We start from the raw sequence: 141,349 nt of genomic DNA on the forward strand, positions 1-141,349 counted from the left end.
CCCATCTGATTTTCGACACCTTGGCAAATGAGACAGCGTCCCTGATTCTTGATCGTCGACGGATGTCAGAACTCCGGATTCTTTCTCTCATTTGAGTGAAACGTGATATTCCAAGCATAGCTCTTTCAATTCCTCTTTGGGAGACCTGAATAGCGTTCTCATCTTGTTTGTGTAGGGCCCAGGTCTCTGAGGCATATGTTAATGCAGGAGGAACAGTGGAATCAAAGAGATGTGCCCGGAGCCGGAGGTTCTTCGTCCTCTTAGCTATTTCTTCAATGTTCTTGAAGGTGTTCCAAGCCACTCTCTTCCTCCTGCGCAGCTCGGGTGCCAGGTCATTTGTCATGTTGACCTCTCGACCTAGGTACACATAGCTGTTGCATTCGGAGATGGTTGTTCCGTTGAGAGAGAATGGGGCATCAGGAACGAGGCTGTTTCTCATGAACATTGTCTTCGTAAGATTCAGCTGTAGTCCTACCTTTCCACACTCACGGTCAAAGTCGGCCAGCATTTGTGCCACTTGGCTGATGTTTGGTGTTATTAAAACAATGTCATCAGCAAAGCGGAGGTGGTGTAGTTGCCGACCATCTATCTTCACTCCCATTCCTTCCCATTCCAGTCGTCGCATGATGTTCTCGAGGGTGGCACTGAAGAGTTTCGGTGAAATGGTATCATTAACGAATAACGTTATGCAGGGCAAATAAAAGACATCTGTATGTGGACCAAACTCAGACCCCCAGGATTATCATTTGGTATCCATCAAAAGGAAATTGAAGTTTCATGGGGATAAATAACCAGTGGAGCACCATTGTTATAGGTACAGAGGCTGGAATTTAAATCTCAGGCTGTTGAACCCAAAAGTTGTGCTTGTAGAAAGGTTGGGTGGAGAAAAGGAAGGAAGCTGGAAAGACACAAAAAGGAAACAAGCTGTTGATCCAGAGGTAAACATTCTGGCAAAATAGGTCTTAGATGATGTGAACGTTCGTAAAGTTCATAAAGTTTCTACCCTTCCTAAATTAAGAAGGGAACCCGAAAGATATTTCCAAGTTGTGCATTAGCCAGCAATCTGCAGGACCCAGCATGCCTAGTTCTTGGAGAGGGTGAGCTGGTGAAAGGGTCCTTCAGGAGTCAGGGAGATGCTTATTAATCTTGCATTCAGGGATGTGCTAGGGACAAGCATTTTCCCAAAATCTGTCCTCTTTTCTGTTATTTGCTTCTGAATGAACCCATTTTGAGATTGCTAAGATGAATCCTTTTTGTTTGAAGTCCACAAGGATTGGCAATGTCAAAATACGTACCCACACTTCTATGTGAAGGGAGGGAGGAGGAAGCCGCAAGAATGAAACACGAAAGCCTGGGGCTGGAACAATGGAACAGCAGGTAGGGTGTTTTTTCTAGTAAGCAGCCAACCTGGGTTTGATCCCCAATACTGCATATGGTCCCTCGAGCCTGCCAGGAGTGATCCTTAAGCACATTCTGGCCCAAAAATCAGAAAGAAAAGAAAGGAAAATGCTGAAGTTTTGATACTGAAAGAGATCAGGACCAGGAAATAGAGAAGATACTTGGGAGTTCACACAATTGTTGGTGTTAAATTCCGAGAGTTATCACGCAATAGTGACTTAAATACTAAAATCAACATTTATTGCCAAAGAAAAACATTAACCCACCTCCCTCCCCCAAAAGAGAAACCCAATCCTGAATACTCCATCCTGTCCTTCTTTGCAGCCACAATTTCCCCCGATAATCACTGAAATGACATCCTCCAGGGGGTTTAAAGAAGCTAGAGGGGAGCCCTCCCTGCAGGGGAGGCCCAGGTGAACACTGCAAATGTCAAAGTGAAGAGCATTTCCACTGTTCCGGCTCTTTTCTCCAGGAGAACCCCTGGGGCCTCCTGAGGCTCTGCAGAACTACAACCGAACAAACACTTGCACACTTGCATGTGTGTGTGTACCAATACACAGGCATGAAGATGTCTGTGACCCACTGGGTTTATGTTAGTGGAAACATTGAAGTGTTAATAAGGTAAAGGTGGGGAGGAACAAAAAACAAAATGATGTTGAAAGGAAAACACAGAAAAGTGTCTATTTAAATGGAATCTTACAATTACTTTTCTTTTTGCTAAAACCATTCCCAGCAAGCTACTGAATGGAGTTGTCATTTTATGAGGTTACACCTAAGAGAATTTTTTTTTAATTGAAAGCATCTTCTTTTCAAGAATAAGGTAAAGTCACCCGTTTAGATGCGTAGTATAAAGCCATGACGGCTGAAGGCACAGCAGGCTGTGCCTTACTGGGTCTAAATATGCCAATGGAAGCTTTGTCCTTGTCGTGGCCATAATTATACATGTGTTTATTGATTGCCATGGAAATGAAGCTCCGAGGGGTTCTCAGGGAAGAGACACAAAAGCCACAAAGCAAATCTCTTTGACTCAGATTGGTAAACATCAGGTAGCAAAGGGTTCCCTTGGTTTGACTCATTAGAAATGAAAGGGAAAATAAATTTATTTGTGTTATTTGTGAAAGGGACTCTCTGAAATTCTACAAAAGCTCCACGGACACCTTCCCTTCCCTCTCCAGGTCCCCATCTCTTCCACAGTGATCAGCTTCAAAGGCTGAGCTGGAGAGGAAAAGAAAGCAACAAACCTTCACTCAAAGCTGTTTTCCAGAGGGGACAGGTTGGAGAGGTGAGAAATGAAGGAGCATTTGACCCAAATGGCAAATGGGCGGGGGAGGGGGGGAGCACCCCTCAGTCCCCAGCTTTTCCCTCGGAGGCCCAGTGCAGAGTCAGTTTCTCCAGAAAGCTTTCAAAGGGATATTTCTTCTGTCTGCTTTTGTGAAGATTTTTTTTTCCATTTGACACCTGCTTTTAAAGTTAAAGCTTTTCCCAGCCCACACTTTGAGGGTCAAAAAGATCATCCACTTTTTTTTTCAAGAGAGCTTCCTGGGATACCTGACCTGAGGCTCGGTGCCCCAAATCTGCCCACACTTGCAATAATCAGGTAAGAAAGTGCAGGGATGAGAGAACAGGAGGGAAAAAAAAGAAAAAAGAAAAAAGAAAATGCCGGGATGGGGCCTGGAGGCGCAGTGGCTTAGAGCAACTTATCTAGCAAGCACATGCTCATGAGTTCAAATCCAGAGTTCCCCCATGCACCGAGCACAGTCCTAGCAGCTCGGCAGAGTAAGCCTGGCACCGTCCCTGGTGCCACTGAGAGGTGTGTGTGAGCACTGTGAAAAGGGGAGTGACTCTGGCAAGCACCACAGACACAGCTTGCATGCCCCACCCCAGAGTGGGAGCCCAGAGAGATGTGGGCAAGAACCATTAGCAAAGGCACCCAACCTCAGGGAGCCCTGCTGAAGGGGATGCTTCCGCCACAATCTCACAGCCGACCCCTCACCCCACCCATGCACCGCCACTAAACATGCTCTGTGGGTGCCACCCTTCAGGACCACAACAACAAACAAGAAAAGGAAGAAGGAGAGAGGGAGGAAGGTAAGCAAATGGGAAAGCAGAGGTGGAAGGCGACTGCCCTTGCCCCTCTGGGCTCCCCTCTGCTGCGCCAGTGATCAGTTGAACAGGAGTCAGACGGATGCATTAAGGGAAAAGAACTCACATGAGTCCACACAGATGGAGATGGATGCAAAATGACGGTTTATACCCCAAGCTACAGAGTGGGATAGGGACCCCGGGCTTCAGAGAGAGAGGAGGGGGACTCCCGGGCTGCAGAGAGGGGCCGGGGTGGGTCTTCTAGGTGCTGTGTCACCCCACACCTTTAAGGAAAAGGTGATGTCTGGTAAAAATCATAACCCCAGTTTTCATTCTAAGAGGTTTAGTTAAGAAAGTGGCCTCAAGCTCCTTGCTCGCCTGGCCTGCAGGGCCCTGATAGTCCTCAGTTTGAAGGAATTCGCTTGCCAAAGGGGAGACCTGTTTTGAATACCGCGGGGAGGTGGGGCCTCCACTTAGGATGAGTGGAGGAGAGGCTGAGGAGGAGAAGCAGAGAGGGTCAGACATCCAGGCCCAGGGTGGCACCGCACCTCACCTCACCTCACCTCACCCCACCCTACTCACATCATCCCACCTCACCTCACCTCACCTCACCTCACCTCACCTCACCTCACCTCACCTCACCTCACCACACTTCCTGCTTCAGCAGCTCTAAACTAGAGGAGTGGCCGGGGTAGAAAGAGAGAGGATGCCACAGCACTGACCTTGCTTTTCCTCTCCTTCGTTTTCTCTTCCTTCTGCCTAAAGGTAGGGGTGTGTGTGTGTGTGTGTGTGTGTGTGTGTGTGTGTGTGTGTGTGTGTAAGAGAGAAAGAGGATAGAAAGACAGAGAGAGAGAGACAGAGAGAGACAGAGAGAGAGAGACACAGAGACACAGAGACACAGAGAGAACATAACATTCTGTCATGGACCAACATCTCGAGCTGGGGAGAAAGCTCGGAACACTGGAACACACACTCCCTCACCTCCTATTCCAGCCCTAGCATTGCATGGCTCCCTTACATTTCTGGATATATCCCCAGTAGCCCCCAGTACCTCTCTGAGTTCAGCAGCACTGAACTCTCAATAAGCTGTCAGGCCCAGAGTACCTGCTGAGTATCACCACGAGTATCTCCCCCATTCAACTCCCCGACTCCCAGGATCCTGAGTATAGCTGGGGTTGTCCTCCCACCTCAAAATTAAATTAATAAGGGGCTGGAGAGATGGTGCAGTAGATTGGGCACTTGCCTTGCACCCAATTCTTGGTACCCTATATGGTCCCTGAGCATTGTCAAGCATGAACCCATGAACCCTGGGCACAGAGCCAAAGTAAGCCCTGTAAGCCTGAATAGAACAAGTGTGGCCACCCAAACAAACAAAACTTTTATAAGTAAATAAGAGATAACAAGGTTTCTAACTAGAGAACATACGTGCACACGTGCGTGTGCACGCGCACACACAAACACACACACACACACACACACACACGAATCAGAGAAATATATCAAAAAGCTAAGCACAGGCTTTGCATGCAGGAGGCCCTCAAATAAATCCTGGAAGTATATGATCCTCTCAAGCCCACCAGGAGTTGGGTAGTTGGGATAGAGAAGGAACCACTACATAAATGATGATTGGAGGGACCACCCGGGATGGAAGATGTGTGCTGAAAATAGACCAAGGACCAACCACGATGGCCTCTGAGTATTTGTATTGCAAACCATAATGCCCAAAATTAGAGAGACAGAGTAAGAAGGATGGTATCTGCCACAAAGGCAGGGAGGGGGGTTGAGTGGGGGTGGTGGGTGGAACACTGGAAACAATGGTGGTGGAAAATGTGCACTGGTGAAGGGATGGGTGCTTGAGAACTATGTGACTGAAACATAATCATGCAAGTTTGTAACTGTAACTCACAGTGATCCAATAAAACTTCTTAAAATAAATAAATAAATAATAAAATGTCCTGCTGGGCCCTTACCCAGAGGTTGAGGGCCAATCATTTGGAGGGCAAAGGAGATAGAACCTATCTAAGCAGGGGTCTCCTAGGGCCTGGGTTTGCTCTTTGTGGAGAGAGGATTTTTCGGGGGGGTTGGGGTGAGAGAGCCCCACTGTTAGGACCATATTCTGCTACTTCTTCTACTGTCTCTTCCTGACTCCTGTAGCCTTGAGTTACATCAGTCACCTCTGAGACTCTTCGCCATTTGAGGGTTTTTTTTTCCTCCTCTCTGAGTCTTTGCCACTTTGAATCTTCCCTGGGCCACTGTTGCTGCCACTTTCTGGCAATTCCCACTGCTGAGCAGGGAGAAATAGGTTTTCTGGTGGCAAAGGGTGAACGTGAACCTGCTGAACAGAAGTTGTGACAAGACTTCTGGCACTGAGATGCTGTACTTACCCTTCTTTCACAAGGACCTCCAAGAAGCCGTTTTTCTGTGATGTGACACCCAGATCCCACATCCCTGACCAAGAGCCCTTTATTTCTCCAGTTCCATTTCCTCTTAACCGCATGACCCAAAAAATTAACCAAAAGAAAGTTGTGTACTTGCCACCCATGGCTGATCTTCACAGGCTCATCCTGCTCCTTTCCCCCAACACACACACACACACACACACACACACACACACACACACACACACACGAGAATAAATCTGCTGAAAAACCCAGGTTCACTGGACCAGTGACTGAAAAGGCCAGGCCTCAAGGGGTCAGGACTATGCCACTCTTTCCCATCTCCCCACCCTTCGGGCTCCCTGGCTGTCATGCCCAAGAACTGCCACAGGGCACCATTTAAGCATATTAATGGCCATTATCCAGACTCACAAATGAATCTCATCGAGACGCTCTCTGCAAAGATGGCTTCAGACCCCAATTATTTAAAAAAAAATTTTTTTTCTTTTTTTTGCTTTTTGGATCACACCCGGCGATGCACAGGGGTTCCTACTGGCTCTGCACTCAGGAATTACTCCTGGCGGTGCTCAGGGGACCATATGGGATGCTGAAAATCGAACCCAGGTCGGCCGCATGCAAGGCAAACGCCCTACCTGCTGTGCTATTGCTCCAGCCCTATTTAAAATTTTAGAATTGTAGGAGCACGTAGCCACTTTAGTGGCCTCACGACATGTCATACTATTTGTATTTTTTTTTGCCTCTTTGTTGAATCACTGTGTGATAGACCCTTACAGGCATTTCATACTATTCATAACAAGCAATACAAAATAAATTATGTAGCATCTGCCTGTGGGGCAGGCTTGAGTGGTGGTGGGAAACTTCAAAATAATGGTGGTGGGAAGGTGTAATAGTGGCGGGATTGGTGTTGAAATATTGAATGTAATTAATTATTGTGACCAACTTTATGAAAATAAAATTTAAAAAACTTTAAAGGGGATGTACTTATGGTATTCATTTCTATCTCTCACACATGAATTTCTCCATTATCTTACGAAGAAGTAGAACATAGGAGGTAAAATAGAGTCAATATACATGTTTCACCATCAGCCCAAGGGCTGGTTGGGCATGAGCAACTGTTGGTCCGCTGCACATCTTGTCCTTGTTATTAATTTCTCCATCTGTGTCTCTGTTTTCATTGCACGGGTTTGCTTTTCTTTTCTTTATGGAAATCATCAATGTGCACAGAAAAATATTCATATTTAGTACTTTCACAGGACCCTTTATTTTTTTCTCAATATATTAAAAAATGCTTTTATCAAAAAACATTCATGATGGGGACCCAGAGAGACAGTATAGCATGTAGGGTACTTGCCGTGCATGCAGCCAACCCATGTTTAAACCAGGAACCCCATACAGTCCCCAGGTCACTCTATGAATGTTTCCTCAGCAAAAAGCCATAAGAAGCCCTGAGCACTTATTGTGGCCTAAAAACAAGCCCTAACACGTTTATTGTGGGCAAGAAAGATACTGCAGAGGTTTGAGTCACTTCCCTTGCATTCAGCCAAACCTGATTTGATGGTACCCCCACACCATATATGGTCCTCTGAGCAGTTCTGGGTGTAAGCCCAGAGCCAGAAGTAAGCCCTGAGTTCTGAGGGGTGTGATCCCAAAACAAACCCAAAAAAGTCTATTAGATGTATGTATGGGATGAAAAAAAATCCATTTTCCAGGTATGAAATGCGCTATAATATGAAGAGTTATTTAGAAAAAATAGTAGGATCAGGTCTGGGTGTGGGAAACACATCTTGCAAGCTAATTTTACTTTGAAATAGACATGAAATATGCAATGCATGCAGGCCAACTTGAAATTTCTCTGGGAAACTGTCTTCTGGCTCTTAATTTTGACACAGCTTTTCAGAGGTAAGGCTGAATCACAAGTGTGGGGTAAATACATGTCCAGCTGTATGTTATAGAACCTAATACAGGCAGTCTGAGAAAAAACATCATTATTTCTAGTTAGTTATTTTAAAAATTCTTCTACAAGTGTACACTTAAAATGGGTGACTTGTATTGCATGTAAATTATAATGGCGGGAGGGTCTGGAGCTATGGTACAGCAAGTAGGGAAGGCATTTGCCTTGCCCAACCCGAACTCAATCCCCAGAATTCATACGGTTCCCCGAGCATCGCCAGGAGTAATTCTTGAGTGCAGAGCCAGAAGTAACCCCTGTGCATTGCCGGGTGTGACCCAAAAAGCAAACAAAAATAATTATGGCTTGAAGGGGGCAACCCTCAGTGCTAAGGCAATTCCTGGCTCTGTGCTCAGAGGTGACTCCTGGCAGTGTCAGGAATTGAACTTTCACCAACAACATGCAAAGTATGTGCCTTACCCACTATGAGGCAAGTGCCTTACCCATTATACTCTCTCTCTCCTCTCTCTTTCTCTCTCTCTCTCACTCTCTCTCTCATCACATAGCATGTAAATTATATTTCAGTATTATGGATTGAATGGTTGAATGGGTTGAGTATTGTAGACGGAATGTTTGCTTTCTTCCCCATCTCTCCAAAATAATAGGTTGACACTCTGCCCTCAGTGAGGCCTTTGGAGACAATTAGTAAATGAGATTAATGCCAAGGGGTGATGAGGAAGTTGCCTCACCCATCTTCCCCCCACACATGCACTTACACACACACCCCTCTGGGTTCCGCTCCAATTGGTTCAGCCATAAAATGAACATTAGATAGATTCATGGGAGTAAAATTGCATTTTAATGTTATATGTATGAATAATCTTCATCAGTTTAGGTTCTAAAGTCAGTGGGTGAAAGGAGGTCTCCGTTAAGGAATGGGAGAGGGGAGCTGGAGCAATAGTACAGCAAGTAGGGCGTTTGTCTTGCCCAACCCGGGTTCGATTCCCAGCATCCCATATGGTCCCCTGAGCACTGCCAGGAGTAATTTCTGAGTGCAGAGCCACGAGTAACCCCTGTGCATTGCTGAGTGTGATCCAAAAAGCCAAGAAAGAAAAAAAAAGGAGTGGGAGAGGAATTTTAAATGACTGCTGGCAGGAGGGTCCCAGGACCAGGATAGGGCCCCTCAACACAGAAAAATGAGGTGAGATGCTTGTTCTGTCAAGATCAGGGTTGTTCGATGGAAAATGCATTTTCTCTTGAATGGGAGGGCTCATGCCTCAAATGTGTGACGTCCTGAGTTTCATCCCCAGCGCTACAAACAAACACGGCAACAAGAGTGAGGAGAAAGTTTGCTACCCTTCTCTGTCCTCTGCCATGATGCACAGAGGTGGCCCTCTGACAGGTTCCACCAGAACTCAACCCTGACACCCTTGTTGATCTTGAAGTTCAACTTCCTGAACGAGAAGAAATACTAGAACTATTCGGTCCAGGGGACTTTATTATAGGAACTAAATGAATGGGGGGAAAAAATCCCACAAAGTTGTTGAAAATTCTATTTCATTTAATCATTGCTATTATTGGGCTGGAGTGATAGCACAGCAGGTTGGGCATTTGCCTTCCACGCGGCTGACCTGGATTCGATTCCTCAGTCCCTCTTGGAGAGCCTGGCAAGCTACTGAGAGTATCCCGCCCTCATGACAGAGCCTGGCAAGCTCCCCATGGTGTATTTGATATGCCAAAAACAGTTACAACAAGTCTCACAATGGAGATGTTACTGGTGCCCGCTCGAGCAAATTGATTGAACAACAATGGAGGACAGTGCTACATTGCTATTATCAAAACACAAATCCAAAGAAAAGAGTGATAGTCTTTGCTTATAATTTTTTAGGGGGGGATACACTAATGCATAATATTATGTGTTTCTGTGACTCTTAGTGACAAAGCTCATTAATCCAGACAGAGGAGGAAAGCCAGCCCCACATGAAAATCTCAGACTTGATTTGACCAAGGATCCCACTCAGTTCATGAGACTTAGGGTTGAAAGGACCCAATGTTAGCCTGGTGTTTTCTGAAATAGGAGGATAATTAAACCAAGGCCAGCAAGTTTACACACACACACACACACACACACACACACACACACACACACACACACACACACAAAGCCAGAAACTAAAGTCTGCTCTCTCGACTACTCCTTTCTCCCTAGTATGTGAACCATTAACTTGAGAGCACAAAGGACTTCATCCTTCCTTCCAGAGCTCTTGTCACCTACCTCTCTGCCTGCTCTCCCCAGTCTGGGTGTCAAATAGCCCTGAATAGAGATAGAGGAGTGAGAGGGAGAGAGGGAGAGAGAGAGAGAGAGAGAGAGAGAGAGAGAGAGAGAGAGAGAGAGGCAGCAGCTGCCCCCTTTAAACTGCCTTTTATGCACTGTTCAGCTTGCCGCAGTGCAGAGGGCCTGAGGAAAGGCTTTCCTGCTCACCTGTGGAGCTGGGAAACCAGCAGGAAGCCCTTGTACATGAATGTGTACCTGAAACCCTTGTAGATCTATGTATGATGAGGATCCTGATTCCTTAGGCAGGGAGGGCTCTGGGATTCGGCACTTCTAACAAGCTTTTGGAAAGGTTGATGTTGCTGATACCGTAAACATCCTTCAAGGAACAAGATTCTAGAATATACTGCGTAGCAATGAAAGCAAACCAAGAGGTCAGCTGGACACAGTTTTGACTTTTGTGGCATCTACAAAAACCAGATAAAATTAATTATGTTTAGTCATTTTTTTCTGGCAGTACAGGTTGGGTGGGGGGGTGTGATGAGGGGGGAATTAGACATTTTATATCAATGTGGATGTGGAGCAGAGTCAAAGCTCAAACACAGGGCTCCACATCTGCCAAGCATGCATCCACCATGAAGCCACATCTCCAGGACACTGAAATTAATTGCAGTTACTCATTTTTAAAAATTTTTATTAGTGAAACACCATGAGGTACAGTTGTAAACTTACAAATTTTTGTGCTTGGGTTTTGATTATACAATGATCAAATACCCATCCCTTCACCAGTACCTATTTTCCATCACCACGGGTCCCAGTATCCCTCCCACCCCCATCCCCCCCATCCCACCCTGCCTCTGTGGCAGGGCATTTCCTTTTGTTCTCTCTCTCCTTTTGGGTGCTGTGGTTTGCAAGAGAGGCATTGAGTGGCAATCATGTTCGGTCTATAGTCTACTTTCAGCATGCATCTCCCATCCTGGGAGGATCCTCCCAACACCTTTATTTGGTGTTCTCCTCTTTATCTGAGCTGCCTTTTCCCCTAGCATGCCCGGCTGGCCTCTAAGCCAATGAGTAATCCTCCTGGTACTTATCTCGGTGCAGTTACTCATTTTTTATAGAACCCAATCAGTCAAAATATTAAAATATGTAACTAACATAAAACTTTATTTAGGTGTTTTATGTAGGGTTTTTTTTTTTCTTGCTAGGTGTTTGGCATCTTCTCCCTAATTTACACAGACGGTACAGCTCAGTTCCAGATGGCCATGGTTCAGGGGTCTGAACAGCAGTGGCTGTGGCACAGGACTGCTCAGCTTGAAGACTGTCCTCAGTGATTCTGTAATGTCTGGCCAGGCACAACAACAGTGACCAACACTAAGTGGAATTATTCCCCTCAGCAATATTCTTCTCTAACGGAGTGCTCTCACTTACCTGTGGTATAGAGAGTAATAGGACAAGGGAATGGAAGGTAGCAAATGGTCTCAAGCCCTTGGCCCTGAGTTATAGAAGTGAGAATGCCAAGGAAAGAGGGGAGTAATGGAAAGAGGGGCGTAATGGGGTAGGGGACAGGAGGCAGATAGAAGACATCATAAGGGCGTTGGTCAAGGGTCTCAGACATTTTGGTGATGTAGAGGTGAGTAACTATGTACATCAAAACAGTAATGGGGGCTAAAGGGATAGGACAGTAGGTAGGGTGTTTGCCCTGCATGCAGCTTACCCAGGTTCAATCCCTGGCATCCCATCTGGTCCTCTGAGCTCTGCCAGAGTAATTCCTGAGTGCAGAACCAGAAGTAACCTCTGAGCATCACAGAGTATGGCCCAAAAATCACAGAAAAACAAAATAACAACAACGGAACAGAGTCATGGAGAGAGAGTGCAGGAGATAAAGGCACTTGCCTTGCATTTGACCAACCTGGTTGGAATTCCTGGCACCACTTGTGCTCGCTGGAACACTGGCAGGGGTCATTGCTGAACATAGAGTTAGGAAGAGGCCCCGACTATCTCTGAGTGTGGTATAATCCCCACTCATGCCCTCCAAAAAAAACCAGGGTCTGGATAGATATTGCAGCTAGTAAGACATTTGCCTTTCATGTACCCAACCTGGATTTGATCCTCAGCATCCCCCAGAGTACCCTGAGCTTTGCTTGGAGCGATCCTTGAATATCTCTAGGTGTGCTCCCTGCACAAAGGCAGAGGGTGTGGGGGAGACACTATACATACATGTAACATTTGTATAAGCATGTGACCCAAACTATAATAACTTTAAAAATGTTAATGAGTTTACTAAGGAGGAGGAGAGAGGGTGAAAGGGAACTTTTAGGTTTTTTGGCGGGGAGACACTGGAACTTATAATGGGTTGGAGCTGAAACAAAACATTATTTTTAACAGCTTTGTAAACCACAGTGCCTACGTTTTTGTTTTATCAGAAAAAGATAAAGGGTTGGAGAGATAGTACAGTATAGCAGGGAGGGTGCTTGCCTTGCATGCAGCCTACCGAGGTTTGATCCTCAGCACCCCATATAAATCCTTGAACACCACCAGGAGTAATTCCTGCTCATCAATGGGTGTGGCCCCCAAACAAAACCAAACCCAGGGGACTGGAGCGAAAGTCCAGTGGGTAGGGCGTTTGCCTTTCACATGGCTGACCTGGGTTCAATCACTGGCATTCCACATGGTCCCCCGAGCACTGCCAGGAGTAATTCCTGAGTGCAGAACCAGGAGTAACCCCTGAGCAACACTGGATGTGGCCCAAAAATTAAAAAAAAAAGAAAGGTTGCAAAACAAAACTCAGAAACAGATTTAAAAAAAAAAAAAACCTTCCAGGAAGCAGACTATAGAGAGGGGGTAGAAACCTGGGGACACTGGTGAAGGCAGTCAGCACTGGAGGTTGGGACTGTACAGTTGGAACATTGCACACCTGAAACTCAACTATGAATAGCTCTGTACATCACGGGACCTTTAATATTCAAAAAATTCTTTAATGTCAAATAATTTTTAATTTAATAAAAATAATTTTAAAATAAAGGCAAAATGCAAAAAAGAATATTCTCTATTCGTTCTAGTTGATGGGGGAGGCTGTTTCCTGGGAGGCCAGGGAGACTCTGAAAGAGAGACAGGAGAAATCTCTAGTCTTTTGAGTTCTTCTCAGAAACAGGGAGAGCATGATGAGTGGAAAGAGAAAGGAGAAGGTAGCAAGCAGGAGGGAGGGGCAGCCTCAGCCACACTTCACCCCCATCCCCCTTACTACAGGGACGATCCAATGATGCTGGCTTCACACCTCAGACCACAGCCAGAGGTACCAACCCTGTGGCTTGAAATAAGATCCCAATGCACCCCCCACACACCCGCCTCAAAAATAAAAAAAAAAAAAATTTTAAAGGGGAAAGAAACCTAGAGGTGTGACTTTTCAACAGAGCACTTGCCTTGCAAGTGTCAGGCCCAAGGTCTGATTCCTGGCACTGCAAGAAAGAGGGTAGCGGGGTAGGAGGGCTGGGGTGGTGGGGGTCCAGGAAGAGACAGGAACAGGGATGCAGGAATGTGGCTCCACAGCAGAGCTGAGTCCCAAAGCACTTGCCTTCCATGCCTGAGACCTGGGTAAATCCCTGACCACACACACACACTCACACACACACACACACACACACACACACATTGGTGGTGGTGGTGGTGGTGGTGAGGGAGGGGTAAGCAGGGGTGAAGAAAAGGAAAGTGAGGACGTTTTCCTGCCTGGTGACAGGATGAGGCTCCCAAGACAAAGTTTAGGTGCCTAAAACCAGCCCTCGGAGATCAGTGGACTTTTGCACAAAGGTGCTGAGGGAAGTCTCTGCGATGACTGTAGCCTTCAAATTTACTTCTTTCAGGGCTGGAGCTATTGTGTAGCGGGTAGGGCATAAGTCTTGCCCACGGATGACATGGGTTTGACTCTCAGCATCCCATATGGGCCCCTCCACCCACTGAGAGATCACCTCACCAGGGTGATCTCTGAGCACAATCAGCAGTAAGCCCGAGTCTCAGTAAGTATGGCCCCAAAGTGAACAAAGTTCCTTCTTTCAGGAACTAGGACTCCCACTCTTTCCTGAAAAGTGTTGGCAAAGTTCAGTGCATCAGTAAGACATCCTTTTCCGGGACCAGACATGTGACTCCGTGGTAGAACATATGCTCTGCATGCATGAGGGCCACTTCTGTCTGCCACAGCAAAAGGGGGAAAGAGAAAAAAGAGAGAGCCACTTTCATTTTTAAAGAATATCACGAAGTTATTTCTATCAACTTGAAATTTACATTCACTTCATGTTCATCCCCTAATTCAAGTTCTATTTTCCAGGACAACGCAAAATACATGTCATCCTTATTCCTTAAATAATTGAAGCCAGCTGTTCTGCCTTGCTTGTCCTAGATCCCTTCCTGTTCGAGCCTGCCAGAGCCCGTATATCAACTTGAAGACCAGTATTTTAATTGTCCAGAAAGAGGATTAGTTACATGAATTGTAATAAATCCAAACAATTGATTATTATGCAGCCATTTAAAAATGATAATGGAAATGTAGATTTATTGCCACTAAATGATTTTTCCCATATGTTAAATCATTAAAAGCCAGATTTAAAAAACATATGTATAGTAGAATTCAATTTTTAAAAATATATGTATGTATACATATACAGAGAGAAAAAAATCTAAGAGAATGCACATTAATATGTCATAGAAGTTATTGATGGAGGAAGGCATTATCGTTATAGTTTTGTCTTTCTGCCCAACTACATTTCCTAATTCTTCTATACAAACATGTAGTACTTGTATAACATAATACAATAGAGCTTAATATACACAAATACAAACTATAACAGTGTTCATAACAGGTAAGGACCAATGATAAATCGTTTGACGTTCATTCATTCACCCAGTGAGTATTCTGTGCTAGACACTGCCCAAGGAGCTGGAATGTAGGAGTGAACAAGAGGAACAAAATCTTTGCTCTTCTGTAAAGTATATTCTAAAGAATAAATTAGTAAAATATATTAGAACATGAGTAGCAGTGAGTGATAAGGAGAAAAGATCAGTCAGGGAGCATGTAGCAGGTTGGAGGAGGTTGGCATTTTTAATTTAGATCATGAGGGCAAAGGCCAGAGAAATAATACAGTGGGTAGGGTAAGCCTTGCACTCAACCAACTCAGGTCTAATCCCCAGCACCACATATGGTTCCCCCAAGCACAGCCTGGAATGACTTCTGGGCACAGAGTCAGGAGTAGGCCCTGAGAACTATTGGGTGTTCCCTCCATCAAGGGGAAAAAAAAAAACCAGATCATGAGGGCAGAACTTCTTGGGAGGGTACCAACTGAATAAAGACCCAAGGAAGACAGAGGGAAGAGTCCTAGGATTGAGCCAGGGAAGGGAATCTATAAGAGAAAGGTCCACGTCAAGAGGTAGTCAGCACAATGAACCTCGGGCAGAAATCAAAGAAGTTTCACTTTTGAGAATTATGAATAGTCCAGGGGGCCCAAAGTGAGAGGAATTCAGGTGAAGATGTCACCCTAACTCTACTCAGCAATAAACCCCACATTTTGTAGGGGGTTAGTGTTTGGAGCCACATACTGATGTGCTCAGGTCTCGGTGATCCCAGCTTCTGTGCTCAGAAATCACTCCTGACAGTGCTTGGGGGACCATGTGTGGTACTGGAGATTGAACCCTGGAGGGCTGCATGCAGGGCAAGCTCTACAGCTTCTGCTGACTAGGCTTTTTACCTCTTCACTAATAAAGTTTTTCCCTTTTAGATTTTTTTTCAAGTATTTAATTCTCTGAGTCATACCGACGTGGTGCGCAGGACCTAGTCCTAGTGCTGTGTTCAGAGGTTGCCCCTGGCAGTGCTTAAGGGACCATGAGGTGCTGGAGAAAGTTTGTGTTCAACTTACTGAATCATCTCAGTGGTCCCCTCCCTTAAAAAATTCTGTCGTTCCTATGCTTTTATGTGCGGCAGAGGAAAGATAGAGATACAATTTTTTTTTTAAATAGGGGTGTCAAAAAGAAAAAATTCAGGCTGGAGAGATAGTCAAATGGGGAAAACATTTGCTTTAACAAGGATTTTTTTAAAATATTATTTTGGTGGCTGGAGCAATAGCACAGCGGGTAGGGCGTTTGCCTTGCATGTGGCGACCCGGGTTCGAATCCCAGCATCCCATATGGTTCCCTGAGCACCGCCAGGAGTGGTTCCTGAGTGCAGAGCCAGGAGTAACCCCTGAGCATTGCCGGGTGTGATCCAAAAAGCAATATATATATATATATATATATATATACATATATATAATTTTTATAAAGTAGTTCACGATATTTAATTACATTTAAAATTCAAATAACAATCCCACCACCATTACACCTTATCACCACCATATTTCGGATGTTTCCTTCCTGAACTCAACCCCTGCCCCAGAGCAGAAATAATTTATTTTGTATTGTTTGTTATGAATAAATCACTGAAAATGATCTGAAAAAGTTTCCTTAAAGGAAAGTGTATGAAGATTGTTGTACTTCACCCAGGGTCCATTAAACCCTTCTATAAGATTACTAACATGTTGTTAAGTGTTTAAGCCTTGTGTGCTCATATATGCATATATATATATATCTGTAAAAATCTATTTCCCTCTAAGATTGGTTGACTTCTACTTTAAACCCCATCAAATGTGGTGTGAAGTATGAGAGGTCGTGTGGCCGCATTTGTGGGCGCATATTCCAGGAATAGGTTCACTCATGAGTGAGGCTCTGCCCGGGCATGTGGAAAGTAGCCATGAGCATGGCCATGGTTGAGTTCTGGAAGTTTTTGGCTACCAGGGCTGAATCCTTGGGGCGGAGTGGGGCCTCATCACCCCCCCCTCCAGATTGCCCCAAATGAAACAGGCTGGTGCAGGATCCAGTGGTATGGCTATGGCCAAGGCACTTGCTTTGTGTGCGCCCAACCCAGGATTGGTCCCCAGCAACCCATATGGTCCCCAGGCACCACCAGAAGCAATTCCTAAGTGCAGAGGCAGGAGTGACCCCAGAGTATCATTGGATGCTCATAGCTTGAATGTGGTGATCTAGTACATGGTTTGTTTTGTTTTGTTTTGCTTTTTTGGGTCACACCCGGCGATGAACTTGGGTTGCTCCTGGCTCATGCACTCAGGATTTACTCCTGGCGATGCTCAGGGGACCATATGGGATGCTGAGAATCAAACCTGGGTTCGCTGAGTGCAAGGCAAGCGCCCGACCCGCTGTACTATTGCTCCAGCCCCTCTAGCACGTTTTAAATTCTATCCTGTAGACTCCAGCAAGCATCATTAGGTTTAACTCTTACTTTAAAACAAAAACAAAACAAAAAAGAAACGTGGAGATTACACAGCTGAGTTGGACCCAGCGTGCCCCGACTCCAGGCTGAGATCTCTGGAATCTTCTCAGGATGGCAGTAGTCCGAGTCCCACCCGACTGGAAAGCTCAACACTTTACCCACGCCCAACCTCCACAGCCATATATGTGTCCCAGATCCATGACTAATCTCTCAGTTCCACAGCGCCTGGAGTGTGTGGCTTTATACATGAAGTTTGGATATTTCTAAATTTCACAGTACTGACAGCCTAATAGGAACACAACAAATTAGATGGGGAAAGTTGCACAGAAGCCCACTAAGCTTAATGAGCAAAAACAATAAAACAGAAGGCTCAACTAACACCTAATAGCTCAGTAAATCCTCAATTACCTCAGTAACCCCCTGTGAAATATATATATATATATATATTAAATTATTTTGTGCTTGCTAAATGGGCAGACTGGGGGTGCAGGGTGGAAAACCGGAGACATTGGTGGAGGGGAAAGTCACTCTGGTGGTGTGATTGATGTTGAAACACTGAATACCTGAAAAAACTACATAAACCATGGCATTTAAACAAAGTTTCAAAACAGAAGCAATTCCTGAATGCAGAGCCAGGATGCTCTCAGAGCTTGAATGTGACTTAGGTGATACAGCACATGTTTTAAATTCTATCCTATGTCCCCCATTAAGCACCATTTGTTTTAGCAGGAGGGAAGGAAGAAGGAAGGAAGGAAGGAAGGAAGGAAGGAAGGAAGGAAGGAAGGAAGGAAGGAAGGAAGGAATGAATTTGAAAATAACACAGCCAAGTTGTTCCAGTTTCAACATTGGTTAAATTTAAAAAAAAAATCAATTAAGCTTATGCTTCTTGGCCTTCAATGACTCCTGAAATGGGCAGCTTCCCATCTTGCAGCGTGAAGGAGCTGTAGAGAACAGGTAGAAGACAGCAGGAAGAAAGAAATTACAGCAGATTAAAAAGGTCTGTTGGTAACTGCACCTGGTTCCTTCATTTTAATAAATGATGTGAGGCTTAGCGTAAGCAACTCCATTTCAATTGATTTTTCAGGTGTTTCTCTTGCTTGTTTTTTGTTTGTTTGGGTGGGGGGAACACACTCTGCTCTCTATACTAGAGATGCCTAGTCACAGGATGGACAGGAGTGTTGCAAAGGGTCAGACTTCCATTCCCCACTTAGAAATGACCCTTTTGACTCTGATACCCCTCCAAGTCTTCCAATGGAGAATTGTGCACTAAAAAAAATATTACTAAAAAGTAATACCAGTGGTGCTACTAGTACTGTGAAACCAATTTTTTTAAATTATATTTTTCAGTATTTTTAAAATTTCCCTCCCCCCTGTTATGGATATTTATTTGTTTTTATTGAATTGAAATGAGATACACAGTTACAAAGTTGTTCATGATTGGGTTTCAAATAATGTTCCAACTCCTGTCCCTTCTATGGTACCAGTTGAGGCCAGAAGCCTTATTTTTTTGGGGGGCCACACCCAGTTGTACTCTGTGCTTACTCAAGATTCTGTGCTCAGGGATCACTAATGGCACGGCTCAGAAGACCATACGTGGTGCCAGGGATTGAACCTGGGTCAGCCACATGCAAAGCAAGAGTCCTACCTGCTCTACTATCTCTCTGACCCAAAGCCTCCTCTTCTCTTTTCAATAATAACCTTTAAGGCCTCAGCACAGGCTGACTTTCCTTCATCCCTTTTCCCCATATAGTGGTACATTTGTTCATTCAGCATGAAAGGTCTGTGAGACAAGTCGCCCCAGGAAGAATTAGGAGACTGAAGGAGCTTGATAATAAACTGAGCACATAATTAGCCCGTGAATAATTGATGGACTTAGGCTCCAAGGCTATAATTCTGACAAACATCCTTAATGGTTCTAAAATGAATCCAAGCATTTCCCCTATGCCAAACAGTGAATGGATTACTAGTTTTTCCCAAGGAAGCCGTGTCCAAAACGATGAGTCAGTTGCTATTCCTCTGAGGGGGCAAACTACTGCAACAGAGAGGTGCCTATAAACTACAACCTGAGAAGCCAGAGAGATATTTCAGTGGGCTGGACCCCATGCCATATAGACAAGAGTCCAAGCTTAGCACTGCTTATGTTCCCTGCCAGGCCATAATTGACTCCTGGGGCACTGAGCCGGGTATAGTCCCTGAGCTCTGGGGGTGCCTATCCCGAAATACAAGAAAGCACTCTTTAAATGTAGTTTGCTTTCAGAGAAAGCACTCTTCAGTGCAGTTTATACTGTATCGTTAGCGCTTTCTCAAGCATATCTGTGAAGGAACTGGGAAGAGGACAGGCACAGATACAACATGTCCATAGGCAGCTGCTACATGTCAAGCAGAGAGGACTCAGCCACTAGAGAACAAGGAGCTGTGTTACCCTGAACAGGCTAATGTTCGCATAGCAGCAAAAGGAAAGTGAGCCAACAGGCCAGTCCCCTGTGGCCTTTGTCCCACGGGGCAGCTCCAGAAGCAGAGATGACCACAGATGACCATGAGGCTAATGGGTTGGTCTTAGCTGCAGAGATAGTACCGAGATAGTACTGTACTTCAGGGAGGCAGTTTCATGAGCTGCAGCTAAGTTTCTGGCATTTGTGGGCCACACTTCTCGAATACTCATTCTCATCCCTGCTTGGAAAGATGCTCACTGCATCTCAATGCATATGTGAAACCAGAATTTATGACACCCTCCCATATACACATAATTTTATTTTTGGTTTGGGGACCACCCCTGGCAGTGCACAAGACTTCCTCCTGGCTCTGTGTGTCACACCCTGGCAGGGAACAGGGGGACCAGAGGTGGTGCTGGGAATGGAACTAGTGCATGACACATGCAAGACTTAACCTCTGTACTATCTCTCCAACCTCATATGGCAAGTATTTTTGCAAAGAAGTGGGGTGTTACCTTATGTGAATCTTATGGTAAAGCAGTGCAGTTTGTGAAACAAGTAGGTAAACGGCAAGGATGGGTAAAAGGATGGAGATAGGGAGCTTGGCAATGTGGATTCAAGAAGTTGCTCTGGCTCCAGCCCAAAAAAGGCATGAAGGCCAGAAACCCACTGAGATGCTGAAATGAAGGTTGCCAGAATCAATTTAGAGGTTGGATCTCTTGAGAGGAGAAGCTCCAACAGAAACGAAAGGCTTTCGTGAGGGCATGAAAAATCTAAGTCCCCAGTCCTTTGACATTATAGCAGAATACTTCTGTGGATTACCACAGAAGCACTGGAGGGTGGGGAAAAACCCATACAACTAATTTTTCAAAAGCAAAGGGGGGCACATTCCATATCCTGGGATTCATAGTCTCTGCTCTCCCCTGTGGAGAAGCCCACAACCTCTCTTGTTTGGGTTTTTTTTTTTCGCTTTTTGGGTTACACCTGGCGATGTATAGGGGTTATTCCTGGCTCATGCACTCAAGAATTCCTCCTGGCAGTGCTCAGGGGACCATATGAAATACTGGGAATCCAACCTGGGTCAGCCACATGCAAGGCAAATGCCGTACCCATTGTGCTCTCACTCTAGCCCTGCCCACAACCTCCCTTGAATGCATTTTTCTCTCTTTCTCTCTCCTGATACTTCCTGAATAAAATTTTTATGAATAAATATTTAAGTTTTAATATAAATAACATCATATTATCAATATTTTATAATTTTATTTTATTAATATTATTTGTAGTAATGGCATAATCAAATTTCTAAATATTTTATTTATATTTATTTAAATATTATTTATTTTTAATAAATAAATATTTTCTGAATAAATATAGACACTTCAGTTACCATTCATCTCCTTCCCAAAATTCCTTTCTGCAAGGGAAAGCAACAGTCTTGGAAAACCTGAGAGAAGGTCAGAAATGACTTTCCTTTAAGAAAAGAGCAATTTCTCACCCCAGTCTGATGCCACAGCTGCCTCAGAACCCAGAAGATGGGAACCAATTACCATGCCATATAGATCGTGTGAACCTCAGTTATGGCTTATAACTGCCTCCCGGGACTGGTGGGATTCTGCAGCCCATACTTGGAAGGTACTCCTGGTCGACTTTACCAGTCCAAATCCTGCTAGGATCTTTCTCAGAGACCAAAATGGATGGAGCAAGAAGGAGGCAGCACCTCGTACGGAGACCATATAACTCTTCCTTGCTCCTTACTTCACCCCTCATCTATATCATTATTGAGAGAGCCAGGAGTCAGGTGACCTGCAATTTTCACAAATCACCCAGGACAAATACTTATTTGGGGGTAACCACCTCTCCCACTCACTACGCAGGGAATTACTTTAAAACAAACCATCTGGATAACCCAGTGACAATGAATAAGCAGTGAAATATGGCGTCTCCCCAGAAGCCAAGAAGACACTGAGAAATTGTCTCCAGATGACTTCCCAGGAAGTCTGGGGATGCCCAAGTCCATCTCATCACAGGCTTCCAGGTCTGAGATCAGCACAGGACCATATGGAGGAGAGCACAGACGCCCAGATCACTAAGCTGGAGCTATTCTCCTACCCCACAAAGGAACTCTTGGGACAGACTTGGAAAGAGAGGAGCAATGAGATGCAAAAGTCAGTGAAAATAGGCACAGAGAGGATGTAGGATAACATTGGTTTGTCTTTTTTGCCTTACTGCAGGGACCTTAAGTTTACTGGGTTACTCCCATCACAGTGCTCCCATTCATTTGCATTTATTTGTAACTTCTTTCTTTGTGCTCTGTTGACTTGTAAATATTGTTTTTCTCTTCTCCTTAAGTCACTTGCATAGTTTATTCAGAGTAATGTCTTTTTTGTATGGGCATAGGAGGGCAGTAAATGCTATGCTTTTGAAACGTGGGAGCCAACTGACTCTAAATGATATTTTCCTCCTGGGCATCTGTTCTCTCGACCTAAGCCTCAGCTGCCCTTACTCCCTAGCACTCCAAAAGCAGGGTCCCGATGAGGGACTGGATGGACCTAGGGCAAACGGTGAGCTATGTGCTACCCTGGCATCGAGATGGGCCTCGCCAAAGTGCCTAATGCTTAACTATAAGTTAAGAGCTTGGTCATGGACAAATACTGTCATGACCCAAAAAGTAATAATTAGATTCGAACCCTGCTAGGGTTAGGAATGATTAATCTGGCTTGAGAACTGTAGTCTGAGTCCCTGGCAAGATGTTCTCAGGAAAGCTGCCCTATAAGCCTCAAAGTATCTCTTACTGTGTCCATACAAAAACAACTAATTTAAGATGTTAATTAAGATGTTAGGAAGGGCTTTGGAATACGCTGAGGTGGTGTTTCTGCCCTTGAGCCTGATGGGCAGTCAGGAAGGGCTTTTTTTTTTTTTAAATTTTTATTAGTGAAACACCATGAGGTACAGTTGTAGACTTACAAATTTTTGTGCTTGAGTTTCAGTTGGGCTGGAGCGATAGCACAGTGGTAAGGCGTTTGCCTTGCACTCAGCCAACATGGCCAACATGGCCAACTCGAGTTCGATTCCTCCACCCCTCTTGGAGAGCCCAGCAAGCTATCGAGAGTATCTCGCCCGCACGGCAGAGCCTGGCAAGCTACCCGTGACATACTTGATATGCCAAACACAGTAACAACAAGTCTCATGATGGAGACGTTACTGGGCCCGCTCGAGAAAACTGATGAACAACAGGAGGACCGTGACCGTGAGTTTCAGTTGTACAATGATCGAGTACCCATCCCTCCACCAGTGCCCATTCTCCACCACCACTAATCCCAGTATCCCTCTCACCCTCCATCCCCCCATCCCACCCTGCCTCTGTGGCAGGGCACTCGCTTTTGTTCTCTCTCTCCTTTTGGATGCTGTGGTTTGCAAAAGAGGAATCGAGTGGCAGCCATGTTCGGTCTATAGTCTACTTTCAGCATGCATCTCCCATCCTGGGCAGATCTTCCCAACACCAGGAAGGGCTTTCTTATGTTGTTTTTGCTACCAGACTGGGTGTAGTGTGGGCCCAGAGGACTAGCAGCGGAGAGCCGATTTGGGGAGAGATGAGAGAGTGCAGGAGTTGGAGACAAATGGGAAAGTTGGGAGAAGAGAGAGAAAGAGCCCAGGCTGCAAGATGGAGTGCAAAGAGACAAGGGAGGAGATGAAGAATCCAGAGAGCTGGGATCAAGAAATGAGGGCTAGGAAGGAAGAGTGTGTGAGATGAAAGAGACGAGAGATGGAATAAATGGCAACTGATCAACCAACTGGCTGGGCCCTTATTTCCTCCTCCATCTACCTCATGGCCTGGACTGCCCAGGCTAGGGGAGCGGCCCTGGGCCAACCCGAACCCAGGCGGCGATGGGACGAGCCACCGGGGCTCTCCCCCAGCTGCCCTGGGAGACTATACAGAGGGGAGTCCATTAGACCAGTCCCTGATGAGTGGAGCCGTCCCATGGGAGTACTGGTCTGACATGGCTCCTCTTTGGCCAAGGAGCTATTGGACATGACATAAAGAAACAGTCTAGACCAAGTGGGCCTGGGGCTCACTCAGGCAAGGCTGAGTTCACTTGAGCCCTTTGAGCCTGCCTGGGTTCGACTTGTGTTGCTTGACTTGGAGCCACACCCAGTGGTGCACAGGGCTCATTCCTGGCTCTGAGTTCAGGGATCACTCCTGACAGGACTTGGGGAGGACCCTATGTGATGCCAGGGATCAAACTGGGCTCAGCCGTGTGCAAGGCAAGCACGTTACTTGCTGTACTATCTCTCCAGTCACCTGGTTGAGGCTTTTTAGAACAAATACTTTGAAAGGTTAATTAACAAAATATCTGACAAAACTATCTCTGCTTTGTTACATCAGTGTGCGTTTGAAGAGCTTGCATCATAACATGGGCTCTCTACTTTGACAGGATTTAAATGGTCTTAATGCTCTACAAAGAGATAGTCTGGTAGAATACGCGTTCCTTCTACTTCTATTTTTTTTTTTTAAAAAAGGTGGATAAATGAAGGTCAATTTACAGTGAGATGGGTAAACTTTTTTGACCTTTGTAGGCCTTTTTTTGGTGATTATCATGTAGAACATAAAGGTAAAGGTAAAGGTAAAGGCCCTCCCGTTGATCGTCGATTTGCTCGAGCGGGCCCAGTAACGTCTCCATTGGAGACTTTGTTGTTACTGTGTCTGGCATATCGAATACTCTCGGTAGCTTGCCGGGCTCTCCGAGAGGGGCGGAGGAATCGAACTCGGGTCGGCCATGTTGGCCGCTTGTAAGGAGAACGCCCTACCGCTGTGCTATCGCTCCAGCCCATGTAGAACATACAGATTTCAAATTATGATAAACACCTGAAATTTATAATGTTATAAACCAATGTGGCTTCAATAAAATAAGGTTGGTGGTGTAGTAATTTTGTACATCAATATCATGAATATTAGCACTGTTGGAACCATACTTCCTATGCTACAATATTTAAAATTCTAATTAATTTTTTAAAATTGAAAGAGAGAAATAGTACAAGTGTTAAGGTACTAGCCTTGCATGGGGTTAACAAGAGTTCAATCCATGCATCTTGGATGCTGAGAACTGCCAGGAGCTCAGGGCTTACTCCTGGCTCTGTGCTCAAGGATCATTCCTGACAGTTAGATGATGAGGTGACACCCAAACACAGAGCCAGGAGTAGCCCCAGAGAGTCAGGTATTGCCCCCAAATCTCCATCCCCCCAAAATGAATGCATGTGAGCACCATGGAGACCCCTAGCAAGTATTACAAAGAGAAAGGGCAAGATCACCACAACTGGTTGAGTGCAAGTGCCATGAACATGTGTGCAAGCACAACTTAAGTCTGATGTGTGACAGTACAGCCAAGTGTGTGTTGGGGAACTGTTATTCCCAAAACATCTGGACACGCTTTGCACACTGGTCCGGGCAGGAACCTGTTCATGGGGCAAAGGAGGGTGGGCACCTGAAGGAACTCTTCCAGGAGCAAGTTCAGTGATCACAACTTCACTTTGATGCCAATATGCATTCTTATACCGAGTCTTGGCCACTGTACTATCGTTCCAGCCCCAAGAACACCCATTTTCAATATCAAGATATATTTGTAGTCTTCTTGTCTTCCCACAATCAGAGGTATATTTGGCTTCTGTAGGCATCATAATGAGTAAGAATTTTTTGAGGTTCTGCTTTATGTACTTAGCCACCACCTCAAACAATAAGTTTTTTTTGTTTTTGTTTTTTAAAGAAATATGTTGGGGGCTAGAGAGAGAATACACCTGGTAGGGTGCTTGCTCTGTACACAGCTGACTTGGGTTTGATTCTCGGCATCCCATATGGTCTCCTGTGCACTGTTAGGAGTAATTCCTGAGTGCTGATCCAGGAGTAAGACCTTGAACATTGCTGGGTATGACCCAAAAGTAACACACAAAAAAAGACATGCTTGGGGCCAGAGAGATAACACAGGGCAGGGGCGGATGATATACACGTGCAGGACCTGTGTCCAACTCCCAGCCCCACAGTGACCAGGCCTGAGCCCCAGCGTTCAGCAATCTGGTCCAGTGGGTCAAGCATCACAGGAGTGGCCCGGAAGCCTCCTGAGCACTGCTGGGGATGCCCTCTCTAAAATATATAAAATAATAGTAAGTGCATCGACTTATCTATTTGGGGCCAAAGAAATAGCTCCATAGGTTGGAGCACACGCTTTGCACACAGGATTCCCAGGTTCAATTTCTGGCACTGCCTGGTCCTCTGAGCACAGAAAGGAGTGACCCCTGAGGACAGAGCCAGGAGTAGCTCCTAGCAAGGAGTAGCTCCCGATTATCACTGGTGTTGCTTTAAAATAAAAATAAATTTAAATTAATAAAAAAAAATAAAAAGGTACGCAGCATATTCCTCTCCCATCCCTTCCCTTCTTGTTGAGAAATACAGTGATCCTTTCTCATTATGGCTGGTGTTGAGGAGGCACAGGACAGAGAAAGATAAAAGTTAGGAAGACAGGCACCAGGCTCAGCAGACTGGGGCACGGTCTTCACAGGCAGGAAGTCCAGCACCACCTGATCCCCCAACCACTGCCAGGCACAACCCCTGAACACTGAACAGGAAGTAACCCTTGGGTATCACCAGGTATGACCCAGACCCTCACGTCCCCAAATAGGGAAATATTCTGCATTTAGCTTGTGAGAAGAAGTGCTACTATGAGTAAGTAAGTAAGTACTATGAGTAAGTAAGTAAGTAATGAGTTAAGTAAGGATTTCTCTGGAAAAGGATGGCTTCCCAGGGGCCCAGTGGAAAGTGGGCTGAGGATGGTCATGCTTAGGTAAGCGAAGGGAGGGCCTTGAAGACACAGCACCCAAGTCACTCCACTAGACTGACTGGCTAGACGAGTCTGACTGGAAGAGAAGTCGTGAAGAGACTTTCCTGGCGGTCACAAAGTGGGTTTGGTTCCAATAGGTTATGAGGAGTCTAGGAACCAAAGTTATGTGGGGACCTTCCAATGGGAAAAGGAAGGAATTTTTACCAGAGGGTTCAGTCTCAGCATCATAAACAACTCCTGGTGAACTTTGGAGAACCTTTGGAAAGCCAGTCTGGCAAGAGTACATGCCAAGGATTTGACGGAAGAGAGAAGAGAAGCAGGACAGTGGTTAGGAAATGACTGCTGTCGTCTAGTCACCCAATGATAGAACACTGGGAATTGACAGAAGATTCCAGTATGGATAAGGGAGCCTTTCTATTTGCTAAATGAATGAGTGAGCAAAAGAACAAGAACTAAAGATCCAAGTGAAATTCAAACTAGTACAGGGGCTAAGGCATGGCCTTATATGCAGCTGACCTCAGTTCCAGTCCCTGCACTGCACTAGGTTCTCTAAGCATTTCCAGGAGTGACCACTGAGCACAGGGCCAGAAGTAAACCCCAAGCACTGCCAGGTGTGGCCCCAACCCACACACTCCCCTGTCACCTCCAAATCTAAGTGAGAGCTGGTTAAAAAGGTAGAGCCCTTGCCTTGCATGTGTGAGGTCCAGGGTTTGGTTCCTGGCACTCCAATTAAAAACAAAGAAAGAAAAATGTCAAATGAATGAAAAAAAATTGAAACGTAACAGATTATGAAGTCTTAAATTGTATCAGGATAAAAGTATATTTCTGATGGATTGATTTATGGGTAGGGAGATTTAAAGGGCTGGAGTGCATGTTCTGCGTGTGGGAGGCCCAAACTTGATCCTTGGCACCAAATGGTCCCCTGATCAACACCAGGAGTGTATCCCAAGATGTGCTGAGTGTGTCCATTCCTCCCGCCCCATGGGGAAAATGCTAAGTATGGATTTAGATGACTTGAATTTATAGGGGTGGCCAAATGTGGAGGTGGAGGCCCCCAGGAAGCAGTAGGAGATTGATGTGTGAGAGCCATCAGAGTTGCAGACAGACTTACGGGGTTCTTCCCCAGGGAAGGCAATGTCTCACCAAACAGCAGAAGGATCCAACACGGGGAGCCCACGGCTTATAAATAAAATAACAGATTACAGGGAACTCTTCTGTAAAATCTGTCTTTTTTCTTCTAAATTATTTAGTTGGTTTCAACCATCAGCTGTCGTACACAACCCTGAGTATCATCAGTTTGAGCTTCTTTTCAATAACCATCTTTTTGCATTTTCACCCAGATGTTTTTGCTTCCAATTAATTTAACACTGCACATTATAACCTAAAACTGATCGGCTTTCTGAGAACCACTGTCTGGGGAGTTGGTTCCACCACTCCCTTCTACTGCTGACAAAATACTCCGAAGAATCCTGGGTGAAACCTGTCCCTTGTTCCTGCTCTCTTTGGTGTGGGGTAAAGGGGGCTGGGGTGGGGGTGGAGGATTAAACCTAGGCCTCACACGTGGGGAACATCTGCTTCAATCTCTAACTTCATCTCTGGGTCCTGTTTCCAAATCTTTTTGAATCTCTCCTTTACCTGTTTACTGTTTACCTGTTCACTGAGTTTGGAATTTGTTTAACTAACCTGTTGCGGAGCCTCCTTCTGCCTCACCTATGTCCTTATGGACCTCATCTCCTAAACCTGCTGCCAGTGTTCCCGAATCACACTGCCCTGCAGCCTGTCACAATCATGCTCCTGTGCACATCAGCTATTCCACCTGATGCTCACCAATCTCCTTTTTTAATTTTTTTATTAGTGAAGCACCATGGGGTACAGTTGTAGATTTACAAATCTTTGTGCTTGGGTTTCGGTCATACAATGATCAAATACCCATCCCTCCACCAGTGCCCATTTTCCACCACCATGGATAATATCCCCCCCATCCCCCACTTCCAACCTTGCCTCTGTGGCAGGGCATTCCCTTTTGTTCTCTCTCTCCTTTTGGGTGTTGTGGTCTGCAAAAGAGGCATTGAGTGGCAAACATGTTCCGTCCATGGTCCACTTTCAACATGCATCTCCCCTCCTGGGAGGATCCTCCAAACACCCTTTATTTGGTGCTCCCTTCTCTATCTGAACTGCCCTTTCCCCTAGAATACCTGGCTGGCCTCTAAGCTATGGAGTAATCCTCCTTCACCAATCTCCTTTATACGTTACACTTGTCACTCCATTTCTCCTGTTCCTCATACGAACTATGAGGCATCCTGAACACCGATTGCTTCTCCACCCGAATACTTTCTCCACTTCTGATGTCCAAATACTGTCTACTCATTAATGCTGGTTTTAAGTGCTCTCTGCTCTGAGATTTGTCTCTTCTTCGACTGGAAATCTTCTCTTCCTGACATGAATTTAAACAGCACTTCCTCTTGTAAGCAGTCTCACAATTCCTTTTAGGATAGTTATGCATACTCTCTCCTATATGACAGGTTTTTGAATGTAGAATCCAGTCTAGATTCATCTTTTTGTTTTTCAGGGAAACAGTCAGTGATGCCTGGGGGTTACACCCAACCCAGTATTTGGGAGTTGCTCCTGACAGTGCTTGGTACTTGATCATGCAGTACTGGAGGTTGAACCCAGGGCTCTAGAATGCAAAGTATGTGCAAAGTATGTGTTGCAGCCCTTTGAGCTTTCTTCCCAGCCGGCAAAATGTTGATTTCTTTTAGAAAAGTAAAGTACAATTTTTCAGAAGTGTCTTAACTATCCCTGGACTAGGGACCAAACAAAACAAATTGAAATACCATCTCCCCCACAAAAAGTTTATCTTTATAAAAAGAATGTGTGCCCAGATGATTACTAATTTTATTGCAAATCTTGTCTTGACCTGTATTTGTAGCACAAAACCCATCAGTGACAAAAGACAGCACAGGAAATGGAAAGTTCCAATCTATATTAAAAAAAGAAAGAACAACTCAATTCCAAGAAAGTCACAAGGTAAGCACTTGGTAATGTTTTAAAGAAAATGGTTTGTTGTATGTTTTTTTTCTTTTTTCTTTCTAAACTTTTGATTAGATAAAATAGAAACTGGCTTATAAGACATCCATTACAGAATAGAACAATTTCAAGTGCAACTTTTGGTTGGTTCTCAAAGTTGGATACCATATTAAAGTCACCCTGGATAGCATTAGCCCACCGCCATTACAAATAGTCATTATTATCAAAATAACCATAACAAACTATGATTAAACACAGTTCTTAATAAAACATAAGATATATATGTAAGGATTTATCCTATTTAAATAACAAAAAGGGAAATTATCTACCCTGGATTAGTAGCTTTCATCAACATCCAGAATAAAGTATACAAAAAACAGGGCTACTTCACAGCAAGATTTATTAATACATCCAAAAGAAAGAAAAATCATTTTGTCACACTATATACAGATAATACATACAGTGTTTTATACACATATTACATCAGTTTTTACACAAGAAAAATATACATAAAAATGTAAACTTTTGTATACAAAAACCCTTAAACAAATTAAACAAGGACCAGATAACAAAAGGAGACCAATCCATTATTATTTCATCAAATTTTTAAAACAGTAATACAGTACATTCATTGAGATATATATGGAAAATGTGAGCCATTTCTTCTTATTTAAAGGGAAATTACAAACTAAAAGCCCTTCACATCCCAAAATGTGGCCTCCCCCAGCAACTATACCTCACCCAACATCATTTATGTCTTTCTTGCAGAACTGGGGTGCTTACCAAAACGCCCCTTCATTGTCTTCTTACCCCGATAGTCTGCAAAAACCAAAGGCTCCTAGCTTTTGTGCACCTAAGTTTCTAGCCACTAACACCAATACAGAGAAGATTCTTTGTAAGTTTGTAAGTTCCCTTTAAGCGTTTTTTTTTTAAGTTGTAAATATTTTTGACATATAGCCTATTAAACATACTTGTGTGCCAAGGTGAATGAGAACACTGAAAAAAGAAGGGCTTTGAGAACTGCTAGCCTTCCTTGCTACCGTGCAGTTACTTTAAAAAAAAAAAAACAACTGTGCAGTCTGCCATTTACTGCTTTCAAACAAGCTGCCTCACCTTTGATTTCCCACTGCAACTTGGTCTCAACTTACACTTCAGTACTCTAGTTAGTACCACTCAACTGCCAAGAGGTTTTCAGTTAAAGGCTGTTTCTGATATCAAGTTCTAGCTAAGCTACGCTGAAATCATTCAAACCCCAACTTTCCTATTTTACTCTTCAGGGCTACTCTTCCTTAACTGTCTTTTGAAACACCATCTTAACATTTAGGATTGTCTATCTACCTTCCTCTCTCTGTAAAGTCGTGAAATGTAATCTTGCTGCCAACTCATCACAAAATAAAAGTGAACAGTGTTTTTCTTAAAATTCTTTCATTCAGTGTGTCAAACTGATATACTCAATAAAAGTACCTGCAGTTGTTGGGGAATAAGAGTTAAATCTATGTTAATTAAGTAAATATGCAAGCTTGGAGTTCTTTGAAGAGAACAGTCTGGGAAGAGCATTAACTCAATAAAAGCAAAACATGAGTAAGACAGCTTCACTGAGAGAGCTGCCTTCTCTCAAACTTGAATTTTGAACAAGGCAGTATAACAATAAGGTGATAGATATATTTCCCTGCAGCTAGAGAGTAGTTAACTTCCCCCAGGCAAAATGATCTCAATGATCATTATTTATTAATGAAAGAAAGAGGCAAATTGGTGAATTAAGTTGATCTAGGAGATGGTAGATGACAGACACTAATGGAAATGTTCGGATTACTTTAGAACTGAAATAAACAGGCTGGCTTGTGGTACACATCTCCATTTCAAAGAGAGGGGAACAGGTAAGGGTCCCAAATGAATCTTCGGCTTTTTCTTACTCTTATGGAACAGATGGCATTTTTAAAACGACAGTCTCCCTCTCCGTTAAAAAGAAACAAAAACAAATAAAAATAAAGGGAAAAGGAAGATAAATAAATAAATGCGATGTCTTTAGATGACACTTCTAAATGTTCTTTAAATAATTTTTGATAATGTATTTTAAAATCATTACATACAACTGCCACTGCAGTGACAATATTCCAGTAGGGGCAGCAATTTGCTAAATGTAAAAGATTGCCATTTAAAACTCATACATATACATGTGTATATACAGTATATCAACACTATTTATATACATATATACCTAGAGAGCAACGTTTCATTGCCTTTGAATATCTATATATCCACTCCCACAATATATATTAGAGACATACTGTGTGAGTATATACGAAAGTATATGTACACATGCTTCAACATGTATAAATACACTTTGTCTGTGTGTGCATAAGAGCTTTAAAGGCACAATATATAAGGATGCAAGTTTTCTAGAGAGCTGCAGCAAAGTTAAAACAGAATGTCGCAGATGTGAGGAAAATCAAAAGAAAAGATAGCAAAGAATTTATTAAAGCCATTTCATCATGAGTACAATGAATAAAAAATTCAAGAGGCTTATGAGTGACTTTTGTAAGTTTCCATTAATGTGAAAATGGTAAATTTATGATTGAACCACAGAGTAGCCAAATATCTTATAGGGTGAATTAATGACAATAAATGAAATGAACATAACACCAATATCATAAAACCTTAATCACCTTTTTCAAGTAGCATGTTCCAAAATTATCTAGGTAGAATTTTCAAATTAGCTTTGTTCGAGTGTTGGCTTTTTGTTGGTTTTTGAGATAGGTGTGTGACCAATTTCTCAAAATTACTATGAAAAAATGTAACCAAAACTTAAATCTTCTGAGAAACTTCTAGATAAAGAACTTTAGCAGAAACAGCTGCGAGGGTAATAAAAAACCTGGGCAGAAACATGATGAAGTATGATTTTCAAATGGTAAGACTGAATTAGAAGGCAGAAAAGATGAAGCGCAGTAGAGTTGGCAAGAGTAGTTCTGACAGGAATTAATATATAATAACCATAAACAAGACTATAATCCAAAGGACTTCCATTTTAGTATGCTCTGATGATATACTCTAGACTGAAACCTCCTTTTGCTTTACAGAATAATCCAAAGACATATAATCTTGCTTAACAGAGACTGTTTACCTATTATACACACACATTTTTAGGGAAATATATGTATATAGCTTTATCTATACACACACATATACATACGTGTATATATAGATTTATACAAATGTATAAATAAACATAATACTTCTCAATCTTTCCATTGACAAGGCAAGTTCACATTCAGCAAAGTGCCACCACATCTCATATACACATCTCTGTACAGATATACACAAAAGGGTCTATTTTCACCCTTCAATCAGGGGGAATTTATTCTAGCAAATCCCATTAACCACTAACTGAAGGGAGAAATGGCACCAATACAAACTCCCTTCTTTCATTTGCATGCATATGTACAAGAAATATGCAGATTTTAAAAAATTTATAAAGCAAGAGTGAGTGAAACTGGGAGCTGCTGCAAAAACACAACTATAAAAAAGAACAATATATTAAGCTTCCCTAGGTGTGGGCTGTATCTAAGATTAACAAGGTTTGAAAAACAACTACAAATTTTGGGTGTATTATCATAAGTTGTTTTGACATATTTCCAACGTACAAGATTTTTGTATTAAAAATAAATGTGATCAAAGCACTTAATACCAAATTTTTTAATTGTTTTGACTATTTTAGACCACAGACTTCAGAAATGAATGTACAGCAAAATGACAACTTAGAATTCAAAATACAGGAATGTAGTAACATGGGTTGAAGGTCATTCTAAATTCATATGTAATACCACAATGGAGTAATTAAAAGAATTGTTTTTCAGAAATAACTGAAATTATTCCAACTTTGGAAGATGTACGGTGAAATATATGATCCCACAAACTGTTCGAACAAAGCACTCCCATCCAAAAATTGCATTCTTTATAAAAAGGCCGAGACATTTTCTTAACTTCACCCAAAAAGACATGTCAACAATTATTTTCTAACTCAGAGTATGAATAAATTTATTATTAACATTTAGACAAAAGGTTCAACTGATCTCTGGTCCCATCACCCCAATAGATAAACACTGCTCTTATCTGGGTTTGTCTGTCTCTCCCATATTTATGTTCAAAAGTGAGAGAGGCTGATATTAGAACCGGCTGTTTCTCATACCATTGTTGAAGTAAAGCAGAATATAAGTTAATCAAAAGGGTAAAATAAGATGCACATATTAGACCAAGCCTTTTAGCACAAGATAAAATAATGAAAAGTTTAGAGTATCGATACAATAGAGACAATGAAAGAAAGTCCAATACCCTCAATGAAATAAATCATAATTTTTACAATACATTCTGTTACCTTTCTCTATTTTCACCTAAGCACACATTCATCTCTCACACAAGTGCCCCCAATGTATATTTTTGCATGTGTGTAAAACCACAGACATCTACATGCACACAAGCAATTTAATTCTATATTTAAGTCACAGTGGGAATTCCTTAGTGAGGAGGGATAAAAAGTTCCTGAATAAGACACTGAGAAGAACATCTAGATTTATTATTTTCTCTATTTTATGTCCCAACTTACAGATTAAACTGTAAAGAATAAATCCATAGGAAATAAAAGAGGTCTTAAAAACTTAGTTTACAAATTCCAGCTACAGTAGTTGGGAGTTTTACTTGATTTATGTATTTCTATTTACCCTGTAACTAAGCTTCTAGCCATCGTAAGTGTAAACCACAGATCATTGACTAAAGAAACATGATTCTCAACAGTTGAGCAGTAATACATGGTTTAAAGGTGTTCTACATTTTGAGGCCCCAGGATATCCTTTTTATTTTATATTATCTGCAAGGTAGCAAAGGAAAGCTATACACCTTGACACGGCAGAGATCCAGTGTAAAAAGGTGCTTCACTAGTTCGTTTTGTCCAAAAAAAAAAAAAAAAGAAAAAGAAAAAAAAGAAAAGAAAAAGCTCATATATAATTTTTCAGCTATTAAACACATAGGCAACATAATTCATTACACTCAATACAGCTTTAGTATAAAACTTATAATTTATGAGGTGATGTTAATAGCATAAATTAATATACCTTTTTCTCTTAAAATCTACAATAAGTATTCTGAAAGCTCGTCGGGGAAGGAGATTTTTTTCTCTTTTAAATAAAAAGTCTTAAAGCTGTGCGTGATGGGAAAGGAGGCTGCCTGCTGAAGCTGAGAGGAGAGCGTGAAGGAGAGACGGGAGAGTCGTGAGCAAGACGCCGTGGGCCGCGCAACCGAATATGGTTTTCCTCTTTCTTGCGCTCTCTTCAGTGGAGTCACCTTTAGTTTCTCCTAAAACTAGTTTGCTTATTTCTAAAAACTGCCCTAATTTCCACAAGGAATCCCTGAGACATACTCGACACGACACAGTGAAAAGCACGATCACTGCTGAGAGGAACTGACCCACCCCTTGCGGCCTCCCCCGTCAGTCACTGCCTCGCACACCTGAGGGCACCTGGACCCAGCCGGGGCGGGCGGCCGCGCAGGAGCCCGCGCCACCGACAGTGGAGCTTTTCTTTTCTTTTTTTTTTCTTTCATTTCCCCCAGGGGAACTTTGGGTGCGTTTAGAGCTCACTTCAGTGGTCCCCAGTTGAAAACAAACGTACACACACACACATACACAACACACACACACACACACACACACCCCACACCACACACACACCCCAAAGCCGAAGCGGGGAAGGCGAGGCCGCTGTGTGGCCACACCTCAGCAGTGGCCGCTGGGCTGCCCCCCCGGGGGGGGGGCAACGTTTCCCGGCGCGCCCCAGACACAGCCCAGACTCCCACCCGGGCCCGCCACACGCCTCTGGGAAATGCCAACCTGCCTTGCCTCAGCTCACAGTGCTGACGGGGAAGCTACCGCAACAGAGACACGGGCCCGAGGAGCCGATTTATCCATTCAGAAATAAGGCGAAGTTTGACCCACAAGTTTCACATTAATGCGACTCGTTTGTGTCTGTGTGTGTGTGTGTGTGTGTGTGTGTGTGTGTGTTTTTAAAGAAAACAATATTGATATGTCGTTATGTGTCCCTAACTTACTGGTCAAGGGGGGGAGGGGGGAAATGCTTTACAAATACCAGATGTGTTCTTCATTGGTATTTGAAACATAGTATTGGAAAGGTTAAATCTACTCAATATAGATTTTGGTTCCCTCCAGAGTATGATACTGGAAAGCTTACAAAACTCAAAAGAAAGTTAGTGTGTGTGTATATCCCCATTACCTCTCCCTCTCAGCTGCCCTCCGCAACCTAAGAAATTTATTTCTCATCAGGGAAGAAAAATTCTAGTAGAGATTAGTGATGAAAGAGATGCAAATGAAGATTTTTCAGTATGACTGCATTTTTTTTAAAGGAACCCTTTAAAAATCGCCTCAATAAACTGCAGAGTTCTGTTGATCATTCAGCGCAGAGTTTCTCAACCTTTTCCTGATCATGGCCCCATTCCAACTGTGTTAACTTCCTATGCCTCCTTGTCCTTCCAGTGGGCCCTTCATTTATGTGGATGGTTTTCACCTGAAATATCCCGGGAGACCACATGGACCCCAGCTGAGAAATGCTGACTTGCAAGACCTTTACGTTATTTTCTATGTGCCAGATTATAAAATAGAGGTTGATAAAAAATTTACTCTACTTTTCAATAAAATTTTAAAAGGCTAAAACTGAGGATGAAGAAACTGGAAAGTGGACACCTAAAATTTTCTAATGAATTTCAAACCTATTAAATAATTAGTGTCATTAATATCATCTTCTTAAAATACCTGTCCATAGCAATCTTGGAAAACACTTGAAGAAGGGCAACAGCCTCCTCCGACAGGTACCTGCGCAGAGCAGACATCACTTCTTTCCAATCAGAGAACTGTCTCTGCCTCTGGACTAGGAACACTGGGTGAGATTTAGCTCAGATACTAAAAAGACTTTTAAGTTGTTTGCTCACCACAGAAAATGCTGATTCTTAACTTGTGGTGGAGAGACTGGGTTTCTGTAGAAAACAAATCTTAAAAATAATCACTTGGTAAAGATAAAGAAGAGGCATTCTAAATCTTAAGGGAAAGAGGGAGGGCGGGGAGAACCCATCATTTTTCAACCTGATCTCCAAACCTTCTATTTGCTTCTCATTAAGTTATAATCTTTTCATGGAGGGACATAGACACACCACATAGCCTGCCAACATGAAATTGCTCAGGAAGTCATTTATAAAGCAGTTCCATCTCACACGGTAGGTTACTAGAAAAAATCATCCTTTGCTGTAAAAGCTATGTGACGGTAATTAGAAAAATTTTCCATTGCATAGTCTGTCACTTGGTGGGTTAAGTGTAATTGCTATTTACTATTGTGGATTGTTTACTAGCTGTATAACCTACCCAGATGTGCAAATTGCTAAGCTCTTTCTACAGAGGAAAACAATGTCTTAAGTACTTTAATTAAAATAATATTAACTATTATGCAGAGAGTAAAGGAGAAAAGGAGAGGAAACACATCTTTTCTTCAAATGCTATAGATCACAGCCAGTGAATAGCCTACATTAGAATGGAATTCAGATTTCAGAGCACAGAATGTATCCATTAACTGCAGCCACTTGGTTAATAAAATCACATTAACACAATTTAACTGGCCTTAAAATGGTCCCAAAGAACTACAGAAATAGACTTTGAAGCGTCTCTGCCACTATATCTCATGATCTTAATACTGGAATAAAACTTACTTTTCACCTAATTAGAACCTTATATAATGTTTGTTTTTAATTTCGGTATTGCCTTATGATAGCATAAGTATTCTTTTAAGAGACATTGATGTTTACATATCTGGAGTAAAAAAAAGTAATATCACTCCTTTCTTGAAATATTAGTAGCAAAGCCTACAACTAATAATAGTAGAAGCACTTTTGTTAGCTAGAAGAAAAAAATAATGGGTATCTCTGGGGTCACAGGCATTCTTTCTCCTCTTTTCCAGAAAGGGACTCACAAGAAATAGCAAGAGTCATGCCAACTGCATGCTCAAGATCTGTTTTGAAGTAGACTAAATGGGAGGAAAACGTTTTGTTGTTGTTGTTGTTGTTGTTTTGCTAATTCCTCAAACCAATGCTGATACTTCCTAAGGGTGCCCTTTCTTCAGCTACCATCATGTGGGCATCTAAACAAAACAAATTTACTCAACGTTTTTGGTGTGAAGCTATAACTGGCAACATTCCTGATCATTTCATGCCTCCTTACTAGAAAGCAGAAAAGGGCTTTTAAATGCACATAGAAACAGAAATTTGCAAATAAAATGTGCAACTTACTGCAAAGTCAGTTTGGATAACTGAAGAATTTTAAGCAGCCACTGTGCGGGACAAACAGCCAGCGAAGTTCAAATTGACAGTCCATGTGCTGCTCTGTTACAACCTTTAATTAGCACGCAATGGAGACAACATCAAATTGCTAGGAATGGACAGTTTCTAGTGGTAATTATACTGAGATGTGAAGGGTTCAGAGAGCTAACTGACACTTTTGAGCAGAGAACTACTCAGAATCATCTTGTTACAGTACATTAAAATAAAACTTTACTAACATAGGCTCACAAGTGAGAAATATTCAAATTATTTCTTCTCACCATTCAGAAAAAAAATTAAGGTGATACCAAATATAATTTTGATTTGTGACATAATTTATAACTTAGAAATTTCTCAATCTTCAAACAAGGCAAAGCTATTTAAAATGAATCTTCCAATCAACTATCATGATTTTTAAAAGAAAATAAAAAAACTAAATATATTACACATATTTTTGGCCCACAAAAAGAAACTTTAATAAATACAAAATAGGGCAGATAATGATTTCATACAGTCATGTGACACTTGCCCTCCATGACCTCAGGCACGTGGGATCTGCATAATGCCTGCTGATCAATCATTCCTCTAAAAAGCAGAGAAGGAAAAGCTTTAGAAAGAAGGTAAGAATTAGCATGGCATAAAGAGAATATTACATATAGGAAGTAGGAAAATACATCCAAATCTTTACCTATTGAAAAGGAATTAAGATCAAATATTCCCTGACAAATGAAGTATTATATCACATCATTAATAGATATGTTCTCTCTACTCATCTTTTAAAATATATATATGTAAATTAGGCTAGACTCGGGTATAAATAGCCAATGGTATCTCAGGGGACAGTGAAACTTCTCAGCAGAAGCAAGCACAGATGCCTTTAAAATCTAGTTCCGCCTTGTGGCGGAAAGGAGGGGACGATGGGAGAAGGCAGGTTAAAAAAGAAACCACACATATTCCTCTCAGAGTCACCAACTTACTAAGCTACCCCCTATGATTTTTAACCCTAAAGTCCTGGTATTTAAAGGAAAAAATCCCCAAACATAAAACCCAAGTCCCTAAATTGTTTTAAGAGTACTGAGGGGTGAGTAAAACTTTATATCAAATTTCTCTATTCTGCTTTAAAAGAAACTTTCAGAGGTGTATCCTTCAGATCTGACACATCACTTCACCACGGGCACCACTGATCCTACAAGTGTCGTCAACATCTTACAAGTCTTACCAAAGAATCACTACTGTAAACATAAAAAAAAAAAAAGAGGGAAAAAAGAAGAAAGAAAAAGATGGATCAGGGAGTTCACAGACCCCGTCTTTCCAAATCCATTGGCCCCCATCCCGCTTTCGTGCCAACAACGCCGTGACCCATGTGACATTTTGTGAAGGGACTGCACGACAGGGGGACCTGGAAACCGAACGCACGTCTGAAAGGGCGAGATTGACAATCAGGTCTGAGTCTCAGCCACCCTGCCACTGCCGCACCCCCATCTCACTGGGCCCCTCCCCCCCGCCCTCCATGGCACTCACTGCACCCCCTCACCCCCAGCCCGCAACCCCCATGGCACTGTGCCAGGAATTTAGCTCTCAGTTCCATTTCTCCTCAGGTTCACTTAGCCGAAAGGGCCCTGCGACTGCGACGACGACGACGACGACGACGACGACGACGACGACGACGACGACGACGATGTGACTCTCCCCGCCAGACCAGCCCAGACCAAGCCCCCTTTTCTCTTCGGGAGACTTGGTTAGGGGGCTGGAAAGAACGGCCAAGCTCTCGGTGAGATGGGAGACGACGGGGAAACGCGCGCGAGGGCTCGCAGACCCCCCGGGGAAGGAAGACCAACAAACGGGACGGCTGCTCCCTGCCCTGCACAAGCACACACGTGTGGGCACGCACACATACACACACCGGCGGTCAAAGGACAGTCTTTTTTTTTCCTTTTTTAATGAAACATGATCACAAGTTGGAATGGAGTCCTGGCCTCGTGTGGGGACGGCACGGTCCGTGCTAAGCCTGGGGGGCGGGAGCCTCGGGCTGCCTCAAACGCACCATCTGTTCTCTCTCATGCGCCTGTGCGCGCGGGAGCTCGGCTAAGAGGGTCGTTCTATCTAGAACCACCTAGGTCAAGTTCTCTGGCAAACAGAATGGGAAAGCGTTGATCTGAATACTAGGAAATCGTAAAGGGCACTGGTAATCTGAGGTATCTTCCACTTCTAAGACTTGCTGCTAAAAATCACTTGTTTCTATCCAGTCACTGTGCTGAGCCACTAAGGAAACCACGGGGGGGGGGGGGGGGGGGGAGATTAGGGGAGGATGTGCAGTGACCCTGCGGGGAGGGAATGAGCACCAGTGCACAGGGGCACACGTGAACACTGAAGCAAGGTCCACTGCGGGGGTGGAGGGTAGGGGGCGCGACTTGTTTCACTGGAAAAAGGGAGTTCCCCTCCTCGAGTCCCCCCCCCCCATCCGCTAGTTTTAAAATCTTCTTGAGGAAAAGGAGGAAGTGGGGAGGGGCGGGGAGCAGGATCCAGAGGAAACGCAGATCGAAAACGCCAGGTTCCCCACCTGCCGGGCACGCGCACACGCACACACGCACACGCGCACGCGCGCGCGCACACACACACACACAGAGACGGGCGCACGCGCGCTCAATTAGGGGAGGGGAACGGGGAGGAAGCGTTATTGGTACTCGTAGCTGTGGCACCTGTTACTGTGAAGCCGGTCGGAGGGGCTATGGAGCTGTGGCTGGGCTGCAGGTCCTTGGGGATGCCACTGTGCGCGCTCAGCTGGTGGCCGAAGGCCGCGCTGAACTGCGGGAGCTGCTGCTTGGGCGAGGTGGAGGCCACGAGTTCGGCGGACGGCCCCAGGCCGCTGAAGCTGGTCTGCGGCAGCCCCGGGAGCACGCTGGCGCTGCTGGGGGTGGCGGTGGCGAAGGCAGGCTGTGTGGTCTCGGAGTTCGAGGTGGTGGGGGGCGTGGAGAGGGCGGTGGAGAGGAGGTGTCCGTCGGCGGCGCCCAGGAGGTTGCTGAAGGGCGACGGGTCCCCCAGGCCGACGGGCAGGCTGCCCCAGTGAGTCCTGGGGTTGACCACGCCGCCCAGGGGCACCTCGAGCGGGGCGGGGAGCAGGTGCGGCGCCATGAGGGGCATCTCGGCGGAGAAGGTAGCTGCCATGGTGTCCCCCGAGTAGGAGGCCGCGTGGGGGGAGGTGATGTGGTCGCTGTAGGGGGACGGCACGGGCTCGCTGTCGTAATGGCTTCCGTGGGGCGAGGAGTGGGAGTGATCACTGCTGTATTGCTGTCGTGAGGTGATTAGGTCGTCTGCCTTGCTCAGCAGCTGGGCAGGGTGTGGCCTCTGGGAGGCATGGCTGCCGTCGTGGAGTCCGTGGAACTGTCCCGGGAAGGCTCGCTCCCCGAGCGCACTCTGGCTGATCAGAGTGGCAGAAGTAAGGCCGACGTTGGCGGGGGCAGAGAACTGCCCCTGGATCTGCCCTGCCAGGGGTGGAGGTGGGTTGGACAAGGTCGCAGAACGGAGCAGGTTCTCATCCAGCTCGAGACTCGAGAAATTGTCGGGGACGATGCGCCCGTTCAACAGCTCCCCGAGGTCCGGGTTCACCTCCCGGCTCAGCGACGGCATCCCGGCCGCTCCGGTGCCGCCGGAGAACACCCCGATCCCTCTCTCGGACAGCTCCTGGACCGGCACGCCATCGGACTGGGTCAGCACCCCAATGGTGCTCAGGCACTCGAGGGAGCTGACGGCCTGCAGGGCCCGTTCGAGTTCCTCGGCCTCTTCGGTGGTCGGGATGAGGTCTCCGTTCTTTCCTGAGGGAACACAAGGCAAGGGGTGCGGGGAGAGAACATCAGCGGGGCGCCCACCCACCCCGCGGCGCAGAGATCACCCGCTGGAACGACTCCGCTCGGCATCCTACGGGAAGAGAGTCTCTCTGGGAAAGTGTCCGGGGAAGGACAGGTCCGAAAGGGGAACTCGAAATTTTGATCTGTAGGACAGCGGGTGAGATGCCACACCGTTCCCGACTGCTAGTGCTTGAGCTGCTGGTATATCCCGAGTGTTGGCGAATCCCCCTCCCCACCCTTGTGTCAAAGTGTTAGGGGTCCACCAGTTTGAAGCTCCTGGTGACTATGGGATTACATGGGCTGCCGCCTGAAGTTCTCCTGGTATCACTGAACTGGCAACCCCAACCTGTCAGTTCATTTTTCGGAGAAGCCGGAGGAGAGAAATCCACCTGGGTCCCCCTGTTCCAGTGGGAGGGTCCGCTGAGGAAGGCTCAGACACTCCACTCAACTCACAGGTTACCTTGCAAACGCTTCTGAGCTGCTCTCTAACCCTTCTGGCTCATTCCTCTCCCATTCCTAATTTTTAGAAAACAGATGTCCATGAGCTGATTTTATGTTTTAAAAAAAATTCTAAGATGCAGGGATGTGGCTCAGTGATACAGGACTGATCCTGTATGTGTGAGGCTCTGGGTTCAATCTCTGGCACAAAAGGGAGGAGAGAGAAGGGATGAGAAAGGGAGAAGAGTAAGGGGAAAAAAAGTGGAGGGGAGTGGGAGGGGAGGCAGAAAGGGAAGGGAAAGGCAAGAAACATTCTAAGAGTAAAAACAATTTTTTAAAACCCCACTAAAATGTTGGTTGGATTTGAAAATATGTACTTTTAAGTGAAGTACAGGGTGAGGGGTTAAAATCAGGACACGCATAGGGTTAGAGGGGCAGGAGCAGTGGGTTAGGGCTCTTGCCTGCCCACCCGGGTTTGATCAAATAAACAAACAACAACAACATACACACAAACACACACACACACACACACACACACAAACCAAGCATAGGGTCAGGGATGTGTCTGAGTAGGAGAGGACATGCTTTGCATGTGTGAGACCCTGGGTTCGACTCCAGCACCCCTCACATCACTGATACTGCTGGGTGCAGTATGCAGAACCACTACCACCACCATGACGACAAAAATTAGGACAAGTCCTGAGTGACTTCAGTAAATTCAAGTTCAAAGTGTCCTTTGCTCAGCACTGAGTGTGCAGGGCCCAGGGCGAGAAGTAAGGGCTACCCCAGCCTACGGCCAGCGCTTCCAGCTGTTCCTGTGCCATGGCTGCATATGGTCTCTCTCCACATTCCTGTTAGGAAGGAGAGCTGGAGGCCTTCTGAGGGGACAGAGGCTTTTAAGTATGAGATAATCAAAGAGCTACTCCCAAGAGACTACTTGATTTGGTAGAGATGGGGAAATCGGGCTTGTATGTGCAAAATGGAAATGAGGATTTTGGTTCACACCCAGCGATGCTCAGGGCTTACTCCTGGCTCTGCACTCAGGAATTACTCCTGGTGGTGCTTGAGGGACCATAATGGGATGCTGAAGATCAAACCCGATTCACCTTACAAGTAGACAAGCACCCTACTTGCCATACTATAGCTCCAACCCCTGGAAGAAAGAATTTTTAAAAAGTTTAAAATAAATAAAAGCTAAAATTTTTCAAAGAATCTGCACCATTAAATTATCGATCTATATAGCCTTTGAGATGTTAGACCATCTTCCCTTCTGAGAAGGAGAGGAAAATCCTAAACCTAACCCCTAAACTAGTTTTAGCAGGGATATACTTTCTACCTAAAGTGAAAAATCTTAATTTATGAAGAGGGATACTGCAAACACATTTCAAAAATGACAGACAGTTTCATTCTTAAAAACTCAATGGAGGAGCTGGAGCAATAGCACAGCATGTAGGGCATTTGCCTTGCACGCAGCTGACCTAAGGTTCAATTCCCAGCATCCCATATGGTCCCCCGAGCACCGCCAGGAGTAATTCCTGAGTGTGTGAACCAGAAGTAACCCCTGTGCATCGCCAGGTATGACTCAAAAAGAAAAAAAAAAAACCTCAACAGAATATTATGCAGAATCATGCAATTTACAGAAATGTGGACGGACGTAGAGGACATTATGCTGAGTGAAATCGGTCAGAATGAAAGGGACAGATACAAAATGATCTTGCTCATATATGGGACTTAAAGATACACAGTGAGGTAGCAAAAAAGATCCAAAGGCAACATAATAGCTGAACTGATCCACACAATTTAGTTGGGGGGGAAGGGAGGAGAGGGAAGGGCTTGGGTTCCTCGGGGGAGGGAGACAGGTACACTGGTGATGGGTGTGATGTTGGAATATGTCCGTGAGAAACTATTATTCATAGTAATAGAAATCAAAAAAATTATTTAAAAATTTGAAAAAACAAACCTCGGAGCTGGAGAGATAGCACAGCGGGTAGGGCATTTGCCTTGCATGTGGCCGACCCGGGTTCGATTCCCAGCATCCCATATGGTTCCCTGAGCACCGCCAGGAGTAACTCCTGAGTGCAGAGCCAGGAGTAACCCCTGTGCATTGCCAGGTGTGACCCAAAATGCAAAAAGAAAAAAAAAAAGAAAAAACAAACCTCATTTTAAAACTCAGGCCTTTTGGATAAAAACATTGATCTTACCTTCAAAAAAATCAAACACTTGTAGGTCATCAGGGAGCCGTGGCAGGACATCCGAGAAGTCCTCCTGGTTCAGTTCCAAGTCATGTGGAATGTCAGTGATCTCGTTGGCAATGTCATCCGGCAACTCATCAGCACTCAGCTCTGGCGTGGACGGGCTCCTGGGGAAGAGGACACGGTGACTCCCCCCACTCCCCCGCACCATCACTCTGACACCCCCAGGACCAGTGCATCAAACAGAAAGCTGGGAAACACTAACTCCAAAAAAAATCTCCCTCCCTACTCTATGCAAAGGAAATCTGAATGCGGAAAGAAGGGTATACACTCTCTGGTCACTCTACCTGCTACCTTTCCCCAGGCATGAAGAGAAGACAACCACTTATTGGTGAGGGTCTCACTTTGAATTTGCAGAATGAACTACAATTCGGCTTATCAAGTGGTCTTAATGCATTCTAGCAGAATTTCAAATATGCCCATTAATAATATTTTTTTAAGTAAGCACATAAAACTTTAGTTGAAACAGAAGCTTCATTCATCTGGTCAAAATGAGTATGCTTACTCCTGCCAAAATTATAATGCAACAGATTTCTGATTGTATATCTGTGGCGGAAGATACACACGTACGAACATATATATGAAGTAATTTAAAACAGAAAAAAACATTTCGAGAGTATACAATTATATTCTTAGTTTCCGCACCTGCTCTTTTTGATATAATCAAGTGCTTTTACAGATCTAACCAAGTTGGATATTAGGGTAAACTCTGTACTGGGAACTAAATAGCTTCGGCTGACCCACCAAGTGTCTTCTGGAGCCTGGTTCGAGCTCCAGCCAAGCTGGTAGAGCTAGATGTTCAGAGAACTTTCAGAACAGGTACAGAAAAGGCAAGCTCTGTTACTGACCGGATCTGCGAGGCCTCCACTGGCAGTGAGACGCTGGTGGGCATGCTGAGGTTCCCCTGGGGGACAGCAGGGGGGATGGGTTTTTGGGGTCGACGAGGTCCACGCCTTCTCTTCTTCTTGTGTTTTTTGGTAAGTGCAGGAGGCTTGGTTTTTTTCCTGGGTTTCCTCTGCTGCTGGTGCTGAACTTTACGGGAGCTATCTCCTCTCAAGAAATTATCCTTTGGAATGAATAAATGAGTGTTTTAACTGATTTTTTTTTAAAAAAAATATGATTCTAACAGGTATTTAAATATAATTCTCTAATTGTTGGTTTACAATATTCTGGAGGTTTAAAGTTTCACTTCACACCTTTATAGCATTTTCACCACTAACACCACCTAAGTTCCAATGCCATTCCACAACCAACAAGACCCCTCTACTTACTCCTTCCATGGCCAACACCCACTCCTCCTCCTAACTCTTTTCCCATAGTTTTGACTTCAGTCTAGGAGTTAATTTCATTGCCAGTTAACCTGCTTTAGTTGTTCAGATTTCTCATTTAAGCAAAACCACCTGGCAATTATCCTTTCGGTCTCTCTCTCTCTGGTGGTGCTCGGGAGCAAACCCAGAGCATCACACAGACAAGGTATTCATTCTATACTGAGCTACATCCAATGCCTAAAATTTACCTCTTCATATCCTACATAATGCACAAAAATACTATGTTCTAAATATATATGTAGCACTGTAGCACTGTCATGCCGTTGTTCATCAACTTGCTCAAGTGGGCACCAGTAACGTCTCCATTTGTCCCAGCCCTAAGATTTTAGCAGCCTCTCCTCTCATCCTTCCCAACTCTGCCGTATTGGAGGCTCTTTCAGGGTCAGGGGAATTAGACTCATTATAGTTACTGTTTTTGGCACATCGAATACGTGCAGGTAGCTACCAAGACTATCCCACCCGCACGGCAGAGCCTGGCATGCCACTCATGGCGTAAGTACATATACGCAACAATAACTAAATGAACAAATATTCACTTCAATTTGAAAGAGTTAATGTCACATAATTAATAACCCACCTTTGAAGACATGGGTGGTGAAAGTTTAAGAAAATTTTAACTTGAGCTCTCAAAGTACTCTTCTCTGAGAAAAATGTGAGAATATATGGAGTAAAGGAAAATTGGGCAATCATGATACAAACACTCTCTGTGTTTACCCATGCACAATCAATTATTTTGTTTTGTGGGATTAAAAGATAAGTAGCATTCTAAATGATTGGGATAAAGGGGATAATCACTCTAGGCTAAAAGAAATTGCACAAACAAGACAAAAATTAAGCATGATTGAATCTTTTGTTTAATAGGGAATAAATACAAAAGTTAGCTACAAAGATGTTCGAGACCAGATCACATATGACTGTAACTATCCCATACAGGATCTTAAATTTTATTTTATGGGCAATGGGAAAAGCTTTTTGATGAGAGAAGTACCACAAAAAAATGTTTTAAAAGGATTAAGTACCTTGGGTAGCAATGCTAACAGATAAATGGTAAGTGGAGGCAGTAAAACATAGGCCATTTCAACAGTCAATACTAGATAAATGACTTACAGGCAAAGACAGTAGGAATGAAAGAGCAAAGGCCTATTGAGATAGAAATATCAAGATTTGATAGCCATTTGAATGTTGTGAGGTGAAAGGAATATAAAACTCTAGGGTTTCTCATTTGGGTGATTAATAGATGATGATACCATTAGTCAGAATAAAGAACAACATCAGAATAAAATAGATTTAAAAGAAAAGTTAATGAATGAGGGTGGCTTACATAGTGTTCAAAGTATGAAAGTGTCTGGAGAGAACTGTTTTGGCCACAGGAATAAAAAAGAAGGATAAAGACAGAGGTTTGGAAATCACAACACAGTGAAATTCCTTCCAGTAATTTATAGGGGCTGGAAAGATAAGGCAAAAAGACTATGGGGAAAAAGAGAAAACAAATTTATAAAAACTGCTCCAATAGTCTGAACAGGTAAAGGAAGAAGGACAGTAAGGAACAGGAAATACCCTTAGCTTTCTTCAGGCAGTATCTTTAAATCTGAATGCAGTGTTTCCTAACTCCAGATGCATGTTTTAATATCTATGCAACTGTGGAGATTAAAAATGATGGTGGACATAAGACAGTCATTGTAATTGGCACTGCTTACACTTGCTAAAAATTGGTCGTAGATCTCTGAACAGGTACTGTCTCAATTAAGGTATGTGCACCGTTGGGATTACATTGGGAAGAAAAACTCGTATGTGTACAAAAAGGCACATGAGAAGTGGAGCATAAAATTGATATTAGTGAAGCAAATATTCATTATTGAAGATCTGACTGCAATTCCTTTTTTCTCCCCAATTACACAGCAACACTAGAAAGGAAAATAACCACAAAGAAAGGAAAATAACCACAAAGCAGATAAAACTGTATTCTAGCTTAAATTCTCAGAAAATATTACCTGGAGGTGCATGAAACAAAGTGCTTCTTACAAATGATGTTGCCTTTACTTTGAAAGATTCAGTTAATAACCCTGACCTAAATACATTTCTATATAACATAGTCCTATATATGTGTGTGTGTGTATATGTACACACACACACATATATACATATATGTCATATAGAAATGTATTTAGTTAAGAGTTGTTAGCTGAATCTTTATAGATATACCTTGAGCACTGTACTGGGATCTCAACCTTATGCTATTAAGTCCTGATCTGTAGGCTATTCTTTTACTCTGACACATGCCTGGAATTATTAAATGTTAATAAGGGGTAAACATTGTCTTACTTGCTGTTTTTGGCACTTACGGTCTGCAGCACAATAAGAGACAAATAGTAGAATGACTCAGTGTCTGAGATGTGAAAACAATAAAAACACATTTATTCTAAATATTTATTTTTTTACTTATCAGAGCTAGGGCTGGAGTGATAGCACAGTGGGTAGGGCGTTTGCCTTGCAAGAGGCCAACATGGCCGACCCGAGTTCGATTCCTCCGCCCCTCTCGGAGAGCCCGGCAAGCTACCGAGAGTACCTTGTCCGCATGGCAAAGCCTGGCAAGCTACCTGTGACGGATTCGATATGCTAAACACAGTAACAACAAGTCTCAAAAAAATGGAGACGTTACTGGGCCCGATGAAAGCAAAATCGATGAACAATGGGAGGAAAGCGGCAGTGACAGTGACTTATCAGAGCTGCAGATCAAACTCAGAGTCCCATACATGTAAAACCTGAGCCTTAATCACTACATTCCTGAACAGAAACACTTATTTCTTTTTTTCACTAGAGGCCTACTCAGTGGTACCCAGGGAACATTACAGGGCTACATCCAGCAGTAATGCGGGGTGGGAAGGGGTGTGACGAGGGTGTGCTGTGTATAGGACTGAACTTGGGGCCCTGAATATGTGAAGTATATACTTCACACCTCTGTGTTATATTCCCAGCCCCCAAAATGCACCGATTTAAAATGACTTTAAGACACACAGTGCCAAGAGGCACATGAAATGATATTTATAATCTCTCATTGGTCACTGTCACTGTTCTCCTGTTGGTCATTGATTTGCTCGAGCGTGCCCAGTAACATTGTGAGACTTGTTACTGTGTTTGGCATATTGAATACGTCACAGATAGCTTGCCAGGCTTTGCCGTGCGGGCGAGATACTCTCGGTAGCTTGCTGGGCCCTCTGAGTAGTATTTGTATTTAGTATTTGTAGTATTTGGCTTTAATTAACCCTCTATTAATTAAAGCCATTCAACTGCTTAACACATACACTGAGTATTCTGATGCTACATATACTGTGTAAGTTTTATTTTCCAAACAATGATAGCACAGCGGTAGGGTGTTTGCTTTGTGCGCAGCCAGCCCGTCTAAGCCAGGTTTGATTCCTCCGCTCCTCTCAGAGAGCTCGGCAAGCTACTGAGAGTATCTCACCCGCACAGCAAAGCCTGGCAAGCTACCCGTGACGTATTCAATATGCCAAACACAGTAACAAGTCTTCAAATGGAGATGTTACTGGACCTGCTCGAGCAAATCGATGAATCTCTCATTAGTAAGTAAAATCAAATCAAAACTATAATATAGTACCTAAAACCAGTGAGAATGACTATTATCAAAAAGAAATAACAAGTATTGGTGATGCTATAGAGAGAGCTCTCACACTATTAATGGGGATGTAAAAGAGTGTAGTCTCTGTGGAAAACAGCATGCAGAGTCTTCAAAATATTAAGTCCAGAAATCTATGACCCAGCTATTCCACTGCTGGGTATTCTTCTTCATTCAAAGAAGAAGCAAACAGTAATTCAAAGAGGTACATGCACTCCTATGTTCATTTCAGTATTATAATTGCCAAGTTCTGGAAACAAACGAATTGATTGCCGAGGGGTGAGTGAATAAAGAAGACGTGATGTACTGAAAAACAGTACTACGTAGCTTTTTAAAAAGCAAAATCTTGTTATTTGTGAGAACATGAATGGGACTTCAGGGTATCATAGTAAGTGAATAACACAATAAAGAAAGACAAATATTTTATTTTACTCATGTAGGATGATAAAGAAACAAAATGGACACACAAAAAGTCTTGGACGTAAGAACAGAACAGTGGTTATAATAAGGGAAGGGGTATTAGGGTGGGAAAATTGGGTTAAAGGGATCCAATGCCTGCAGAATGATAGATACTAGACTTTGGTTTGGGTTTTTGGGTCATACTTGGTGGGGTTTGGAGGCTACTCCCGGAAGTTCTTGGGGGAATGATATGGTATGTCCAACCCGGGACTCTCCCATGAGAAGCATGTGCTTAACCTGTTGATCTCTCTGGCCCAGAAACTAGACTTTTAATCATGATCATAACAGTATCTAGATAAGTTAAATTATAACGCTGCATACCTGACTGCAGCATATAATGCTAAAAAAGCAAACACCCAATGTTACTTCAATAAAAATTATCAAAAACAAATAAAGGGTTGGGGAGAGAGAGTTCAAAGAGCTGGAGCACATGTCTTATATACACTAGGCCAGGAGTTCAACCCCTGGCACCACATGGTTCCCTGAGCACTGTTGGATCTGGCCCTGGTGGTCTCCATCATTGCATGGGCCTGAACACTAAACCATTTGGGCCACACAACAGAAACTGGATTATCATCTGGGTCCCCTGAGCACTACTTGGGACCCTTGACCTTAGTCCAAACTAAATTATACTAGTTCAGTCTTCTCTCTGCTCCAAATTATTCTAAATTAACCAGAACTTATAATATTAGAGCAACTATCAACTAAGCAATAATAAAACTCAACAGAATTAAAATAAGTTTTAGCTGCTGGCCAAAAGCTTATGAAATATTCAAGATACACACAGAATTTTATTAAGACATAAAAAAAACCTAGAAAAATGAAAGCAAAGAAAGAGGTGGGTAAATCTGCTTCGTGTAAGAGAGCCTATCTTTTGAAGAAATCAGGTATAGAATAGGATAGATGATTAACAAAATGTCCAAATTTAGCTAATAAAATATCTTCTAGGACAACATTTATTTAAAACATGAGAATACAAAGCCACGCCAACCTTCTGTTTAGTGAAATACAACAGATCGATAGATACTAGTTTTCTAAACTTGTTTCAGTGATGGACAGACACCTAGATGACATGGCCACAAAATACTGCCCAGTGACCCTCGCTACGTCTAGTACAGAGAACAGGTTCTGAACTTACCATTTTTTTGGCATGTTCTTCACACAGAGGGGTCTGGTGTGTAATGTCAAACACCGGCACAGAGCATTGCTGTCCATCTGCAAACCTGGCCGTGCAACTGGAGAAGAGCTGCTGAGAGCGGTTCAAGAGGATATCTGTTCATTTTTTAAGTTAGGGATAAAATACACTGAGCATTCTATTTAATTTTCATATATATATATAGAGAGAGAGAGAGAGAGCGAGCGAGTTCGCTTCTCCCCTCACCTGTATTGTGTAAGTTGTATTATCCATTAAGGCTGAAGTGCCAAACCAATTACTGATATGGGGGCACAGTAATAAGTGGATCTGTCCACTAAGCCCTGAGCACTGCCAGGGATGATCCAAAAAACAAACAAAAATAAATAAATAAATAAATAAATACAAACTTCATTATTAAAATTGGGCTCGAGCAATAGCACAGCGGGTAGGGCATTTGCCTTGCAAGCGGCCAAAATGGCCAACCCGAGTTCAATTCCTCCGCCCCTCTCAGAGAGCCTGGCAAGCGACCAAGAGCATCTCGCCCACACAGCAAAGCCTGGCAAGCTACCCGTGGCGTATCTGATATGCCAAACACAGTAACAACAAGTCTCACGAAGGAGACATTACTGGGCCCGCTCGAGCAAACCGATGAACAACGGGAGGACACTTCCAGTATTAAAACTGGAACATCAATCAAGAACAGGGGTGTAGCTCAGTGGGAGAGCATTTTCCCTGCACAGGGAGGCTCTAGACCAAAAAAAAAGGGGGGGGGGGTGAATATGAGCCTTATGTCACCCTCACCCACATTTTCAGGCACCCATAGTCTCAACCACTAAGTATCTTAGCCTCTGAGCACTGTGAGGTATTTGGTTCAAAAACAAACAAAAAAGACAAGAACAAAACACAGGAACCATGGAGAGAGCTCAAAGAGAACGAGAGCCAGGAGACAGTATAATGGGGAGAGCCTTTGCTTTGCACGTGGCTGACCCAGGTTCAATCCCTGGTACCACATTTGGTCCCCCAAGCCAGGCCAGGACTGATCCCTGAGTGAAGAGCTGGTAATAAGCCTTGAGCACCATCAGGTGTGGCCCCCAAACCAAGCAAACAAAGAGAAATGAGAGAGAGAGAGAGAGAGAGAGAGAGAGAGAGAGAGAGAGAGAGAGAGAGAGAGGGAGGAGGGAGAAAGGGAAGGGAGAGAGGGAGAGGGAGAGAGAGAGAAAGAGAATGAAAGAATGTAACGTCCAGCAGGTGCTCCATACTTCCTCAATGAGCACTCAATTTAGGTAAGAGGATACGTTGGAAACAATGTCTGGTGAACGGCAGGGCCTTGTTAGTGCACTGTTCGCCCTTCCCTGTTCCACTGCACGCTGCTGGTTCCACCTCCCTCAACTTGGTCCGGCTTATGCTAAAAGAAAGGAGAAAATACAGTTAATTTTAAGTAAATGCTCTAAAAAGGCAGGGCAATTTTTCAACATATTACTATAATGTAACAACAATGTTCTACCTATATATAATCACAAAATAAAATGGAATGTGAGAGGCTGGAGAGAGAAGTACAGTGGGTCAAGCACTTGCCTTGCAAGCGGCCAACTGGGGTTCGATCCCCAGCACCCTATATGGTCTCCAGAATACACTAGGAACAATTCCTGAGTGCAGAGCCATTAGTAGGCTCTGAACACTGCCGGGGTGGCCCCTAAACAAAAAATGGAATGGAATTATAAGCCCCACTTCAAGTACTAACCTGGCTACTAACAAAATTAAAAACTATTACAGTAAGAGGTTCTGACTTCTGATTTTGCTTTTGTGGGTCACATCCGATGGTGCTCAGGGCTTACTCCTGTTCTGTGCTCATGGATCACTCCTGGTGGCCTCAGGGGACAATATGGGGTACTGCCAGTGATTGAAACGAGATGGAAGCATCTAAGGCATGGGCCCTACATGCTGTTCTATAGCTCTGGCGTCATGATCTTGGTTTTGATTATATTTACATTGTCAGAGATCTACATCTTTTGCTTGCTTGGGTTTTCTTGGAAAGGGGGTCTATTAGGATACAGTCAGTGGTGCTCAGGGGCTATTCCTGGCTCAGGAGTGACCCCTGATGGTACTCAGGAAACCATATGCAGTGCCAGAGATTCAAACCAGGATTGGTGGGATGCAAGGTAAGCCCCTTAACCCCTATGCTATCTCTCCAGTCCTAACCTGTTTTTGTTTTTGTTTTTTCCTTTTTGGGCCACATGCGGCAATGCACAGGGATTACTCCTGGCCCTGCACTCAGGAATTACCCCTGGCAGTGCTCAGGGGACCATATAGGATGCTGGGAATCGAACCCCGGTTGGCCACATGCAAGGCAAATGCCCTACCCACTGTGCTTTCGCTCCAGTCCCGTAACCTGTTGTTTTCTAAGTGATATTTTGGACCCTTCTCTTTCACAGTGATGCAGTAGAGAAAGTAATGAGTCTAGCTCAGAGAGATATGGCTATGAATCTTGGCTCTATCTTTAACTTAATACTTAAGACCAGCTGAAGAGTCAGTTTCCTCACCAGTAACATGGAGATAGCAGAACAGTACCTGGGGGTATATGCAGGGCCAGGAATCAAACTCATGGACTCCAGCCCTTTGAATTGTTTTCCCAGACCATCATAATTTTTTTTTAATCACTGAAGGGTGATTTGAAAACTTTCTAAAGAAGCATAATTCTATTAAAAATCATACACACAAATTTCTATTTCTAAAGACACAACACCAAATTGTGTACTGCCCCACACTTAGTAGTATAGTTTCTTACATCTTTTACAAAAACATAACAACATGGTATACTCAATGTACACAATGTACACAATGCTTCAGGTGGACAGAACTAAAGCTTCAACTGAAATCATGCACTTCAAAGCATAATAGCCGTGGATGTAGCTCAGGATTCAGTACATGCGTCACGGGCGTGAGCCCTCGGGTTCAATCCCAACAACTGCAAAAATGTAAATAAAAGAACCAGAAAGTAGGATCTAGTTTAAATATTAGAGAGCACTGTTTCAAAGTCTGTGTTTTAAAGCCTATGTCAAACTGAGTGAATTCTTTCAACAGGTTGAGGACAGACCTTCAATTATTTCATTCTATCGAATTATTTAACAACACTGGAGATTTAAAAACAAACTACACACTGTTCCTGCCCTCAGAGAAATTACTGTCTAGCGTGAAAGGCAGACATTATAATAAAGATAAGACTCTCCAATGAAGCTGAGTCCACAGCACAATAAGCTCATAGAACTGGGCTATCTGCCACTGTCTCTCAGTCCCCGAGTAAGAAAGCTGTGACCTCCAGGCTGCCCTGCAACAGACACTGCCCCCTCCTGAGGAAAGGTGCCAGGCTCCCAAGCTGAGCCCGGTCACTGCAGGCTTTTGCCACAGCATACAGTACAGCAGATGAACAGTTTCACACACACCCTAAATATGCCCCAAAGGAGAACGTTTGTTTGTTTTGAGATACCAAGTTGAAAATCAGGGATTTTTTTTTTTCCTGGCTTTTGAGCTACACCACGGTGATGTCCGGGGACTATGTCCTGCAGTGTTGGGGAATCATGCAGTGTTGATCACCTCAGGTCTCCAGCCCTACTTTAACCTGTGAATCATTTCCCTGGTCATAAGTGACTTTCTTTTTCGGGGTGGGGGCACAGTTGTGTTCAGGAGCTACTCCTGTCTCGGTGCTCAGCAGTCACCACAGGCTTCGTGCTTGAGGTACCATGTGCTTCCAGGAATCAAATTGGGATTGATTGCATGTAAGGCGAGTGCCTAAACCTCTGCATTATCCGGCCCAAATGTTTTGCTTTCTGTTTTTTTTTTTTCTTTTTTTTTTTTAAGATGGGGGACAGCGGTGGTGGTAAGAGCAGGTAGGGTAAGGGTACTTGGGCTCTACTGGGCAGTGCTCAGGGTTTACTCCTGGCTCTGGGTTTAGGGGTCACTCCTGGTGGTGCTTGTGGGCCATATGTGGTGCTAGGATTGAACTGAGGTCTGCTATGTGCATGGCAAATGCCCTACCCACTGTACTACTACTCCAGCCTAGTTACTTTCTTATAGGAAATATAATAAAAACTAAGTAAACAGAATTAAAATGAAATTTTAAAAAATAACATACGAAATATGATTAATAACCTCCAAGCACAAGTTTATTTTTTACTTATGTTTTGTTTAAACTCCTTTTTCCTCAAGTGACTCAGTTTATCATAAAAAGTTAGAATTACAGGTTGGAGAGACAGTACAGCAGGTAAGCTGTTTGCCTTAAATGCGACTGACCCAGGTTCGGTTCTCAGCGCCCCAAATTTTCACTCAAGCACCACCAGGAGTGATCCCTGAGTGCAGAGCCAGGAGTAACCCCTGAGCATAGCTGGGTATGACCCCAAAACAAACAAATAAAAACATTAGATTTAGACAGACAATTATTTTAACTTTTGGGGGTTTTTTTTGGTGTTGAGGATTGAACCCAAAGCCTTACATGAAGGTGAGTGTTGTACTGCTGAGCTACAATCCCAACCCCCTTATTCTGACTTTTAATTTACCATTAATTCCAGTGTCTAAAGATACCACTGCTAATATTTAGGAGTATAAACTTCTCACACACAAATATATAAATACACTCACACTTAAGGTTGTCATTTAAAAAAATATAAGCAAAAAAAATAAAACAAACTCACGGTCCTCCCGTTGTTCACCGATTTGCTCGAGCGGGCCCAGTAACGTCTCCATTGGAGACTTTGTTGTTACTGTGTTTGGCATATCGAATACGTCACGTGGAGCTTGCCAGGCTCTGCCATGCGGGCGAGATACTCTTGGTAGCTTGCCAGGCTCTCCGAGAGGGGCAGAGGAATTGAACTCGGGTCGGCCATGTTGGCCGCTTGTAAGGCAAATGCCCTACCACTATGCTATTGCTCCAGCCCAAAAACAAACTCAATGTAGAACTAAGCCTTTTAAACTATTTTCTTGGAGAGAAAGTAGAGCAGGTCAGACATGTATCTTGCACACAGCTGACCCTGGTTCAACCCCAGCGCCACATGCAACCCCATGAGCCCTGTCAGGTTGGCCCCTGAGGAGAGCCAGGGATCACTGTCTCAGGGGATGGTCCAAAACCAGGAAGTCTTCTTAGTTGAAAAGAGATGTTTTAAAAACGTTTTATTCAATTTAAAGCTTTAATTATATGGTTTAGTTCGAGCTAAATGGTAATTGCAACTGCTTAAAAACATATGTAACAGAATTCCATGTGATTTAGCTTAGAGAATATAATTACATTTTGAAATAATTTCAAAAGATACCTAGTCTAATTAGGATTCTATTTAAATTTTCAACACCTAGATAAACAAACTTCCCAAATGGCAATACATCAGTATTTCTAATCAAAATATCAGACAATATTACAATTTCAATACATGGGTCTTTCACTGAAGAAAACGGGATGAAAAGCAACGGACTTGAGACCAAACAGGCAGTACGAAGGTTAAGGACTTGCCTGGTACGTGGCTGTGACTGCTGCGGCCCTGGTCTGAATTCCTGACTCACTCATGGTTGTCAACCACCCCCCCCCCCCATCCCGGCCCCAGCAGGAGTGATCCCCGAGCACAGGGCCAGCCATACCCTGAGCACCACAGGCTGTGGCCCCCAAACAAACAAACAAACAAAATGACGAATTATGTTTTAAAATCATTCTTTGAGAACATAAATGTCTCTCTCTCTCTCTCTCTCTCTCTCTCTCTCTCACACACACACACACACACACATTGGAGAGGGGGACAGAAGTGTATATATACAGATATATCTCTACACATATTATTTATTTTTCATTTATAGATAAATGTGTTTTGGTTTTGTGCTCAGGGTTTATGCCTGGCATTGCTTGGGGGACCATATGTGTGGTGTTAGGGATTGAATCCAGAATCCAGGTTGGGCACATGCAAGGCGAGTGCCTTACCCAACTGTACTGTCTCTCTGGTACCAGCTATGATATTTTTAAAGGGGGGAAAACTAATCGACATAAACTGGCAAAATGAAAGTGACAGACTGTTGAAAATACAGTAGTCTCTGAGGGAAGGGGCCGGGGCTAGAGTGAAGGGCAGAGGGGTCATTTTGAAGTCCAGTGGAACCCCAACTTAGTGGTGGGTGCTGTGAGTCTTATAGACCTAGAACTGTGCAGTTGTACTCCTGATATTTTATAGTACTATAAGCCAAATAAAATTTGACGAAAAAGAAAATAGATATAACTTAAATAGTATAGCTCAAGCTTTACCTAAATACATATATAAAATAGAAAAAATCTTAAACCATCCTCTCTAGTATGAAGTCCATCAAAGAATTAATGTGAGAATATGGCCATAATTCAATGTTAAATGAAATTAAACAGAAAATTTTTAAAATACATATAACATGATCTCAAGGTTTTGTTGTTGTTGTTGTTGTTGTTGTTGTTGTTGTTGTTTTGGAATCACACAGCTTACTCCTGTCAGGGCTTGGGGGAACCAGATGTGGTACTAAGGATTCAAATCAAGGTTGGCAACATGCAAGGCAGGTGATTTAACCCCTAGACTCTCTCTCTCTGGCCCTCCAGTTGTTTGTTTTTAATACAAACCATGGTGCACTGAAGATTTAGGCACATCAACACACACCCCACAAGAAAAGGACCAGAATCAAAACGTTCATAGTTCTTGTTTTGTCTTGGTACCTGTTGTTCATCGATTGCCTTGAGCAGGCACCAGTAACATCTACTTCGTCCTAGCCCTGAGATTTTAAAAAGTGCCATATTCAAGACTCTTTCAGGTTTAGGAGACCCATCATTGTTACTGGTATTTGGCATATTGGGTACACCATGGGGAGTTTGCCAGACTCTGCCATGTGGGCAGGCTACATTCGGTAGCCTGCCAGGTTGTCCAAAGTAAGAATGAGATAATAATATTTTTTTGGTACCATCATATTAAAATTTCACCACTTCTTTATTTTTCTAAATTTTGCACGACAAACAAGTATCTGTATTATATGAACACAGAATTTCCTTTCTCCCCTGAAATACCTCAATGCGACAAAATACTTTGTACATGTAATAGGTAGGATGATGTAAGCATTAATATAAAATGTACTAGCAAGCAAAGTGACTTATTTATTTGGTTTTTGAGTCATATCTGGCAGTGCTGAGGGCTAACTCCTGGCTCTGTGTTCAGGGATCACTCCTGACAGGGCTCAGGGGACTATTTGGGGAAGTGGGGGTTGAATCTGTGTTGGTCACTTGCAAGGGAAGCTCCCTGCCCACTGTCCTGTCTCTTCAGACACCTAGAAAGAAAAAGTTTTTAATACTAAAAAAAATAGAAAAGACTATTTTTTAGTTAAAAATATATGTCAACTTTTAGAGGCCTGAGAAATCGTTCAACGATCTGAGAACGAACTTTGCATGAGGGAGGCCTGGGTTTGATCCCCAGCACCACACATCACCCCGGGCACTGTACGAAGGGACCTGTGAGCAGAGTCGGGAGTAATTCATGTGCACTGCTGGAGTGAGGCTCCCAAACAAATCAAAACAAAAAATGTCGTGCTTATAAATTTGTTATTTGGGGCTAAAGAGTTGATATGATGGGAGATGCATGCTGAAAGTAGTCTATAGACAGAAAATGATTGCCACCCAATGTCTCTTCTGCAGACCACAGCACCCAAAAGGAGAGATAGAACAAAAGGGAGTGCCCTGCCACAGAGGCAGGGTGGAATGGGGAATGGGGGGTGGGAGGGATACTGGGATTGGTGGGGGTGGAGAATGGGAACTGGTGGTGGGATGGGTACTTGATCATTGTATAACCGAAACCCAAGCACAACAACTTGTAAGTCTACAACTGTACCTCATGGTGTTTCACTAATAAAAAAAAAGCATATGTAGATTACACATCAAAAAAAAATAGAGTTGATATAGCAGGCAAGATACTTGCCTTGCAAGGAGCCAACTGGTGTTTGATCTCCAGCACCCCAAATGGTCCACCATGCCCACCAGAAGTGATCCCTGAGCTGAGCCAGGAGTAAGTCCTGAGCACTGCTGGCTGAGATGCCTGAGTGATCCCTGTACTACAGCTCTCTGAGCTATCTCTCATCCTCAGCATGGTCTTGTTCAAAGACAGACAACACTGTCAAATCTTCATTGAATAAGTATTCATCAAATTTAAAACAGAAAGCAGTATTAGTATTAGCAAAATGAGAATATCTTAATTTTACCATCAGTTCGTGGGTTTTGTTTTTTTTTTGGCTACTGTTACAGAACTTCACCTAACAAAAGCAAACTAAAATGCACTGTCCACTGTGTCTCAACTATCCTCTTAAAAAAACGGCAGAAGGAGGTGGAGAGAGGGTCTTGTGAAAAGCCGGCGGCAGGGGACTCTCACCTGGTTTGACTGCATGCAGCCCTCTGCAGTTCTTGTATCAGCTGCCCGGCACACTCAGGCTCCCTACTGGCCGCCTGCAGCAACGCTTTCCGAAATGTGTGCCGGCATTTCTTTTGACGAGATTCTGCCCGCTCCAGGCGGCAGAGGTGCTTATATTTCTGCTGAAAGTAAGTGCAAAGTTGGGTCACCCTGGAGCTCCTACTCTCTGTATCGTCATCATCTGACCTGGAAATACAAGGAGAGAAGTGAAACACTTCTTACAATTCAGGATCACTTTGGAAAGGGAAAAGTGGGCAAGGGAGGGTGGCGGCGGCAATGTGAGCACACACTTCGGCAAAATTAAAGATAGCGAATTCCAATGGCATGAAAAACCCAATATTTCAATAAGTAAGGCGAAAGACACAATTTAGCCTTTTTTTTTTAAAAGTAGTTTTCTTTATTGAGTGACACAAAGCACTGTAGCAGTGTCCTCCCGTTGTTCATCGATTTGTTCGAGCGGGCCCAGTAACGTCTCCATTGTGAGACTTCTTGTTACTGTGTTTGGCATATTGAATACGTCACGGGGAGCTTGCCAGGCTTTGCGATGCGGGCAAGATACTCTCGGTAGCTTGCCGGGCTCTCCGAGAGGGGCGGAGGAATCGAACTCGGGTCGGCCATGTTGGCCACTTGCAAGGCAAACGCCCTACCTGCTGTGCTATTGCTCCAGCCCACAATTTAACCTTTTTGAAAAAAAAGAAGCAGCAGCTTAACCTTAGCCAGTCATAATCAGACACAGAATGTATCAGTGTCTTCTACATTTTGAGTGACACGGGATTCTTGGGGAGTATATAGTTTCTTTACCTTTCCTTACAAAAATGTCTGTGCAAATGACATGGCAGTTATGCGGAGACTCTCGACATAATTTCATAAAAGATAGATCCGACTGATCTATTTTTGGTATGACCTACAGAGAGGGTTATTGAAGGGCTGACTTTCAGATGCACTGGTTTCCAAGGTCTCACCACTTTGACTGTAGACATCACGTTCGTGCTACAGCATGTTATCTTTTATAATGACATGAAATATCCTATATAGTATATCTTGTGTATCTTGTGTATATGTATATAGGAACTTGAGTTTTGTTACTACGATGCACAATGGGGAGGGCCCATTGAGGATCAACAAGAAAATGCTAGCAGTGCAGTTCTACAAGGCACTTTTGTATGAATCAACTGGGATTTCACTTTTCACTGTGAGGACTAGTTTTTAGTCTCCCTGAAAACAGACCTGTGTTATTTTACTTTCTTTCTCTTCTATCTTAAGTAAACGGCACCCATGTGCCATTACAGAAGACAGGTACTCTTCTGCAGATTGTTGCTTGGTTTTTCTTGCTCAAGTGTTTCTATCAGAATAGCCCAAGTGTTTTTTATAGTGGACTCTGAAAGTTTCTATTTGGCATCTGTCCCAAGCAATGGATTCTTTTCAAGATAGCTTCTACTAACTTAAAATCCTTTACTGAAGCTTCTTTCAGTTTTCACTTATTCAACATTCATCATTTACTCTGTCTACGTTGCCAATTACTATTAGAGGAGAAGCAAATGTTTCAAGGAGTTTGGAATTAAATTTAGACAAGATACACGTATGACAAGAATCAAGTAATTCTAAGAGGACAGCAGACCTCCTTGTGGAAATAATGCAAAAAAGATATTGATTGAGAAATAAAAGAGGAAGACCAGGAAAAGGGCGATTAAGAGGATGCCTGGGTGGAGATGTGATATTAGAACACTGTATGCTTGAAATCCTATCCAAAATTAACAATATTGTAAATCATGGTGCCTAACATAAAGTTTAAAAATTTTTAAAAAATTGATGATCAGAGAGAGAAAGGAATGCAGCCAACCCCTGTTCCATCCCAACCCCCGGTCCATCCCTAGCACCCAGATGGTCCCTTGAACACTCCCAGGAGGGATCCCTCAGTCAAGAGTAAGTCCTGAGAACTGCCAGGAGTGTCTCCTTCACCCCCCCCCCCATTAAAAAAAAAGAAGGGAAAAAAAAACCCAAAACCCTAAAACAAAGGGTTTAATGTCAGCATAAGTAAGTATCTTTTTTTAAAAAAAAAATGAAGGCATGAGTCATGAGGGGCGATAATACAGAGGAGGATAGGCACTTGCCTTGCATGCGGCTGACCCAGGTTCTATCACAGGCACCCTAGATGGTCCCCCGAGTCCCACTGGGAGTGATCCATGAGCACAGAACCAGGAATAAGCCTAGACATTGCCGGTTGTGGCTGTGGCCAAAACCCAAGCAAACAAACAAACCAAAAAACCCACACAAATTAAAATGAAGGCATGGGTCCGGGCCAGAGAGATACTATAGAATAAAGGTTTCTATAGTTCCTTACATGTGGCCAACTGTCATTCAAATCCCCAGCACCACCACATGATCCCCTGAGCACTGGTAGGGGTTCAACTCCTAAATACAGAGCCTATAAATGGCCCACTAGTGCTACCAGGCATGGCCCAAATCCTGCCACCTCCTCTTAAAAACACAAAAAAAATGAGAGCATGGCTGAAGAGACAGATCAACAGGATCTGAACAATCCAAACAAGAGATGGCCAGAGTAGACCCAACTATGAGCTGCCATTAAAAAAAAATACAAAAAAAAACTCCTCACTTTAAGATAGAAATAGGTTAAATGTGAAATGACTGAAAAAAATCAAGTTAACAGAAATCAAAAGAAAGCTGGAGCAGAATCTGAGAACTGATCTACAGAACTACAGAAATGGGGGTCGTGGTGGGGGCAGGGGCCCAGGAGAGAGGGGTGAGGGGACCCTCTGGTGGAGGTGCTGCAGGAGCACTGCAAGCTTGAAACACTATCGTGAACATAACTGTCTAAAAGTTTAAAAGTTGTCTAAAAGTTTACAAATTAAAAGTAAATCAAAATGCATTCTGCAGTTTCTTTTCAAAAAAGCGGAGGTGTCTGTATTAATGTCACATAAAATAAGGTGTTAGAGCAAATACTATTGCTGAGATAGTGATTTTTAATGAACATTTTATTAATAGAACAATATTAAATGTTTATGCATTTAATAACTAGAAAGTGTCTGACGTTAAATAGACAGGACTAAAAAGAAAAATCTACAAGCAGTGATTTCAGTATTGTCTTCTAGATAACTGATAGGACAAGCAGAACAATCAAAAAAGACACAGAAGACTTGAAAAACACTATTAACTTGATCTAATATATACAGAACAGGATAAAATTTAAATGCTATATGATCACTGTGGACATATTTATTTATATTCCATTTAATTTGGTTTTGGGGCCACACCCAGCTGCTTACTCCTGGGTCTGTTCACTGCTGGAAGGGCTCAGGGGATCACATGTGGTGTGGGAATGAACCCAAATCAGTCTCATGAAAGGCAAGCACACTGTCCGCTGTACTGTATCTCTGGACCCATCACTGTAGATCTAAATTAGAAACCAATCAATACCTGGAAAATCACCAAATATTTGGAAACAAGTATTAAAAATAATTTTTAAGTAACCCACAGAATAATTTCTTAAAAAAATAAGGGGCAAAGACAGTACAGAGGTTAAGGCACTTGCCTGGCATTTAGCCAACCACAGCTAGACCCTTAAACACCACCAGGGGTTATTGCTGATTAACAGCCAGGAATTACCCCTCAGCACCACCGGGTGTGGCCCCAAAACAAAGATTAGGAGCTGAAGAGAGAGAACAGGAGGTAGAACATTTGCCTTGCATGTAGACTACCACAGTTTCATCCCTGACACTGCACATGGTCCCCAAAGCCCCCGGAACACTGCCAGGAATTGCTCCAAAATAAAACAAAGTACAAATTGAAAACACAAAAACATGCCATATCAAAATTGTAAGGTGCAGCTAAACTGATGCTTATAGGGACATGATGTAACAAATATCTATGTTAGAACAGCTTTAACTGGTTTTAAAAAAATCTCAAATTTGGGAGTTAAAAAGAGAATACAGAGGCCAGGGTGTTTACCTTCCAGGTGGCCAACCTGAGTTTGACCCTTAGCATCCCATAAGATCCCCTGAGCACTTCCAGGAGTAATTCCTGAGCACAGAGTCAGAAGTAACCCCTGAGCATTACTGGGAGTAGTCCAAAGACCAAAACAAATAAACAAAAAACACTCAGGTATAACCAGCTTAAGCCATCACCTTAAAAAAAAAAAAACTCTAATAAAAGAACAGGGGACACAGCTCAAAGGGCTAGAGCACATGCTTCAAATTCAGGAAGTAGGATGTGATCCCTGGGAACCACATATAGGTCTCTCAGCACCACCAGGAATTATCCCCGAGCACAGACAGAGCCTGCAGTACTCCCTGAGTACCACCAGGTGTGACACCCCCCCCCCCCCCAAAACAAAAGCAAAACAAAAATAAACAGATTCAAGACAAACTCTAAAGAAATAACAAAAAAATAGAAATTAAAAATAAAATAATGAGAATATATGAAATTAAAAGCTGATTCTTTAAAAAGAAAACTTGGAGGGAGTGGGTCAGAGAGATAATACAGCAGCTAAGGTGTTTGCCTTGCATGCAGCCAACAAAGCTGTTGTTTTGTTATGGGATGTTATGTTGTTTTATATGGGATGCTAGGGGTCCCTAGCATCCCATATAGTCCCCTGAGCACTGCCAGGAGTGGTTCCTGAGCGCAGAGACAGGAGTAAGACCCAAGCATTGCAGAATGTGTCCAAAAGCCCCCAAATGGGAGGGAGGGAGGGAGGGAGGGAGGGAGGGAGGGAGGGAGGGAGGAAGGAAGGAAGGAAGGAAGGAAGGAAGGAAGGAAGGAAGGAAGGAAGGAAGGGGGCTGACTGCATCCTACTGACCCTGGTTCAAATCCCAGGCACAACATATGACCCTTCTGAGCCCCACCAGGAGATAAGTGTGGCCATGAAATAAACAAACAAACAAACAAAAAACCCACAAAAATTAAGAACTTTTTTCTATCAAAGACACCGCTAGAAATTTGAAAAGTTGAGGTGTTCGTGGGAAAAATGACTTTTTTTTCCTTTTCAAATAACTGTTTCTTAGTAATATTTTTAAGATATCAGCTTGTTTCTGCTACTGACACAGGTACAAAAGCCTGAGAGATTCTATGACATGACCATCTATAACTAAAAAAAAAAAAAACCCAAGAAAACTAGCCAAACTTTTTCTCAAATACTTGAAGCACAATCCTAATTGCACAAGAAAACTCATGAACAGATTCTTTGCGGGAAAAACAGTGATCAAAGCATTCTCAACCTCAATTCCTGACCCCGCAAAACCCAATTAACTCACTGAAAAAATGTTAATGAAAAAATCTTCCTGAAGATAAAATGGACAGGTGACATCAGGCCAATTTTCTACAGTTCCCCTTTCTGTGATACTTTTGCACAATAAGTAAGGTACAATAAAGGATAGTCAGGGCTGGAGACTGAATACAGTGGGTAGGGCGCTTCCCTTGCACACAGCAGACCAGGGTTCAATCCCTGGCATCCCACATGGTCCCTTGAGCACTGCCATTAGTGATCCCTGAGAGCAGGAGTAAGCCCTGAGCATTGCCAGGTATGGTTCCCAAACAAAAAACTGCAGGACAGTAAACTGCAAGGAGGAAATGGAATAACGTTGTATTGTTAGCTTAAGAACAGAGAGAGGTTCCAGTACAGTAACAGACACTGGGTGTAGTGCCAAAGGGATGATAAAGCAATTCAATCCCAGCTCCACCCAAATGAAGAAAGAATAAAGTGCTTTATCACTGGTGCATAACAAGAGTTCAATCAGAAAGGATGCCTAAGTGAATAAATGAATGAATGGAGAGAAAATGAAGGGGACAAGATTCAAGTGATAGCTAGGCGATGAGTAATTACTTGTTATTTAAAAAAAAAAAAGGAGAAAAATATACTGATTATATTGACAGGAAAGAAAAACCAGGAAAGCAACCAACCATGGTAGTCAACAAGAAAACAAGTTAGCAAAGTCAAATGGTATGAAGGTGAAAAAAATAAGTGGCCACAATTCTAAATAACAAAACACTTCCTTTGAAACTGGGGGACCGGAGCGATGGCACAGCGGGCAGGGCATTTGCCTTGCATGCGGCCGACCTGGGTTCAATCCCTGGTGTTCCATATGGTCCCCTGAGCACCACCAGGAGTAATTCCTGAGTGCAGAGCCACTGCACTGCCTGAGCATTGCCAGGTGTGATCCCCCCCCCCCCCAAAAAAAAGACACTGGACATAGGAAGCAGAAATGAAATACACATTACTTCTAATCAATAGCAAATTCTCCCAATATAGAGCAGGTTTTCTTAAAAATTAAAATAGGACTCATCACTTATTATTTCCATGTAGCAAGTATTGTGCTGAGCATTTCCTTGTATTAACACATTGAAAATAAATTTGTAAAATTAATCAACAATCTCATTAAGCTGATTGGAGTATCACATTAGGAAGCATGACTGTTAGTACTTACAACTAAAATAGCTTAAGCTCAACTATACTTCCAGCTGAAAGGGGGAAAAAAATGCATCACGATAAAGAAAAATTATTAAATGACAAATAAAGTGGAACTTCAGAGAGAGAACAAATATTATACAGTATGGAAGGGAGAGACAACTATTGAGGAGGTAAATTCCAAAAGAGAAAAGATACACATCATTAGGTCATCATACTTCACTGGCTACAAATCTCACTAATTCTTATTCTAATCTCATTACCAAATAATTTTTTCATTTGCTCAGTGATCATTTGTATTATTTGATGATTCTATTTGTTACTATAAACAGGCATGTTGATTTACACAGTAGACCTGTGAATCAATTTCTAAGCCTAATATGACCCTGAGGAAACAAATAAACCACATTTTAAGGTCTATAAGTGGAAAAACCATACCCTAGAATGTACAATGGTACAAAGAAAGTACTATAAACTTTTAGGAGCCAACCTAGGGCAGAGAGTTAATCTCCCTTCAATTTTACAAAATACTGTTCAAGTCACAATATTGTAAAAGCAGGAATAATTAATTGAGTCTGTCAGTCATCTTTGGGCCCTGAAGAACAAGATCTATCTCAGCACTGTCACACTGCCAGTGTAGAACAGTAGGCAACTGCTTTTTTCAAAAGAGAAAATTAGCTCTCTCACTAACACTGAAGGGGCACTATGCATTAACCTTCTACAGGCCTTAGAAAAGCAATTACATTCCTAAGACGTTCAAAAAAGACTGAAGAAGGCTATAAGTAAACAACTTTCTAAAAGGTAGGTATCAGAACCTTTAATATAATTATTTTTAAAAGCATTTTGGGTGCATTAGGAATATTCAAGAACAGCTCAATCTTGCAGAAGATAGCAATGAAGATAAAACACTATTTCCAGCTGGGAAGGGGCTAGAGAGACATGGAAGGAGCAAACAGTGGGACTCCTCGGAAACCCTGGAGTGACTGATGACAAGATCCTTTATCAACAGGGTTTTCTCTCCTGTTAAAAAAGGAAACTGCATCAAAAGTTTATGGCCCCTTTCAATTCTATTTTTTTTTTTTTTTGGTGCCACACCAATCTGGTGCTCAGGGCTTACTCCTAGTTCTGCACTCAAGGATCTTGCCTGGTGGGCCTTAGGGGGCCATACACGGTGTTAGGGACATGTGCGAGGCAAGTGCCCTACCCGCTGTACTGTCTCTCCGGCTCCTCTATTATAATTGATCCCTTCAGCAATAAATGAGAAAGGTACAAAAACCAAATTCGTCCAGAAAAATGGATTGGAGGAGGTTGAAGGAAATTAAGACTGGGAACCCAGAGGGGTGACTCAGTGTCTTGGAATCTGTATCTGCCAAGCATATGGTCCTGAGTTCCCTGCCCAGTGCCACTGTTAAGTGCCGATCCTGTGACCCTGGTGCCACAGGTGATTTCCAACTGTACTGCAGCTAGGTGTGTGCAAGCACTGCAACTAAAAACGATGCATAAGCACCCCAGCCAGAAAGTTTGAGCCCTGGTGGACACAAATACAAGCACCGCAACACCCCCATGTATGTTAGGACTAAAGAGCGAGCACACCTGGTGAGCACCTCAGCCCCCAGTGTGTCCCCCCAGTAAAGTGAAGAGCTGCAAGTGTGTGCAACTCCCAGTCATCAAAATATCACTACAACAAAGGTAGTGGGGGAAGGGGAAAAAATAACAAAATAGAAAAATAACAAAATACAGAGACGGAGAGAATTTCAAGAGGCTGCACACATGTTTCATAAGCAGGTAGCCTCTGGGTTTGATCTCCAGGACCACACGGTCCCTGGAGCACTGCCAGATGTAGCACTCCCCAAGCAGAGAGTTCGAACACTCTCCTGAGCACCAACAGGGGTGGCCCCAAAATAAAAACCCCAAAATATTAATATTTGGGGCCACAGAGATAGTGTCACAGGAAAGGTGTTTGCCTTGCATGAAGCCAATCCAGGTTTGATCCATGGCACTGATATGAGGCACAGAAGATCCACCAGGAATGATCCCTAAGCACAGAGCCAAGAGTAAGCCCCTGAGTTCAGCCAGGTGTGACCCCAATATTGCCTCCCTCCCTTGAAATTGCTTTGAATATTTATTTTAAAACAATTATTGAAAAGCATGACTTACTAGTACTTCAGACCTTTATACTTTATTTTTTTTAATTAAATACATGTTTGGAAATAAGTCAAGAAACAGAGGAAATGGAGAAAATGTAACCTCATGCACTATTGGTGGAATGGAAATTGGTGTGGCCCCTATGGAGAATAGTTCTGACCCCAGGAAATTAAAAGCCATATTACAGAAACTGTCCAACAGTGCCCAATGACAGGTGGTGCAGATGTGATATATAAACATAACGGAATTATACTCCAGCCATAAAAGACACAATCGTGGGCTGGGGAGATAGCTCAAAGGACTAGAGTGCATGCTTCGCATGGCGGGCCGAGGGTTTGATCCCTGGCACCATATGGTTCCCCATGCAGCACTGAGCAATTCTAAGCACTAAGACAGGAGTAAGCCCTGAACAGAGTCAAGTGTGACCCAACACTCCTTTTCAAAAGACAAACTTTTGCGATTTGTGGCAACATGGAAGACCTTAAGTGAATTAGACTGCATGAAATTAGAAAGAGAAAGGCAAATACCCTGTGGTTCACTCATTTTGGGGAAAAAGGCAACTCTTATCCTCTCTCTCTCTCCTCTCCTCTCTACTGTCTCTCCCCCTCCCTCTCCCTCCCCCCCCAGACACACACACACACACACACACACACAATCAAACCCTTCAATCTAACTAGTTGGATAGTTACCAGAGGGGAAGGGGGAATGTGGGTAGAACCAGTAAGGGAAGCTAACTGGCTGTCCTTGGAGAATGACTGAACATTTGGTGAAGAGTGTGGCATGATACACAGTTGCTGAAGTGAAAAACTATAGAAAACCTATTAACAGTTGCAACTAATGTCACCTTCAATGAAAGAAAAGCAGCTTTCCTAAAAAAATGTACTACATTCCACCTAAATCTATTTCTCCATTTCAGTAATCCTAGGGGAGAGAGAGAGAGGAGAGAGAGCGAGCGAGAGAGAGAGAGAGAGAGAGGGGGGGGGGGGGGAAGACTCACATGTTTCTTTCATATCTGAGCGTTTCTCGGACGGACCACGCAACCTGGTAGGGTGAGGTCTGCTCCGAGTCCTCCAGTTCCTCCCCACTCTCTTCAGACCAGTCCAGCCCTGGGGCAGATCAAGAAGAACACGTGTTAGAAAAATGCACTTTTAGCCAAAATACAGATCAAACGCTACCCAGAATACATAACTCAACGCCTACAGCAAGTCCTCCCACAGGATGGGTAAACACCTCCCTCAGCACTGACTAATGAGTGACTTGATAACAAAACGGATGTATTGTAGGGTGAACTTCATCAGACACTTCATGAATGGATTAGAAACTGCACAAAGAAAACGATAATGCTCCTCTCCCCTCCCCCTCAATACTCCCAAATTTTAGGTCTCAAAACACTGTATGCTAAAGTAATGTCAAAAAAGTATGAAACATGTACGGGCTGGAGAGATGGTACAGTGGGTAGAGCACTCGCCTTCTTGCATGCAGCCAACTAGGCTCAATCCCTGGCATCCCATATATGGTCCCCTATGCTGTGCCAGGAGTAATTCCTGAGTGCAGAGCCAGGAGTAACCCCAGAGCATTGCCAGGTATGGACCACCCCCCCCCCAAAAAAAATAATGAAACATTCAAAGATCATGGAAGGAGGCTAGTAGTTTTCTCTTTGCTCCTACAAGCCAGCAGCCTCTGGCAGTCACTCTGTGCTCCAGGGAAGAGGGCCGGGGGGAGAGCGTGGGGAGGCCTCTCTCCACTCACCAGGCTGCGCCCTCCTGCTGGTCCTCTGGGGAAGAACGAAGGTTAGGAAAGCAATGTTCTGTTCCGAATAGGGCCTGGGGTTTCTTTTAACTATTCTCACCAATAGCTGGCATGTTTTGTGCTCCATCTTGAAAAACAAGTTTGGGGGCCAGGAGGCGGCTCAGAGGGCTGAAGTGCCTGCTTTGCACGCAGGAAGCTCTGCCTTTGATCCCCAGGATCCCTATGGTCCCCCCTCAAGCACCAACCCAGGAGTAAATCCTAGTGCACTACTGGATGTGACCCAAAAGAAAAAAAAAAAGGAAAATAAGTCTGAAGGGGAAAGTAGAGAAATACTCGGGAACAATACTTTTTTTTTTTTCAGTTTCTGCTATAGTTTTAATCATTACATAATTATGAACTACAATACAAAGGCTTTTATTGGGACCTTTTTTTCATTAAAAACTTTTTTATTTTCTAAAGTAGTTCACAATACTTGATTACATTTACTATTCAAGCACCAATCCCACCACCATTACACGTTCCCACCACCATATTTTGGATGCTTCCATCCTGAACCCCAACCCCTGCCCCAAAGCAGCACTGAACTACTTTATTTTGTATTCTTTGTTATGAAAAACCGCTGAAAATGCTACAAAAAAAGATTCCCTAGAGGAAAGATTGTGAAGATTGTTGTATTTTACTCAGGGGCCATTTAAGCCCTTCTATAAGAGATCATTAACATGTAGATAAAGGATGAGCCTTGTGTGTGTTTACCTTATATAAATATATCACTGTCACTCTTCTCTCATTGTTCATAGATTTTGCTTGAGCAGGCACCAGTAACATCTCACAACAAATTGTGAGACTTGTTGGTATTGTTTTTGGCATATTGAATGCGTCATGGGTAGCTTGCCAGGCTTTGCCGTGTGGTGCAGGTGGGGTGAAGGGGTATGACTGAACAGTGGCCAACTTTGTGCAAAGAAACAGTGTGTCTCTCTGTCCCTAATTTAAAAAAAAAATTATGTTTTGGTTTGGAGACCACACTTGGCAGTGATACTCTTGGTAGCTTGCCGGGCTCTTCCAGAGGGGTGAAGGAATTGAACCGGGGTCACCCTAGTCAGCTGCGTGCAAGGCAAGCGCCCTACCTGCTATGCTATCACTCCAGCCTCATACATATATGTATCTGTAAATATATATATTTCTCTCTAAGATTGGTTGTCTCCTACTTTAAACCCCATCAAATGTGGTGCGGCACTCTTGGAGTATGGGTGGTGTGAGGTATGAATTGTCGCGTGCTGCATTTGTGGCTGCAGGGTACAGGAATAGGTTCATTCGTGGGTGAGACTCGGCCCGAGTGTGTAGAAAGTATCTGTGAGCATGGCGGAGGCTAAGTTCTGGAGGTTTCCGGCTGCTGGGGCTGGGTCCCTTGGGGTGGGAAGAGGTCTCACCTGCCATCACCACCGCCCCCCCACCCCCGGGACGCCTGTGTGGCTTTTCTTTTTAAGTCCTTTAAAAAGCTTTCTATCTTCGGGGCCAGGGTAGATAGCTCAGTGGGAGTGCACACACTGTGCAGACAGGAGCTGCAAGTTTGATCCCAGTACCACCCCACATGCTGAGCTGGACCTGTGGCTCCTCCAACACATCTGCCATTCTCCCGGGTGTCAGCAGCACAACTGCAACCAATGCAATCTCTGGAGAGCACCATCCAATGTCCCTTAGTATTACAACTGAAATGTGCAGCATGCCACCCGAATGGACAGCCCTCAGCATATATAACCAAGAGTGTGAACACCATACAGGGGTGTGGGAGTCTGGGTCACTACAACAAAGGGAAGGGAAGGGTAGAAAAATACTTACATTTAAAAAAGAAAATTATATCTTGAAAATATACCTGGGTGGATGGGAGACACACTTTGCATTGCTCAGGGATTACTCTAGGCTACATGCTCAGGGAACAATGTGGGACCACGTATAGAACTAGGCCTGAACCCTGTACAATCTCTCTGGCCCCATGAAGAGATTTCAGTAAATACTGACATTGCATAGCTTCAAATGCAATTGGCTGGAGTGATAATACAGCAGGTGAGGGCACTTGCCTTGCCACAGACAAGCCAGGTTGCATCCCTGGCACCACATACAATGTCTGAGCACAGTCAGGAGTGATCTCTGGGCACAATGCAAACAGGAAGCCCTGAACACAGGTGTGGCCTTAAAACAGGAAATAATTGGATAATTTTTATAAATACATGTGGTGTGTATAGAATTATAACATACTGCTAAGGTTTATTTTATTTTTTTGCTTTTCGGATCACACCTGGCGATGCTCAGGGGTTACTCCTGGCTTTGCACTCAGGAATCACTACTGGTAGTGCTCAGGGGACCATATGGGATGCTGGGAAACGAACCCGGGCCGGCCGCGTGCAAGGCAAATGCCTTACCCGCTGTGCTATCACTCGAGCCCCCAGGTTTATTTATTTTTTAAACTTTTTAATTTTGGGGGGCTTTTTGGGTCAGACCCAGCAATGCTTAGGGGTTATTCCTGGCTCCGCTCTCAGGAATTTCTCCTGGCGGAGGCTTGGGAGACCATCTGGGATGCCGGGGATCAAACCCAGGTTGGCTGCATGCAAGACAAATGCCCTCCCCCCCTCTATCACTCTGATTCCCATACTGTGAAATTTTCGATACCTTGAAAACTAGTTTTCTATGTGTTCCTGCTTGAGATTTTAAAATCTCAAAAGATCACCTTCATCACCAGTTATATTAAAAGGAAATTCAAATATTTTCTTCCATAATTTAAATGAGTTTACATGCATGTACCATGTAAGGAAATTAAGGAAAAGTTAATTGAAATGCAAATTATAAGTATTTAAAATTAAGCAACATGTCACTGGCGTAAGCATACTTCAAATCCAGTTCCCTGGTCCCCTGGGCACCACCCACAGCTTCCGGCACCGTGCTGAGAGCAGCTCCAGACACTGGTGTGTGGCCCCCAAACAAGCAAACAAAATCTGGTTCCAGATGATGACTGAAAAAGGCAGGTCTCAAATAAAGACCGGCACCCCATATGGAATCAAGGAATGATCTCTGAGGACAGAGCCAGGAGTAAGCCCTGAGCACTGCCAGGTGTGGTCTCCAAACCAAAGCATAATTTTTTTTTTTTAACTAGGGACGGAGAGACACACTGTCTCTTTGCACAAAGTTGACCACTGTTCAGTCATACCCCTTCACCCCACCAGCACCACATATGGTTCCCTGAGCACCTCCAGGCAGGCTCAGTTGAATCTGGGTTCAGCTCCTGGCACCCCAAATGCTCCTCCAAGTCCCATTAGGAATGATCCCTAGACACAGGGCCAGGAGTAAGCTGAGTGTCTCCAGGTATCGCCCAAAAGCAAACCAATCAAAACCACAAAATTAGGGACTGGCGAGGTAGCTCAACAAGCTGAGCACAAGCTTTGTACTGTGGAAGGCTGAGTTCTATCCCTGGCACCACATGGTTCCCTGGGATGATCCCCGAGCACAGAGCTGGGAGTAACCCCTAAACACTGCAGGTGTGACCCCCCAAAACAAAAGCAAAGGAACAATAACAAAGTACATAAATTAAAAAACAAAAATAAATTTGTTAAAACAAAATGCAAACCAAACAACAATTCAACTTCAGAATGCTGAAAGGTGAGGTCTTTCAAATACCAAAATACAAAGAGAGGCCAGAGCAATAGGACAGCGGGTAGGGCACTTGCCTTGCATGTGACCAACCAGGGTTTGATCCCTGGCATCCCTTATGGTCCCCAGAGCACCATCAAGAGTGCAGAGCCAGGAGTAATCCCTGAGCGGGGTGTGACCCCAAAACAATACGAACAAACAAAAAAATCAAATACAAAGTGACATCCAAGACAACTTTAAAAACCAGAGCAAGCATTCCAGTTGGAAGGAGTCCTATCCAAATCTGAGATAGGTATGTAATAACTTTCTTTCACTTCAAGGGCTCTTGCCTCTGGAGCAGCCAGTGTTTTCTTTAAACTCATTGTCTTTTCTCCTTCTCCTTTGAATGAAATGATCTTACTTCAAAAAATAAAAATAATACAGTCAAAGGGCAAGATCCCTAGCACAGCAGGCCTACCCCAGCTCCACCCCCAGCATGGCCAAGAGCAAGCCCAGAATAACACATCAGAAGTAACCCCCAGCACTGTTAAGGATGGCTCCTAAATGAACAACAACAAAAAAAGAAATAACACGGGTGGGGAGACAGCTCGGCAGTACAGGATTTGTCTTGCATGTATAAAACCCTGAGTTTGATTCCCAGCTCTCTCTCTCTCTCTCTCTCTATATATATATATATATATATATATATATAAAATAAAAATATAGAGCATGATTTATCTTTTATTGCTTCTACAGAAATAATTATTTCTAAGAGACCTATACTTTCTCCAAAAAATTCAAGATCTAAAAAGGAAAGAACGAAAAATGCAAGACCTTTCCCTGTTGTGAAATTAACTGTCTAATAAAGCAAACCTTTGATCCCGGTGTCATTATCACGAGTGTTAAAGTATCTAACTGAGATAACCAGTCCCAACAAGACTGGAAAAGCTAATTACAAGACTACATTTTTCTTTAAGTATTCTTTGCTGCCAGGAACCAAGACTATACTTGGTCAAAATAGTACATTATGACAACTGGTTTCTTCAATATAATACTTTTTTTTTTAATAGGTTCCCTAAAAACTGAAATTAAGGAAAAATAAATTAGATAATACTTTAAAAAAAATTTCAGTCTGCTTAAAATGATAGCTAAATAACCCTCAACACTACATCTCGGTTCCCCTGAGCACCGCCAGGAGTAACTCCTGAATGCAGAACCAGAAGTAGAGCATCACCAGGTGTAACTCAAAAAAGCCCAAATAAATAAGTAAATAACCACTACATATCTTGTAGGAAAACAGGTCTCTGTCTCAAAATCAACATATAAGGAGTTCCAAAATAGGGTGTTTACTACAACAAGTAGGGTGTTTACTCTGCATATGGCTGACCTGGATTTAATCCCAAGCATCCCATATCCATATGGTCCCCAGCACTGCCAGGAGTTAATTCCTGGGTGCACAGCCAGGTATGCCTCCCCCTTTAAAAAGATTTCCCTCATTTAAAAAGATGATTAAAATGTCCATCCTAGAAGGCTTAAAAAGAAAACATATACGTGTGTGTGTGTGTGTGTGAGGGTGTGTGTGTATACACATGACATACACACATTTATTTATGATCCAGATCTCCAGTGCCCCATGTGCATGGAGCATGAGGCCTGCGGCTGTGCTGTCTGGACCATCAGGTGATCAGACCGCAAACATAACCCGTGTGCCCCAACAAGACTGCGAGCCCCTTAACCAACGCAGCGCACAACCCGTTGAGAAGAGAAGCACAAATCCCGGTGAGAAGCACAGCCAGCGTGAGCGCTCGGCAACCTAAGATGCCACCCCCAGTGAGAACCGCAGCTGAGAAAACAAATGGACACGCGGCACAACCAGGCGCGTGGGCAACCCCCAGCCACTGCAACAACAGCTTCAACAATAAAGGGAAGGAGGGGGGTAAAAATAAAATAAATAGTCACCCTTTTATTTTTTTTAACAACTGAAGTTTCTAGGGCTGCAGAGTGAGCATGGGAGCTAAGGCAGCTGCCTGGCCCGCAGCTGCTGCTCTCGTCCTCAACAACACACGGCTCATGGAGCATGGGCCGAACACGCACCTCGACCCCACAAATGGGTATCACTGGTTGCTAACGATAAAATCCAGATTTTCAGTTGAAAGCTCAATTTTGGGGAAACTTGAATTCACAGCTGACAGCATGATGACCACTTCCCAATGGTCAGTTTTTCGGGTTTTTTTTTCCCCCACTGTTGAGATTGCTGTAAATATTAAAGCACATCACTGTCACTGTCAATGTCACTGTCCTCCCATTGTTCATCCATTTGCTTGAGCGGGCCCAGTAACATTGTGAGACTTGTTACTGTGTTCGGCATATTGAATACGTCAGTCACAATATAATACATATCAGTCATGGGTAGCTTGCCAGGCTTTGCCGTGTGGGCGAGATACTCTCGGTAGCTTAACGGGCTCTCCAGGAGGGGTGGAGGAATCAAACTCGGGTGACGGGGTCAGCCGCGTGCAAGGCAAACGCCCTACCCGCTGTGCTATCACTCCAGCCCATTAAAGCACATACCTTCTATATTTTATATGGTGAAATATGTCAATATTTTTCTGAAACCTTAACAAACATACAAGAAAACACAGGAGATGCACAACCTGACATCAATTTAGAGATGTGCTTGGAGATTCAATTCCTCTGGCAAGGGAAACAAAAGCAAACTCCCCAAGCACTGCCTAAGTATCTGGCATTCAGGCCAGGGAATGGCTCAAAAGGCTGGAGCACACGCGGGGGCAGACTTAGGGCCCCAAGTCTGATCGTTGGCACTACCGGCCACTGCATAGAACCGGGAAGCTCCTCCAAGTACCACCAGGGCAAGACGACTGCATTGCCATGCCCAAGCAATGAATAACCAGACCCATACATCCAGGTCAAATAGCACTAAAAGTTTCCCCCAGGTACTCTGAGCCTCACTTGGGAGGACTGCACACAAAAAGAAACTTGTATTCCTCAACCCCCCAAAGAAAATCAAGGGAAAAAACCCGACAGCTGCACTTGCCAGTATCCCAGCTGGGGTACATCATTTCTCTTGAAAATCTCATCAAAATCTCTTGTGGGATTTTTTTTTTTTACTAATTAGGTAAAAGTTTATTTATTTAAGCCATCCTGTTGTGGTTCCTTTCCCTCAGCAGCTCTTTTCTCCTCCTCTTATAGGACTCCTTCCATCTCTTCTTTCATATTTCCTAAATAAAACTATTTTACTTCAAAAACTGGAGTTGGGACCAGTGTTAGCACAGCAAGTAGGCTACTACAGCATTTGCCGTGCACAATACATGGCCAACCGGATTCAATCCCCACAGCCCATATGGTCTGCCGAGCACCACTAGGAGTGAGCCCTGCATGCACAGCAAAGAAGAAGCCCTGAGCACCACCAGGTATGACCCCCCCCCCCACACACAAAAAATCAAAACTGAACAAAACCAGAGCTGGACAGACAGTACAGCAGATAAGGCACTTGCCTTGTATACAGCCAACCCAGTTTCAATCCTCAGCACCACATGTGGTTCCCCAAGTCCCACCAGGAGTGATCTCTGAGTGCACAGTCAGAAGAAAGCCCCAAGCGCTGCCAGGTGTAGCCCCAAAATTGAAATAAAAAAATAATAATAAAAACCCCAAAAAACAAAACAAAACAAAAAAAACCCAAAGACACTGTACTGAGTAGGACATCTGGACAATGTATGTTCAACACGAGGTTACTATCCCAAACATACAAAGAAATCATAAAACACAAGCACAAAAATAATGCTGATTTAAAAATGGACAAATCTATAGTACCATGAATTTTACTCCATGACTTGGAGGCCAACCACACATACTAGGGGAAAAGGGAGCTCAGATAAAGAGGGGAACACCAAATAAAGGTGTTGGGAAGATCCTCCCAGGATGGGAGAAGCATGCTGAAAATAGACTATAGACCAAACATGATTGCCACTCAATGTTTCTTTTGCAAACCACAACACCCAAAAGGAGAGAGGGAACAGAGGGCAATGCCCTGCCACAGAGACAGGGTGGGATGGGGGGATGGGGGGGGTGGGAGGGATACTGGGATCCGTGGTGGTGGGAAATGGGCACTGGTAGAGGGATGGGTGTTTGATCATTGTGTAATTAAAACACAAGCACAAAAATGTGTAAGTCTGCAACTGTATCTCATGATGTCTCACTATTAAAAAATTTATAATAAAAAAAATAAAAAGTAAAGTAAAGTAAAGGCCCTCCCATTGATCATCGATTTGCTCGAGCGGGCCCAGTAACATCTCCATTGGAGACTTTGTTGTTACTGTGTTTGGCGTATCGAATACATCACGGGGAGCTTGCCAGGCTCTGCTGTGGTTAAAAAAATAACAAAATAAAAATAAGATTTAAGAGACTGGCCAAAAAAAAAAAAATGGACAAATCTAATAGGGCAGAGTGATAATATAGCAGATAGGGTATTTACCCTGCATGTGGCCAACCTGGGCTTGATCCCCGAACACCACTAGGAGTGATTCCTGAGTGCAGAGCCAGGAGTAAGACCTAAGCACAGTTGGGTGTGACCCTCTCCCCCGCCCTCCCCTCTAAAAAATAAAAACAAAATGGAAAATAGGGAGTAGATCTGAGTACAAATTTCCATTAGAGGGTACATATAGGTGGCCACACATGAAAAGACACTCATCTCTTTTTATTAGGAAAAAACGAATCAAAACCACAACGAGCTATCACCTAGTACCTGGGAGAATGGCTTTCACAAGAAACACAATAAACAAGTGTGGGAGAGGATATGGAGGGAAAGAAGCCTTAGACTGCTGGTGGAATGGAAACCCACACTGCTGTTATGGAAAGCAGCATGGAAATGACCCGGAGATATAAAATAGAAATCCTGTAAGATCCAGTTATCCTACTTCTGAACATTAACTGAAACATACAAAGAAATTACTTTGAAGGGATGTATGTAACTTGTACCAAGATTTAGAATAGAACTGTTAACAACCCAAGTGGCCACTGACCAATGAATGAACAAAGAGGCATCTATCAACCACAGGAAACTAATCAGCTATAGAACAAACATTAAGGCTGGCGAGGCAGCCCAGTGGGAGAGCACTTTCTCTGCATGTCTGAGGGCTGAAGTGCGGTAACTGGCACTACTTGGTCTTCTAAACACTGCTAGAAGTGCCCCCTGAGCACTGAGCAAGGAGTAGGTCTTCAGTACTGCTGACTGTGATCAATAAATAAATTACAGATTAGATCCTGCCATTTACAACCACATGGCTGGGCCTAGGCAGTCTTATGCATAGTGAAAAAAGACCTACAGAGAATGACAAACACGAGTATAATTTCATTTGTGTGTGGAACCCAGAGAACACAAGCAGACAAACTAGATACACAAAAGTGAATGTTCAACCAGTGATAGTGTCAAAAAAAGGAAGCAGGGAAAATGGGCACAATTATATGAAGGATAAAACTGCACTTTTAGTGATGATAATGGAGGACACACTCATAGGATGTGTGTACTTCTTTAAGCAAACTAGGGCCAGAAAGGAAAACTCAAAGGGCTGGGTGTATGCGGCATGCCTGGGTTCTAGCCCCAACACTGCATGGTCTGCCTCCTAGGAGTAGAGCTAGGAATAGCCATTGAGCACCACAAGGTATGACCCCAAACAAAACAAACAAAAATGCTATGTAGTATATACTTACATGGATTTTCAATGAGGCACACATAAATACAATGTTATAATGCAAGGCTATTTTAATTTTTCAAATATTAAGGGCTAGAGAAAGTATAGGAGTTAAGACACCTATCTTGCATGCAGTTAACCCCAGTTTGATACCTGACACTATATGGTCCCCCAACACTGTCAAAAGGAACCCCTGAGCAAAGAGACATGAATCACCACTGAGCACTACCAGTTGTAGTCCAAATAGATTTTTTTTTTAAGGACCAGAGAAATTGCACAGGGATTAAGGCTCTCATCTTGCATCTCACTGACCCCAATTCAATCCCCACCAGGAGTCACTCCTAAACAGAGACAGGAATAGCCCCGGAGCACTGCTGAATGTCATCTAGACCCCCTTCAAAACATCTATGTGTATGTTAACATTTTATCACTTAAAGATTCGGTATAACTCAGTAAGCCAACATGTTCCAGTGTCCAACACATGATGATATAAGATCACACATTCCAAGTAAAAGGGTGATTCTAATTAAGTACAAATAAATCAAAATGGGTTTGGGGCCAGTAGAGACAGAACTGCCTTATATGTGCCTGACCTCGGTTCAATCCCTGACACCACATATGGTCCCCTAACCCCAACCAGGAGTGATCTCTGAGCACAGAACCATGAGAGAGGAAGAGAGGGATGGAAGAGGGAGGGAGGGAAGGAGAGAAGAGAGGGTTCGATTCCCAGCATCCCATATGGTCCCCTGAGCATCGCCAGGAGTAATTCCTGAGTGTAAAGCAAAAAAAAAAAAAAAAAAAAAGAATGTCTTCAATGCAAGCATATGGTCATGAGTTCAAATCCTCAGTGTGCCATAGGCCCCCAAGCATATCCAGGCAACTCTCCTGTTTAAGTCTAGGATCTCTGCTGTCGGTGACCCAAAGACCACAGGAGATTCCCAGAGGCAACACTCAAGTCACTGGCTGCATATTTTTAGAATTGCAATAAACATATGTGAACACATGTCCAGTCTGTCTGATGTATTTATTTCATCCAGAGGATAAAGTCCAAACATGATTTTGAAGGCAATATATACTTTTAATTAGCTAACACTGTAACAATGCTCAAAACAATTTATGAGCGCCTCATCAGTTTTTATATAACTTCTGCCAATCTGATGGTAATTCATTGTTGTTTTAATTTGTGTTTCCCCATCTGCTATGGGGGTTGAAGTTTTCATTAGCTGACCATTTATATTTCTTCCACTATTCACAACACTGCCCAGGCTTATATTGTTAGGTCATGCAAATAATTCTTCCTAAATTATAATTATAATCCAGACCACATGCAAGAATAAATTCTAGGGTCAGGGACCAGAGCAACAGTACAATGGGTAGGGGGCTTGCCTTGCACACACAGCCAACTTGGGTTTAATCCCTCGCACCCCAAATGGTCTCCAGAGTCCCACCAGGAGTGATCCCTGAACGCAGAGCCAGCAGTGAGACCTGAGCACCACTGAGAGTAGCCCAAAAGCTAAATAAATAAGTAAATTCTAGAGGCAGAGAGATAGGTCTAAGGACTGAGCACATGGTTTGCATGCAAGAGGCCAGAGTGTTATACCCAGTACTTCTAGGTCCCCTGAGCACCACTAAGTGTGGCCCCCCAAACTAAGAATAAGTTAAAAAATTAAATATGAAAGTTAGCTGATCAAAAGTTAGCTGATCAAAAAGAAAACAAACAGATGGAGGGACACACTCCTTATGTGTGAGCACCACAAGGAACAGCCCTTGATAAAAATAAAAATAAATAAGCCAAAGGTTCTTATCAAGGTGGCAGGCACAGGCTGGGGGTGGGGGGCGGGAGGGAGGGGGCGGGTGGAGTGATAGTACAGAGGGTAGGGCATTTACCTTACATGTGACCAACCCAGATTCAATCCCCAGCATCCCATATGGTACCCTGAGTACCTCCAGTAATAATCCCTGAGTACTGCCAAGTGTGGCCCCAAAACAAACACAAACAAACAACAATAGGGGAGGATCCATTATGACAATATTAGGTGTAAATGATCACTCTGGACTAGAACTGAATGTTGAAGGCAGGTAAAGGGATACACATGATAACCTTTCAGCATCGGTATCACAAACCTAATGTCTAAAATGAGAGAGAGGAAGAGAAAGAGAGAGAAGAGAGGTGCCTGCCACAGAGGCAGATACGAGTGGGGATGGAAGGTGGCTTGAAGGACTGGGAGAGAAACTGGGGACACTGGTGCTGGGAAATTACACTGGTGAAGGGACAGAGTGTTGGAACATTATATGATTGAAATGCAATCATGAACAATTTTGTAATGCTCTATTCTCACTGTGGGCTGGAGCAATAGCACAGCGGTAGGGCGTTTGCCTTGCACGCAGCCACCATGGCCGACCCAAGTTCGATTCCTCCGCCCCTCTCGGAGAGCCCAGCAAGCTACCCAGAGTATCTCGCCCGCACGGCAGAGCCTGGCAAGCTCCCCGTGACGTTACTGGGCCCGCTCGAGCAAATCGATGATCAACGGGAGGGCCTTTACCTTTACCTTATTCTCACTGTGACTCAATTAAACAAATAAGTAAAATAAAAATAAACAAAGAAACAAAGTGGCAGGCTGGGGACTGTGGTGGGGCAGGGAGAGGGAGGGAAGCTGGGAACCCTGGTAGAGAGAAGGAGACCCTGTTGGTGAAACTGGTGCTGGAACACTGTGTGTCTAAAACCCAGCGATGAGTAACTTTGTAAATCATGGTGCTTTAATAACTTTATTTATTTATTTGCTTTGCACATCTAGCCATGCACAGGGGTTACTCCTGGCTCACGCATTCAGGAATTACTCCTGGTGGTGCTCGGGGGACCATATGGGATGCTGGGAATTGAACCTGGGTTGGCTGCGTGCAAGGTAAACGCCCTACCTGCTGTGCTATCACTCCAGCCCCACTTTTTTTTTTTTTAAGTTTTTATTAGTAAAACACCATGAAATACAGTTGTAGACTTACAAATTTTTGTGCTTGGGTTTCAGTTATACAATGATTGAGTACCCATCCCTCCACCAGTGTCCATTCTCCACCACCACTGATCCCAAAATCCCTCCCACCCCGACCCCCATCCCACCCCGCCTCCGTGGCAGGGCATTCCCTTTTTTTCTCTCTCTCCTTTTGGGTGCTGTGGTTTGCAAAAGAGGCATTGAGTGGCAATCATGTTCTGTCTATAGTCTACTTTCAGCATGCATCGCCTATCCTGAGAGGATCCTCCCAACACCCTTTACTTGGTGCTCCCTTCTCTATCTGAGCTGCCTTTTCCCCTAGCATGTGCGGCTGGCCTCCAAGCCATGGAGTGAACCTCCTGGTACTTACCTCGGCTATTCTTGGGTGTTTGTCTCCTATTTTGTTACTTTATATTCCCCAGATGAATGCAATCTTTCTATGTATTTCCCTCTCTAACTCATTTCGATTAGCATGATACTTTTCTTGTAGTACCACTTGTATATAAATTTCATGACTTCATCTTTTCTAACAGCTACATAGTACTCCATTGTGTAGATGTACCAAAGTTTCTTTAACCAGTCTGTTCTCGTCCAGCCCCACATTTTAAAAAAATAAATTAAATAAATAGAGCCTGGGCTTGGAGACATGGCTGAGTGGCAGAGTGCCTGGGGCGCAGGTGTGAGGCTGAGAGAATTTGCTCTCTAGTACCAGCCGCTCCTTTGCATGTATCTTGCTGGGATCCTCAGAGCCTTAGGGCCTCCGCAAATCATAGCTAAATTCCTACTCCTTGACATAGCAACAACTAAGAGTGGAGGGGAAATTTAAAAAAAAAAAATGTTTTTTGTTTATTGGCCATACCCTAGACTGCTTAGAGCTTACTGCTTACAGCTCAGTGCTCAGGGGTGGCTCCTGGTGATGTTCAGTGCTGGAGGCCACTGAGTTCTCTTTCCACCCCCCAAATAAATAATTGTTTAAAAGAATCAGCAGTCAGACAGTACAGCGGATAAGGCACTTGCCTTGTACGCGGGCAACCCAGATTTGATCATCAGCACCCCATATAGTCCCCCACTGCCAGGAGTGACCCCTAAGTGCAGAGCCATGAGTACTGAGTACTGAGCACCAAAACCCCATGTAGCCCCCCCAAAACCAAAACCAATAATAAAATTTAATTTTAAAAAATCACGATCACGATCACAATCATCCTGTTGTTCGTCGATTGCCTCAAGCAGGCCCCAGTAACGTCTCCTTCGTCCTAGCCCTGAGATTTTAAAAAGTGCCACATTCAAGGCACTTTCAGGGTTAGGAGAATGAGACCCATCATTGTTACTGGTATTTGGCATATTGGGTACGCCACGGGGAGTTTGCCAGACTCTGCCGTGTGGGCAGGTTACATTCGGTAGCCTGCCAGGTTGTCCAAAGCAAGAATGAGATAATAAGATGTTAACTGTTTTAAAAAATAAAACAGTTAATAGGCATCAGAGAGATTTTGTTGAGCAAGAGGCAAAACAAAGGAAAGACTGTCACAGGATTCCATTCAAGTTCTTAGCTACATTTTTCCACGTTTTACGTTTGGGCTATTCCCAGCTATGCTCAGGAATCACTCCTGACTGGACTCCGGGGACCCTACGAGTGTGCAGTAGTGGGGACTAAAGAGGGATTGGCTGTATGCAAGCCAAGCGTTTTACCCACTGTACTATAATTCCACCGCCTATTTTTACCTACTGACGTCATTCATTAAAACAGGGTATTAGATACGTTGGGAATTGAAAAAAAATTAATGAAGTTTTTATTACTAAGCATTTATTAACAATGCTATCACTATTCCAAAGATAACATGTATAGAAAATGCCACTGGGGAGGCCGAAGAGATAGTACAGGGGCTAAGATACTGGTCTTGCTGGAGGCAGACCCCGACCCAGACCCCAGAACCATCGAGGATCCCCTGAGCACTGCCAGAAGTGACCTCTGAGCACAAAGCAAGGGGTAAGGCATGACTAATGCCAGACAGAACACAAACACACACTCCTCCTGACACACACACACACACACAAATAAATATATGCACGTATATACTGCTGCTACTACTGAAAGGAGCTCTGAAGGGAATGCTAAATTCCCACTTCCTACTTCTGCATTCTATTCACCACCCACTACATGATCCCTCCAACATTACATGCCCTTTAAGGTGATCTCCGGAAATAAGGACCCTTAATCGGACCGCTCTGTCTTGGGAGCTCGTCTACCCCTCATTGTGTCGGTGGCGGTGATAAGCATCCAGCCCCATGTCAAAAGTGACTACGGTGACGTTTAGTAAAAGCACAGCGACTCACCCAAGTGGGGAAACAGGTCAGTGTCCAGCTGATGCTTTTGGGTGCACAGTTTCACCAGTCTCTGCAGTCGACTTATACAAGAGAAGTGGGGCGAGAAGGCGGTGGCTTTCATCAGGATCCGGTCAGTCCGGGGCGGGTCCCCGACAGGAGCCCGGCTGGATGGCAGGAGGGGCAGTGGCCTCTTGTGAGGCCACTGCCTTGCTTGTGCTATAGTGTGTGTGGTGGGGGCCACTCCCTGCATTGGTAGGCTGGTGTTCTGAGGTTGAGGTGACTTGCAGACTAAACCCTGCGGCGGCGCTGGAGGTTTGAGAGACGTGGACAACGGTGACAGGTGGGCGTGCTGCGGCGGAGGCTGCGAAGGTGCAGGAGGGGGACTAAAGTGCTCTTGCCGGACTTTCAAAATCTCGGTCTCTCGCTGGCGCTGCCGATTCTGGGCCAGCTTGCTCTGCAGCTTCTTCTTCACGGTTGCCCCTTTCTTCAGGTCGTCGTCTTCCTCGTTGAAAGCAAAGGGGTCCTCCAACTCGGTGTCCAGGTAGTGGAGGGGGACCCTGGCCCCCGGTGGAGAGAGGGACATTCCGTCCAGTCCGTTGGGCATCTTCAAGGCCAACGTGGGCACCGTCAGGCTAAAGGCCATGGTATCCATCTGGTGCCTGACCTTCACCTCCTCTATCGGATCATTCTTTTTCTTCCTCTCTTTTTTCGGGATAAAGCCGAGTACCTGCAAGTGACTGCTGCAGTACCTTTGAAAAAAAACACACATACACATGCATGGGAAAATGGTCACGGCACATAGCAGGAAGAGCAGCACACAGTGAACAGGAGTCCCAAGATGCTAAAAATGGATGACTGAACTAACTCCTGGTGTTTGTGGGCTTAACAGATGCGACTTCCTCTACTCTCAAGTAATCCTCTAAGTCTGAGCAATTTCCCACAGCAAATAGGTGAGTTCTCTGTGGAAAGAGGCAAATCATCCAGTTTCTGAGTGGCCCGGGGTAACAGACCAGCCAATGCTTCCTTACACATCTTTTTCTCTATTCATAGCTTAGATAAGTAATTTATCACCCATTTCAAGGATCACTTAAAATTCTCTTAGGGGGGCAGGTTGGAAGGGCATATTTTCCAATGCCTTTGAAGCATTTTGGCCACTCAGAAAGATCTTATGGCATAATCCTTAAAAATGGTAAATGGGGATGGAGCAACAGCACAGCGGGTAGGGCGTTTGCCTTGCACGTGGCCGACCTGGGTTCAATTCCCAGCATCCCATACGGTCCCCCCAGCACCGCCAGGAGTGATTCCTGAGCGTAGAGCCAGGAGCAACCCCTGTGCATTGCCGGGTGTGACCCAAAAAGACAAAAAAGAAAAAAAAGGTAAATGTCTTCTGTCAGTGACAGAGAGGGAGGGGGGGAGGGAGGAGAAAGTTACAGAAAAGAGAAGAAAAAACAAACTAATAAAAACTAGTGAAATTATAGATAAAAGGAGTCTCTCGATGATGAGATATCAGCATACAGATTATGCCTACCTGTAGGTAGACAATTACTTTAAGTACTAAATATCTTCAGTTAAGCTAGGGTGACAGTACAATGGATAGGTCGCTTGCTTTGTATGTGGCTGACTATGGTTCAATTCCAGGTACCCCATATGGTTCCCTGAGCCTGCCAGGAGAGATCATTGAGCACAAGGCCAGGAGTAAGCACTCCTGGGTATGGCCCCAAACCAAAATAAACAAACAAAAATAAATAAATAAACTTCAAATGAGAAAACTAAGCTTGTAGAAATTAAAAAAAAAAAAACTGCTCCAGACAATTCATCTGTAAAGTAATAAGAACTGAGAAGTGACTTTAAAAATCACGGTCACGGTCACGGTCCTCCTGCTGTTCATCGATTTGCTCGAGTGGGTCCAGTAACGTCTCCATCGTGAGATTTGTTGTTACCGTGTTTGGCATATCCAATACGTCACGGGGAGCTTGCCAGGCTCTGCCGTGCGGGCGAGATAATCTCGGTAGCTTGCCGGGCTCTCCAAGAGGGGCGGAGGAATCGAACTCAGGTCGGCCATGTTGGCTGCATGCAAGGCAAACGTCCTACCCACTGTGCTATCGCTCTAGCCCCAACTTTAAAAATAATAATAATAATCAAGGGCTGGAGAGAGACTGCATGAAAAAGGCATTCTCCTGGCATATGCCCGACCCAGGTTTAATACTTAGCACCACATATGCTCCCCCCAAGCGCCCCCAGAGTGGTATCTGGGTGAAGAGCCAGGAGTGAGCTCTAAGCAGAGCCAAGTGTGGGCCCAGAAGAATAAAGAGTAGCCAAAGTAACAGAACAATGGGGTGGGCATTCACATGCACGTGACCAACCTGGGCTCAATCTCTGGCATCTCATATGGTCCCCCAAGCACAGCCAGGAGTAACCCCTGAGCACTGCTGGGTCTGGCCCAAAAACCAAAAAAAGAGGGAAGGAAGGATGGAAGGGAGGGAGTGAGGGAAAGGAAGGAAGGAAGGAAGGAAGGAAGGAAGGAAGGAAGGAAGGAAGGAAGGAAGGGAGGGAGGGAGGGAGGGAGGGGAAGGAGGGAGGGAGGAAGGAAGGAAGGAAGGAAGGAAGGAAGGAAGGAAGGAAGGAAGGAAGGAGAAAGACTTAAAATAATGCTCATGGAAACTCATTAGCCGTCAATAATGAGCAAGTTACTTTTATAATATAGATGCTATTTTTAAAATACTACAGGGATCAAAGAGATGGCTCAAAGGGCAGGATGTTTTATATGAAGGAGCCCCAGGTTTGATCCCCTGGTACCCCACATTGTCCCCAAGCCCTGCCAGGAATGATCCCTGAGCACAGAGCCAGGAGAAAGCCCTAAGCATATCCAGGTGTGATCCAAAACACAAAACCAAACAAACAAAATACCCAGAGTAACTCTTATTTTATTTCTTGCTGTAAAATATTAAGATAATACTTGCTTCAGTTGAAATGGAAAAAAAAATCCAGGCTGACAAACTACAATAAACTAAATTTAAAACAAAATTATAGAGGGGCTGGAACTAAGCATGTGCTTTGCCTAAGAGAAGTCTGGGTTCAATCACCATGGTCCCCCAAGCACCACCAATAATACAATCAGAAACAGCCTCCAAACCAAAACAAAAACCAAAAAATTAGAGTTTATAATGGGCTGGAGCGATAGCACAGCGGTAGGGCGTTTGCCTTGCACGCAGCCAACATGGCTGACTTGAATTCGATTCCTCTGCCCCTCTCGGAGAGCCCGGCAAGCTACCGAGAGTATCTCGCCCTCACGTCAGGGCCTGGCAAGCTACCCGTGATGTATTCGATATGCCAAACACAGTAACAACAAAGTCTCCAATGGAGACGTTACTGGGCCCGCTTCAGCAAATCGATGAACAACGGGAGGACAGTGACAGTGACAGTGACAGTGTTTATAATGGCAGCTGAAATTTTTTTTAAATTTTAAGATGAAGTTATGAAATTTACATACAAGTGGTACTACATGGAAAGTATCATGTTAAGCGAAATGAGTCAGAAAGAGCAGGATAGACACAGAAAGATTGCATTCATCTGGGGAACATAAAGCAACAAAACGGGAGACTAACACCCAGGAATGGCTCAGATTAGTACCAGGAATTTTGCTCCATGACTTGAAGGCCAGCCACATGTGCTAGGTGAAAAGGAAGCTCAGATAGAGAGGAGAGCACCAAATAAAGGGTGTTGTGAAGACCCTCCCAGGGTGGGAGAGACATGCTAAAAGTAGTCTATAGACCAAACATGATTGCCACTCAATGCCTCTCTGGCAAAACACAGTACCCAAAAGAAGAGAGAGAGAACAAGGGGGAATGCCCTGCCACAGCGGCAGGGTGGGGGGGGGGGGGTTGGGGGGGGGAGGGATGCTAGGACCCGTGGTGGGGGAGGATGGGCACTGGTGGAGGAATGGGTACTTGATCATTGTATAACTGAAACCCAAGCACAAAAATTTATAAGTCTATAAATGTACTTCATGGTGTTCCACTAATAAAAAAAAAATGATAAAATAAAATAAATAAACAAATAAATTTTGCTATTTTTATGACAAAAAAAAACAATCCAAGTTTATCCAGAATTTAAATTAAAAAAAAAAAAAGAACAGGAGCAAGAAATTACCATTTCCATTTCCAGTCTGTTAAAACCAACTGGACAAATATTTAGCATAATACACTGGTCTTTTTCTCATCTGAGATTAAAATTTTATTTCTTGCCTCACTAAGCAGCTGTTTCTACCTTTCAGGTATTGTAATTTGAGGCCTTACATGCTCATTAAAAATTCTAAGTGAGTATTCCCAAATTACATTACACTAAACTCATTTTCATAGCAACTCTATCAACATAAATTATTTATTTCACCCTGAAAGTGTAAAAAATCATTCAACATGACATATAAAATGCATGATTCCTTTCAGCCAATTTGTGTAGGTAACATCTGCTTATGTATAAGTTGTATATACATATTCAAAGACAGAAGTAAAATGTTAAAATTTTCTAAATTAAAAAAAAAAACACTTAAAAATTTGGAGAAAATAAGCGATGTTCAACCAAGATCTATATAGCTGCTGGAGAAATGGTGAAAAAGAGACATAAAAAAGAGATTAAATGAAAATGCAGTTAGAATTTAACCCCCAAATGAACCACCCTAAGATTCCTTCTTTACCTTCTTTTAAAATATTTCTTCTTTGGGGGATAGAGAGATAATATAGTACATACACAAGGCCTTACATATAGCTGATGTAGGTTCAAACCCAACACCCTAAACGGTCCGGAGCCAGGAGAAATCCCTGAGCACAGAGCCAGGAATTAGCCCTTGGCACAGCTGGGTGTGGCCCAAAAACAAAACCAAAAAAATCTGCTTTTTTATTCAACATAGCATAAATTCACAATTCTAGTAATAAAATGTAATCTGACTGTGAAAATAGGTTCTAAATCACAGTAAACAGACTCTATCTGGTATTATTTTTAAAAGAATCAAGAGTATGAAAGCCAAACACTGCTTAGAAGTCTTCTAACCGATTTGGGTAAGCAGGCTTTTAAATAATCTTTTTCACTAAGTATATATAACCTGTGCTCTCCTCCAAATACATTTTTAAAATTTCAAAACCATTTTTATTCATGATACCTAACTAGTTCCTAAAATTTCTGAGACAAATTACAAACTTAAGCAAAGAAGCTGAAAAATAAGCATTTCAATGCTAAGACTTATAGCAGCAATTTTAAGAAAGAAACTTTTACAGTAATTCTTCAAAGTGTATCAAACAACAAAAAGAGTAGACACTTAAACTTTTTAAACAATTCCCCAAACTTACTACTCCTTCCTTTATACATTGTATAGGTTGCCACAGCCCATCTACAGAAGCATTCCTCACCCACCCCCACCCCCACCCTGTACATAATTACCTCCTGAACCCAACATCCAACCACTCAGTATCACAAGGAAGAAGAGAATTACTTACATAGGCCATAGGCAGCTAATGTAATCAAGGCCTGTTTCCCTTTAGCACTTAGTTCTTACCTACGATCCTCTGATTTGGGGATGGGGTTGGTGCAGCGTTGGCTGTTATACTTGGCCACATATTCACATTGCTTGAAGGGGGCAGTCTTGTCCTCCAGAACGTGTCTGATACAGAAAGCGTAGCCGTTGAGTCGCCGCTGCTTGCAGAGTTTGGGGCTATATGAGCACAAGGGCTTATTGTCAACCTCAGAGAAGTGTATATGTTTCCCTTCATACATCACGTGACTCTATTCCTTGTGAACATCAGCTAAAAAGATCACCACAGAAAAAAGAAAAGAAACCCAAATGATAAATCAGAGAACAGAAGGCAGATCGAAGCTGAGAATTTCACTGAGGGACTTCTGGCCCCACAGCCATACCTGATTTTAAATCTTCTGCACCATAGCAATGTTAAGAGAACCCAAGGATACCAGTTTGGAATGCTGAAGAATCAAGATGAGGCAGATTGTCTACAAAAATATCAAAAGGCCTAGTTAACAAACAGAAATTAGCAAGGCTGGCTTACCTGGGAATCAAAATACTGGGACATGCCCCTTCGCCCCTTCCTAAAGGCATCACGCATTCACTGTAAGGCAACACCCCAAAACTGGATTCAAGATGGAAATAAGCAGGATAAAATAGCAAGTGACTTCACTCCTCCAAATGGAAGCAACTTTTTTGAGGGGGGGAGATCACACCCAGCAGTATTCAGGGCTTACCTGGCAGGGTTGGGGGGGGGGGGGGGCTAGGGAGTACCAGGAAGCTAAGGAAGGTCAGAAGCTAGGGAGGTCAGGGGCACGCAAGGCAAGTGTCTTATCCACGCTATCATCTTTCGGGCCCACGGAGATTTAACTTTGCCGCTAGTTAAATGTTAAGAATACCTCAAAAGAGCAGTGCTCCTCACCAAATAGATATTGTAAGGTGGCACATCTTTTCATTTCATTACTGGTGGAGGCATGCTATATACTGTTAGAACCCACCTCCCTTTACAATGCCAAGGAAAGAACTGAAGCCCTAGAATTTCCCAATGAAAGTCTATACTTTCTGTATGTGTGGTGCTGGGGTTCAAACTCAGGTCTCACACCTGCAATGTAAGCATTCTACCCTGGGCTCTAAATTCATTCTCTCTCTCCCCCCCACCCCCTCCCAGAGGTAGTACATGCAGCGATGCTCAGGGTTTACTCTTGGCAATGCTTGGGGGACTATATGTAGTGCTGGTGATCAAGCTCAGGTCAGCCATATGCAAGATAAGAGCCTTACCTACTGTACTCTCTCCAGCTCCCAAATTCTATTTTTTTTCAAGGGCAGCAAAATATTTAAAGATTTTGCCACAAATACTTCTAGAAAATTTAGGGGAAAAAGTTTTAAAGAACAAATTCTTGTTTTAAAAAAATCATTTTCTGGGGGCTGAAGCAATAGCACAGCGGGTAGGGCATTTGCCTTGCACGCAGCCGACCCGGGTTAGATTCCCAGCATCCCACATGGTCCCCTGAGCACCACCAGGAATAACCCCTGTGCATCTCCGGGTGTGACCCAAAAGCAAAAAAATAAATGAATTAATTTAAAAATAAATTTAAAAAAATGATTTTCAGGGGCCAGAGTGATAGAACAATGGGTAGGATACTTGCCTTGCATGTGGCTGACCCAGGTTCAATCCCTGGCATCCCTTATGGTCCCCCCAGGCCCACTGGGAGTGCTCCCTGAGTGCCAAGACAGGAGTAAGCACTGAGCATCTCCAGGTGTGACTCCAAAGCAAAATAAAAATAACTAAGCCATTTTCTAATGGCTTATGCCATGAGAGCCAAATCCCCAGTCAATAAATAAAGACTTGTTTTGTTTCATTTGTGAGCTGCAGAGAACATACCAGCAAACGAACAGGTATTTAATTTGCGTACAGTCCACCCTAGTTCCAATCCCCAAATATTGTTCCTCAAGCACCATCCGGGGTCACTCCTGAGCACTTAGGAATGGCCCCTGAGCATGGCCTGGTGTGCTCCCTGCAGTCCACAAATGAAACAAAACAAGTCATTGTTTTGGCTGCGGTTTTGGCTCTAACGGCATAACTCGTACGTGAATTTGATCCTCAGCACCACAATACCCCCACGTGCTACTGGGGGTGCTTCCCCAGCCAAAGAAAGGTCCTATCTCCCCTCTCTTATCATTCTACATCTACCCATTCAGACTAAAGTTACCTGAGTCTGGGTCTACAGAGCAGTCACCTAACCATACACTCAGCATCCAATGCCATGTTGTATACCACAAGGAGCTTTGTGCACCTTTGGAGGTTTAATGAAAAAGCAGAAGGGGAGGGTACCACATAGTATTCACTACATCTAGATGCTATACACAAAAGGTCAAGTACTAAGATGTACATACTGTAACACGTGAGGCTGACAATAAAACTAAAAAGATTAATGTGTAAAGGCAGCCTGGCAGTGAGTTGATCACTACACACCTTCCTTCATACCTCAAAAGGCATCCTGAATGCTGACGGAACAATGTGGATACTAGCTCCAGAAAAAAAAACACAAGAAAAACTGTCTTTTACCAAAGTGAATAGGAAATTCCTCACAGCAGTGAATGACAAGATCCATAAACACATGACGAATTCAGACTGAAATCAGTCACTCACAGCTCCGCCTTTAACCAATCACTTAAACTCCCTGCATCTCCAGTTTCTCACCTGTAAAGCAAAGCAGCTATGGGGCCTTTTTTTTATGCGAGCACTTCTGGGAGCGAGTCCCCGAGCACTGCCAGGGGGGACCACCAAACCAAAAATAATTAGAACAACAATAATAACAGATATTTTTACATCAAGTTGCCTTGAAGGTCAAAGGCACTACAGAGGCAGCCAGAAAGATAGCACAGCCGGCAGGGGAGGCCTTGCATGTGGCTGACCAAGTTTGATCCCTATACCACATATGGTCATCCCCACCCCATCCCCACCAGGATGATCCCTGAGCACAAAGCTGGGAGTAAGCCCTGAGAGCAGCTCGGTGTGGCTCCAAAACAAATGAAAGTAAAAGCTAGGGAGTATGCAACACACTAGGAATGGCGGCCAGTAAAGCAGGGGAGCAAAGAGAAGTGACTATTCACAGATGTCAATTTCTAATTCTCCTATGATCTTCCTTCCGAGGATAAAGGGGGTAGACTATTGTATTTCTCTCCTGTATTTGTTTTTGTCTTGGGCCACTTCTGGGCTGTTGGATGACCATGAGTTAACTTGGGGGACCATGAGTTAACTTGGGGTTTCCACATGCAAAGCATGTGCTCTTACACCCTGAGCCATCTTCCTGGCCTCCCCTCCATTTTCCAGGCAGGAGTTACACCGTGCAGTTCTGGGGGTGTCAGGGAGTGAAGGGGGAGGGCAAGCAATGGTGGGATAAACTCCAGTCCTCATATATGCCAGGCAAAATGCTCTGCCACTTCAACCATCTCCCCAGCCTCTATGTTGCCCTTGAAAAACATTTCGCTTACTCTAGTACAAAAACAAACAGACCTGAAATACTAACTTGGCTAATAAAAACAATATTCATTACTAAGTAAATCTAGTGGCACAACAATGTGAAACAAAAATAAGAGTACTCTGAGGATTTAAGGAAGAATGGCTACACTAAATTCTTAAATTTAGTTGTCCGGAGGACCAGATGTTCAGAAAAGGAAATGCTTCAAAGTCAACCTCCCCTATTTCACTTCTATACTACCTCTGGCCTGTGCATCTACCTGGCAAATATCAATCTTTCATGAATTAAGTTGAAGTAAATCTATAACTGTCAAAAAAAAAAGCATAAGTGCGAACAGAGTGTGTCTTTATGAATGAGTGCTATATATATTCATGTGTGTGAGACAATCACAAAAACGAAAAGACATGAAGACAATGTTCTTTCATTCTCCTTTTGGGGGGGTAGGGGTGGTTGGGCCATACCCAGGGATGCTCAGGGCTTACTCCTGGCTCTGTGCTAAGGAATTATTCATGGCATTGCTGGGGGAATCATATGCGATGCCGTGGACTGAACCCAGGTTGGCCGCATGCAAAGCAAGGTCCCTACTTGCTGTACTATCACTCCGACCCCTTTTCATTCTTTTTGTGGGATGCAGGTACTGGAGACAGATCCACACATGCAAGGCAAATGCTCTGAATTACCTCCTCAGCCCTAATGATCACTCTTACCCTGATATAGTCAAGATATGTATTTATCTGTAAAAATTTATTTTGCCTTTCTAATTTTTATATATTTTATTTCTGGTGAGGGCCTCCCAAAGCAATGCTCAGAAAAGCCTGTGGAGGTACTCCCTCAAGCAGGGTTTAGATCTGGGAGCCCTCCTGACAATTATCTACCAAGTAAGTCAGAGGTTCAATGTGAGTGCCTGGGTGTTAGGACCCTACAGAACTTGGGGGCCTCCAGGGCTGAACCCAGCAATGTTTTGGGGACCAGGTGGTACCCAGGATCGAATGAGGGTCAGCTATGTTCAAGGCATGTGCCTTAACCCTTGTATTATCTTTCTGGTTTCTATTTTACAAATTTTATAGCCATGCTACCTGCCACTAAACTTTCTTTTCCTTTTTTTTTTTTTGTGGTTTGAGGGCTCAAACTTATGGCCCTGAGACAAAATTCTTATAACTGCAAATTGAAATTCAATTGATCTGGGGTAGGAGGGTAGGGAAACAATAATAGAGATCAAATCCAAAGACTCACCCATGCATAGCAAACACTTGACCACTGAGTCAAATCCTCAGTCCTTACCTGATTTGTTTTTGGTCTTAAACTGACCCTTGTTGGACACATATTTTAGGGTTGAATTTGCTAGTTAGGATTTACCTACATTGCCAGAGCAATAGTACAGCAGGTATGGTGTTTGCTTTGCACGTGGCTAACACAGGTTTGATACCCAGCATCCCATATCATCCCATGAGTACTGCCAGGAGTAGTTCTTGAGTGCAGAGCCAGAAGTAAATCCCTGAGCATCCACAGGTGTGATCCGAAAAGGAAACAACAACAACAACAACAACAAAACAGTATTTGGGCAGGAAAGATAGTACAGTGGATATGCAAAGTTTGCCTTGCACAAGTGAATACAGTGAGTATAGTACAGTGAGTAAAAGTACACTTGCCTTTCACAAGGCCAACCCATACAAGTTCCATCCCTGACAGTACATATGGTCCCCCAAGTCCCACTAGGAATGATTCTTGAGTGCAGAGTCAGGAGTAAGCCGTGAGCATTGCTGGGTGTGGCCCCAAACAAAACTCAAGAAACAAACAAAACAGACTGCCTATAGTTTTTTACTCTCAAGTTCTGTTTTGCTCTGGTTTTGAGCCCTAGTGGTATTCAGTGCTTACTCCTGGCTCTGTGCTCAGGGATCACTCCTGGCAGGCTTGGGGCACCATACAGGGCATCAGGGATGGAACCCAAGTGGGCCACACACATGGCCAATACCCTACCTGCTGTACTATCACTCAACCCCTCAAGTTTTGTTTTAAGGCACTGTTTCAGAACTACATCAGCAAACTTTGATTAATAGAGCAAATTTGGCCCACTGTCACCTTTGTAAACATATTTACAGGAACACAGTCCTGTTCACTCATTTGTAAGTTGCCTGTGGCAGTTCTTATGCTACCACAGCAAAGCTAAGTGATTGCAAAACAAAAATTTATGGCTGCAAAACCATAAATTTATTAAGATGAAATTTGTACGCCAAAGCAATAGTACAGTGAGTAGGGAGCTTGCCTTGTATGTGGCCAACCCAGGCTCAATCCCTGGAGCCACATGTTGTCCCCTAAACCCCACCAGATTAGCACAGAGCCAGGAGTAAAAGCCCTGGGCACTGCAGGGTATGGCCTCCAAACCAGAAAAAATAAGGAAAGATATTATTTGATAGACCCTTTTTAGAGGCAGCTATTAAGGTTTGAACATCACTTGAGTTTAATAGGTTTAGGGGACTGGAGAGATGGTATAGGGGGTAAGGTGTTTGCCTTGCATGTGGCCAACCCTAGTTCGATTCCTGGCACCCCAAGCCCCCAAACAAGTACTCATACAATAAACAAGTAAGTTTATGCAAATTAAAAAAAAATTCCCCTTCCCTTTGTTGCTGTGCCGTCTGTAGGATACACTTATTTGCGGGACTTGTCCATACCCTGTTGCTGGGTTGTACTTGACTGTGGTGCCTGCACACACCTGACAGTGATGCATCACTAACGGCAGAGCCAGGGTTCATAACGTGGGACATGCTGGGAACTGAACTCATGGTCTTAGGCCTGCAAAGCAGGAAACTCACCTCTCAGCTACACACCCAGGACCCCAACTTATCATTTTATATTTATATGATGAAGAATTTTTGGTTTTGCTTTTGGGGCTGCTGTTGGAGTTTTGTTGGTTTTTTTTTGTTTTGTTTTTGTTTTCCCTATGGTAGAATTATTAGTTTTAGTCTTTTCCTTTTTTTTCATTTGGGCTGGGGGGGGAGGGGTTGAACCCAGGGTCACAGCTGCAAAACATGTGCTCCATCCCTGGCCCCTAAGACATTTCATCCTAATTTTTTAATATCTTAAATTTGCATTACTTTTAGCACTCAATTCTACTTAAAAAATAAATAAAATTACATGTTTCAGTGAGAGTACAGCCTTGTACTGAAGGGAGCTTGCCTTGAAGGGTCCAATCCAGGTTTGATCCCTGCACCAAATATGGTCCCCAAAGCATCAACAGGAGTGATCCCTGAGCACAGAGGCAAGAGACTTAGCACAGTTGGGTGTGACCAAAAAACAAACAAACAAAACCCCTAAAAGACAAAGAACATATTTAATTAGTTGATTTTCTTCAAAGAATTATAGTCTAGCTCCATGATACAAAAATTAGTATATGCAACATCACTGTGATTGATCTCACATTCCCAAAAATATTCCAATTTTCCAAGTGCCTATTTTCCCTAACTCAGAAATATTTTGTTCTTATATTACCACAGTTTGTAACATTCCAGGGAGTGTTGTTTTACACTTAAATTTATTCAACGTTAAGCATTAACCCTTTTGATTTGGTTTTCAGTTCATCAGTTATATAACATAGTCATCTCCCTTCCCCATCCCCATGAGGGTTGACTTATAGGAATTAAAGCATGGTCTTTCTGCTGGAAATAAACATATCAAGTTGATAACGTTAAACTATAGCTAACGTTAAACTATGGACAGAAAATTCCTTGAATCATAACCTTTGTTTCCCCTACTAACTTTTGTAATCAAGACCAGCAAGGCCAGTCAATTTCCTCCCATTTTGCCCTAACAACTTTTATTTTTTTGGTTTTTGGTTTTTGGGTTGCAACCAGAGGTGCTTATGGCTTTCTCCTGGCTCTGCACTTAGGGGTATGATATGAAGTTCAGGGGATCAAATTTGGGCTGGGCACGTGCACGGTAAATGCCCTCCCCACTGTACTACTGCTCCAGCCCCACCAACATAAATTCTTTTTTTTTTCTTTTTGGGTTACACCCGGTAATGCACAGGAGTTACTCCTGGAGGTGCTCAGGGGACCATATGGGATGCCAGGAATCGAACCCGGGTCAGCCACGTGCAAGGCAAACACCCTACCCGCTGTGCTATCGCTCCAGCCTCCAACATAAATTTTTATATTTAAAAACTAAAAACCAGGGTTGGGGAGAGAGCTCAAGGGACTGGAATATGTGCTTTGCATGCTGGAGACTCGAGTACTATTTCAGACACTGCAAGGTCCCCAAGCACTAGCAGGAATCACTATCAGGAGTGATTCCAAAGAGAGCGATTCCATTGGGGGTAGGGGAGTATGGCCCAGTCACCCCTAATGATACAGATAGTCTGTATAGCACAACCCAGTATGCTTAGGAACTAATTCCTGGTTCCTTGCTCCTGCTCCAAGAGGGACTCCTGGCAGTGCTTGGGGGACCATATCTTTAAATGGGATCAGTGGAGAGGGTACCGTGCCACCAGCAGATCAACCTATACCTGTGGGGCGAATGCATTAGAAGTCTGATGGTGCCTTCAGGCTTCCTGATCCCCAAAACTGCCGCTGTGCCTCTGGTCAGAACCCAACAACTCGGGAACAAATTTCCTGAGAAATTAAATAGCCAAAAGTCAGGTATATGGAAGTCATGCCCACAAACCACCTCCAGCTCAGCTAAGCAAGCTCATGTATTGGCCTTGCTTCAGAGACCCATAAATAAAACTCAAAAGAGATCAAAAGCCGCAGTTAATCTTAGATCCATGAAAGGCTGAGCAGATCAGGGTAAATTGAAGGGGGGCAGGTTAGTCTGGTACCCACTCAAGCAGAGCCCCTGGCAGCCACTTACTCCCATACCCAAAATTGCCTTTATACCCCTGGCCTGACTCCACCATCTCAGGATGGACCTAACCAAGACATAATCTGCTGAAAATTCGGGTATGCAGGTTTTGTGACTGAAATCTCCAGGCCTTCTTGGGGTTGGGATGGGCTACCTCCCCCCATCTCCCTGTACTTCCGGAAGCCTTGACAGTCACATTCACACCCCAAAGCTGCCACCTGGTTAAAAAGCTACTCTAGCCTTACCGTCCCAATAAAAATACCGAATGCCCTGAACAAATACAATGACCTCTTAGTACCTGTACTGCAAAACATAATGCACAAAAGGAAAAGGAGAGATAGAAAGAAGAAAAGTGCCTGCCACAGAGGGAGGCCGGGGGTAGGGATGGGATGTTGGGGGATGATGGAAGGGAAATGGGGACACTGGTGGTGGGAAATGTACACTGGTGGAGGGATGGATGTTGGATCATTGTATGACTAAAACCCAATCATGAATAGCTTTGTAATGGTCTATCTCACAAATATTCAATAAATAAAAATTTTTTTAAAAAAAGTAGGGCCAGATAATAATTATAACAACAACTTGCTTTATTTAGTGCTAAATTTACTAATAGATTACTTAGCGATAAATTTATAATTTCATTTTAATTAATAAACATCATTATTAAACCCAAATTATTAATTGTTAATAACTATAATAACCTGCAAATAATCTCAATAATAATTCACTGTATTCCTTCTCACTCTCTAGTTTTAAATTTTACATTTTTCACTTTGAACTGCTCAAATTGCTCAAACCTACGTCCACTATACTCAGCTATTATACATATTTGCAACTTTGAAGACTTTGTTCTGGAATGACAACATTTTTCTCTTTGATTTTATACCCTGAGGGGTGAGGCAACCAGTACAGTGAGTAGGGCCCTCACTCTGCAAGCAGCTGACCCAAGTCCGATTCCTGATATCCCCATATGGTCCACAGAGCACCATCAAGTGTGATTCCTGAGCACAGAGCCAGGAGTAACCCCTGAGCATCGCTGGGTATGACCCCCAAAGAAAACAAAACAAAAATTTATACCCCAATTCTATCAGCTCACTCCTCTTCCTATTGTCATTTATTTCTTGAGCTTTTAAATCATCCCTTAAGGTCTTGTGTCGAAGGAGCCATATCATCAGCCCAAACTCCACACACCGCCTCCCACCATCACAAACGGACTGCTCATCACTTTCACTTGCACAGAAAGTTCCTGGGAATTGATTATCGCTTGGGAGGCCTGACTCAAAGAGGCCTTCAGAAGAAGAATTTTTAAAATTTGGCTAAATTCTCGAAATTTAGCTCATTGAGAGAAAACAGAGATGTCAGTATTCTGTCATCACTAACCAGAAAAGCCTTTTAAAATTCTACATAGTCATATCTCCCCAAACAAAACAAATAAAAACATAAAGCAATGGGGTCAGAGTGATAGCATAGTGGGTAGGGCGCTTGCCTTGCACAGTGATCCCCAGCACAGCACCCCATATGGTCTCCCTGAGCTGTCCCAGGAGTGATCCCCAAGTGCAGACAAGTAAGCCCTGGGCACTGCTAGGTGTGACTTAAAAATCAAAACACACAAACCAAAAAAAAAGACATAAAGCGAATATGTCATTTTTACAATGAACATATTATTTTTGTAATTATTTTCCATTATTTTTTTTTAGGGGGAGAGGGGATACCTGGCTGTGCTGGGGGAATATGAAGCGTTGAGAGCCAAACCCAGGGCTCCACTCACAAGCAAGGCAAGTGCTGAATCACTAGCCACATCCCCAGCCCTTGCTTTTCTATTTTCATTCTAAAAAATCAACAGGCTGTTAAGGAAGTTATGAAATTCGATTCCCTTCACTTTCCCTGTCAAATACAATGACTTTCGCTTCTATGTATGTCTTTATTAAACACGAAAGAAAAGACCATCATTTTTCCCAGTTGAGATATAATAGTAAGAGACAGAATTTTTGTCTCTAGAAGATTATAAACTAGAGAGGAAATGGACTGGAAGGAAAGGATGTGAATAGTCAGAGGCTCTCAACCCCTGGGGGCTCCTGTGGTGCCACCAAGTCTAGGACCAGCTGCTCCCGCTCCTTAAAGCAGTTGCTCCTGGGAGAGGTGGGCTTAAGAGTAGCTGCAGGTGCAATTGTTGGGGTGCTGTTCGGTCCCTCATAGAAGGAAGATTTCCAGGAGTACTGAGTGATTAATTTTCTGAAAAGGGTGAGCCAAGTAAGTGAGCACTTCAGAGTAAATCAGCAGACAACTGCCCTAGGTGCACCCCTCCCTGGGCCATCGCCCCCAGTCCAGGGCAGCATTGGGCTCTCCACAGGCGGACACCCGCTCCTCCTCCTCCTCCTTGGTGCTCTGCATTTCCTCAGTGGGCCTCTGTCATCCACTATAAATGCCCACTTTTCTGCAGTCCTCCCTCCTAGGAAATAAGCTCCAGACAAACAACTTTCCAGTTTTTCAAGACCTAGCACAGACCTCAGCAGTTAATAAATGTTCAACAAATAGATGCTGACTGCATGAATAGCTTCTGCAACAGTGACTCTTAAATCCTGGGGTTGTCTGCCTACCTAAAGTTTACTGCATTCACCCAAAGATCAGCTAACATTTTAAACTTCTCTTTTATTACTTCAGGTGATCTTATATACAATCTTAGATCTGGGAGCCAGTGGGGAAGCAGGGGTACTATACTCCCAGCCCTGTGCTCTGGGGACTGTGTGATGCAGGGGATCAAACCTAGGCCTGCATGCTAGTTCTTGGAGCTTTCTCTCTGGCCTCTACACTATGCGCTTTAATAGCCACAGACCCTACCACGAAAGAGTTAAAAATTAGCTTTAACAAGGTGGGGATGGGATGGAGGGTGGTCAGGGATGTGACTCAGTAGGAGAATACCTGCCTTGCTGATGGAGGCCAATGGCAATCCCTAGTACCATCCCCCCCCACCTTCACCCCCATGCTACCACAGGTGTATGCACCACCTTGTGCATATTCACTTGTGCATATTCACAGGTGTATGAATGCAAGTGAATTCACAACTGCATGTGCAACCCCTGAATGACACAGCAAACAACAACAAAAGGAGAGAGGGAAGTGTCTTTCTCTCCCCCTCCCCTCTCTCTCCCCTTTTCCCTCTCCCTCTCTCTCTTGCTCTCTCGAATATATAGATAGAATTTTTTCCTTCCTCTTTTTTATCTTGATGTATACCAGGTCAGAGATACAATCCAGAAACTCACATATGGTACACTGACACACATCCCTGGCCCAGAAGTTGTAAAATTTTTTAATATTCTAGTATCTCAAGAAATAACCTCAGCTGTTTCATCAGATAAATATCATCTAATTTGCTTACCCAAGGACTATTTAGCATCTCCTTAGTATGTCACTTTTTTTAAAAAAAAAAAAGAACAGGGCTAATGTCAAGCAGAAATGCATGTTTTGTAAGCAAGAGGTTTTGAGTTCAATTCCTAATACCACAAAAAGGAAAAAAAGTATGGGGGGAGAAGGGAAGGAGGGAGAGAGAGAATTTATTAAATCTGCCTATCTTATTTCCTTCGAACTCTCTGAATTCATTAATCCATCTAACAGTCTTATTTTGCTATTTGCCACAAGATATCAAAGGTGTTGATAAATCACTTCTACGCCATTACAAAAAGGTGTTTAATTTCAACATCTTTTAAACAAATTCTCAACCACCTTAATTTTCTACATATAGTTGCCAACTTCATATAATTCTTTGTATCTTCCTTTTGAGTAACCAACTGTTTTTCATTTCTAAATCTGCCACCCCTTTTTCTTTCTGGGTTTTAATTGCAGGGGTGGGGGATGATGGCACATACCCAGCAGTGCATAGGGCTTACTTCTGACAGGCTCAGGGGAGGCACATGGTGCACCAAGGATTGAACCCCGGTTGACTGCATGCAAGGCAAGTGCCTTACTCACTGTGCCATCTCTCCAGCCCCTGAAATCCCTTTTTAAAAGTTCAACTGCTGGAGAGATAGTACAGCAGATAAGGTGCTTGCCTTGCATCTGACTAACACAGATTCAATCTCCATCACTCCATAAGGTCCCTTGAACCCTGCCAGGAGTGATCCCTGAGCACAGAGTCAAGAGTAAGTCTTAAGCTCAGCTGGATATGGCTCAGAAATCCCACCCCCAATAATAATAATAATAATAGTAGTAATAATAATTATAAATGAAAGTTCAACCTAATCTTTATAGTTATACTAGCAACATCCTGATGTGGCCACTCACTTTTTAAAAGTACAATAAGAACACATGCTGAGTGAAAAGGCCTTCTGCTTCAAAATCTAACTTCCTTCTGAGTATTGCAAATATCAAAGCCAACATCATTAAATCACGGAAACAAAAATTTATCTGGTCTACTCTACGTTCAAAGGCTTTACCTTTTTAATTAAAGAAGAAATAACTATAAGCACTAAGAAAATCTGTACATTTTTTCACTCTTTATATCTAACCACCACTTGTCAAACTCTTTATCCTGCACCTCTTCTAAGGTGAAGTTCACATGCCTTTACTCTTAGGTTCATTGTAAGTTATAAAGAAGAAATATATATATGTAAAATTCACATGATCTTCATCACATAGACACTAAGATTTAATTATCTCACTTTCTAATTCATGAAGAAACTGTGCCTTTCAATACATGAGGAATATAATTTCTTAAAAAAAAAAAAAAAGGGAGGTGGGCAGAGCAATAGCACAGTGGATAGGGTGCTTGCCTTGCACATGACTGACGCGGGTTCCATCCAGGCATCCCGTATGGTCCCCTAGGTATCTCCAGGGGTAATTCCTGAGTGCTGAGCCAGGAGTAACCCCTGAGCATCGCTGGGTGTGACCCAAAAAGCCAAATAAATAAATGAAAAAAAAAAAACTAAACCAGAATGACAGCACAGGAGGGAAGGTGCTTGCCTTGCATGCAGCTGACCCCAGTTCAAATCCCTAGCATCCTGAGCACTGCCAGAGGTCACTCATGAGCACAGAGCCAGGAGCTGCCCCTGAGCACTGCTCTGGGTGTGACCTCAAATCCCTTCCTCAAAAGAAAACCTTAATCAGACGAAACTTGTTAACAATTTTATCAGACATTATCTTTAGCTGTCCGGCTAACTTAATTTACATATATACAGATCTATGCTCCCTCAAAAAAGAATGCAAGTAATTAAGCACTTTAGAGCAACAGCAGAATATACACTCATTACTCAAAAAGAAAAAAAAAAGCAAAAATAACTATCTCTGAGAATAGTCTCACAGAAAGAATATTTCCACAGTAAATATAACCATATACTGGAATTCAAGAGTAGGAAATATGCACAAGTGGAAAAATCTTTTTTTAAATCCTCCTTGATATTGTATACTGGCTTTAACTGGAAAATAAAACAATCCATTTGCATAGCTTCTTCTTTCAAATAAGGAGACTATGACACTAACAGGGAGAAAAGTCAGGAAGGTAAGGTTGTAATAAAAGCAACCAACACGCTATAGTAACCAATTTGACAAGGATGTGAACATTATTCTCTTTGGGACCGCTGCTCTATCACCTCCATGTGGAATCTCTGAATGTCATTAATGTTCTTTTGACTCTCATGTTTCAGAAGCATGTTCATTTCACTGCCACAGCATTTCCCCCTAATTACCATCTGTAACTTTATATTCCACCGCCTTTAAAGAGGCTAGGCCTACAACACACCTACTATTCCTTTTTAGCCAGCATGAATCTATATTCTCAGAATGTTACTTTTCAACACAGCCAATGCAAATTAAGAATGCTTATTTATCCCAGAGTCACACATTTTAAAGTATTAGATAAAACTTTCCCTTGGGGCCGAGAAAGTGGCTCAGTGGCAAAGCATAAGCCTTGCACGTAGGGGACCTAGGTTCAATACTTGGTACCACCAAAAAAAAAGGTGGGTGGAGAAAAAGGCTTTCTCATCCTTTATAGCGCTTTCTAAAATAAGTGGGTTTGGCGCCACATTAGGCAATGCTTGGGGGCTACTCACAGCCTACTGCTTGGGTCACTCCTTGGAAGTTTGGTGGCAGGGATAGAACCTGGGCTTTTATATGCAAAGTATGCGCTCTAACCCACTGAATCATCTCTCTAGCCCTGAAATAAGTTTTAACTCTACTTCATTAAGCCCCCAAATGTAACAAGATATGAAAAAATGATTAAACCAATTAAAAAAATCTGGGGCCAGAGGGACACTACAGTTGGTAGGGCACTTGCCTTGCATGTGGGTGACCTGGGTTCAATCCCTGGGCACATGTGGCCCCTGAGCACTGCCAGGAATGATCCCAAGCAGAGAACCAGAGTAAACCATGAGCACTGCCAGGTATGGCCCCCAAACAAAAATAAAACAAATAAAATACCCTAACATCCTTCATTACCAATGTGAAAAACAGCAACATCAGAATATCAATTATGAAATGAAAACTATCAGTCAGTGTGATTTGATGAAAAAAAAATCAGTGACAACAATGCTCTATTATCCCAAGTATAAATATTTAAGATAACTGAAGTTCAAGTTAGAATATCATATATATGTATTTAATGATGCTTCTTGAATGTCTCTTATGAGCCAATGCTGTGCCCAAACTGAACAAAGAAGCCTGCGTTCTGCATTTAAAATACAATTACTTTATGCTTGTAAATTCCTTACTTTATTTATCAGAAAAATAAGAATACTTTCATGTAGCAACTGAGGGTGCTGGCTCCAGCAACAAAGAAGGTGCTCACTCTAGTTCTGCTAATTACTCCTTAGGTGTATTGTATGATTTTGGGCAAGTTATTTAGGTTTCAGTTTTCTCATCAGTCAAGAGAGGGCTATAGTAGTATATACTTCACTGAGTCCTTCGGTGAATTAAATTAGATATTCCGTGAAATGTGCTTAGCACAGTACCCAGCTCAGAGGGTCCCCTATTATGAACTGCTATTAGAAGCAGTAATAGTCACTCACTGTTCTAATAATTTAGTCTAGAACCTGCTAGAAAATATCTCCAGCTCCTAGTGGAGATTTGTAATTCAGAGACCGTCTCTGCCACTGTCTTCGAGAGAAGATAGCATAATCCCATTGAGAACTGTTTCCTATAATCCATATTTAAAATGCTCTCTCCGTTCTATAGTATCCATATAATGATGCTCTTGTCAAGAAAAATACTCGCAGAATGAGTAGTTTAAGTAGCTGTATAGCACCATTAGCACCAGTTAACACTCCTTTACATCAAGTGCCCTCTGAGTTCCTATCCATATAATTTTCAATTGTTACAGAAACTATAGCAGGGCAAGAAGAAAATCTAAGTTGCAGCTATAGTCCTCAAAGTTCTTTTCAAATCTTTAAACTCACGTTCTTTTTGTTGCTAAATTTCACATCCACTTTTCTATCCTTATCTTGGCTTCTTCTGTAGCATCTAACATGCTAACCACTTTTTCTTCGTGAATAATCTCTCCTTTCTGTCCGCTCAGCTATTGGCTGATTTTTCTAGTCTCTATATTCAAATGTCAATGAGTCCCTAGATACATTTAATCTTACTTTACAGAGCTGCAAGATGAAATGGGCTGAAAGGGTGGGCCAGAGGCAAGACTTGGGCAAACTTTGCTTATATAAAAGATATCTGATTGAGACCAGTCCCAGCAAGCTATTGTGATTTAATAAATAAATAACCCTAAGGTTTACAGCTATTCCAATTTGTCAAGAAATAAATTTTCAAATTCTTCCATTAAGTTTCCTTGTTAGTAATTCATTTTAACTGAAGTACAAAATGCGTGACCTTGAGCAAGTTATTATAAATAGCTGTTTGCATCTATGAAATAGCAGTGATTAAATCACATAAATATACAAAAAGGATGAGTCAAAACATTCCACTAGAGACTTTCATTTTAATTTCTACTCTACAGCTCCTAAGACCACAGAGGTCATTATTCCTGGTTTCCAACCGAATACACAAAATTGTGAACATGCATAAATAAGTGGATTTTTCTGGAGAAAGGCCCATTGAAGGAAATAAGAAAGGAAGGGTGGAAGGGAAGGAGAGAGGAAGGAAGGAAGGAAGGAAGGAAGGAAGGAAGGAAGGAAGGAAGGAAGGAAGGAAGGAGGGAGGGAGGGAGGGAGGGAGGAAGGGAAGGAAGGGAGGGAGGGAGGGACAAAAGTACCAGATTTTGAAGGAAAAAAAAGATAAGTACTGACTCAGCTTTTTTTTTTAACTTCTACTATTTCACATCTACCTTTGGCCAACCTAGGCACACTACCGTACCTCAAAGACCAGTCTCTCCACCAGCTTTCCTCACCACCACGGCCAGCCATCCCTGGCTGAACCTTTCCGTCTCTCTCAGAAACAGCCTCTCTGGTCTAACTGCAGTCCTGCCAACCATCTTCTAGTCTTAACTCCTTTCTTTCACTCTTGAATATAACTTAAGTCCTCTCAAAGGCAAGTGACTGGCTTGGCCAATGGTCTCAGGGTCCCCTAGATGAATAAGTAATCCAAACTCTTCAGGACCTAGCCAGGCAGATCTCTCCCTCTCCTAGTTTACTTCCGCTCCGCCACATTTATCATTTGCATCACAGAACAGATTTACCTCCCGGAAAGCTTTTTCACTCTTCCCTTTCTCTAATGCAGAATTTCTCCCAGAAAAACCCACACTTTAAGGCTTGCCCCTAAGCCACAATAAATAGATCTCCTTCCCCAGGCTTATCTTCTCATTCAATTAGTAAATGAGTGTCAGCTACTTTTTAAAAAAATTTTTTACACGTTACTAGAATATAAACTCTTCAAGGACAGAGAAAATGCATCTTTAGTCTAATACAAGACTGGCATCTTAATTAAAAATAATAAAACACTGTCAAACAAAACAATAATAATAATAATTTAAAAAAAAACAGGAATACAGGAAGTTTTATCAGTTAAATGAAAGAACAAAGTATTAGTGACTCTAACAGATTCACTGGGAAGACATCTTCCTGACTCAGGTGAGCCCACCAAAGGCAGACACCTCAGTTCTTTCCTATGCGTGTGTGCAAAGCATGCGCGCGCATACACACACACACACATACACTCAGATTGATAACTTCAAGAGTTTGGGTCCAGAATGATAGTATAATAGTATAGCAGGTAAGGCACTTCCCTTGCATGCAGCTGACCCAGGTTCAATCCCCTGAACCACATATGGTCCTCCAAGTCACACCAGGAGTAACCCCTGCGCATGGGGCAGGGACTATGCCCTGAACACTGCTTGAGTGTGATCCAAAAACAAAACAAAAAGTTTAAGGGAAGGAGTTAGGGGTAAAAGAGTGTGATTGTCTTTGCCCCCGGGGTTAGCTCTAACTCCTTTACATTTGTCATTTTACAGAATTCAACAGCAGAGACTAGATCGAAATCCAGGTTGCTACCACTTTCTATAAATATACTGCTAATTTCTTACAGGTACAAAAGTTATTTACTTGTATCATGAAGGTAATTATAATACTCAATCTGTACTCAAATACTTAATAGTATTAATAACATACACCGAGCCAAGAACTCATTCAGGTTGGAAAATGTCACATGGAGAATACTAAAACTATTTAAAGGAAAACATATATTCTCTCTGGCCCCAGGACTAAAGCTTTTGATCAATACCAAATGAATTAACTACAATTAAAGGTAAGATTTTGTTTATATTGCCTGTACACACAGTCACACACACAGAAACACAACACAACAGAACGTTAACAAAGGTTATCTCCTGAATAGGTTCAATATGAGCACATTTTACTGTTAGGAAAAAAGAGCAAGCAGTGGCTGGAGTGAAAGAGGTTAGGTTTTGCATGTGACCAATGCCAGTTCAAATCCCTGCCCCTGTGGTTCCCTAAGTATGGAGAGGGGTTACTTTGAGCACTCCCCTTATTTTGGATAAGGCCAAAATAGCCCTGAGCACTGCCAGGTGCGCGGAAGGAAGTGAGGAAGGAAGGAAGAAAGGGAGCGGGGGAGGGACTGAGGGAGGGAGGGAGGGAGGAGGGGTGGGAGGGAGGGTAGGAAGGAATAAATAAGCAAGCAGAAAGGAGAGAAATGCTATTTAGATAGTGCTGATAGTAAAGTATGTATAGACTAGGACATATACTATGAGCCAAGCATCGAGCTAGCTCATTCAATCCTAAAATCAGAAAGGTTTCTTTCCGTTCCAAGGCTCAAAAGGTAGTGCATACACCTTACAGCAGGAGGTCCTGGATGGTACTGGCAAGTGCGCTTGGCCCTCCCACAATTTAAAAAGGGGGGAAAAAATAGGTTTCTTCCATTTCAAAGATAAAGAAATAAAAGAGACTGAGTAAAGTGACTATTACAAGAGTGGTCATCAAACCCAAAGTCTAATCCTAATGTAGCTCACTGCAGGTTCCATGCTACAAGAAAAAATTTAATCTAAAAGCTATTTCAAAAAAACAAACATGGGGTCAGAGAGATAGCACAGAAGGATAGTGTTTGCCCTGCACGTAGCCCACCAGGTTTTGGTCCCCAGCACCCAATACTGTCTAAGCCCTGCCAGGAATGATCCTATGCACAGATTCAGGAGTAGGCCCTGAACACAGCCAGGAGAGACATTCCCCTTAGCTGTGTCTCCCTTTTCCCTTGCCCCTACCAACCCCCACCCCAAAAAAAAGCAACATTCTGGGAAAGAGTAAGAAGTAGGCTGTTATCTTCAATGCAAGGAGGGAAGAGAGAAAACTGAGGTTCTTACATCAACCAAACTCAAGAGTATCTTTTGCAAGTGTCTCAAAATAGCCAGGAACATTGTCAACATTGTCTAAAATCAGCTATTAAGAGTCAGGGCCTGCAGAAGAACCTGTATCTGAAGCGGGAAGAAGCCTCCATTGTGGTTGGCTCCCCCAGGCAGAGCTGCATTAGCGTGAGTTAAGTGGACTTGGCCTGACTCCACTGGACATGCAGAGGAGTGTCTGCTGTGGGGCCAATTTGCTGGGGACAACTTGCACCTTCCAATCCAGTCTCGCCTATTCATTTGTTGTTTGAAAACCACCAGGTATATGTTGAGGGAAGATTCCTGGCTGAGAACAGTTTTCTTGCTGTTTTCAGATACAGGTGACCAGTCATTATCCAGCACTACTGCTCCAAAATCTGACAGCAGAGAGTAGCCAGCCCAGAGAGAATGAATGGATTGGAATGGAGCGATAGGGCACAGCGAGTAGGGTGTTTGCCTTGCACGCAGCCAACCCGGGTTCGATTCCCAGCATCCCATATGGTTCCCTGAGCACCGCCAGGAGTAATTCCTGCGTGCATTAGCCAGGAGTAACCCTTGTGCATTGCTGAGTGTGACCCAAACAGCAAAAAAAAAAAAAAAAAAAAAAAGGAATGAATGAATGGATCATATGGTTCCTCAAGAATAAATCCTGAGTGCTGAGCCAGGAGGTAAACCCCTGAGCATCTGGATGTGGTCAAAAACAAACTTACACATCTTTTAATCTACTTAAATTAAAACTTCCATTTCTTTAAAATTAATAGCAAAATGGTTTGTGGAGAAAAACGGTTGAAGGCCCTGTTCACAAATTTCCTTATAGAATCTTTCAGAAAAAAAGGAAACTAGATGATTTCAGACTTACAAATTAAAAGGAACACCTAATTTTGAAACTAAATATGTAATAGTGAGAAAGAATTTCCTTTAGTGATTACAATTAATTCAACATCCCTGAAAGTCTTTTTTACTATTTTCAAATAAAATGTAGCTTCAAGAATAGCAAACCTAGATGCCTGAGGAATAGTACAGTGTACAGGGTGCTAGCCTTGCACGTAGCTGAACCGGGTTTGATTCCCCCACACTCTATAAGGTGCCCTGAGTCCTACTAAAAGGGATCCCTGAGCACAGAACCAGGTGTGTCCCCCCCCCACACACACACCAAATAAACGAACAGAGAAAACCAAACCCACCATTCTCTCAGAATAAAGTAACCTCTAAGGCAATTCAATGAGGAAAGTAGTATGTGTTTGGGACAGGGTGAAAAAAACGTACAAAGCTTTTGGATGACTTCCATCCAATATGATCTAAAAATAAGGACAGACTATAATAGAAGTTCACAATTTTTGGTATGCAGGCATAAGAAAACGTCCAAGTCAATAAGTAATTTCAATTAATCAATAAAGTTAAACCACCATTAAATGGAATCTGCATCTTATATTAAACCCACACAATTTTAAATTCAAGTTTTCCTTAAGTAAAATGCTAAAAGACTGAATATATATCATGGAGAAACAGAAGGAGTTTCATTTTAGGCAAACCAAAGGGAAAAAAAGGCAGTTTAATAAGAATCACAGAAGGAACCTCACTTCCACCCTGCTCATTAGTTAGCACTGACCAAGTCTTGGGGTTATCTAGCCACTGCTCTGCCACTGCCAGCTTTTCTCTGGGTAAGCGTGTCCCGTCGGGGCGGTCTGACCGTAGAATACCTCTGCAAACTGATTCCAGTCTGCTCTCTAGGCAGGACATACAGCCACCCACCACTCTGCCCCAGGTCCACTACAAAAAGAAAGTGGGCGGGGAGGTGGCAGGAGAGAGCGAGTACAAGAGGTAAGGTGCCTGTCTTGCAAGCAGCCACTGTTAGTGCAACCCAGCTTTGCACATGGTTGCTCTCCTGAGCATGGCCAGGGGCGTACTCCTAAGCACCAGAGCCAGATACAGCCCCTGTGCACTATTAGGTGTGCCCCAAACCTGCCCGTCCCCCCATAAATAAAAAATTTTAAAAGGGGAAGCAAATACATGAGAGAGGAAAGGTAACTGCTGCAAAAAGGCGCACACCGGTGGAAGGGGGAGGAGGGGGCACAGAGTACATTTCATGTCAATCTCATATACCACCAGCACTCCAAACTCTATACAAAACGGACAACCGGGAGGAGGGAAGTGTTGCCACAGGAAATATCCCATCCCTGAGAATCAGGAAATCTAGATTTGAAATTTGCAGTGTTCTACATGTGTGTGCCTGGGGGGAGGGGGGAGGAAAGAGAGAGGGAGAGGGGAGGAGAGGAGAGAAAGAGAGAGGAGAAAGAGAGAGAGAGAGAGAGAGAGAGAGAAAGAGAGAGTTATGCTTGACTTTCAAAACCCACAAATTTAACTAAAAAGGAATACACAGAGAAAGGGGGCACATACCCCAACCAAAGTCAGCAGCTTTCAGCTCCCTGGGGGCTCCTCCCCGGGAGGCGGGGGGGAGGAACCCCTGAGTAATGGCAAGCACAAGTTTCCCTAAAAACCTGTTTTCCTTATTTCTAGGGTCCAATACAAGAGGCTATGTGACACACACACACTCAAGTCCTTATTATCAGAATAAAATAGACGCCGGGTCCGCGGACTGGAGACCCGGTTTCAGGGCTGCCCTGCCCACCTCTCGCCCTCCCTCCCTCCCTCTAATTTCTAAGGCTTTCCAGCTTTCTGACAACCAGGGTCCCTCCACACCCCCTCCGCCCCGGGGTTCCGTTCACGTGTTTCTTTTACCGGAGAGTGACCAAACAGGACAGGAAACTGCTCTGTCGGGGTGGGGGGTGCTCCTGAAATCCGGCCCCCTTTCCCTTCTCCCTGCTCGCCCCATCTATTCCCCTACCCGGGAGCGGGTGCCCCGGAGGGGGGAGGGGCGCTGGAGACGACCCCCCCCCCAACTACCTTTCTCTCTCCAGGAGTCCCCGGGGGGGGGGGGGGGGACAAGCGGATGGGGAAGGGGGGCAAAGTGGCAAAGCACATCCCGCCTTTCTGGGGTTGGGGCTTTAAAAAAAGAAAAAAAAGGCGATCGGAAAAGCCTCGCTGGGAGAAATCCCACCTGAACGTACCTCCTCCCTTCCCACTGCAAAAAGGCCAGTCACGAACTAATGAGCTCAGGAGGAGGAAAAAAAAAAAAGCCTTGGAAAACTTTTCCAACGGCAAGGAGCAGGCCCGGTGTCCCCCCCACCCCCACCCCCAGCCCCGGCTGGAGGGGGGCTCTGGGGCTGGAGTTTGCAGCCGGGGCGCGGGGTGGGGCGCGGGCGAGGGGTGCAGGACGGAGTACCTTCAATGGACAGGAACTGGCCCGGAGTTTCCAAATAGCCGAGTGCTCGCCCCCCACCTCACCTCACCCCACCCCACCCCCCTCGCGCGCCTTCTCGGGTGGAGGGCAGGAGGAGGGGGGGTCCCGAGCGCTAGGAACCGAGGCGTCCCCCGAAAGGAGGGCAGCACCCCCCCACCACACACACACACCCCAAATCGGGGCCTACAAGGAAACTTTCCGGGCCGCGGCTGCACCTGACTCCTCACCGCCCCTCCACCCCGCACCCCACGCCCGCCAGGCCGCCCGCCTGCCCGCCCCGCCCCGGCCAGGGCCGCCCGGAGCGCACGGGGTGGGGGGGGGGGAGGAGGGGTAAAGGGTTAAAGGGTTACGGGGGTGGGGGGCGGCTGGAGGGGGGGGGAGAGGGGCGGGGGGGGAGATCAATTCCAGTGTTACCGAAATGGGTGGGCGAGACGGGCGGTGGGCCGGGAGGTTCCGGGCGCCCACCCCCCACTCCCAGGCCCGGGCCTGGCCGCGCTCCGCCGCCGGGGGAAAAAAAAAGCTCCGGGCCCGCGCACGATTCCGCCCCGCGGCGCCGCCGTCCCGCCCGGAGCCCCCTCGGGGTGGGGGGTGGGGGGGGGCACCCGGGGTGCAGGGCCGAGGGGCGGCCGCCCGCGGGCCCCCCCCCACCCACCGGAGGCCTAGCCGGGTCCCCCTCCCCACCCCACCCCCTCCGCCGCACACCCCCAACCCGGCCCGCGCCAGGCCGCGCCGTCCGCCTCGCTCCGGCCCGGGCGGGACCCCCCCCCTATCCCGCCACCCCGCCACCCCGCTCCCCGCCCCGCCGCGGCCGCCCGCGGGCGCCCCCCGAGGCCCCCGAGGCCCCCCGGCCCCCCGCCACCCCGGGCGCCGGCCCCTCTCACCCTTTCATTCTCCGCCCGGGGCCTGGCGCGGGCCGGCGAATCCCCGGCCTCACGTAAGCGCGCTCGCCGCCCGCCCTGCCTGCGCGGCCCAGCCCGCCGCCCTACGGGAGCCCGGGGATGTGGGCCGGGCCTGGGGGCCGCCTCTGCTTACCTTTCAGCCGCTTTTTTTTTTTTTCCTCTCTCCTCCTTCCCCCCTTTTCCCTCGGCCTGGCTGACAGATCAGAGTGAGAGGCGCTGCCAGTGGACTAGGAAGCTCTCGGCTTGCCGCGGCTAACTTGCTTTCCACCCCCCCGGGCTCCGGCGAGAGCCTTTCCCGGTCAAGCAAGAGGGGTGAGGATCATATTTTTATTTTGGAAACTCAAAAGTGCTCCCGGGGTCGGTGATTATTAAGGGGAAATCCCTGAATATACTCTCCAGCCAAGAAGGCAGGGCTGCCGGGGCTGCACTAGAAGAGGCAGCAGCCTCCTACAGCACCACTACAGGCACCGCGAGGACATAACACCAGAGAGCAGCTCCTCTGCCCTCGGAAACGACAACTTTCCTACCATCTTGGAGGCAGAGGAGAGGGGGGCCGGGGGGAAAAGTGCACCCCTGCCCGAGAAAGTACACATTTCGACTTCTCATCTTGGGGGAAAAGTCCAACCGGGACGTCCACACCGGCGCCTGGCGGGGTGCAAGAGCGAGGAAGCATCTTGGGGGTGCCTGAAAGACCATTTGCATTATTGGCACCAGGGGGGAAAAATGTTTCTGCATCTTCTGATGGGAAGAAATCTTTACAAGACACAGGTTTTTCCGGTGATTATTATTTTGCTCTTTTTCTCTTTGCCTCGGTTTCTGTGTTGGTGATAGTGTGTGTGTGTGGGGGGGGGGGGGGTTGCCTTTTCTTTTTTTTCTTCTTTCAGGCTAATGATGATTTTTTTCTTCATTGCAGCGCTAAGTTCTGTGTCGGGGCTGATGGTCAGTTTATGAGTTTGTACTTAAGGAGGCTGTATTTGTCTACTTGTTTTGTATGTTTTTATAGGGAGGTTTTTATGTTTGTATATGAATGTGTGTGTCCTATTCCTCTCAAAACAGATTGCCAAAAAAGAATTGTAAAGGGATGTCTTTTGTCTCCTGTCTTAAAAGCATTGTAAATAAAACCTACTGAGTGTCCAGAAAGGCATGATATAGCTGTTTATTTTTCACAGGGCAAATAAGGACAGATGACTGCGGGGTCAAATACAAGTTGAGTATAGTTGACCATGTTTCTGGAAATAATCTTTATTCCCTTATGGTCTGCCCAGGAAGAAGGGTTACTCTACAGCCGGCACAACTGGCATTCGTGTTTTAAGACAGCTTTAGAATTTTTGTATAAGTTTGCTTATTAAGAATTGTACCCAGGTAATGAATCTTTAAAAGCATTGTTTTGAAATAAAATTGTGTTGCTTTGGAGTGGGGTGAGTGTGAGAGAGAGAGAGAGAGACAGGCAGACAGACAGACAGAAACAGAGAGAAATGCCATAAAGTTAAAGAGGAAATACACATCCCAGATTGGGATGCAGGGAATTCCAGAATAAGAATGTACCTGAATCTTCTCGACATTTATTTAGTTTTTCAGGTGGTGATCATGGATGCATGTTGCTATCAACTCTTTTGTGTTACAACATTAAGAAATGTAGGATTTCATTTTAGTTGAAGTGTTATTGGTTTAGAACTTTCAGTGTGCTTGTGGGTGTAATGACTTTTTAATCCATGGTGGTGGTTTCGTGAGCATTTTAATGAGCACATCTGAGACTATTAGTGGCATCAAGTTCTGTGCCCGGCCGAGGCCAGAGCAAAGTCAGACAGGATGCTAGCCACTAGCAACAACTGATAGAACTTTCACTGGAGTTTGCCATGATGTTTTTCTGTTTATGTGTGAAACCAGAGCGAATTCGAGGAAATGACCAAAGGATAGTTGTGTATGGGCAACAGAGAATGATGAAATGAATCTTAAAATGGAAGTTGCTTTTCTGCCACACATGGGCTCACACGGTGAGAATGAATATGTGAATGTGTCATGTTTATGTTTTAAATCAGTAGAACACAGAGCTGAAAGATAGAACAGCGAGTAATGTCTGTATCTTGCCTTGTACATGGCGGACCCATGTTCGATCCCTGGCACCCCGTATGGTACCCTAAACCCAATAGAACTGATAGGTAAGAGCAGAGCCAGGAATAAGCCCTGAGCACAGCCAGATGTGGCCCACAAAAACAAAACAAATTCAGAATTCTTAACTTTCACTTAAAACTCCCAGATTACAAAGCTTTCAGAAAACTCATGCCAGTTTAAGATGTTTCTTTTCTGACCTTTGAAATCTGACCAAACTGTAACATGATTTCAAATAATGCATGTTTCAGATATTTCTGATTTTCATGGAAGTTTCCCTCTTTATCATCTAAATTTGTTTTGTTTGGGGGACACCCCTGGCAGTGCTAAGGGGGTTACTCCTGGCTATGCACTCAAGAACTACTCCTGACCGTGCTCTAAAACTATACGGAATGTTGGGGACAGAACCAGGGTGAGCCTCATGCAAGGCAAGTACCCTACCCTTTCTACTATTACTCAGGCCCCTATCTTTCAAATTTAAACCAAATAGGTTTCATTTTGTGTTTGTCTTTTGACTCCTTTCTCTTTATATAAAAAAGTCTTTAAGACATTTAAGTAAAATCAACTTCTTATTATGCCGAAAGTTTTAGTTATAAAGTCGGGTACTGTTTGCAGCTTCTCTTTTTGGGGGTGGGGGTGTGGGAAAATTGGGCTTTGGAATCACATCCTCTGGTGTTTGGGGGTTCCTCCTGCTCTGTGGTCAGGCTCATTCTTGATGGTCCTCTGGGACCATAAGTGGAGCCAAGTTTCTTAGCCCCAACTCCATACTCTGTCCACGCCCCTTGACAATTTCTTTTCACTTGGAAAGATCAGATACATTGTTACACGGAAATTACTTCCTTTAATGTAGATCTCAAGTCAAAAACATGTTTTGGACAACTTGTTCCATTTAACATGGCTTTTATAGATTTGCTTTGAGTTTTTCAACTAATTGAGATGTGTTTGCTTCTGCTGCACTCTTTCATGAAATCCTTTTTGTGAGTAAAGAACCTTGTCTGCATAGCTCTAACAGGGGATAGGGATATGGTGCAGAACTTGAGCGTCCCTACCCCTCTCTTGATAAAAGTTTGACTCTTAAGTTGTCTCTCATCCATGTTTATCCACCAGCTGAGCTGAATTGTCAGATGAAATTCCACTAAATTTGCGAACTTGATGATTTTCGTTGGGTAGGGCATTTGCCTTGCACGCAGCCAACATGGCCGACCCGAGTTCGATTCCACCGCCCCTCTCGGAGAGCCTGGCAAGCTACTGAGAGTATCTTGCCCGCACGGCAGAGCCTGGTAAGCTCCCCGTGACGTATTCGATATGCCAAACACAGTAACAACAAAGTCTCCAATGGAGACGTTACTGGGCCCGCTCGAGCAAATTATTAATTTCAGTTAATAATACAGATTCACAGGCTGTAGAGATAACTTTAATATGCTAGCACATATGCTTTACATGCAGGAGGCCGGGGTGTGATCTGTGGTACCTCATGTCCCCTGAGCACTGAGCCAGGAGTAACCCCTGAGCCCCACAGGGTGTGATCAAGAAACATACCAAAAAATTGTATTTATATCAAGTACTATTTTTCGATAGTTTCTAGAACCTGTCGGTGCTAACCTGCCTCTCTACTTTCTATAGACTGTTGATGTTAACAAAGCCACATAACTAACCTTAATCAGATCGAACTTGCCCAATAAGATTCCCCCTGTTCAGTTTGGTTTATGTTTCTGGGTACCTAAAGCATCTTGGTAACCTGGCTGGGAACTTTTATGTTTGTGCTGTTATTTACTCTCTTCGCCCAAAGAGCGATTTTGCTTCCCTTCTTCTCTCTCTTTTTCTTCTTTCAAATACAGTTGATACTGTCTTGGCCTTCAGGGAGATCTTCAAGAACACCGAGTTTTCCAGTAAGAATTCAAATCTTCCTCCTGCTTGGGAGTTTCTGAGGTGCCACCTCAGCTCAGTGTTCTTATGTCCACACAGTTACGTTCCTATGCTCTACTCTGGGCCAGAAGTAGACTTGGGCCAGCATTTGGAACTCTTGTGTGGCAATAGTGGCAACCAGTGGCTTGTTTCAGCACCATGAAGTCTAGCGCCTTAGTCTATTGTTGTGAGGAATGTAAATAAGTCAGTATACGTTTTTGTTGGTTACAAAGCACTGTGATTCAGAAAGACTTCTTGTTGATCCTGAAAATGAACTCTACATTGTAAAGCACTAGCATCATTAGAAATATTACCTGTAGTTATGAAGTTATATTTTTTATAACTCTAATCAATATGTGACTGAGTAACCTGCAGTCATGAATGCCTGAGTTTTACTGGGTACTGCTTGTAGCAACAATATCTTCTATTTATTCTTAAACCTTAGTTTCACAAGTAGCTTGTTTGGCCTTCCAATGGTAATTGGAAACACTGTAACATTTTACTGTTACTACAATCTTTAGTCTAGCTTCTCTTATTGTAACTTTGCAAAATTTGGAGGGAGGGCAGAGGGCAAGTTAAACTAGCTGGGTTACACAGGTTTGTGTGCAGGAGACCTAGCCCTGCTTAGTCTCAACCCTGCTTGTTCCTCAAAGCACCACCAGGAATGACCATGACCATCCTTCCCAGCCCTTGAAACAGAAGTAGGCCCCACCGCTGGATGTGACCCAGCAATAAAAATTGGGCGGGAATTAGTGGTTCAGTAGTATAGTACATACCTTGCATGTATGAGGCCCAGGGTCAGTCACTAGTACTCTGGACCCCCCAGCCCCAGCACTGCAGTGGCAGCAAAAATGAAACATCTACTTGTGAACACCTTAGTCAAATCACCAAGAAGATCATTTTTGTTTGTTTTTGGACACTGGCAGTGTTCAGGGCTTACTCCTGGCTCTGTGCTCCGGAGTTATTCCTGGCAGGCTCAAAGAACCACATGGGGTGCCAGGGGTCAGACCCTGGTTGGCCATGTACAAGGCAAGTACCCTAACCTCTGTACTATCACTCCAGCCCCCAGAAGATAATTTAGATCCTTAAAAAACTTCATTCTATTCTAGGGGCTGGAGAGACAGTACAGTGGGTAGGTAGTGCCTTCCACTTGGCTGACCCGAATTCAATTCCCAGCAACCCATATGGTCCTCCAAGCCCACCAGGAGTAATTCCTGAGTGCAGAGCTAGGAGTAACCCCTGAGCATTGCTGGGTATGGTTCTCCCCCCTCCCCACCCCGGCCAAGATCTCAGCCAGGAGCCAGAGAGTATAGCAGGTAAGATGCTTGCTTTGCAGACGTCTGACCTGCATTCGTTCCCAAGCACCCTTTCTGGTCCCCTGAGGATACCAGGAGTGACCCCCTAAGCGCAAAGCCAGGAATAAACCCTGAGCACTGCCAGGAATCCCCGCCCCCCCCCCCAGAAAAGAAAAAAGCCTCATTCATAAATTGTGGATAGGAAGTGAAAGATTTATTCATCTTTAATATATACATGTCTTTAAGCAATAAAGAAGCCATGCCTTTACTGACAAATCTTTGCTGACAGACTCACCAAGTGTTGAAAAAGATGCTGACAGTAGACATGGCTAGACACATTTACTGGAGGTGGGGGGAGGTGCTGGCCGAGGGGGTGCTGGCCCAGCAGGGCTGTGGATTCAGAGACCTTTCCCAATCATACAGATGCCTTTCCCAGTGTTGCCCAAAGCAGACAGCACTTGTACCAAGAGGCCTAGCTAGTGCCACAACTCTCAAGGAGGTCAAAGGGTGTGAATAAGGTGGGCATATTTCCAGAAAGCTTTCCAGTCACTTTCAGGATGACCATGGACACAGTTTAATTCTTTTGAAGCATTTCTGTTTTGGAAACATTTGTTGGTGGTAATGTTGCTGTTAAAACAAAGATTGTGGCTCCTGGGCCCTGAAGAATGAGGGGTAGGGAGTCGAGGAGTGGAGAAGAGGAGGGGGGCTTGAGGGTGGTCCCAAGAATTGAATCCCGGGCCTCACATTTATGAGGCATGGATGTTCTCCACCACTAAGCTGTGTCCTTTGGAAATTGGCACTGTATTTGACAAACATTCATGTTATACTTTTAGACCAAGGATGAAATTTCTGGGCTATTAGGGTTGTACTTGGGTTTTGTTTTTTGTTTTTTTGTTTTTGTATTGGGCCTATACCCTGCTTGATGCTTGGGGTTTGCTCCCAGCCACCGTGTTCCGGGGTGGTGCTCAGGAGCAACCCTTAAAAGCACATGCATTTAGGCTGTGGAGCGTTCTCTTCTGTCCCTGAGTATGAAGTTTCTCTGGTTTCATTTACAGTCAAAATCAGCCTGTCATGGTAATCCCAAGGGCAAACCTAACCCAGGGACACTCAGACCTGCAAATTACTACTACTTGATACCGAGCCAGAAACCAAGAGAGTTTGGTTTTATTCAAGAAGCGAATGATAGCAAGCCAGCATATCTAGGGCAGCAACAGGGACCAGGCACGTCCCTGGGGCCTTTGCATTGCCCTTCTTGTGCTGCAGGAAGCCAAGGTGACATCATCCACATTAGCCTTTAGGGAGGACTCTTGGCTCCTGAGTTTTGTTTGTTGATTTTGGTCTGGGGCCACACCAAGCAGTGCTCAGAGAATCATGAGGAGCCAGGGACTGGATTATAGCATCCTTCAGGCTGCAGCCCCTTGAACTCTGAGCTTTCTCTCCAGCTCCTGAACTACTGCGCTCTCCTTCCTTCCTTCCTTTTTCCCTTCCTTTTTTTCTTCTTTCCTTTTTTCCTTTCTTCTTTCCTTCCTTCCTTCCTTTTCTTCCCGCCTTCCTCTCTTCCTTCTTTCCGTTCTTCCCTCTTTCCTTCTTTCTTCCCTCTTTCCTTCTTTCTTCCCTCTTTCCTTCTTTCTTTCCTTTTTATTTTCTTGGAGGAAGGGCCCTCATTGGGGGCAGGGGTGGTTTCAGTGTCTTGAACTGAATTTAGGACCTCCATATGATCGGTGTATGTTAAATTCTTTGAATTATCTCTTGTTCGGTTTGGTTTTGCGCACGCTTAGACATCACTCCTAGCAGGGCTTGAGGGACCAGGTCAGTCCTGTGCAAAGCAAGTGGCTTAATCCCTGTACTCTCTCTCCAGTCTCTGGTGTTTCTTTTATGTATATCTGAGTGCAACATGATTTTATGGTAAACATCTGTATTATATTCTTTTATTTAGGGGTATATCAGGTGTTGCTCAAGAGCTGCTTTCTGGGTAGTGTGCAAGGGACCATGCAGTCATGGGTATTGGACCCCAGACCCCTGCACACAAAGATGTGCTCAGCCCTTTGAGCCATTTCCTTGACTTTTTTTTTTATTTCATTCTTGGAGCAAAGCAAGATGAGATGGGGGTCGGCAGCAGATAAAAGTCTTCATCAGGGCGATGCCCTTTTTGTCTACAGAAGCAAGCCATGGTCTTTCCTGCCTTGATATCCTCCCTTCTTAGCTCAGCGGTTAAGTCCCACTCCCCTTTGATGTCTCGTCAAAATCCTGCCCCTGGACTCCGGAGACAGCTCCAAGGGCTGGTGCACATGCTTTGTATGTAGGAGTTCAATCCCTCACACTTCTTATGAACCTTTTGGTTCAAACCCCAAGTGCAACAGAAAGTGACCCCCACCATGAGCAGTTGCCTCAGGGCACTACCAGATGTGCTCCACCCCCATCCCACCCACCCACCCCCCAAAAAGGAACAAAATCTTGTCTTTGATACCCTTTAATATCACTCTGAGCCTGCAGTGAATTTTATTCATTCATTTAATAACTTATGCTACTTAACCTCTCCTCTTTGGTTCATTTGTAAAATAGGGATAATGATCATGTCTGGGTTTGTGGCCTTTAAAAAAAAATGTTCTAATGCATATAAGGTACAGGACCAGCCTCCAGCACATAGTAAGTGCTATATAAAGCGCAGCTGTTCTGTTGGTTGCTTTCCAGTGAACATTTTAAGGGCATCACCGCTCAAGGTCAGGGAGTACTGTTTTGGTTTGTTTTGTTTCTAAACACTACCAAGACTGTGGACTTAATTGCATGAGTTACTATTTGGAGTCAGTGCAGAAAAGGTGGAAGGTGATTATTGTGGACCTAATGACTGCATTAAAACAGAAGTACAGACCATCGATTTTCATTTTTCCCTTAGATAGTTTTAAATACCTAGATAGTTGACAGTCTGCAGAAAAGAATTTCAAGTTTAGCTAAGATTTCGGTGTCCTGTCTTAAGGTCTTATTAATCCCCAGCAACCCATATGGTTCCCCAAGCCCACCAAGAGTGATCCCTGAGCACAGCGCCAGAAGTAAGCCTGTTGGGTGTGGCACACAAAACCAAAAAATATATATATGCATATATATATTTCATATATATATACATATATGTATTAAGTGACTGAAGGCATAATATCAGAAACAAGGCACTTGCCTAGCTAAGGCCCCAGAGATCCTAGTTCAAATTACTGGCATAATGTGTGATCCCTGAATCACAGTCAGCTAGCCCCTTAGCACCTCTAGGTATGGCCCTTAAATATAAATTGGGATACAGGAAGAGTACATACAGAAAACAGATAAACAAAACAAATATTGTGACAAATTTATGCCCCTTTTGTCAGCAATTCTAAAGAAATACATGCATCTAAATGTCAATATGAAAAGTAAGACTTTTCTGACAATGGGGCATAAAAAATGATGAAATATTTTCAAAAGGAGTCATCTCATGCATAATAGGTCCTCGACACAGCCAACATTTCTATCTAACTGTTTACTGGACTGGAACTAGCTTATTATTTCAACATGGACATGCCATGTTAGGAAATAGGGTACAGGGTTAAGATCAGCACATCAGGGACCAGATGGATAGTGCAGGCGTAAGGCACTTGCCTTCTACAAGCCAGCCCTTGTTTCTGAGCCAGCCTAAGGCCTCCAGCTCACCTTCCCCTGCAAAAGGGAAAAAGCTACCCTAGCTCTTAGAACTCCAGCCCTTGTTCTTTTGATTCTTTTTGTTTGTTTTTTTGTTTGGGGGCCACACCCAGTGGTGCTCAGGACTCACTCCTGGCTCTGCACTCAGGAGTTGCTCCTAGTGGGGTTTGCGGGACCATTTGGGATGGTGGGATTGAACCCAGGTTGGCCACGTGCAAGGCAAACGCCCTACCTACTGTACTATCGCTCCAGCCTGGCATGCCCTCATTCTTAACACAGTTGCTTGTAGAAGATGATTGATAAGATTATATATAATTATATACATGACCTGGACTGGAGCGATAGCACAGCGGGTAGGGCGTTTGCCTTACACGCAGCCAACATGGCTGACCCGAGTTTGATTCCTCCGCCCCTCTCGGAGAGCCCAGCAAGCTACCGAGAGTATCTTGCCCACATGGCAAAGCCTGGCAAGCTACCTGTGATGTACTCTATATGCCAAATACAGTAACATGTCTCACAATGTTACTGGGCCCGCTCGAGCAAATCAGTGAACAACGGGAGGACTGTGACCATATACATGACCTAGAACAATAGTGACTCTGTAACCACCCATTTCTGTTTCTTTTCACTGAAGTCATGGAAAGTGTTTGTACCTAAATTCACTGTCACTGTCCTCCCATTGTTCATCAATTTGCTCGAGCGGGCCCAGTAATATCTCCATTGGAGACTTTGTTGTTACTGTGTTTGGCATATCGAATACGTCACGGGCAGCTTGCCAGGCTCTGCCATGTGGGCGAGATACTCTCGGTAGCTTGCCGGGCTTTCCGAGAGGGGCAGAGGAATCGAACTCTGGTCAGCCATGTTGGCTGCATGCAAGGCAAATGCCCTACCGCAAATTAAGAACTTTAATTAGGGCTGGAGAGATGGTACAGAGGTCAGAACCCTTGTCTTGCAGACAGTTAACCCAGGTTCAGTCCTAGGACTACATATGGTCCCTCAAGCACCACAAAAAGTAATCCCTGAGCACAGAGCCAGGAGTAAATTCTAAGCAATGCCTGGTATGGCCCCCAAACACCCCCTCCAACCCCACCAAAAAATAAAAAGCATATTTGAGGTGCTAAGAGATAGTACAGCAGGTAGTGTGGGTGCCTTGTATGTAACTGACTTAGGTTCAATTCCCAGGGTCCCTCAGGTCCTTCCAGGAGTGATCCCAGAGCAAGGAGTAAAACTTGAACACAGGAGGGTGTGTCCTCAAAACATATATAGATACAGATTATGTTTAAATACACATAATGTGTGTGTGTGTGTGTTTATAGTAAGAACTGGCTAAGGGTTAGCAGGATGTCTCTCAGTGTGAGACCCTGAGTTTTATCCTCAATACCACTAATAATAATAGAATAGGCTCAGCCAATACCATATTCAAAAATTTATTCTCTCTGCTGTGTGCCAAACAGCTAGACATTGCCTTAACATTTGTCTCAGATAGAGTATCCAGGGGTCTTCTTTGGGGTAGTAGGGGACACTGTGAAAGACTCCTCACCTTGGGCCTAGGAGATTGCTCAGAGGGCTGGAACACAGGCCTTGAATGTTGAATGCCCAGGTTCAGTTCCCAACACTGCATGATCTCCCATGCGCCTCCAGCTCTGGTGTCAAAAGCAAAAATAAAAAAGAATCTTCACTTTACCTGTGCAGCATAAGGGAGTTTAATGAGTTCATTTAGTAGTTCTTGACTTAACTAAAAAGAATAGAACGGTATAGGTCAGGAAATATGTCAAGTCATTGTGGTCAGAATATTATTTCACAAAACATGTCAGTTAAATCTACATGGATGCATATTTTTATGGCAGTTTGGATCGAAAAGTTGGAAAACTTTTTCAGAAGTCTGAGATAGCATTCAAAGGACTTGTATGCAAACTTTGCCTGCAGGAGGTTGTGACACAGCACAGTCTCCCGAGCAGCACTATATGTGGCCCGGAAATTTAAAAAATTAAAAGCTGAAATCTGCGGCTGGAGCAGTAGCACAACGGGTAGGGCGTTTGCCTTGCATGCAGCTGACCCAGGTTCAATTCCCAGCATTCCCTATGGTCCCCTGAGTACCGCCGGGAGTAATTCCTGAGTGCATGAGCCAGGAGTAACCCCTATGCATCACCAGGTGCGACCGAAAAAGGGGAGAAAAAAAAAGCTGAAAGTTAGCACAGGGGTCAGGAACACATGCTTTGCATGCACAGGTGCCCAGTTTGGTCCCTGGCACTGGGTGGTCCCCAGAGAACCTACAGGGATAGCCCTAGAGAGCCCCCGGACTGCCAGATGGGATTCTGGTTGGCCTGATGTTCAGGACCACAGCAGCATGGCATCCCAGGCGGTACTGCCAACTGTCCAATCTGGTTTGGTGGGGTTCAGGGATCACTCCTGGCAGGTATGGGGGATCATATGGGGTACCAGGGATCAAACTTGGGTCAGCTGCATGTAAAGCAAGCACCTTCCCACTGTATTATCTCTCTGGCTAAAAGGCTGTGATCTGTTGCATCCCTCCATGACTAAGTAGTGAACCAAGACCTTCCTCTCTTCAGTTGCCCATCTGACTGGGCTGCTAGGACTGGTGGCACTAAGCGGAGCTTAAGCCAGTTGGGCTATGAAGATTCTCTTTATGCATTGCTGACAAGCTGAACCTGTCTGTGATACATTTGTGGCAGATGAGAGCATGGGACCTTGCTAGCACATCAAAATGCAGCTTGTCCATGCGGTTTAGCTTGCCATACTTCAGTGGCACCAAGAAGCCTCTGTCTGGTGAAGAGAAAGAGAAAACCTGGGACTCTAGGACTGATTTGCTTGTGAAAATACATGACTATAGAGGGTTTCGAGTAAAGGTGTCAGGCCGTGTGATCGGGTGAGGGGGCGGGAGGGAAACTGGGGACATTGGCTATAGGACAAGTACACTGGTGAAGGGACAGGTATTGGAACATTGTATGACTGAAATCCAATCATGAACAACTTTGTGAATGTGTATATCACTTACTATTAAGTAAGAAAATAGAAATTAAAAAAAGAAAAAGAAGAGAGAAGGGAAACAAAAAGGTCAGCTGCATGTGTTTTTGTTTGGGGGAGGGATTAGACCACTCCTGACAGTGCTGATTGATTCCTGAATTGCTGAATGATTCCTGACAGTGCTTGGGGTCAAATCTGGGTCTGTCAAGGGCAAGGCAAGCACCCTATCCCCAAACTATCTCTCCCAATATTGTTTTTTTTTTTAATTTTTTTGTTTATTTGTTTTATTCCTTTTGGGGTTCTTTTGTGGGGGGTTGGGGAGGTTGGGAGTAACTCAGTGTTTGGGGGGTCACTTGTGATGGTGTTCAGGGCCCCATGTGATTCTTTGGACCCACCCCAGGGCCCCAGCATGCGAAGCTTATGCACAGTCCTTGAGCACTTGGTTAGGTTTTGATTTAAACGGGACTAGAAGAAACAGCCTGTGATAGATTGAGTGGGTCTTTAGTACGCCAGAAGGTGTGTGGTGAAGAACATTGGGAAATAAAGCAGGGTAGAGCCCAATTTGAAATTTAAAAACCACACTGAAAAATTCCAACAGACACAACAGGCCATAAAGATCCATTATTGTACTTAAAAAAGGGTCCTCTGCTATTTAATTATTCAAGGAGTCCCTATGACTCACTGAAGACATGCTTGGCACTGGGGTTAGGGTATTTGAGAAGCAAGTAGTTCCAGCTCTCAAGTCTGATAAGAGAGAATTATGGCTTAGAGATGTTTTATTTTTATGCAGATTCTTCTTATTCTTCTTATAAACCTATAGGCTTCAGGAAGACCAGAGTATGTGTTTGCTTATTTCTGTTGTTTCAGCTGTTTTGTTCACATGACATCTAGAACAACACCTTGCACAAAATAGGTACATTTACTATTTGTTGAATTAATGAATATGAGTTGTTGAATTTTTGATCCATACAATCTTTATGGGCCTATTGGACAGTTAAGATTTGGCTTTTAAATAGTTTAGATGAGAAGGGCTCTGGAACCCAAGAGATAGTACAGTGGGGAAGGCATTTGCCTTGTACACGGCCGACCTGGGTTCAATCCCCAGCATCCCATATGGTTCCCTGAGCGCCACCAGGAATGATTCCTGAGTGCAAAGCCAGGAGCCTGAGCATAGCTGGGTGTGGCCCAGGAACAAAAAATAAAGATGAAAAAGGTTCTGAGGAAGTGAGCATGGACTTTTTGTCAAGTTCATGAAGAGTCCCAGATTGTGAGTAAATGCTCTCATTTGTCATTGTCAGCCTTACACGTGATATTCTAATTGATTATAGTATGTAGTCTACGAAAAAAATCAGGGAGCAGGGTCAGGGAGATGACTCAGAGAGCTGAGGCACATGCTTTGCATAACAGAGCGCCACATAGATCCTGCACAATTCTTGGTGTGACCCAAAAGGGAAAACAAAATCTAGGAGTGGAGTTAGGTAGTCTACTTTTTTTTTCTCGCTTTTTGGGTCACACCCGGCGATGCACAGGGGTTACTCCTGGCTCATGCACTCAGGAATAACTCCTGGCAGTGCTCGGGGGACCATATGGGATGCTGGCAATTGAACCCGGGTTGGCAGCATGCAAGGCAAATACCCTACCTTCTGTGCTATTGCTCCAGCCCCAGTGATCTACTGTTTTTTCTCTATTGGCATCTGTCTGTTATACATTTTTTGTGCTATACACACATTAAGATGTCACTGTCACTATCCTCCCACTGTTATCGATTTGCTCGAGTGGGCCCAGTAACATCTCCATTGTGAGACTTGTTGTTACTGTGTTTGGCATATCGAATAAGTCATGGGTAACTTGCCAGGCTTTGCCATGTGGGCAAGATACTCTCAGTAGCTTGCCGGGCTCTCCGAGAGGGGTGGAGAAATCGAACCCAGTTCGGCTGGGCCGACTCTGGGCAAGGCAAACACCCTACCACTGTGCTATCGTTCCAGCCCACATTAAGATGTATTTTGATTTGTATTATGATTTTAATTTTACTTAAAAATTAAAACTAATTTGGGCTGGAGCGATAGTACAGCGAGTAGGGCATTTGCCTTGCACACAGCTGACCCGGGTTCAATTCCCAGCATCCTATATGGTCCCCTGAGTACTGCCAGGAGTAATTCCTGAGCGCAAAGCCAGGAGTAACCCCTGAGCACTGCCAGGTGTGACCCAAAAAGCAAAAAAAAAAAAAAAAATTAAAACTAATTAATTGAAATGTGTGAACTCCACCTCCCAGTCCTCAGGGGCTCTTCCTGGCTCTCGCTTGGGCATCAGTCCCTGTGGTGCTTGGGAGGCCACGTGGAGCAAGGTGTTGAACTTGTTGGGCCTCCTCGACACAGCACAGGCTCAGCTGTGAAGCCACCTCTTGACCCCGACGTTACATAACTAATATCACTATAAAATGTCTGTAGGAGGTGGAGAGATAGTACACCAGGAAGGGCGCTAGCCTTGCTGCTAACCCAGCTAACATGGCAAACCCAGGTTCAATCAACCGGCCCCACATTTGGTTCCCAGATTCCCACCAGGAGTGATCTCTGAGAACAAAGCCAGGAATAAACCCTGAGCCCCTCCAGATGTAGCCTGGCCCCCCAAAATTAACTTAAAATAAATAAAATAAAAATGTCTACAAGATAAAAAAATTAATTGAATATAAAATAATTATATCAAGTAAAAGCAAACACAGGAGAGGAAAACAATAGGGTTTTTACTGTCACCTTTTGTGTGGAAACTGGAGCATGTTTGAGTACATCTCTTTGCGCATTCCCTTCCCCCATCTTACAAGACATGATCAATTATACCATCTGCTCTTCTAGGTAACTTGGCAGCTAGCTGTTAATTGACTAACATTGTCCCTGAGTTTTGCTGTCACTATAGTCGTTTCCAGCACAAAAGAACAAAGGATTTGTAATAATAGCTTCCCTAATACAAGTTTCCTTTAAATTATAGAGAGAAGAAGAGTCAATATTGACCAACTGGGAAGAACTAAATAAATATTTACACAGTCATAAATCATTTCAGGTTTTTTATGCATTGCATATCTCATTTTAAATGTGGAAAGCAAGAGCAACCAAGGAATCTACTACTGATAGAACTTAGTCTTTAGATGGGGAAAGAAGGACCCTCGCAGTGCTGATTCTGCTTCCTGTTGCTCTGTCTCAAGTGATGTTTGCACTAAACTCAGAGGAGGTCTGTTGGTCCTGCATAGAGCTGGAGGAAGGAGAGAACTGTATTATCCAAAATGAATGAGCAACAAAGTCTGGATACTTCATACAACATTCCTAGATGGTGTGGTACATTATCTATCATCCAGTACCTAGAGCATATGTGCATCTCTTGACATAAAACTAAGAAAAGCAGTTCTAGGGAAAGAGACCCAGGATGCCATTCAATCTTGGAAATCCCATAAATATTCCGTACACATCCAATTGTTCTTTTTCATGCCCCATCTTGGAAGGGGGTTCCTAGCTTATATGAATCAAACTATTGGAATTATGTATAGTCTATCTTTTTTACTTGTTTCTTTTCTTTCTTCGGGTGTGGGGGGAGGCATGGCCAGCAGTGCTCAGGACTTACTCCTGGCTCTGTGTTCAGGGATCACTTTTGCATGGCTTGGGGGACCATATGTGGTGCTGAGAATCAAACTAGGTCAGCAAGGCAAGTGCCTTACATGCTGTACTATCTCTCTGGCCCCGTTTTCCTCTTCCTTTTCTTTTTTTTTTTTTGTTTTTTGTTTTTGGCAGTAGTCAGGCTTGGCTACTCGTGGCTCTGTGTTTAAGAGTTGCTCCTGGTAGTGCTTGGGTGATCCTGTGGTGCCAGGATCAAACCCAGGCCTCCTGTGTGCAAAGCATGCACTCAGCGTATTCAACTACCTCCCTCTTTTCTGTAGCTGCTTCCCTCTTTTTATCCTGACGAAGTTAGAAAATTTATAAAATGTTCATTTTTTTAAGCTGTTAAAAAATTGTGTCAAAAAAAGAGAGGAGGGGGCCAAGGATGTGGCTATGTAGTAGAGCACCTGCCTTGCTTGTGTGAAATCCTGGGTTCACTTCCTTCTCCCCACATCAGCACCACCAAATGTGTCTCTAAATGCAAAACCACAAAATAAGAATTTCTATGTAGTTTTACATGCTAACTCCTTAATTTGAAGTAAACATCAGCAACACAAAAGAGCCTTTTTAAATTAGGTTATCTAAATTTTATCTTTAGTTGGTGCTCATGAATGGATTTTGCCATATTAATCATGCTAACTGCATCAGAATCTCTATAATATTCAAGCACACTATTTTCCAGAACGCACCAAAGGGCCAGAGGGATAGCTCAAGGGACTGAAACGCATGCGTGACCAAAGTGCACCAGATCTTCCCCCAAAAGCTTTTGGATTTTGTTTGTTTGGGGGCCATGCTTACTTGAGCTGTACTCAGCTCAGCTCTGTGCTTGGAGTCACTCCTCGATGCTTGGGAGATTATGAAGTGCCAGGGACCAAACTCAGGGCACCTGCATGCTTAAGCTATCTCCAAAATGAAGCAGTTTATAGGAAACTAGCATTAAATTTACTAAAAAGGAACATTAAGCACCCGAGCTGTTTCTGTTTCAACAAAAAAACCTAAGCAGGTTACAAACTTTCCTGTTACCTAACAATTGGAACAACAAATTGTAACAAGTGAATTGCTTAAGACTCAGTAGCCTAGGGGTTGGAGAGAGGCTCAACGGACTGTGCTTGCTTGCGCTTTGAGTGCAAGAGGCCGGGGTTTCATTCCCAGGCACTGCACCGCCTCCTGAGCACAGCTGGGCTTAACCTTTGAGCTGAACCAGGAGGCAGCCCCTGAGCACCCTCTCAGGTGGACTCCCCCCCCCTCAAAAAAAAAAAACTCAGTTCTAGAGAGAAATGATTCATAGTATGATTTGTTTGTTGGTGGGGGGGGGGGCACTCAAAAGTACTTTCAGGGCTTCCTCTTTGCTCAGGGATGACTCTCTCTTCAGCCCCCTTTGCTGCACTTTTTTTTTCTTTTTGGGTCACACCCAGCGATGCACAAGGGTTACTCCTGGCTCTGCATTCAGGAATTACTCCTGGAGGTGCTGCACCTTTTTGCCACTGTCACTGTTCTCCCATTGTTCATCGATTTGCTCGAGGGGGCCCAGTAATGTCTTCATTGTGACACTTGTTACTGTGTTTGGCATATTAAATACATCACAGGTAGCTTGCCAGGTTCTGACATGTGGGCGAGATACTTTCTGTAGCTTGCTGCGCTCTCAGAGAGGGGTGGAGGAATTGAACCTGGGTCGGCCGGGTCAGCCAAGCCGGCTGTGTGCAAGGCCCGATCCGCTGTGCTATCGCTCCAACCCACCTTTTTGCCAATGTTTACTGAATAGACTTCATGCAGATTTCCCCTCCACCCATCCATGTCCCTCTCCATTCCATACACTTGGCCTCTCCTGCTCTTTCCTGGTCTGATCCCTTGGATCAGTTATTTTGTAGACTCAGTTCAAGGGTGTCCAATGTTTTCTTGTGATTCTCTGAGATCATGCTCTTTTGGCAAGGAGATTTCAACTGTAATTATTTCCTTTTCAGAGCATCATCCCAGAGAGTTCCTGATGCTGCTGCTCGCATTAGGACTGGTTCACCCGTTTTCTACTTAGAAAACTACGTAGAAAACAGCCGTTTTCTACGGCAGCCTTAACCAAGGGCCATAAAACAACACCCATTCCTTATCTCAGTTCCTGGAGGTCAGAAATCCAGGTGGAGTGTGGCGGGCTCATTGCTCAGTCTCAAGAAGCTAATGTCAAGATAGCAGAGGCCACCTTCTCCCCGGAACTGGCAGCCTGCTTCCTGCTCATGCCAGTGGTTGGCAGAGTGGGGTTTTCTTGGTTCTGCAGCCCATCCGGGCTTACCTCCATGTCAGACGCCGCTCTCAAGATCTCACCAAGTGTCCCTGCCTCCGCAGGGGCAGCTGGAGGAATTTCCTCCCATACAGTCCCTGACACACTTCCTGGACACAAGTCGCATCCTCGTAAGCCTATATTTAAAAGGCTCCTATGATTAGATCAAACCCAAGCCAATAATCTTCATTTCTTAAAGTCAACCGTGCCGCATAATATAACCTAATCACAGGACTAAAATGCATCAAACTGGCAATCCAGTGGACTGGTGGAAGGTTATTGGCGCTCTGCTGGCGGTGGGTGTGGCATGATAACACACGTTTGAAGAGGTATGAACCAGTACTCATAAAACATAGTGTTATAAACCATCGTTCCCACAATAAGCAGAAATGAGAGCCATCATTTTCGCTGCCTGGCTGATCTATACGTAACAAATGTGGAGTGGAGGGGAGAGGGAAAATATCTTGGTTTTCTACCTGTGACACAATCATTATTTTTGTTTGATTGAGGGTTGTTCTCAGACACTGCTACCAGTTTTATGCTCAGGGATGCTTGGGGGAACATAGGATGCCAGGAATTAAACCAGAGCCAACCACATGTACCATATACACTCTAGCCCTTTGAGCTTTCTCTCTATCCCTACATAATGATTATTAACCTCAGTTACTTGGTTAGGCTGCTATCTTCTGGGCCAGAGGTTAAGGCACTTGGCATGCATGCTTCTGACCCTGGTTCAAACCCTGTCTCTGTCTATGGGCCCCTGAGCATCACTACAAAGTGGTTCACATAAAAAAAAAATACACAAAAAAAATCAAAAATTCACAAAGGCAACTACAAAAAACAAAATCTGGTGTCTTCTGTGTTTCTATTTAAAATTAACAAACTTTAAATTTTTTTGACTCTTATTTTGGTTCGTTTTGGACCACACTGAATGGTGCTCAGGTTTTATTCCTGGCTCTGTGGAGCTAGGAATTGAACCCGGCTCAGTTGAGTGTAAGCCAAGCACTCTACTGACTATATTATTGTTCCAGCAATAATAACTGAAAACACTTAGTTTTAAAAAGATTACTGTCTCGGGGCTGGAGCAATAGCACAGCAGGTAGGGTGTTTGCCTTGCACGTGGCCAACACGGGTTCGATTCCCAGCATCCCATATGGTTCCCTGAGCACCGCCAAGAGTGATTCCTGAGTGCAGAGCCAGGAGTAACCTCTGTGCATCGCTGGGTGTGACCCAGAAAGCAAAAAATAGAAAAGTTACTGTCTTTTATTGGTAATTTTTAAATATATGATTACAGTCCTGTGAAATATGCAGATAGAGGCTGGAGAGATTAAAGAGAGTAGGGCACTTTCCTTGCATGCAGCCAACCTGTGTATGATCCCTAGTATTACCTGTGGTCCTAAGTCCCGCCATGAGTAAGCCCTGAGCCCATGAGTAAACCCTGGGTACTGCCAGAAGAAACCCACCAACCAACCAACGAACCAACAAAAAGACAAACACTTTGTTTTGCCTCAAACTTAACCTTGTGTAAGAAAGAAGAGGAAAATTTCCTCCTTGTACTCTGGATTCTTCTGGAACTGACCTAGCGATCAGATTAGCATCAGACATATTAACCAAAGAAAACCAAACTTCCTTGCCTTTGTATGGAGAATCTACCTGACCATGTATTCTAAAGTCAGTGGGACATAATATGTCAGGAGTAAAGCAATAAGATAGGAACCTTAGGTTTCAAGGGAAGAAGAGGTGGACTCCGTGATGCACAGAGAGGGTAAGATGACTAAGACTAGATGCTTTGTAAATGCCTTCAGTGCCTGCCCTGCGTATAGGTAGGCTTTCCCAAGAGATGGCTTTTTTCTTTCTTTTTTTTTTTTAATTTTATCTATTAGTGAGACACTATGAGATACTGTTGTAGACTTACAAACTCTCGTGCTTGGGTTTCAGTTATACAATGATCGAGTACCCATCCCTCTAGCAGTGCCCATTCTCCACCACCAAAGATCCCAGTAGCCCTCCCACCCCTCACTCCATGCCCCCCAACCCACCCTGCCTCTGTGGCAGGGCATTCCCTTTTGCTCTCTCTTTCCTCTAGGGTGTTGTGGTTTGCAATAGAGGTATTGAGTGGCCATTGTGTTCCGTCTATAGTCTACTTTCAGCACAAATCTCGCATCCCAAGTGAGTTCTCCAAACTCCCTTTACTTGGTGTTCTCTTCTCCATCTGAGCTGCTGTTTTCCCCACAGCATGTGCTGCCAGAGCAGACCTGGTACTTAAGAGATGGCTTTTTTTTTTTTTATGTAGGAGTACTGCTATTTATTCAGCCACTGATTAGCTGATTGAATTGTGCATGAACTCCACCTTACTTTTTTTTTCATTTTTTATAATTTTGTTTATTGAATCACCGTGAGAGCAGTTACAAAGCTTTCGGGTCTAAGTCTCGATCATACAATGAAACACCCGTACCTTCACCAGTGCCCATTCTCCACCACCAAAAACCCCAGTACACCCCCATTCCACACCCTCCCCCTACCTGTGGGGCAGATGATTTCCACATTACTCTCTCTACTTTGATCACATTCAATATTTCAACACCAGACCCACCATTATTATTTGAGATTTTACCCCAGCACTCAGATCTGCTGAAAAGACAATAGTAGACAATTTGTGTTCTACTGCTGGTTATGAATGACATGATGTCGCGTGGCTGCAGTAGGGCCATGTGATTTTGAAATTCCAAAATTTTAACACTTAAATCTGGAGGGATTTCTGCCAAAAGCACAGGTTTTCGAGATTTGCTCCTGAGTCTCTGGGATCATGGTCATTGAGCAGCTTGATCAGGAGCCAGAGAGGCTGTTCATGGGCGATGACTTGGGGTCTCGTTGGGGTGGGGAGGACAGGCCCGGCCCCACCCCCATTCCGTGAGGCCCAACAAGTTTCGTCACTGCAGGCCAAGCCTGACTGTTCAATGGCCTCTGGAGGATGATGGCCACCAAGCCGCCAGGGGGAAGCAGGTGGAGGGACACCACCCTTTCCCCCCTGGGATGGCCTGGCGACAGTAACCTACTGCATGGTCCGGACGCATTTCTGCCAAAAACCGCTGGGTTTCGAGATTTGTTTCTGAGTCTCTGGGATCATGGCCATTAAGCAGCTTGATCAGGAGCCAGAGAGGCTGTTCGTGGGTGATGACTTGGAGTCTCGTTGGGATGGGAGGACAGGACCGGCTCCACCCCAATCCCGTGGGACCCTGCATGTCTCGTCACTGGGGGCCCAAACCTGACTGTCCACTGGCCTCTGAAGGATGGCGGCTACTGGGCCGCCAGGGGGAACAGGCCAAGGCACAAAACCTATTCCCACCTGGGTTGGCCCAGCACCGGTAACCTACTGCATGGACCGGACGCATTTCTGCCAAAAGCCACTGGGTTTCGAGATTTGTTTCTTAGTCTCTGGGATCATGGCTATAAGCAGTTCGATCAGGAACCAGAGAGGCCATGCCTCCAATTATATAGCTGAGCCGGAGGTGGTTTGTGGATGTGTTTCCCACATACCTAACTTTTGGCCGTTTACTTTCTTGGTAAACTTTGCCCCAAGTTTTTGGGGTCTGGCCAAAGGCACAGCAGCAATTTTGGGGTATCTGGAAGTCTGAAGGCGCCATCAGGCTGCTGATGCACTCGCCTCACAGATACAGATTGACCTGCTGGCAGCACCATACCCCCGAGATGGCTTTTTTATGGTAATAATCTTCATTCTTTTCTTTCTCTTTCCTTTATTTTTTTTTGTGGTGGGAGTGTGTGTGTGTGTGTGTGTGTGTGTGTGTGTGTGTGTATTCATGTGTGTGTATTCATCCACTGGGCCATATCCCTAATCTCTGAGTTCATTCTCCCCCTACCCTTTTTTTTTAATTGAATGACCATGAGATGAGTTCATTCTTATTGGTAGTTAGGGATTGATTTAAAAGTTCCCAATGGAGTCAGATAGTACAGCAAGTAGAGGACTCTTTGTGCATGCTCAGGATCCCATAAAGCTCCTGAGCACTTCCAAGAGTGATCTCTGAGCTCAAAGACAGGAGTAATCTCTGGGCATAGCTGGGGTGTGACCCCCAAAAGCAAAAAAATAAATAAAAAGTTTCCAGCAAATACCCAGGGACTAGACTGATGGCAGCTGAAAGTAATCCTGAGCACTAAGACATACATGTCTGTTTTGAACATCTCCAGGAGGCTTTTCCTTCACTACAAAAAAGCTTTTTTTTCCCCTTTCTGGCCACACCCAGTAATGCTTGGGGCTCGCTTCTGGCTCTACGCTCAGGAATTACTCCGGGGCCAGTTTGGGGGGAACCATGCAGGATGCTGGGGATCGAACCCAGCTTGGCTGTGACAAGGCAAGCGCCCTCCCTGCTGTACTGTCACTCTGGCCCCTCACTACAATAATTCTTTTAAAATGTCCTCCCCTTCCTTTCATCGCCTCGATGTAGTTCTTTGCCAGGGGTAGCACATCAGGTTGCCGTGCTCACACACTTGGCCACAGCACTTCCCAAGGTCTGCACCCCTTTAGTTGCAGTGCTTGTACTGCCCATGGGAACCTGTAGCCCTAGTTGAGTCACACAGGTGCTGGTGGTTGCAGCATGCATGGGGGGCCACGGTGGTACTGACATGTGCTCAGCAGTGGTCCTTCTCCCTGGCTTGGCACTCCCACATCTTTCAGTTGTGGCTCACCCCTACCTGCAGTGCAACTTGCCATGCTGTGGATCACAAACAGCAGGGCTGCCGGGGTCCCGCTTGGTGCCTGGGGGACTGAGGATTTGAACTTGGGACCATGTGCTTGCAAGGCAGCCACTCTGAGCCACTACAGTATTACTCTGCACTTTCCATTAATTTTTTTGCTTGTTTTAAAAAATAATTTTAGGCGCATAGGCTGCCCAGCCGCTAGCCCATGTGCTGCTTGCGTCCATGTGGCCGAGCACTTGTGTCATCCACATCGCCCCGCTTGAGATGTGTATGTTCATGTTTTCCTGTGTAATGCTGGGGTATGTGCAGGGACTCTCTCTGCCCTTGGAGAAGCCTGGGTTCTCTCTTGAAAGCCTTCTCTCTACTCTCACATGTTTTCTCCCTCTCCCCTTCAAAACCCTCCAATTAAATTTGTTTTACTTCAAAAATAGGGGCTGGAGTAATAGCACAGCGGGTAGGGTGTTTGCCTTGCACGCGGCCCGACCCGGGTTCGATCCCTAGCATCCCATATGGTCCCCTGAGCCTGGCCAGGAGTAGTTCCTGAGTGCATGAACCAGGAGTAACCCCTGAGCATCACCGGGTATGACCCAAAAAGCAAATAAATAAATTTATTGATTTTTTTTTTTTAGTTACCATGAAATTACGAAGTTACTCATGATTAGGTTTCAGGCTTACAATTCCTGTCCACACCCCCCCCCCCCCCACACACACACACTCTTTATTTAAACACCATGGTTTACAAAGTTGTTCATGATGTTTGTTATAAGCATGTAATATAACACAAATCCCATCACCACTATCTGTCACCTTCCCTCAACCATTGTCTCTGTTTTCCCAACCACCTCTCAAGCCTGTCCCCATAGCAGAATAATGTACATTATATTGCTTACCACTAAATACACCTTCTACTAATTTTCAGACTTCCTCAGTGCTACTCCTCCTCCATTTATTTATTTAGGCTTTTTGGGTAGCACCTGATGATGCTCATGAGTTATTTCAGACTCTGCAGTCAGGAATTACTCCTGGCAGTGCTCAGGGGACCATATAGGATGCCAGGGATCAAATCCGGGTTGGCCACATGCAAGGCAAATGCCCTATCTGCTGTACTATCACTTCAGCCCCTCTCCTCCATTTATTAATTTACTTATTCTAAAACTCATAAATTTTACCTGCAGAATTATGGCCCAGTACTATTGATTTTTTGTTTGATTTGGTTTGGGGGCCACATCTGGCTGTGCTCAGAGCTTATTCCTGGCTCTGACTCAGGGATCATTCCTGGCAGGCTCAGGGGACCATATGTGGTACCAGGGATCAAACATGGGCCAAACCCGTGCAAGGCAAATGCCTTCCCCGCTGTGCTATCTTCCCAGACCCCATTGTCTATACTTTGTTTTCTAATCGTTTCAGCTTTTGGTCATTTTGTTTGTGTGTCCTTTAGACATCCGTGCATTAATTCTGAGCACTTTATTTCATTCTAGCATGATAACATAGTATAGAATTTTTTTTTTTGTTTTTGGGTCATACTCAGCAATGCACAAGGGTTACTCCTTGCTATGTACTCAGGAAATATTCCTGGCGGTGCTTGGGGGACCATATGGGATGCTGGGAATCGAACCTGGGTTGGTCGTTTGCAAGGCAAACGCCGTACCCACTGTGCTGTCACTCCAGCCTCCATGTCTTGTATTTTTTCCTGCTCTTGCCCCAGAATAAATCACTGTTCCAATAGTAACTCTGTTTTCCATGTGGTGCAAGCCTGGTGGTGCTCAGGGACCACGAGATACCAGGGATTGAATCTGGGCCTCCCCACATGCAAAGTATGCACTCCAGCCCCTGGTACCATCTCTCCAGACCCAGAAATAACTCTGTTGTTTTTATCCAAGAGTATAAGAAATAAATTTAAGTTTGTGCTGACTTCAAGTTAGCACGCATCCAGTAAAGGGTGTTGGGAGGATCCTCCCAGGATGGGAGAAGCATGCTGAAAGTAGACTATAGACCAAACATGATTGCCACTCAATGCCTCTCTTGCAAACCACAACACCCAAAAGGAGAAAGAGAACAAAAGGGAATGCCCTGCCACAGAGGCAGGGTGGGATGGTGGGGGGGGGGGGGGGGGAATGGGGGGTGGAAGGGATACTGGAACCTGTGGTGGTGGAAAATGGGCACTGGTGAAGGGATGGCTACTTGATCATTGTATAACTGAAACCCAAGCACAAAAATTTGTAAGTCTACAACTGTGCCTCATGGTGTTTCACTAATAAAAATTAAAAAAAGAAAAAAGTTAACGCATCCATAGGTACAAATACATGTTGTATTAGTGTTCACTTCTCCTAAAAATAAAACGCTTACAGATTAGTGGCTGGAAGCAACACACTTTTATTTCTGGAGGTCAGTGTGTGATGGTGTGCCAGAACTAACATGAAGGCATCAGCAGGGTTGACTCCCTCTCTGGAGGCTCTCGGTGCGCATCCTTTTGACTTTTCCAGCCTCTAGATGCTCCCTGTCTTCCTGGGCTCCTGATTCCTGCATGCACCTTGAAAGACGGTAGTGTGGCTTTCATTCCAACTCCGCTCCTCCTAGCTGCTCATAGAAGGAGCCAGCTGATGGCACTGTGCCCACCTAGAAACCCCAGAAGAATCATCTCCCCATCTCAAGTTCTGAATCTCATCCCCCAAATCTTTTTTGCCGTGTAAGGCAGCATATTCACATTTGGGGGGATTAGCACATGAACAGCTTTGGGAGCCACTATTCTGCCTCCCACACAAATATAATTGGATTAGTGAGCCCATCCGTCCACATAAATCAGGCCAAAGCAAAATATCTTTTTAATAAGTGTCCCATTTTACATTTTTCTTCTTAATTTGCACATCTATCTAAATCCTTCATAACAATAAATTTCATTAATCTCCCATGAACAGAAGCTTCTTTTTTTCACTTGTCCTCCAGAATAATCGACTGCCTGTTTGTCTCCTTTTTTTTGGGGGGGGGGGGGGAGCGGAGTTCCCATCAACACAGATTTTTACATAATATATCTTTCTTATGTAAAAGACAAAAAAGATATCTTTCCAATTATCAGGCAGTGGCTGGAGACAGAGATAACAGCACTTTGCATACACCTGCACCCAAGTTTGAACCCCAGTACCACATGGTTCTCTAAACATCCCCAAGTATAGCCCTGGAGTCCCCTGATCACTATCAGGGCGGCCCTGGTGGTCCCTAGCACTGTGAGGTCCAAGCATCTCTACATCATTGGGTCCTGCATTGAGCTGACCAGCCCAGTTGAGGGAATAGCACCAGCAGTGGCCCAGGGCACCCTGAACCCAGCTAGGGATGCTCCTCTCCCCGCCCACCTTCAAAATGATTGTAACTGCCCATCCTGCTGTAACTGCCCATCCTGCATCACTCTACTGGGAGAAAAAGGCCTCAGATGCTATAATGTCCATTCACATGTTGCTGGAGCTCTGTGAATTAAATATACATATATCCTATCTCTCTGCCACCCAGTCCTGTGTCGTGGTAATGCTTAATGTGACGGTAGCGGGAGGAGGCATGTGGGAAGTACCTGATTCCTGAGTGTAGAGCCCATGTGAAGGACATCAATGCTTCTAGACCTCATGTGTTCCCTGCTCCCATCTCCATATGAGGTCACAGAAAAAAAATTCTGTCTTTTATAGGCATTTTATTAAAAACACCCTGAATGAATACTGTTTTTCCAGTTTATAGAAAAGTCCTAAAAGGGAACTCTTGGGTAGAAAAATTTTTCTGCTTAGTGGTTCTTTTCTTTTCTTTCTTTTCTTTTTTTTTTTTTAATTTTGGAGCCACACCTGATGGTGCTTGGTACTGAACTCTCTCCCCAGGACTTGAACTCTCTCCCCAGCCCTACTGGTAATTTTAGTTTTTGGGTGAGGGCTAAGGAACAAGCACAGTGTGGCTCGAGGAGCTACCCCTGGCCCAGTACTTTGCACTGAGGGATCTGTCAGTGCGAGGGATGAGCCCCAGGGCTCCCACTGCGAAGCATCTGTTCAGCCCTTCAAGCCACTGGCACCCCAGTGTAGATTGCTTTGGTTAAGTTTGGTTAAGTTTTTGGGTTTTGAACCATATTCAGTGGCACTCAAGGTCTCTTCCTGGCTTAGTGCTTGGGGATCAGTCCCAGCAGTAATTGGGTATTATGGGATACTAAGGATCAAATGGAGAGCTTCTGCACGCAAAGCCTGCATTCCAGTCCAATGAATTTCTCTAGCCTGAAGTTTTTTAAAAATCTATTCTAGTTGCTGAATCGATAGCTCAAAAGGATAGAGTACATGCTTTCGTGAGAGGCTCTGAGTTCTGTCCTTGACACTTCATAGCCCCTTGAGCAATACACACACACACACACACACACACACACACACACACACACACACTTAATCCTAAAGAATGGATCCCTTGTTTGCTTTAATTCCACAATTCCACATTAGAGTGCTGAAATATTTCAGTCCTGGAAATATTCTATTCCAAAATGTTTTCATGTGAAAGTTCCTAAATATACCCTTTATGTCAGTTAGTCTAGGAAGATAGTTCAGAAGGCCAGTCATATGCTTTGTGTGTGGGAAACCTGTGTTTGGTTGCTGAGCACTGCCAAGAACCTCTTCCAACCACACACCTGGAGTAACCCCCAAATGACATGGGATGTGACTCCCCAAGTTATTTATGTCTTTGAAGACTTTGAAATATGGACAAGAATGAACTTTATGTAAAAGAATGAGGCTGGAGAGATAATCTAACTTTCCTTGCATACAGCCATCTCAAGTCCGATCCTTAGCACCCCATTTGGCCCCTGAGTACCACCAGAAGTGATCAGAGCACAGAGCCAGGAGCACAGCTGGTGTGGCCCCAAAAATAAACAAAAGAGAAAGTTTTGGAATAAAAAGTTGAAATGGGAAAATTTAGTTACATAATTTAATATAATCTAAAATGTATTCAAAATAAATATAATTTGAAGATGAGTTTTATTAGCATATATATGAATACCCACATAATTTCCATTGAATTGCAAATCAGAGGTGATTTTCATAAATGGGGTGTCTATCAATAACTTAAAAGAATAGAATGGTTGCCTGAAGAACCAATCAGTTATACAGCATAAGGTAAGAGTTACTAGTCAATAAATGCAACTAGCTAGCCTAAGATCATTAGTTTAGAATTATTTAGTTATTAACTTGCTGAGATAAAGTGATTTAGTGAGCTGGCATCCTAACTTTGGAGTGCATGCTTGGCATGCAGGAGACCCAGGTTTGTTCCCCAGCACTGCATGGTCTCCTGCGTACCTCTGGGAGTGACTCCTGAGCACCACCAGTTATGGTCCAAAACCAAAAACAAATTTTTTTTCCATATTTTATAATTTTATTTAGGGGCTGGAGTGATAGCACAGCAGGTAGGGCGTTTGCCTTGCACGCGGCCGACCCGGGTTCGATTCCCAGCATCCCATATGGTCCCCTGAGTGCTGCCAGGAGTAATTCCTGAGTGTAGAGCCAGGAGTAATTCC

General features: G+C 44.1%; 1 protein-coding gene across 4 annotated transcripts; it reads right to left on the minus strand.

Moving 5' to 3' along the window:
- Positions 1-40,638: 40,638 nt before the first annotated feature.
- On the minus strand, positions 40,639-113,412 carry INO80D (INO80 complex subunit D). 4 transcript variants are annotated; one of them, XM_056111639.1, is made up of 11 exons: positions 113,231-113,412; positions 90,370-90,459; positions 90,011-90,257; positions 84,472-85,211; positions 69,079-69,187; positions 59,480-59,704; positions 52,382-52,491; positions 51,090-51,223; positions 45,379-45,596; positions 44,480-44,637; positions 40,639-41,807 (listed from the first exon to the last, which is right to left on the minus strand). In XM_056111639.1, exons 3-11 carry the CDS (start codon positions 90,226-90,228, stop codon positions 40,639-40,641), a joined length of 3,081 nt encoding a protein of 1,026 aa, XP_055967614.1. In that variant the 5' UTR covers positions 90,229-90,257; positions 90,370-90,459; positions 113,231-113,412. The 4 variants fall into 4 exon arrangements, with proteins under 4 accessions (XP_055967614.1, XP_055967612.1, XP_055967613.1 ...); XM_056111637.1 differs by lacking the exon at positions 113,231-113,412 and adding an exon at positions 112,764-112,800; XM_056111638.1 differs by lacking the exon at positions 113,231-113,412 and adding an exon at positions 112,117-112,152.
- Positions 113,413-141,349: the final 27,937 nt, after the last annotated feature.

The sequence above is a fragment of the Sorex fumeus genome, unplaced genomic scaffold, assembly GCF_029834395.1.
Source record: "Sorex fumeus unplaced genomic scaffold, SorFum_2.1 ptg000014l, whole genome shotgun sequence".
NCBI lineage: Eukaryota > Metazoa > Chordata > Mammalia > Eulipotyphla > Soricidae > Sorex > Sorex fumeus.

Excerpts from the sequence above, each read along its gene's own strand:
- INO80D (XM_056111640.1), bottom strand. The coding sequence starts at position 90,228 with ATGTATGAAGGGAAACATATACACTTCTCTGAGGTTGACAATAAGCCC. Across the intron at positions 69,188-84,471 it reads TGACCTGTTTCCCCACTTGG|GGCTGGACTGGTCTGAAGAG; the intron begins GTGAGTCGCTGT and ends GATCTGCCCCAG. Across the intron at positions 41,808-44,479 it reads AGTGTTTGATTTTTTTGAAG|GAAAGAACGGAGACCTCATC; the intron begins GTAAGATCAATG and ends GTGTTCCCTCAG.